General features: G+C 44.3%; 1 protein-coding gene across 4 annotated transcripts; it reads right to left on the bottom strand.

The window, feature by feature from the left end:
* Positions 1–55,656: 55,656 nt before the first annotated feature.
* NGF (nerve growth factor) lies at positions 55,657–114,209 on the bottom strand. 4 transcript variants are annotated; one of them, XM_070785869.1, is made up of 3 exons: positions 114,115–114,209; positions 64,779–64,902; positions 55,657–56,550 (listed from the first exon to the last, which is right to left on the bottom strand). In XM_070785869.1, the coding sequence occupies exon 3, from the start codon at positions 56,536–56,538 to the stop codon at positions 55,813–55,815; it is 726 nt and encodes a 241-aa protein (XP_070641970.1). In that variant the 5' UTR covers positions 56,539–56,550; positions 64,779–64,902; positions 114,115–114,209; the 3' UTR covers positions 55,657–55,812. The 4 variants fall into 4 exon arrangements, with proteins under 4 accessions (XP_070641970.1, XP_019812306.1, XP_070641969.1 ...); XM_019956747.2 differs by lacking the exon at positions 114,115–114,209 and adding an exon at positions 113,963–114,046; XM_070785868.1 differs by lacking the exon at positions 114,115–114,209 and adding an exon at positions 112,346–112,662 and having other exon boundaries at positions 55,657–56,487.
* Between the last annotated feature and the right edge of the window lie 29,970 nt (positions 114,210–144,179).

The following is a 144,179-nucleotide window of genomic DNA, read 5'->3' as shown; positions in this document are numbered from 1 at the left end:
GGAATAAAAGCATCATATGACCCAGTAATCCCACTCCTAGGCGTATACTCTGAGGAAACCAAAACTGAAGAAAGACACATGAACCCCAATGTTCATTGCAGCACTACTTACAATAGATAGACATGCTGCTGCTGCTGCTAAGTCACGTCAGTCGTGTCTGACTCTGTGCGACCCCTAGAAGGCAGCCCACCAGGCTCCTCCGTCCCTGGGATTCTCAAGGCAAGAATACTGGAGTGGGTTGCCATTTCCTTCTCCAATGCATGAAAGTGAAAAGTGAAAGTGAAGTTGCTCAGTTGTGTTCAACTCTTGGAAGCAACCTACATGTCCATCGACAGATGAATGGATACCAAGTTGTGGTGTATATACACAATGGAATATTACTCAGCCATGGAAAGGAATTCATCTGAGTCAGTTCTAATGAGGTGGATGAACCCAGAGCCTATTATACAGAGTGAAGTAAGTCAGAAGAGAAAGATAAATAACATATACTAATGCATATATGAGGAATCTAGAAAGATGGTACTGAAGAATTTATTTGCAGGGCAGCAGTGGAGAAACCGACATAGAAATAGACTCATGGACATGGGGAGAGGGGAAGAGAGGATGAGATGTATGGAAAGAGTAACATGGAAACTTACATGATCATATGTATAATAGACAGACAGTGAGAATTTGCTATATGCCTCAAGGAACTCAAACAGGGGCTTTTTATCAACCTAGAGGTGTGGGATGGGGAGGGTTATCGGAGGGAGGTTCACAAGGGAGGAGACATATGTATTCCTATGGCTGATTCATGTTGAGGTTTGACATAAAACAACAAAATTCTGTAAAGCAATTATTCTTCAATTAAAAAATAAATTAAAAGAAAAAAGAAAACAAAGATCATGGCATCCGCTCCCATCACTTCATGGCAAATAGATGGGGAAACAATGGAAGCAGTGGAAACAGTGACAGACTTTATTTTCTTAGGCTCCAAAATCACTGCATATGGTGACTGCAGCCATGAAACGCTTGCTGCTTGGAAAAAAAGCTATGATAAATCTTGACAGAATATTAAAAAGCAGAGACATTACTAAGCCAACAAAGGTCCGTCTAGTCAAGGCTATGGTTTTTCCAGTAGTCATGTATGGATGTGAGAGTTGGACTATAAAGAAAGCTGAGCACTGAAGAATTGATGCTTTTGAACTGTGGTGTTGGAGAAGACTGTTGAGAATCCATTGGACTGCAAGGAGATCAAACCAGTCCATCCTAAAGGAAACCAATCCTGAATATTCATTGGAAGGACTGATGCTGAAGCTGAAACTCCAATACTTTGGCCATCTGATGCAATGAGCCGACTCATTGGAAAAGACCCTGATGCTAGCAAAGACTGACGACAAAAGAAGGGGGTGAGAGGATGAGTTGGTCGGATAGCACCACCAAATTGAGTGAATGAGTGCTCACTCAGGTGTCTGACTCTGTGTGACCCATGGACTGCAGTCCACCAGGTTCCTCTGTCTATGGGATTCTTCAGGTAGGCATACTGGAGTGGCCCTCCAGTATGCTTTCAATGCCCTCCTCCAGGGGATCTTCCCGACCCAGGGATTGAACCTGCTACCTGTCCTCTGCCATCTGTTAACCAAGTGACCTTGGGCAAGTTACTTAACCTCTCTGTGCCTCAGTTTTCTCATCAATAAAGTGGGAATACTAATCTTGCTTATATATTAGATAGATGTGACGCTTATATATATTAACTCATGGAAAGTGTTTTGAACAGAGCCTGGCACATGCTAAACATTCAATAATCATTGTTAACTGTTGTATATTCTGTCCTGGGCTGTATGTATATATACATTGTAACCTGGGGCTCTGATTAATATGCAGAAGTCACTTTCCTCATAAAGCCTGGAGAAACAGATGATATGTTAAAGGACAAAGTCAAGATTCAAAAAGATTTCAATAGGCTAAATGAAGTCTTGAAATTGCAAAGATAAAAATTTCAGAGGTAAATGTCTAGATCAGGTCTATGCTTCAAAGAGTCATTAAAGTCCAGGATGAGGTAAAGTGACTTAGAAGCCAATTAGTGTACACACACACACACACACACACAGATTATACCATAAAATGCTATGATTGTCCCATTTTTTAAGGAACAAAGGATACAAGAGGTAATGATTCCAGTGTCCTCTGTACTCCACAGACCACATCCAGAGGATTTTATTCCTGTCTGAGAGCTCCCTGCCTGCCTGCAAGACATCTTCAAGCAGAAGCATGTCCACTGGGGCTGCTTGAATGGGGAAAAGCTTCCCAATTCCATTGGGTATGGGCCAGGTTCAGGAAACTGGGACTGTTTAGCCCAAAGAAAGGCCTGACAACTGTCTGAACATATTTCAATGTCTGCTGTGGAAAAGAGAGATTTGATTTATCCTTTAAGGCTTCACAAGTCTGATGGCTTGAGTTACAGGGAAGCAGTTTGGGGTTAGTATGTGAGAGAGAATTAATAAGAGGTGGCAAGTGCCTGTCATCGGAAGACTCCCCCACCCCTCCCCACACACACATATAAGAGAGAGAGTTCCTCCCCGCCCCCACCTCCAACCTAGAGGGCCTGGTGATGGAGGAAATTCCTACACAAGGAGGAGGATCTCGCTAGGTGGCCTCTAAGGTCCCTGCTGACTCTGAGAGTTGCCGTTCTGGAAATAGGGTCTGGTGGGTTTGGGAAAATTTTCTGTGAAGAAAAACATCTTATGAGTTTCTGTCTAGAGGGAAATGCATGGGGACATGGGGAAGCTTGTCTGTTGGTTCCTGGAAATATGGCCATAAAAGAGGCCACTGCCTGCCTTTACATACCAGCCTGCTCTCTGGGAGTCCATCTCTTTTCACATCGGGAGAAATGCCTTGGAGACAAAGCCATTTTTGGAAAAAGTAAAATAAAGAGAAGTGAGGCTAGTGTGTGTGCTGTAGAAAGGGATTGCTTGTTGGAGAGTTTGTTTTATTCTTCTCCTGTGGTTGTTTTCTGAATAGCCTGCCAGCAGACCTACTGGAGACGGCTTCTATGCCCTCAATTGAAAGTTTCCTAGCACTATAGGCCCAGATGTTTTGGAAATCTAAACAGGCTGTCTGAAGCTGCTTTTTAAAGTGAAGAACTGTTTTTAAGTAATGTGGCAATCCATTTGAATGGAGTATTTTAAAACAGTCCATGTTTCTATAAGGAACAGTTTTAGCTCCGTGGCCTGAGATGATCAGAGCTTCTGGACCATTGAAATTTGGGGCCACAGAGAACTGATTCTACAACAAGGCAGGACTGGCTCACAGCAACCCTTTGTTTCCACCCTGGAGGATTTTTCTCCTGCCTTCTCTTGTTTCTGGGTGGATTTAATTAGGCGTCTATGTTCCTGGTCCTGAGTAATAATATAGTTGAACCAAAAAAATGGGACCTAGGTCTTCACCAAGCTTAAAATTAAAATTGGCAAATAGTTTTAACCCACATGAAGTGGCTTGAGAATAATTGTAAAGCAATCAACAGATGAGCAGGGACTTCCCTGGTGGTTCAGTGGTTAAGAATCTGCCTTGCAATGCAGGAGACACTAGTTTGATCCCTGGTTGGGGAACTAAAATCCCACATCCCATGGAGCAACTAAGCCTGTGTGCAACAAATTAGTGCAGTATCAAAAGATCTTGCATGATGCAGCGGAGACCTGAGGCAGTCAGATAAATAAAGAAACAAAAACAGATGAGCAGTTCTGACCATGGCCAGGACAGAGGCAAGCCATGCTTACCACTGCACATGCCAGCGCAATGCAATTTTTTTTTTTTTTTTTGGTAACACAACTAATATTACAGCAGCTTCTTAGGAAACACAGTTCAGAGAGAGGTGGTTCCAAGTCTGTTACATAAATCTCGAAATGCCATAGCTAACACAACTGCTCTACTTGGCGTCTGTCCTTCAGGAGGCAAATTAGAAGGGAATATCAAGGAGGAACTTGGGATGAACTTGCTGGCAGGAGATTGTGTGTATCTTCTACTTGGCTTTGAGCAGAGATGGAAAGTAAGAATAGTTCAGACAACTGCATTCAATAATCCTGGTTAATTCATGCTCTTCAGATGAGATGATACATACTGTCATTCAAGATTCAATTTTTTGAGTCCCTATCATTTATAGACCTAACATCTCCCAAGTGTGTACTACCTGATTGCAAAAGGGATCTTATTCCTGTGGAGGAGACAGATTTTTGAACCAAAATTCCAATATGCTAGATGTATGGAATTAACCAAGGCATCCTATTTTCCAAAGGACAAAAGGAATTCTCCAGGACTGCTTTGCTTGTTACGTGTTCCAAATGGAATCTTAAAAATGTCTTTATTTTTTTTTTTTGGTACATGGTGATTTTTTTTAAAGGACAAAAAGGGAGAAAGATGATAGGAAGTGATAGACACTGTTTAGGAAAAAAAAATCTCTTCTTTTTTAATAATTACCCATATGAAGGGACTATGTCATTATTTGCCCAATATCCTTAGGAACCTCGCTACTATGCTTTCAACATAGTGAAAATTATGTAATGGTGTGTGTACTGGGGGCAAATTGGACATTAACACTCACCCCCTTAACTCTAAAGGCTTCCCTGCTGTGTCCACTGCTTAAAAGACAGGGGTTGCAGAAAGGAGGTTGGGTTTGCATGTATAATCGTTACATTTTGTTATTAACGATTGCAACATTGTGCTGCTTGCTGCTATTGTTCCTCCTCTGTCAGGATTTTTTCCCGCATGACTTTCATTCTTCAGAAGGTGTTAGGACCATAGTCCCTGGTTTCAGCTGGACCCACATCCTTCTCTCAGAGCCTGCTGATTGGTATTCTAGAGGACACTGTCCCCCTAATGGCTGAGTATGTACATCTCGTCCAGTTTTAAACAGGGAGCCCAAGTTACCTGGGTCCTTCCTCCCAAACTTTTTCCCTTAAATTAATAAATTATACCTGCTACCTAAATTTCTTTGCTCCCAGCCATCTGCCTGCACAATGAAAATTGATGATCAAAGTGAAAAGAGGGCTTTGGGGTGAACAATCCTGATCTGAGACCCTTTGAGTCTTAGTTGGCTCATTTGTAAAGTAGACTGAATGAATTTAATGGATGCAAATTAGAAATGGTTGTTGTTGTGTTAATCACTAACTTGTGTCTGACTCTGCTGCGACCCCGTGGATTATAGCCTGCCAGGTTCCTGTGTCCATGGGATTTCCCAGGCAAGAATATTGGAGTGGGTTGCCATTTTCTTCTCCAGGGGATCTTCCAGACTCAGGATCGAACCCACGTCTCTTGCATTGGCAGGTGGATTCTTGGCCACCTCCCCACCACAGAAGCCCTTAGAAATGGAAAAGGGTTGTAAAAATACAAGGTGCTGCTTACTACTGATCCCAGCAATTCTACCTCTTCTTTCTAGTCTACAATGCCTACCATCAATATTTCTTAGAACCCTACTTGTCACCTCAGGTCTCCTGATTCATTTACATGCATTCCTTGCTCTTAGAAAGAAAATATATTTGCCACTGCAGCAATCTGATTTCAATTGTCTGGTTTCACATTCCTTTAACCCTCTCAATAAACATTTATTAATTTTTCTGTGCCAGGCATTGTGCTGATGAGGTCTGTAAAGATCTATAAGAGGTAGTCCTTAGTCTTAAGGTAATACTATAGAGAATGAAAGATCTGGGTTTGACTCTTGGCTCTGATGTTTACCAACTGAGTGATCTTGGAGAAGACGCATAGTTTTTGGACCTCAGATTTCTCGTCCAGTGTTGTAAGGAGTAAAGGCAATAACATGCCTGACTGACCCATTTTGTTGGTCTTCTGTAAATGTTGGATGTTGTTGTTGTTATGCCAGCTCAGCCACCTCCTGAAATTCCTTCATTGTAAACACCTAATGCAGGAAAGGAGCCAGTGTCTCTGTGGCAGACAGGAGGACTGTGTCTGAGAAAAAAGGTGAATTACCCACTGGTGATGTCATGAAATAACTGAGAAGAATCTGGTGGGCAATACCAGTTCATTCTTGCATTGGGTCTTATTGTGGCTGGTATGGCTGGGGAAGCACAAATATACTTCAGGGTATGGCCATTCTCTGAATCACCCGAGGATATCGGGCCACCTGTCTCCCTTTCTTCCCTTGCCACCTCCACCTACATTTACAGTGTATTTCCCATCTTTACATTTTGTCCTTCTGTTTCTGCTGTGAAACAGCGGATTATGCCTGTATTACAGTATAACTTTTACTTTCTAAAATTTTGTTAGTTCCTGGAAGACAGGGAATGTTTAACCAGTATTTAAACCTCCTGCAATATTACAGGAGTAAGTGCTCCAAAAGTCTGTCATATATACTTAAACTGAACTTCAGTGAGTCCCCATTGATGGTCTTATCAAATTTAGTTCCAAACTCAGCTCACAGTCAAATCCTCCAAGAACATCATCTTTCACTATTCTCCAGGGCTGCTTTAGACAATTTTTCTTCCCTTCCCATTTTTCTCTGTTCTTCTCATCTCTTCTGAAGATGCTGTTTTCCTCTTTACTGCATACTTACTCACTAACTTCAATTTTAATGCTGTGTTCAAGTCCTACTTGTGACACAAAATCTTTTCTTATTATCCAACTCCTTTGGATTTTTCATTCATTCGTTAATTAATAGGTCATTTAGCACTTTGCTCATTTAGTCTTTATTGTAATACATACTCTCTTATATTGTTGTCCAGTTGTTGCATGCATTTGTGATATGATGGGCATTAGTCCTGCTCAGCAGTGTTTCTGGTTCTCTTCCTTGTGGGCCTTACAGGAGGATTGCACTTCCCTAACTCTTGTTAGTCACACCATGTGACTAGCTTTAGCCAATCCAGTCAAGCAGAAATGGCACGTGTCGTTTGCAGACAGAGGCTGAAGAGTCAGTGTGTGACTCTCTCTCCTTCTCTTGCTGCTGTTGTAGTGACCCTGACACCCCACACAGTCGACCTTCTGTCAGCCTGGATCCCTGAGGATGATATGGAGCAGAGTCCCACCTCCATGACTTATGAAAGACATGGACCATATGGGAGAATGTAAGCATTGCTTGTTTTAAGTTTCTGGAGTTAGCGTAACTAGGTGATCCTAACTGACACAAGTGTCTTGTCTCCTGAGCACAAGGCTAAGCACAAGGACTGGGTTGTCACTTGTTTCTACATGTCTCGTGAGACCTTAAAGAGCACACATACCAGCCTCTTAGTGAGTGAACGTGTTTTAATTCCATCACATCTTTCACTGGAAAGGGATAACTAATGTCTTCTAATACATTCATTTGTTTGAATCTCTTCTATAACTTTTCTGCCTGGGGTTTAGTCTGTTTAAACAATTCCAGTGACAGCAGACTCACTCCATCCAACGCCATTTAATTTTTTGGAAAAATTATGCCAGAAAGCTCAGCCTTATATTGATTCAAAATCGATCTCAGTGTAGCATCCTGTCCTGGTCTGAACTACCTCTCAACATGTAAGGAAAACATTGGCCTGAGTCCTGCTCCTCACTGTGTCGGTATAGATCTTATCTGGGAGAATATACAGCACTGAATTCTGTGTCCCAGACTGAATTTTCCTCCCTATTCAAGAAAAGCCTCAAAAGCCCCCAGGTCACTTGCAGAGCAGCTTTTAAACATATTCTATCACATGAAGGAAGATCTTTTCTTTGGCCACCCTCAAGTTGCACAACATGTTGGCGGGGGTTGGAGGAAAATTAGGAGCGCTCTGTGATCATGAATTGTGAGGACAAGCAGTCACTATGTGGGATTCCACTGATATTTCCCTCAGACATGATAAAGCAACCCCAACTGTTGGCCACGAAACCATTCAGAGACGTTCATCTCACCAACCCTGACCTCAGCTGCGTTGTGTCTGGCCACAGACCCTACGCTTTCTCTCGGGAAAGTTCTGTGATTAAAGAGCCATGGAAAGGTCCACTTGCAGGGATGCTGCTGGAAGGATCTGAATAGAAACCTGGTGGGTAGTGGTTTATTTCTCTGAGATGCATATCCAGGCTCTGCAGCCATTGGTGGGCTCTGCAGAGGAGCGGGGGGTTACCCGTCCCCTCAGCCCCCAACAAGAGCGCTCCCAGCCCTGGAGCTAATCCAGCCTCAGAGGGGTTTAGAAAGTTGAAAGCTCAGCAGAGGAAATAATATCACAAATGAAATGGTTTTGAACCATAACAAAATGAGTTTTCCTTGGAAACGGTTCTGTTTCTTTAAATAAAAAACAAAACCTCTCAGACTGCAGAAAAACACGACTCAGAGACTGAGGCAATTTGGAGAGCTTACGCACGCCTTCCCACCGGCCCTGGGCCCTTCTCTCCGCGTGTGGACATTTGTGAGAAGCAACTTATTTGACAACCAGACCATTCCCAGAAGAGCCTATGAATTTCTAAGGCCGAGAGATTGAGTTTTCTTCAAGAGGATAGAAAGAAGGGACTAGAAACATGTGATAAATGCATTCAGTTCCTCCCCCAAACAACTTTTCAGGCAGTCTGCTTTCCAGGCACTGGAGTTGTGAGGAGGAAGAAAACTCAGTCCCTCTCTTCCAGGTGGGGGAAATACCCATTCAACAAATAATTGTAAAAGTTGAGATTATATATTGTGCTGCCCATTCAATAAATATAAAATTTGAGATTGCATATTACACACACATAAAAAAATAAACAACCTAATATGTATAAAACAGCTTTCTAAGGAATAATTAACATTTGTTGAGTGCTGCTGTATGTGAAGAATTCACTATTTTTTTCACTAAAATCCGATGGAGGTAGGCACTATTCTCTCTTTATAGATGGAGGAATTGAGGCATATAGTGTCTAAGTAACACGTTCAAGGTCACACAGCAAATAAGAGGTGACATCATGGTTGGTACCAGATATGTTTCTGTCACCTGTGGATTTATGCTTATGTACACATGCTTTATGTCATTTACCCCTCTCCACAGACCTGGTAAGTATGAACAAACATCCTTGCTTTACTAAATGAAGACATGGAGACAGAGAGATTAAGTAATATCTTGCCTGTGGTTTCACCCTGTGTAATCATAGACATTCTTGTGAATGGCACAGCCAGGGCTTGACCCTGGGTTTCTTTCCAGCTGTGAGCTCTGGAGGACAGTCTTAGGCAGCTGGTTAAGACAGACCCAGAGCCAGTTGTAGAAAAGGCTTTCCATATCAACTAACACCCAGCATGGTGGATGGTACTTACTGTCTGTAGGGGTGTGTTGAATAAAATTTAACTTAAACTCTACATCAACACTCTCATAAATGAAGAAACCAAGGCTCAGAGTGATAAATAATTTGGTTGAGTTTGCATAGCTAGTAAATGCAATGAACAAACCTGGAATATAAGAAGGCTTTTCCAAGAAGACAAGAGCCTGGTTTTGTAACTGAAGCATGGCAGTATATCGTTATCTATCAGGACAGGCTAAGTTATATTGTGTGTGTGTTTCTATGTATCACCAAATCTCAGTGGCTGAAAGTTTCCATAAAACAAAGGCTTATTTCTTGTTTATCCTTCAACCCTGAAGGTTGATGGGGGACTCACTGAAGCAACTTAGCATCCATGCATGCAACTCTACCTGGCCACTCAGGATCTAGGCAGACAAGGGTTCTGTCCTTTTACGATTTCACTATCTCAACAGAAAGCTTTGGAGTTCACTGTGGCATGGGAGGAGAGCACAGATAATTGCACACTGGTACTTAAATGTTTCCACCAGAACATGAGCCCAATCACTTCCACTCACTTCACATTGAAGCAAGTTAGGTGACCTCTCTTAACTTTAAAAGGGGTGAGCAGAGAATTGGGGGGAGCAAAGAACTGGGAATTTTTGTGAGTATTAATGATGTCTTCTTCAGTGGCAAACAGTTAGCTGCTTAGGCTCTGGAGTAGGACGGTTAGATCTTTGAACTCCGTCTAAGACACTTACTGGCTATGTGATCTTGACTTAGCCTCCCTCGACTGTGGATATCTCTTCTGTTAAGTGGGGACAGTAGTAGTAACATGGTAAGCACTTAGCCCAGGGTCTGGCACCATGTAAGCCCTCAGTAAATCTCAGCTACATCTCTGCGGTCACAACCACTTGGGACGTATTAGAGTAGTATTTGTTTTACATAGTATAGGCTGAACCTATTTGCAGGGCAGCAGTGGAGACGCAGACATAGAGAACAGACTTGTGGGCACCGTGGGGAAAGGAGAGGGTGGGGCAAACTGAGACAGGAGCATTGGAACATATACATTACCATATGTAAAACAGACAGCTGGTGGGATTTTGATGCATGGTGAGATGGGGTGGGAGGGGGTTTCACGAGGGCGGGGATATATGTATACCTATGGTTGATTTATGTTGATGTATGGCAGAGATGAATGCAATATTGAAAGCAATTATCCTCCAATTAAAAATAAATTCATTTTAAAAATTAAAAATGAAATCTACATGAAAAAAATAGTATAGGCTGGGAGGGAGAGGAGGGCAGGTATGAAGGCCACAAGACTGGACACAGATACGTGAGTGAGGGATCGACTGCAGTATTCCAGGCAAGAGATGATTATGGCCTACAACAGGGCAGTGGCTGCAGGGAGAGAGAGGACAGATCTGAGAAAACCAGAAGCTAAAACTGGCAGAATGAACAGTGACTCTGAGCTGTATCTTAAGGCTGCTTATATTCGTCCCATGATCATGAGAAGGAGCAAGCATCATGGCCAAGGCCTAAATGGGGAGAGACTCATAGGAAATGGGAGCAATGATGGGAGCCTGAGGCCACTCCCTGTCTGTTCCCATCTTCACCTGGGATGCAGGGGGAATGGGAGAAGGAGAAACCCGGAGAGGGTTGGGGGTGGAGATGGTGCCTCAGGGAGTGTCAGACTTCAGCTTAGGCCAGCAGGGAAGAGTACAAAGGAATGAGGTTTCTGAGGATGCAAAGGGATAAGAGAAAGGCACTGTGCTGGTAGGAACCCAGGATGAATAAGACAATGGCACTAATATTTGCCAATGGATTGGCTTGGAGCCAGTGCCCTCTAGGAGAGGCTCTAGACTCCTCCAAGAGAGCCAGAGCCTGCAAGCCTGAGGGCTGAGGGCTGGCAGTGCTGTGACCACAGGATCTTACCTGATTTCTCCTAGTGCTCCCAGAATCTTACACACACACACACACACACACACACACACACACAGTCCCTGGTTAGTGTTTGTTAAGTTGGAAGGGAGACCACCTTTACAGAAGAGAGAGGGCCTGAAGAGCCCTCTTCCCAGCCAGACCTGAGATTGTCCTGTCACAAATGTTAGACCGAGGACCTCAGGCAGTCAGTGTCACCCACACCTGAAGCTGGAGTACTTGCAAGTCTATTCTTGTGAAATCCTCTTCAGACATTAAGCCCTGTTACTTTCGTCACTATCTTTGAGCAGGACAAGGAATATCCCTGAGCTGAGGATTCTTTGCACAGCCTCCCTGACATGGAATGCATAGAGTTTCTGTGGATAAAACCCTGCATGTGAGCATGTGGAAGGCTCTGCCTGTCACTGGGCTCCAGGACACCTCTGCCCAGACCCTGCCCACATGCATGGGTCAGGGGAGGAGAGAGCCAGCAAAAATGAGCATCAGTCAGCCTTGGAGGCAGTGCAGAGACAGCCCAGGCTTTCCACCCAGTGGTGGCCCGATTCCTGTCCATTGGCTCTGCAGATCACATGTGGCCAGTGGTTGCCGGTAGTTCTCTCTGAGTACTGAGTACTGAGTGCTGAGTATGCCCTGCAGCATTCCTTCTCTTGTGTTGAATGGATAAGGTAAACATAAGGTAAACCACATAACCATATCTCATAAGATGCTCTGAGCTACCCATCTCCGTGCATGGAGAAAGGCCTAGAGCTTTCTGTTTCATTCATTTCTTGATCCCAGCCTCCTACACTGTCTCTGTATTTTCTTGGGACCTGATCTCTCGTTGGATCTTCTCAAGCCTAAGCTTGCTGTCAGACCCAGATTCTTTATCCTGATACTCAAGCATTCTTCTGTGGTCATGGTTTCATACTCATATCCTGGATCTCTGCTCATTTTTGACTCTGGCCATGCCTTTTTATGATTTAGGCTGGCTCATTGAACCTCCTCCTTATCTTGATCAGCCTGGCTGGTACCACCTGCCTCACCTGACTCCTTTTCCAAGGGAAGGTTCCAGAGCATCACAGTCCAGCTCTTGAATTACAAATTCACTTCTCCCTGCTGCCTGGCTGAGGCTGAAGCTGCATTCGTCCTCTTACGAGTAGCTGAGTGCTCAGGGAGAACCACTGTCAGCCCATTTTAGCACAAGTCCAAAGGAAACATCACAAAAAGAGAAGCAAGTGATTGTGTCTGTGGCTGCCTGTTATTTATTTTCTTTGATATTTCTTGAAGAAACACAGAAATACTTTCTTTGCTTTATCTCATTTGGGTTACCTATAAGGTAACTCTACTTCCTATGGGTAGTAACCTAAATATAATTGGCAGACATTTTCCCCTCTACTTAACACCTATTAACACCCCTTTGGACTAGTGTTCTATAGAAAACATTTTGGGAGGAATGGAGCTCACTCCATCTGTCTTTCCAGAGATCTTGTGATTGTAATTAAGGTTTAGATTTTTCTGTTAAAGAAATCAAGGTAACATCATCTGTAAATCACCAAATGTATATGGACCAACTAGTCATTGATGTCAGATGTGTTAAAATTTTCTTGGGCTCTTCATGATTACAAATTATCCTCCATGTAACTGTCCCAGTGATCTTTCTAAAAGTGAAAATTGAAGCTTTACAGGCTTACCATTGCCTGTGCAACAACATCTAAATTCTGAAGAGCAACATTCAAAGCTCATCATGAATGACTCCTACCTGCTTTTCCAGTCGTATCTCCCCTGGCTCCTGTGGACATCATGGACTCTGTCCAAACCACTTTCTTATGGTTACACACTATTCCATTCTTTCCTTTACCTCTGTGCCTTTGCAAATGCTGTTTTTCTCTGCTTGGAATTTCCATTTGTCCTTGTATTGTTCTCCAAGCCTCAGCTCAATGCTCCTCCTGTAAAAGCCTGGCCCCTGCTCCTGCCCCCTGCCTGCAGCTTGCCTCTATAGGCAGAGCTAAGAGCTTTGTCTCACCTCACATAATCATTTATCATATTCATATCTATTCCATTACTTACTCAATAATTGGATCATGCCTGGTTTTTCCACTTGACTGTGAGCAAATACTCTTGTCTTATTCATATTTTTTTGCTTTCAGTGTCTAGCACAGAGTAAAAAGGTAATATATGTTTGTTGAAAGAATGATGATTAAATTAAAGAACAATAAAAGTAGAGGCTGTTACCACTTGGTTACAGATTTGTAGCCAGTGTTAAATAGTACTGGAATGAAAGGAAAATGGGCTTAAAATTGCATGGTCACCAGTTGATTTCTTACCGGTAAGGAAAAACACTGAGCAAATGAAAAGCATTGCTGAACGATGTGACCCTTAGGGAATGGTGAAACTTATGTAGAGAAAGATGTCAGGGAGGCAGCTAGTGTTTCCTCATGAAGGACTTTAGTTTTTCATCCACATCGAATCTTCTCTAGCACCCATAGTTTCTTCTTCTTGCTTCCTTATGCTTTTCTGTAGGTTCAAAACCTCCATGTTAAACAAGAAAATCAAACAAAAACCATCTATTACGCTTGAAATTCTATCTTGAAGATCCGTGATAGACCCAATCAGAGTCATTGCACATGATGTATTTTGATTTCCTCAAGGCATTGACAGTGTAGCTTATGAAAGCCTTGCAGACAGGATGGGGAAAGGTGGACTAAGAGTTATCTGACAAGCAAGTTTAAAGAAAACTGGCTGTAGACTGGACTTAATCTGGAGGCAGGTCTTGGTGACAAGCCAAGAGACTCTCTTCCATTGCCTCACCTTCCTCCTGTCTCCTGGGCTCTATTCTAGCCACACTGGCCTCTTTTCAACTACCAGGATTTCTGGGCTCTCCTCCACCAGACCTTTCTCATAAGGCCATTGTCTCTGCCTGGAAGTTTCCTCACTTTTACCCTCACCTGGTTGATCCCACTCATCCCTCACCTCACACATGACTTTCTTCTCCCCAGCAAGATCAAATCCCTCTGTGGGGGTGCTTATGGTCCCACATACTTCTATTTGTAGCTGTCATCATGAATGCAATTTCATTTATATGTGGGCTATCTTGCTTCTTCACTAGACCATAATGTAGTTTTGTGTTTTTTTCCATATCTGATGTTTTTCCCCACTGTATTCCCAGCTTCTATGCAGCTGTTGGCTTAGGTGAACAACTTTATGAATAAGAAAGTTAAGGTCCAAGTTAAGCAAATGCAAGCATGTGGATTTGCTTAACTTGCAAGTCTGTGGAAGTCTGCCTGGGATCCAAAGCTAACAGGAGCCAGCAAATAAACCAGGTGAGGGAATCAGGGCTCAGACCAAGAGAGTTTGCAATTACTTCTTTGGACTAAGGTCTCATTTGTTGGTGTTTCTTTAAAAGCTCCAGATTGGCCTTACCCTTCCTTATAGATAAGAGGATCGGTATGGTGCATTATGAAATTAAGATTCATAAAGAACACAAATGATCAGTGATCAGTCCGAGTTATCGAGCATCTCTTATTAGTCTTATGCTCTAACCTCTAGGGGGAGCTCAAGGCTTCCCCCTCCTCTCACAAAATGGAAGGGGTGGGGCTCTTAGTGAGAGGAATAATGCAATTATAAATGGAACTAGACTGAGCAATTGCTGTTTTTATTCACCCCTTTCCAGTTTGCTCTCATGTTCTTTTCTTTTTCTTCCCTGCTCTGCTTATCATTAGATGTGCTTGTTTCAGTAAGTTCATAAACGTTCTACAAAGATCAGAGGTGCTCCTATTCAGGTTGCTGGAGTGGGAGACATTATACGGATTTGGGAGCCAATGCATAATTAGAAGTAAAGATCAAGCTTATGCCTGGTGCGTTCTTGGTGCCTTTATTCCTTAGGCTGTCATCATAGTGGGAAGCAGCTGGCAGAAGGTATAGCTAACACATCCCTGAGCCAGACACTGTGATAGGCTCTGAAATTCCATAATGAGTTAGACACAGCTCCTGCCCACAAAGACTTAAAGTCTCACCATTCAGTAAACCACATGTCTGTGTTTAAGCTAAATAATCACTGGCAAAAATGGGAGATGGAGAAGTCCTGGTTTAATAACAGTAAGAAAACAACAAAACAAAACAAAACAAAAAAACCCAAGCAGTTATAATTTACCATAAACTCAAAAGGAAAATTTAGAATGATGTGGCAACTGAAAAAGGTTGTGTAATTTTAGACGCCATTAATAGACATATGCCATGTGGATCAAAGGAGTTAATAGTCCCATTGTAATTAGTGCTGGTCAGTCCACATCTGGAGTATTGTGTTTCCTTCTGGACACCACATTTGAAGAGGAACATGGATAAATTAGAGTGTGTCCAGAGAGGGCTGGCCAGGATGGTAAAGGGGCTGAAAACCCTTTCATACAGAGTTGATTGAAGGACCTGGGAATGTTTAGCCTGGGAAATAAAAGACTTAGATGGGGGACATAATAGCTATTTTCAAAGACTTGTCATATGGAAAAGACCATGTGCCAATTCTATGTGTTGTTCCAGAGAATACTTCCTAGGGATAATACTTGGGTGAATGGGTATAAATGTTGGGGAAATATTTTTAGTTCAATATGAGGAGAAACTTTCTAACATCTAGGCTGTCCAACAGTGGAATGAGAATCCTCTTGTCTTAGCACTTGACTTTCTTGTCTCCTTTTCTGCCTCTCCTTCTCAAGGTCAGAACTGGTTTATAGGTTCCTGTTTCTTCTCTAAGAGTCTCAAATCTCTGATCCTTTTTGGTCATTCTAATGGAATGGAGTCCAGGAATTCGCTTCTATATGAGTGAAACTAGCTTTTGACAACTGAGTATGCTAAGTGCTCTACAGAGATGATAATGCTTATTGCAAAGGCGTGAGGTAGATAAAATTATCAATTATATATAATTGTCTATTTTAAAAGCAGATAAATAGCTTAAACAATGTGCTCAAAGCCAAATACCTAATGCTACAGACTGAATGGTATGCCCACAGGGCTACCCTGGAGGTTCAGTCAGCAAAGAATCTGCCTGCAATGCAGGAAACCTGGGTTCAATCCCTGGGTTGGGAAGATCCCCGGAGAAGGAAATGGCAACCAACTCCAGTGTTCTTGCCTGGGGAATTCCACGGACAGAAGAGCCTGGTGGGCTACAATCCATGGGGTCCAAAGAGTAGGATATGACTTAGCAACCAAACCACTGCCAAGAACAATCAAAATTTAGATGTTCAAGCCCTAACCCGCAATGTGACTGTATTCAGAAATGGGGTCTTCAAGGAAGCAATTAAAATTAAATGAGGTCATAAGGGTGGGGCCCTTACCCAACAGGATTAGTGTCCTTATGAGAGCTCTTCCTCACTGTCTTTCTGTCTTTCCCACCATGTGAGGACACAGTGAGAAGGCAATCATCTATAAGCCAGTAAGAGAGCCCTTGGCTGGAACTTTGATCTTGGACTTCCTGGCCTACAGAACTGTGAGAAAATACATTTCTGTTGTTAAAGTCCATTTATGGTTATTTTGTTATAGCAGCCTGAATTGGCTAATACAGCCAGTCAGTGGGAAAACCAGGATTTGAACCAGGAATTCTACTTCCATAGCCTACTCTAACCACCCTGCTATGCTTGCCTGTTCCCTACCAAAATATAAATTCTTAAAAAAAAAATAAATAAAAGAATTTTGGTGGATTAGGAGTTTGGACCAATGTGGACTATTGGAGCAGGGTTATTGTTGTTGTGTGGTTTTTTATGGTTAATAAGGGGCAAAGATAAGCATGTAGCTTGTATGGGTGTGTCAAGAGCAGAGATGTTCAGTGTGTTCCCCTGGACTTATCATTATTTGCCGCTTGAGCTGTGCACAGTGTCTTTGTTAAAAGAAAGCAGTACTTAGATCCACTCCATCACCCAGATGGTCTGCACATGTCACCAGGCTGAGAGCCCTCTTCATTCAGTGGCACAGTCAGGACTCTGATTTAAACGTTGCCCTTCTTTTTTTGACACTCTCCCCTCATTCCACTGGGATCTGGGTATCCCATTTTCATTGCATATTTATTGCTTTACATAGGACAAAGCCTTTTATAATGAATAAGAAAATGGAAAAGCCTTTTTTCCTCCTAAAAGCCTCTATGACTCACCCAATACACACAAACCACAACCCAATAAAGCCATGATTAAAGTCTATGTAGAATAAATCTCTGAATGAGTAGAGTTTCAAATTCTGTTCCCACAAGTCATCCAAACCCTTTGATGTATGTTGGGCCCTCTTGCTCATAGAAGTCTGCCCCTATCATCACTTTCCCCAGCCATGAATCTTAAGCCTGTGTGATTTCTCAGTGGATGAGAGTCTTGTTTAACAGGAGGCACATAGGGAGGGCTTCCCAGAACACATGCTGAAAAATCAGGAAAATGCCCCAAGTGAAAGGTAAATCCAGAAGAAAAGAATAAGCAGCAAACAGATAGCTTTCCCAGCTGTAATCCTTGTCTGTACTGAATCCAGAGGCTGCCAGGATAAGTGAGCAAGACTGATTTAGAGGAAATATTGCCCACATTTTCATCTTCTGGCTCTTGTTCTGTGTAGAAAAAAAAATTTTTTTTTAAACCCAACAGCAATAACCACAGCTCAAACAATCTCTGAAACAAAATATTTTCCAGATAAATTTATATTTATTGCCTAGAGCTACAAATCTCTGGCACTGAATGATGCCAGCCAAAGAACCTCATTGAGTTATATAAGTATATGATTTCTGATATATGAATACAAAATTCATTTGGTTTTATTGCTTCCATCAAATATTAATTCAGAGAGAACTAGGTGGCCATCTGTTCTGATAAACTTTAAGTAGCTTGAAATCTTCACAATTGCTTCCAGCAAAGTGTCTCTTAGGACAACTAAAAGCCACACTCTTTTGTGTGTGTCCATGATATTTTGCTCAAAATAGTGATATTTTTACTTAATGGATAGAAGAGAGATTATAATGGCAGCAGTAACTGTTGTAGACACAGAAGGGACCTGACTAAATAGAGAAGAAATTGAACTGGTTGTTATTTTTAAATGACATTCTTCAAATATAACAAACCATAAATAAACTGTATATCACCCTTTAAGGATGAGAGCCAGAGGTGGAAACTCTACATATGGCTACCAAGGGATCTAGTTTGAGATTTTCAAGTGCTTCAATGACTCCTGATGTGGTTTGGCTATGAAATTCATCTACTTGAAGCTGATGGGTGACAAACTCTGATATGGAAAAAGGCTACTTGTTTTACACATTTAATTGTGACTTTTTTTTTTTTGCAGCTGTTGCCAATAGTTATATAAAGTGTTATGTAAACTGTCCTCAGTGCAGTAAAAAACAACCCCTCTGGGAAGTTTTAGGACAGTTCACAGTGTCTAAGGCTGATGAAAATGATTTTTCATCCCTCTGTTATCAAGACAAGGAAACTACAGGTCAGAGAGGAGAGGAAGCTATGGTGTTTGCTTGTCACTAACTTTTTTACAACTAGGATGAGCCTGGTGTTGTGTGGCTGGTGCCTTTCTTTCTGTCTGTCTCAATACCAAATATGCCTTCGAGGTCTGACACTTGCAGCCCTGCCTCTGCCCCGGGTTTCTCTTTGCAATAAGTTTCTGCCTCCTCAAGACTTGGTTGTAGCTCCCATTGCATTCTTCCCAGCATGATGTAAATTGGGTCTGCCCTTTCTGACTTCTCCCTTCTCAAGGGAAGATAGCAGCACTGACCTTGTGGGACAGCAACTCAGGAGCATAAGGCAGAGGTTGAATTCCCAGGGACTGGAGCAGAACCAGCACTGTTGTACCCAAAGCCAGTTTGGACTCTGAGAACTAAAGATGTGTCTGGTGAGAGTTCCCAAGGGGGAGCTGAGGTCTAGACCAAGGGGAGGCCATGTGTGGTCTATGACCTTGCTACTCAAGCGTGTGGTCCCCAGAGTAGCCTTATGGACAACATCTAGGGACTTGTTAGAAATTCAGGATCTCAGCCTCCTACCCACTACATGTTGCATCAGATCCCCAGGTGACTCAGGTGAACATTACAGTTTGAGAAACACTTCCCTGAAAAGCTCAGGTCAGGATCAGGGTCAGGGGCACAAGGTCAAGGGTTTAGAACTCAGTGAGGATGAGATACAAGTGAGAGGAAGTCAGGAACAAGCAAGTGGAGGCCAAGGTGAGGGGGAAGGGTGATTGCTGCCAATACCAGGGGGTATTTGATGTGCTATGGGTGTGTGGCTGTTGATATATTTGGACAAAAAGTTGAAAGAAAGATCAAAATTCTGTGTCTAGCCTATAATGCAGACATAGAGTCCTGGAGGCCAAGGAGCCTCATTTATCTTCTGCCTGCTTAGGGCCCAGCCTGGCACCTGCTTTTCATTGTTGTGCAGTTGGTCTCTGCTCATCCGATTAAGTCCCCTCAGCCTCTCCTGGCAGTTAGACAGCTGTTGCTGCTGCTGCTGCTGCTAAGTCGCTTCAGTCGTGTCCAACTCTGTGCAACCCCATAGATGGCCTCCCACCAGGCTCCCCCGTCCCTGGGATTCTCCAGGCAAGAACACTGGAATGGGTTGCCATTTCCTTCTCCAGTGCATGAAACCAAAAAGTGAAAGTGAAGTCGCTGAGTCGTGTCCAACTCTTCCAGACCCCATGGACTGCAGCCGACCAGCCTCCTCCATCCATGGGATTTTCCAGGCAAGAGTACTGGAGTGGGGTGCCATTGCCTTCTCTGAGTTATACATCATGGGTGATTAAATGGAGAGTTACCACAGAGATTGGAGATACAGAGATTCTGTTTCTCTGTCAGGAGTTTTCTGATAAGATTAAGACATTTTGGTATATTTTGTAGCAAAAATCACGCTGGTAAATCAGAAAGGAAGCAGCATCATATCGCTTGAGAGTCCAGGCAGTGTCCAGAAGACCCAGGCTCCCACTGGGGTGTTGACTCATCAGTGTGCCATTTCTGCAAAGAGGAGAATGGGGCTGCTGGTTCTTGCTATTATTGTTGAAAAGTTCCTGCCTAGATGCCAAATCTGGAGCCTCATTGCATACCTGTGAATTGTTATTGCCAGCCTCTGTAGAGCCTTTGGAATGAGCTCGGCTTGCAGCAGCCTTCTCCTGGCAAGAGTTAACGCTAAGGTGCAGCTGAAGGAATGTGAAGGCTGGAAAGCCAGCTTGGGGGATTGCTATTGCAATCAGAAGACGGCCCAAGTCCGAGTTCCAAAGTCCTTTGAAGGGATGCCAGCTCGGACACATGTTTCCAATTATCATATGCAATCTCGAGACAGTGGGCAAGTTGCACTTTCATTATTCCTTTCAAAGTGAAAGGAATGGTGAGAGCGAGATAAAGGGGGAGAGGCCGCCAGGCCAGAGACTGCGCCTAGCTGTGGCTCGCAGTGTCAGCCAGGGCGTTGAAGCTGGCCTCCCACCCACGTCCATCCCTGGAGCCAGGGCAGCACAGTGCCCACTCTGAGGGCCCCTCTTCTTCCTATTTACTTTGAGCGTCAAGGAAACCAGCTGATAAGGCTGGAGGAAGTCCCATATTCAGAAGCTATTTGACTAGCCCATTGGCATTTGATTGAATACAAAGATTGAGTGGACAGTATGTGGGGAACTTGCATTCACCAGTAGGATTTCACACTGTTATTATCTGAGTTTTCTCATGGTCTGTGTTTACAGGTGAAGCTGGTTCCTTTGCCAGTTTGTACCAGGTTGGCCAATAAGTTCGAGTTTTTCTGTAAGATGAGATGGAAAACCCAAAAGAATTTATTGGCTGACCCAATCATTCAGACCGAGGTGAGAGCACAGGGGCAGCTGTTCCCTCTGTGTCATCAAGAGCTGGGCAACCTCATATCTGGGTTTTACCTTGTTTGTAAATCTGGAAGAAGTCCCAGCACAGACAATAATTTCACTCAACTTCTTTTTCTAAACACACTTCAGAAGCTGTTTCCTTCAGGAAGTCTTCCTGGGTTTACTATTTCCACCTAATTGCCTCTTATCACTGTGGCCATCATTCAGAATCTTATCACTGTGGCATCACCGCAGTGATTTGTCTGTTGTTCTGTGATTTTAAGTCAGTGTGTGGGTGCGTATAAGCGTAGAATGTACACTTCCTGGCTGCTTCATAGCTCGCAAGGACTCTCTTTGTGAGTGTATCTGTGTGTGCTCCTTCGCGTCTGACGCTTTGCAGCCCCATGGACTGTCGCCCATCAGGCTCCTTTGTCCATGGAATTTTCCAGGCAAGAATATTGGAGCAAGTTGCCATTTCCTACTCCTGGGGATCTTCCCAACCCAGGGATCAAACCCTGGACTCTTACATCTCCTGCATTGGTAGATGGATTCTTTACCACTAGCGCTATATGGGAAGCCCCCCATGTATATGAATATTGTGTCATTAAGTGGGCATTTAGGAATATATAGATGTGTATATCTTTACATATGGTTTATACATAATAATTTACTATGTGCCAAGCACTGGACAAAGTGCTTTTTAACTCAACAAAGTAGGTGCTATTGTCATCATCCATATTTTCCATATAAGAAAACTGAAGTGCAGAGAATAAAGGTAACTTGTCTGATATCACTCAGCCCAGCTAGTGGTGAGGCCAGGGTTTGACTGTGGTGGTCTGATCGTGCTCTTCATTAGACACCAACCTCGGAAAGCTGCTCGGATGTTTCCCAGGCAGTGGCTTCTGGAATGACCTTCAGTTCAGACCATTAACCCATTTCCTGCTGATACAGTGCAGACAGAGAGGGTGGAGATGGTGGTGGTGATGATGGTGTTGGAGAAAAAGATGGGCATTAACTTCTGTCTTAATTATCTTAAGACACTGGTGGAGTGCCTGCCACATGCAGGGTTGGGCCAGGTGCTGAGGGGACACAGATGGAGCACTTCCTTCATTTTAAGAAATAGCCCTGGGTTGGAGGGATTCTCCTCAGGAGGACCTTCCCAACTTCATCTTGGACCCAACGTCTCTGAGTCATTTCCACAAACCCAGGTGAACTTTGAGAAGGTCAGAGCTTTCCAGTTGCAGACCCAAGTGAATTGGAATAAAACAGAGCCCACGTGCTTGACACGTGGAAACTCTCAAAGCCAGTGGTTTATAAACTTGCCAAGGGATGGGGAAGTAAACACATCCCAGATAGCCAGGGAGCAGTTCTCTGGCAGGGATGCATAAAACAGAAAGCACAGCCTTCCGTGTTCTCCTTAAGGTGGTCTTGGTTTTAGAGCCCGTAGACTTGTTCGGAGCTGATTGACATGAACTACTAAATGCTGTGCTCATATAGAACAAGCTCTTAGTAAATGCTGATGATCACTATCAGCATTGCTTGTCATGAAAGGAGCCTGTGATACATCCTGCAGAGCTGTCCGTTCATGAACCTCCTTTGCCTTGTTGAAAGCTGTCCACTCCATTCTAACAAACTTTTAGAGTTTCTCTACCAATTCTACTTTTCAACACTAAAATTTATTATACACTAGGCACACACACGCACACACACAGATATACACACACATGCTCAGTTGTGTCCAATTCTTTGCAACCATATGGACAGTAGCCCGACAGGCTCCTCTGTCCATGGGATTTTTCCGGCAAGAATACTGGAGTGGGTTGCCATTTCCTCCTCCATGGGATCTTCCAGACCCAGGGATCTAACGCATGTGTCCTGCATTGCAGGTAGATTCTTAACCGCTGAGCCACCAGAGAAGTATTGTTATGGCCATTTCACAGATGAAAAGTTGAAACTTAGAGAAGTGAAACAACCTGCCTGCAGTCACATAGCCTATGCAGAAGTAACTTGCTTGTCTGATTCCAAAGCCCGTGCTCTTAACCATGACACTAGAATCTCTAGAATCTAGGTGGCCTTCCTGAGCCCAGATTCAAGAAGAATCTGAGCTGAAGAACTGCTGTTTTTGCTCTTGCCCTTTGGGGCCTGGCTGTGCTGCACCTGTATTCCACGATGTCCACTAGCCAGATTCCCTTTACCCAATCTATGTATCTGACAGCAAACAGATATCTACTGAGGACCAGCATTATTGTCACTCTCCTACAATTAACACAGAAGTTACTAAGTTTAGAACAAATTACTTTGCCTTGCACTTGTATAGAACATGACTGTTTACTTTCAAATACTTGGTTTGGCTTCACTCTCACAACTCTGGGATATAGGAATGATTATTTTCATTTCACAGCTGCAGGAACTGAGGTCAAAGAGGAGCTTGCCAAAGTTGAACAGATAGGAATGGGGGAGCTGGGCCTAAAAGCTAGCTCTGCTGACACCAAGCCCAGTGTTCCAACCATCATGCTGCTGCTTCCTCAGGACCAGGGCACTGGGGCTCCCATAGCTCCAGTCAGGCTTGTGAAAGAAAGACTGTGCCGGTAGCAGGAGCTCCGCCCATGGCAAAGGTCATGAGGAAGGAGGCTCGGCATATGTAAAGGTGGGATCGAGCCTCAGGAGTCCCCCCTGGAAATTCTTCAGCATCTACCCCCAAAACCAGAGTCTGCCTACTTTCTGCTTTGTGCTCTCACCTACACCTCTGACTTTATGGGGGGCTGTCCCCCACTACCTCTCTCTAAAAAAAGAGTTAACTTACAGCTCCAGTTAATAAAGTTCCTGGGTGTGACAGTGTTTCAACCTACAAACTCCTTTGGAAGTCCTCTAGCCTGCCTGAATAGGTTTTTCCGGCCACATGTGATTGTTCAGAGCCTCCCAACTGTGAGAGGCAGGAGATGTTCTAAACTGTCTAAACACAGATTCCTTTGAGCAGTTAAAAGATTGATTAGAAATTGTATTGGTGAAGGGTTTTTCCCTTGTTGGGCCAATGTTTGCTGCTAAGTTTCCATATCCCTTACCTGCTGCGTCCCTGGCAGTGTATTGATTAATATAATTGGTGTAGGTAGTAGCTTTAATGTTTGTAACCTTGGACCCTTGAGTTAATTCTTTTTCTTGTTGTAGCCCACCACACCTTTGCCCTATAGGAATGCAACTTTAATGCTTTTGCAGGGTGGCACCTGACTAATCACCTTTAGAGAAAAATAAGTTTTCTGAAGAAAGGGTCTTAAGATGTTAACAGGCCTCCGGGCCAGAAGATGATGCAAATCACCTAAACTTTTGCATATGATAAGTTTGCAGGAAGAAAGCCTGGCTTACTGCATGACTCTACCCCTTCCCCCATTATCCTCTATGCATAACTTAAGGTATAAAAACTACTTTGGAAAATAAAGTGCGGGCCTTGTTCACCAAAACTTGGTCTCCCCATGTCATTCTTTCTCTCACCTTCTGGCTGAATTATTCAGCCTCTTTTCTCCACTGAATTTCCTCACTGAGCTATCCTCATTCTATTACTCTTTATATCTTTAATGAATATTTAAATAAATAGGTCGCCAATGCCATCTCTCCTTTGAATACCCTGGATCAGCTGGGGCTGGACCCCAGCAAGTGGCACCTGGACAGGCTTTTCGAAGGTAGGTCCCTCAGAGCAATTAGGGTCATCAGCCCTATTGCCCCCACCTCGGAACAATCTGGGTCATCAGCCCTGTTGTTCCCCCCTCAGAGCATTTAGGGTCATCAGCCCTATTGCTCCCCCCTCGGAACAATTAGGGTCATCAGCCCTATTGTTCCCCCTGTGTTGAGTTTTTGGGATGCCTAGGACCCCACTCAGGGTGCCGCAGACCCCCCTATAGGATAGACAGGGCGAGCGGAGTGGGAAGTATTGAAAGTGTTAAAGGGTTAGAGAGAAAACCCGGTTTCTAGAGTTAAAAGGTTGAAGGAAAACCTGATCTTTGAAAACTAAAACTATATCTTCTACCATACTTAATTTTCTGACATGGGTAACACTGAATCAAATGAAAGACAGCTCTTTATAGGAGTAATTTTGCAGTTATTAAGTAAGAGAGGAATCAAAGTTAAAAAATCTACCATTCAGTCATTTTTTTTCATTTGTACAAGAATAGTGTCTTTGGTTTCCAGAAGAGGGTACTGTTAATTTAGAAACTTGGGTGAAGGTAAAAAAGCAACTAAAAACTTATCCTATAAGTATGATTAAAAATGTTCTGGACCCCCGTCATGAGGCTGTTGCATAGCCTATGGGAGAGGCTATAGCGGTGGATGGTAGTGGGTCTCCACCTTCTGCGCAGATCATATTTTCTGCCATTGACGAAGAAAAGAAGGGAGACTGTGCTCTACCTCCGGAGGAAGGAGAGGGCTTACAGGACGCAGTGGCCGGGCACCCTGGTGAGCCCCCTCCCCCTCTACACAAACCTTTAAAAATTTATCCAACAATTTCTGATTTAAGGCGACTACCCCACCTCCACTTGCACATCCCAGGGCCTAGGAATCCCCCAGTTTACATCCAAAGCCTCCCAGAGCATTGCCTAAGGCTGAAAAAGATTTAAAAAAAAATTCTTTTAAACAAAGGGGCTTTTAAAGAATACACAATATACAGAGCCCGCTCCTTGCAGAAAAACCCCTCAGGGGGGCCTCACCCAAGCAAAAAAAAAAAAAAAAAAAAAGGAGAAAAATAAAAAGAAAAAAGTGAAAAAGAAAAAAGGAAAGAAAAATAATCGTAATAGAAAAAGATTCTACAAATAAAAAGTGTTTCTCTTATGACCAAGCAGAACGGTAAGGGGATTTAGCAACAGTATTAACCCCTGACGTGCTGGTTGCTCCGATTTCAGTGGGAGTGGCTGGCCCCCCACCTGAGGGCATTGTAGGACTTGTGCTAGGGCGTAGCTCACTTTCTTTTCAAGAAATTTCGGTGGTATATGATGTAGTAGATTCTAATTATATTGGAGAAATCAAAGTTTTGATCTCGCCACCTACCAAAACTGTGCAAATTAATAAAGGTCAAAGAATAACACAGTTTTTGCTTTTACCTTATCAGACAGGGAAAAACTTGACTTCTCAAGCTAAGAGCCACAGAGCGTTTAGATCTAGTGATCTAGCCTTTTGGGTACAGGACATTAGAGCTTCTAGACCTTTAAATTTTTTTTTTTAATTCAAGGAAATAAAATGTCAGGGCCATTAGACACAGGAACAGATGTCTCTTAACATTTCCGGGAAAGAGTGACCCAGCTCCTGGCCAACACATACTCCTGAAAATGAGTTGGTGGGATTAGAGAAAGTGGTATGCGGGGTGGGAATGCTGTAGAGAAAAAGGTGAGGGAGAGTTTAAAACCTTGAAGAATAGTGAGTTCCCCATTGCTGGAAGTACTCAAGCAAAGATTAGATGGTTGCTTGTCATCTAAAAAGCTGTAGACCAGATTTCGGTTACAAAACGATAACTGGAGAAGCTTATCAAGATGTTGTGCAACACCTCTTTACTTGCTTCTCATATTTAGGTCTGCCAAAAGTTTTGAAAACTGATGATGCCCCTTTGAAGCTGCGGAGAGATTGTTTACTAACTCTAAATGATTTCCAAAAATTATTAGGGGACATTAATTGGATACGCCCACGTTTAAAACTGACTACTGCAGATTTAAAGCTTTTTTTGATTGCTTAAAAAGCGACCCTAATTCCAGTTCTAAGAGAAAGTTAACTAATGAGACAGAGTCGGCTCTTGTTAAAGTAGATGAAACTTTAAATGATCAGTTAATTAGGATTAATATTACCAACAGATGAGATTAAATTATTCTTGCCATAAAACATACACCTACAGGGTGCTTGTGACAAAAAGGCCCATTGGTTCCATCTACCAGTGGCCCCAAGAAAAATAGTTTTATCTTATCCCAGCTTGGTGGCACAATTAATTTTAAAAGGAGGAAAAAAGAAGTGTGGAACTTTTTAGAAAAGAAGTAGCAAATATAGTAATTCCATTCAATAAGGATCAACTGCAAGTCTTTTACAAAATAGTGATGATTGGCAAGTTGCCCTGATAGATTTCAGGGGTCAAATTTTGTTTCATTTGCCCTCAAGCCCCCACAGTAGTTAAAAGTTCAAAAATGTTAGATTGGCAGTTTGAGGATACCTGTGGAACTTTCCAACCCTATGTAGTTCCTACGCTCCCCTTTACCCTATGGGGGAGGGACGTGCTGTCTCAAATAGGAGATACTCAGAAAAGGGTTTTCTCAATTTCTTAGTTATCAACAGGTGGTACAATTAAGAATACTTTATATATTGTTATAAATACATAATATAAATATATTTGCCTAATTACAGTTCACCTAATTAGGTATGGGTATAAATAAAATATAATAAAGGTATATCTAATTCTATTTCTAGATCTATACTTAATTTGTATATAAATTAATATGTATACTATATATGCATATTATATATATACTGTATAATTAAATATATATTGCAGTAATATAATGTGTGTGTGGCTGATACTTATTGGTATGGATTGATGTGCTGTGATGATATATGTTCTACATACTGTATAATTATATTATATATGAGTGACATGTATTATTACAGTACATTGGTTTGTGTTGGTTGGTATTAGCTGTGTACGTGCTGTATTGCTGTAATATATATTAATTAATGTATTAATTATAAAGATTAATTCAAGTATATTGATTATGTCAATAAGTTTATACTTGTTGCCATATATAAATACATTTATAAACACATTTTGCATTTAGGTATATCTGTATACCAAAATGAGATAAGGAGGTTATCCATTTATTATTTAAATTTATACAGAGACCTAAACTAAACATTAGACCTAAATTAACATATCTCTAAATTTATGTTGTTAAAATGTAAATTTTAAAAATTAAGTTGACAACTGCTTGACAATTCCTTTGCCATAAAACCCCCATAGGTGTAATTGGGGTGGCCAGACAAAAAATTGGTTTTATGGCAAAACGGCCCCCTAGAGTGGGTCCATCTTCCTGCTCAAACTAAAAAAGTAGCAGCTTCTTGTCCAGGATTGATAGCTACTTTGATATTAAAGGGAAAAAGTGGAGCATTGAATTATTTGGTAAAGAGCCATCAGAAATTGTAATTCCATATAATAAGGAACAACTTGATGCTCTTTTAATGTTTGATGAGGATTGGCAGATTGCTATAGGAAACTATTTTGATCAAATTTTTGCATCATTTACCTTCACATGTTTTGCTGAATTTTATATCCAGACATCCAGTTATTTTTCCTGTCAGATGTAAACAGTCTCCTATTCCAAATGCTCAGATAGCCTTTACTGACAGGTTGGCAAATGGTAAAGCCTCCATAGTTACTAAAAATCACCAAAAGGTTTTAGAAACACAGGAAACTTCAGCTCAAAGAGCTGAAATAACAGCAGTCATAGAGGCTTTTGCTATGTTTGCAGATGAGGAATTTAACCTTTATTCTGATTCTCAATATGTAGTCAAGCTGTTTCCACACATTGAAACTGCCTGGTTTTGCCTGAAAATAAGACTACCGTATTTTATTTGTTAAGTAAATTACAGCAACATATTTGGAAAAGAAATAAAATATTTTTCACTGGACACATTTGGGCTTATTCCGGATTGCCCGGCCCTTTAAATGCCTTTAATGATTTGGCTGACTTGTTAACCAGAAACACAGTGGCTACTGTGATTGAGGAGGCCAGAGCCTCTCATTCGCTTCATCATCAATATGCTACTGCCTTAAGATATCAATTCCAAATTCCCAGAGAGACTGCTCGAGAGATTGTGCGTTCTTGCTTACACTGCCCCACTGTTTATAATAGTCTACCTATGGGAGTTAACCCTTGCGGTCTCAAACCTAATGCACACTGGCAGATGGATGTAACTCATGTCTCTTCATTTGGAAAACTGTCCTTTGTTCATGTAACTGTAGATACCTTTTCTCACGTTATTATTGCAACTGCTCGTACCGGAGAGGCGATTAAAGATGTAATACAACATCTCTTTACTTGTTTTTCATATTTGGGCCTGCCAAAAGCTTTGAAAACTGACAATGCTCCTGCTTACACGTCTAAGTCTTTTCCGGAATTTTGTATAAAGTTTCAAATCAAACATAATACAGGCATCCCTTATAACCCACAGGGATAAGCCATTGTGGAAAGAGCACATCAAATATTAAAAATCCAAATTCAAAAGTTAAAAGAAGGGGAGTTTAAGTATAGTTCTCCCCATCAAATCTTGCAACATGCACTTTTCGTAATAAATACTTTAAATATTGATTCAGCCGGAACTACCGCAATGCTTCGCCATTGGTGCCCAGAGCAACTGAATGCAAAACCATTAGTCAAATGGAAGGACCTCCTCTCAGGACAATGGAAGGGTCCTGACCCATTATTAACTAGCAGTCGAGGATGTGCTTGTATTTTTCCATAGGATGCAGATTCTCCAATTTAGATCTGGGACAGGCTGATTCGCCGTGTTGCAGTCCCCCAGACATCCGGTTCCCCCATTGCTTCAATCACAAAAGAAGCCCGCCGCAAGGGGAGGCAAGATAAACATCGAGATCCTGGCTAGACCGACGGGGCTGCTGCAGCGCGAACTCCAACCAGAAAATAATTCTACTTATTCTGTTTTGGCTTGTCTACCCTCTCCTTATGTTTTTCTCTTTACCAACGATTCTGGAAAACTTAATGTACATATGACTTTCACTGGTGGACCCAATGTAGTGACTAATGAACAATGCATGCTCTCATCTTGTTTAAACCCTCAATATAATGTTTGCTCCTTTGTAGTGTTACAACGTCCACCTTATCTTATGATGTAACCACTTGTTGATATGATAATTATTGGTCTTGCTGTACTACAACAACTACAAGATTTAATGCAACAACGGCGATTTGTGGGCTTACTTATTTTAGGAATATCAGCTTTAATAGCAGCAATTACTTCTGTTACTGTGGCAGCAATATCATTGATTCAACAAGTGCATACTGCCCAATATGTTGATACCATGTCTAAAAATGTTTCTCTAACTCTAGCAACACAGGAAACTATAGACAGAAAGTTGGAGATGAGGGTAGATGCCTTGGAAGAGGCAATAATGCATATTGGGACTGAGTTACAGGCTTTAAAAGTGAAAATGGCTCTGTCTTGCCACGCTGATTACCGGTGGATATGTGTGACATCTTTAAAGGTAAACGAGACAGATTATGAATGGGAAAAAATAAAAAATCATATCTCAGGTGTTTGGAACAGCTCTGACATTGGCCTGGACTTAGGGAAACGTCATAATCAAATACAGACCCTGGAACACTCTCGACTGGATTTTACCACCGCTGGAGCAGCTAATGACTTTTTTCACACTTTCTCTAACTTCATTTCAGGAAAAAACATTCTGTCTAATCTGTTGGTGCTTTAATTTTGCTTCTCATAATCATTCTTCCTTGTATTGTCAGGATTCTTCGGCAGAACATTCAGAAGCTCGCACCTGAGCTGAATCTGGCTGTTTTAAGAAATAAAAAAGGGGGAGATGCCGGGAGCAGGAGCTCCGCCCATGGCAAAGGTCATGAGGAAGGAGGCTCGGCATACGCAAAGGCGGGATCGAGCCTCAGGAGTCCCCCTGGAAATTCTCGAGCATCTACCCCCAAAACCAGAGTCTGCCTACTTTCTGCTTTGTGCTCTCACCTACACCTCTTACTTTATGGGGGGCTGTCCCCCACTACCTCTCTCTAAAAGAAGAGTTAACTTACAGCTCCAGTTAATAAAGTTCCTGGGTGTGACAGTGTTTCAACCTACAAACTCCTTTGGAAGTCCTCTAGCCTGCCTGAATAGGTTTTTCCGGCCACATGTGGTTGTTCAGAGCCTCCCAACTGTGAGAGGCAGGAGATGTTCTAAACTGTCTAAACACAGATTCCTTTGAGCAGTTAAAAGATTGATTAGAAATTGTATTGGTGAAGGGTTTTTCCCTTGTTGGGCCAATGTTTGCTGCTAAGTTTCCATGTCCCTTACCTGCTGCGTCCCTGGCAGTGTATTGATTAATATAATTGGTGTAGGTAGTAGCTTTAATGTTTGTAACCTTGGACCCTTGAGTTAATTCTTTTTCTTGTTGTAGCCCACCACACCTTTGCCCTATAGGAATGCAACTTTCATGCTTTTGCAGGGTGGCACCTGACTAATCACCTTTAGAGAAAAATAAGTTTTCTGAAGAAAGGGTCTTAAGATGTTAACAGGCCTCCGGGCCAGAAGATGATGCAAATCACCTAAACTTTTGCATATGATAAGTTTGCAGGAAGAAAGCCTGGCTTACTGCATGACTCTACCCCTTCCCCCATTATCCTCTATGCATAACTTAAGGTATAAAAACTACTTTGGAAAATAAAGTGCGGGCCTTGTTCACCGAAACTTGGTCTCCCCATGTCGTTCTTTCTCTCACCTTCTGGCTGAATTTTTCAGCCTCTTTTCTCCACTGAATTTCCTCACTGAGCTATCCTCATTCTATTACTCTTTACATCTTTGATGAATATTTAAATAAATAGGTCGCCGATGCCGTCTCTCCTTCGAATACCCTGGATCAGCTGGGGCTGGACCCCGGCAAGTGGCGCCTGGACAGGCTTTTCGAAGGTAGGTCCCTCAGAGCAATTAGGGTCATCATCCCTATTGCCCCCCCACCCCCACCCCCGGAACAATTTGGGTCATCAGCCCTGTTGTTCCCCCACAGAGCAGTTAGGGTCATCAGCCCTGCTGCTCCCCCCTCAGAGCATTTAGGGTCATCAGCCCTATTGCTCCCCCCTCGGAACAATTAGGGTCATCAGCCCTATTGTTCCCCCTGTGTTGAGTTTTTGGGATGGCTAAGACCCCACTCAGCGTGCTGCAGACCCCCCCTGTAGGATAGACAGGGCGAGAGGAGTGGGAAGTATTGAAAGTGTTAAAGGGTTAGAGAGAAAACCCGGTTTCTAGAGTTAAAAGGTTGAAGGAAAACCTGATCTTTGAAAACTAAAACTATATCTTCTACCATACTTAATTTTCTGACATGGGTAACACTGAATCAAATGAAAGACAGCTCTTTATAGGAGTAATTTTGCAGTTATTAAGTAAGAGAGGAATCAAAGTTAAAAAATCTACCATTCAGTCATTTTTTTTCATTTGTACAAGAATAGTGTCTTTGGTTTCCAGAAGAGGGTACTGTTAATTTAGAAACTTGGGTGAAGGTAAAAAAGCAACTAAAAACTTATCCTATAAGTATGATTAAAAATGTTCTGGACCCCCGTCATGAGGCTGTTGCATAGCCTATGGGAGAGGCTATAGCGGTGGATGGTAGTGGGTCTCCACCTTCTGCGCAGATCATATTTTCTGCCATTGACGAAGAAAAGAAGGGAGACTGTGCTCTGCCTCCGGAGGAAGGAGAGGGCTTACAGGACGCAGTGGCCGGGCACCCTGGTGAGCCCCCTCCCCCTCTACACAAACCTTTAAAAATTTATCCAACAATTTCTGATTTAAGGCGACTACCCCACCTCCACTTGCACATCCCAGGGCCTAGGAATCCCCCAGTTTACATCCAAAGCCTCCCAGAGCATTGCCTAAGGCTGAAAAAGATTTTTAAAAAAATTCTTTTAAACAAAGGGGCTTTTAAAGAATACACAATATACAGAGCCCGCTCCTTGCAGAAAAACCCCTCAGGGGGGGCCTCACCCAAGCGGAAAAAAAAAAAAAAAAAAAGGAGAAAAATAAAAAGAAAAAAGTGAAAAAGAAAAAAGGAAAGAAAAAATAATCGTAATAGAAAAGGATTCTACAATAAAAAGTGTTTCTCTTATGACCAAGCAGAACGGTAAGGGGATTTAGCAACAGTATTAACCCCTGACGTGCTGGTTGCTCCGATTCCAATGGGAGTGGCTGGCCCCCCACCTGAGGGCATTGTAGGACTTGTGCTAGGGCGTAGCTCACTTTCTTTTCAAGAAATTTCAGTGGTGTATGATGTACTAGATTCTGATTATATTGGAGAAATCAAAGTTTTGATCTCGCCACCTACCAAAACTGTGCAAATTAATAAAGGTCAAAGAATAACACAGTTTTTGCTTTTACCTTATCAGACAGGGAAAAACTTGACTTCTCAAGCTAAGAGCCACAGAGCGTTTAGATCTAGTGATCTAGCCTTTTGGGTACAGGACATTAGAGCTTCTAGACCTTTAAATTTTTTTTTTTAATTCAAGGAAATAAAATGTCAGGGCCATTAGACACAGGAACAGATGTCTCTTAACATTTCCGGGAAAGAGTGACCCAGCTCCTGGCCAACACATACTCCTGAAAATGAGTTGGTGGGATTAGAGAAAGTGGTATGCGGGGTGGGAATGCTGTAGAGAAAAAGGTGAGGGAGAGTTTAAAACCTTGAAGAATAGTGAGTTCCCCATTGCTGGAAGTACTCAAGCAAAGATTAGATGGTTGCTTGTCATCTAAAAAGCTGTAGACCAGATTTCGGTTACAAAACGATAACTGGAGAAGCTTATCAAGATGTTGTGCAACACCTCTTTACTTGCTTCTCATATTTAGGTCTGCCAAAAGTTTTGAAAACTGATGATGCCCCTTTGAAGCTGCGGAGAGATTGTTTACTAACTCTAAATGATTTCCAAAAATTATTAGGGGACATTAATTGGATACGCCCACGTTTAAAACTGACTACTGCAGATTTAAAGCTTTTTTTGATTGCTTAAAAAGCGACCCTAATTCCAGTTCTAAGAGAAAGTTAACTAATGAGACAGAGTCGGCTCTTGTTAAAGTAGATGAAACTTTAAATGATCAGTTAATTAGGATTAATATTACCAACAGATGAGATTAAATTATTCTTGCCATAAAACATACACCTACAGGGTGCTTGTGACAAAAAGGCCCATTGGTTCCATCTACCAGTGGCCCCAAGAAAAATAGTTTTATCTTATCCCAGCTTGGTGGCACAATTAATTTTAAAAGGAGGAAAAAAGAAGTGTGGAACTTTTTAGAAAAGAAGTAGCAAATATAGTAATTCCATTCAATAAGGATCAACTGCAAGTCTTTTACAAAATAGTGATGATTGGCAAGTTGCCCTGATAGATTTCAGGGGTCAAATTTTGTTTCATTTGCCCTCAAGCCCCCACAGTAGTTAAAAGTTCAAAAATGTTAGATTGGCAGTTTGAGGATACCTGTGGAACTTTCCAACCCTATGTAGTTCCTACGCTCCCCTTTACCCTATGGGGGAGGGACGTGCTGTCTCAAATAGGAGATACTCAGAAAAGGGTTTTCTCAATTTCTTAGTTATCAACAGGTGGTACAATTAAGAATACTTTATATATTGTTATAAATACATAATATAAATATATTTGCCTAATTACAGTTCACCTAATTAGGTATGGGTATAAATAAAATATAATAAAGGTATATCTAATTCTATTTCTAGATCTATACTTAATTTGTATATAAATTAATATGTATACTATATATGCATATTATATATATACTGTATAATTAAATATATATTGCAGTAATATAATGTGTGTGTGGCTGATACTTATTGGTATGGATTGATGTGCTGTGATGATATATGTTCTACATACTGTATAATTATATTATATATGAGTGACATGTATTATTACAGTACATTGGTTTGTGTTGGTTGGTATTAGCTGTGTACGTGCTGTATTGCTGTAATATATATTAATTAATGTATTAATTATAAAGATTAATTCAAGTATATTGATTATGTCAATAAGTTTATACTTGTTGCCATATATAAATACATTTATAAACACATTTTGCATTTAGGTATATCTGTATACCAAAATGAGATAAGGAGGTTATCCATTTATTATTTAAATTTATACAGAGACCTAAACTAAACATTAGACCTAAATTAACATATCTCTAAATTTATGTTGTTAAAATGTAAATTTTAAAAATTAAGTTGACAACTGCTTGACAATTCCTTTGCCATAAAACCCCCATAGGTGTAATTGGGGTGGCCAGACAAAAAATTGGTTTTATGGCAAAACGGCCCCCTAGAGTGGGTCCATCTTCCTGCTCAAACTAAAAAAGTAGCAGCTTCTTGTCCAGGATTGATAGCTACTTTGATATTAAAGGGAAAAAGTGGAGCATTGAATTATTTGGTAAAGAGCCATCAGAAATTGTAATTCCATATAATAAGGAACAACTTGATGCTCTTTTAATGTTTGATGAGGATTGGCAGATTGCTATAGGAAACTATTTTGATCAAATTTTTGCATCATTTACCTTCACATGTTTTGCTGAATTTTATATCCAGACATCCAGTTATTTTTCCTGTCAGATGTAAACAGTCTCCTATTCCAAATGCTCAGATAGCCTTTACTGACAGGTTGGCAAATGGTAAAGCCTCCATAGTTACTAAAAATCACCAAAAGGTTTTAGAAACACAGGAAACTTCAGCTCAAAGAGCTGAAATAACAGCAGTCATAGAGGCTTTTGCTATGTTTGCAGATGAGGAATTTAACCTTTATTCTGATTCTCAATATGTAGTCAAGCTGTTTCCACACATTGAAACTGCCTGGTTTTGCCTGAAAATAAGACTACCGTATTTTATTTGTTAAGTAAATTACAGCAACATATTTGGAAAAGAAATAAAATATTTTTCACTGGACACATTTGGGCTTATTCCGGATTGCCCGGCCCTTTAAATGCCTTTAATGATTTGGCTGACTTGTTAACCAGAAACACAGTGGCTACTGTGATTGAGGAGGCCAGAGCCTCTCATTCGCTTCATCATCAATATGCTACTGCCTTAAGATATCAATTCCAAATTCCCAGAGAGACTGCTCGAGAGATTGTGCGTTCTTGCTTACACTGCCCCACTGTTTATAATAGTCTACCTATGGGAGTTAACCCTTGCGGTCTCAAACCTAATGCACACTGGCAGATGGATGTAACTCATGTCTCTTCATTTGGAAAACTGTCCTTTGTTCATGTAACTGTAGATACCTTTTCTCACGTTATTATTGCAACTGCTCGTACCGGAGAGGCGATTAAAGATGTAATACAACATCTCTTTACTTGTTTTTCATATTTGGGCCTGCCAAAAGCTTTGAAAACTGACAATGCTCCTGCTTACACGTCTAAGTCTTTTCCGGAATTTTGTATAAAGTTTCAAATCAAACATAATACAGGCATCCCTTATAACCCACAGGGATAAGCCATTGTGGAAAGAGCACATCAAATATTAAAAATCCAAATTCAAAAGTTAAAAGAAGGGGAGTTTAAGTATAGTTCTCCCCATCAAATCTTGCAACATGCACTTTTCGTAATAAATACTTTAAATATTGATTCAGCCGGAACTACCGCAATGCTTCGCCATTGGTGCCCAGAGCAACTGAATGCAAAACCATTAGTCAAATGGAAGGACCTCCTCTCAGGACAATGGAAGGGTCCTGACCCATTATTAACTAGCAGTCGAGGATGTGCTTGTATTTTTCCATAGGATGCAGATTCTCCAATTTAGATCTGGGACAGGCTGATTCGCCGTGTTGCAGTCCCCCAGACATCCGGTTCCCCCATTGCTTCAATCACAAAAGAAGCCCGCCGCAAGGGGAGGCAAGATAAACATCGAGATCCTGGCTAGACCGACGGGGCTGCTGCAGCGCGAACTCCAACCAGAAAATAATTCTACTTATTCTGTTTTGGCTTGTCTACCCTCTCCTTATGTTTTTCTCTTTACCAACGATTCTGGAAAACTTAATGTACATATGACTTTCACTGGTGGACCCAATGTAGTGACTAATGAACAATGCATGCTCTCATCTTGTTTAAACCCTCAATATAATGTTTGCTCCTTTGTAGTGTTACAACGTCCACCTTATCTTATGATGTAACCACTTGTTGATATGATAATTATTGGTCTTGCTGTACTACAACAACTACAAGATTTAATGCAACAACGGCGATTTGTGGGCTTACTTATTTTAGGAATATCAGCTTTAATAGCAGCAATTACTTCTGTTACTGTGGCAGCAATATCATTGATTCAACAAGTGCATACTGCCCAATATGTTGATACCATGTCTAAAAATGTTTCTCTAACTCTAGCAACACAGGAAACTATAGACAGAAAGTTGGAGATGAGGGTAGATGCCTTGGAAGAGGCAATAATGCATATTGGGACTGAGTTACAGGCTTTAAAAGTGAAAATGGCTCTGTCTTGCCACGCTGATTACCGGTGGATATGTGTGACATCTTTAAAGGTAAACGAGACAGATTATGAATGGGAAAAAATAAAAAATCATATCTCAGGTGTTTGGAACAGCTCTGACATTGGCCTGGACTTAGGGAAACGTCATAATCAAATACAGACCCTGGAACACTCTCGACTGGATTTTACCACCGCTGGAGCAGCTAATGACTTTTTTCACACTTTCTCTAACTTCATTTCAGGAAAAAACATTCTGTCTAATCTGTTGGTGCTTTAATTTTGCTTCTCATAATCATTCTTCCTTGTATTGTCAGGATTCTTCGGCAGAACATTCAGAAGCTCGCACCTGAGCTGAATCTGGCTGTTTTAAGAAATAAAAAAGGGGGAGATGCCGGGAGCAGGAGCTCCGCCCATGGCAAAGGTCATGAGGAAGGAGGCTCGGCATACGCAAAGGCGGGATCGAGCCTCAGGAGTCCCCCTGGAAATTCTCGAGCATCTACCCCCAAAACCAGAGTCTGCCTACTTTCTGCTTTGTGCTCTCACCTACACCTCTTACTTTATGGGGGGCTGTCCCCCACTACCTCTCTCTAAAAGAAGAGTTAACTTACAGCTCCAGTTAATAAAGTTCCTGGGTGTGACAGTGTTTCAACCTACAAACTCCTTTGGAAGTCCTCTAGCCTGCCTGAATAGGTTTTTCCGGCCACATGTGATTGTTCAGAGCCTCCCAACTGTGAGAGGCAGGAGATGTTCTAAACTGTCTAAACACAGATTCCTTTGAGCAGTTAAAAGATTGATTAGAAATTGTATTGGTGAAGGGTTTTTCCCTTGTTGGGCCAATGTTTGCTGCTAAGTTTCCATGTCCCTTACCTGCTGCGTCCCTGGCAGTGTATTGATTAATATAATTGGTGTAGGTAGTAGCTTTAATGTTTGTAACCTTGGACCCTTGAGTTAATTCTTTTTCTTGTTGTAGCCCACCACACCTTTGCCCTATAGGAATGCAACTTTCATGCTTTTGCAGGGTGGCACCTGACTAATCACCTTTAGAGAAAAATAAGTTTTCTGAAGAAAGGGTCTTAAGATGTTAACAGGCCTCCGGGCCAGAAGATGATGCAAATCACCTAAACTTTTGCATATGATAAGTTTGCAGGAAGAAAGCCTGGCTTACTGCATGACTCTACCCCTTCCCCCATTATCCTCTATGCATAACTTAAGGTATAAAAACTACTTTGGAAAATAAAGTGCGGGCCTTGTTCACCGAAACTTGGTCTCCCCATGTCGTTCTTTCTCTCACCTTCTGGCTGAATTTTTCAGCCTCTTTTCTCCACTGAATTTCCTCACTGAGCTATCCTCATTCTATTACTCTTTACATCTTTGATGAATATTTAAATAAATAGGTCGCCGATGCCGTCTCTCCTTCGAATACCCTGGATCAGCTGGGGCTGGACCCCGGCAAGTGGCGCCTGGACAGGCTTTTCGAAGGTAGGTCCCTCAGAGCAATTAGGGTCATCATCCCTATTGCCCCCCCACCCCCACCCCCGGAACAATTTGGGTCATCAGCCCTGTTGTTCCCCCACAGAGCAGTTAGGGTCATCAGCCCTGCTGCTCCCCCCTCAGAGCATTTAGGGTCATCAGCCCTATTGCTCCCCCCTCGGAACAATTAGGGTCATCAGCCCTATTGTTCCCCCTGTGTTGAGTTTTTGGGATGGCTAAGACCCCACTCAGCGTGCTGCAGACCCCCCCTGTAGGATAGACAGGGCGAGAGGAGTGGGAAGTATTGAAAGTGTTAAAGGGTTAGAGAGAAAACCCGGTTTCTAGAGTTAAAAGGTTGAAGGAAAACCTGATCTTTGAAAACTAAAACTATATCTTCTACCATACTTAATTTTCTGACATGGGTAACACTGAATCAAATGAAAGACAGCTCTTTATAGGAGTAATTTTGCAGTTATTAAGTAAGAGAGGAATCAAAGTTAAAAAATCTACCATTCAGTCATTTTTTTTCATTTGTACAAGAATAGTGTCTTTGGTTTCCAGAAGAGGGTACTGTTAATTTAGAAACTTGGGTGAAGGTAAAAAAGCAACTAAAAACTTATCCTATAAGTATGATTAAAAATGTTCTGGACCCCCGTCATGAGGCTGTTGCATAGCCTATGGGAGAGGCTATAGCGGTGGATGGTAGTGGGTCTCCACCTTCTGCGCAGATCATATTTTCTGCCATTGACGAAGAAAAGAAGGGAGACTGTGCTCTGCCTCCGGAGGAAGGAGAGGGCTTACAGGACGCAGTGGCCGGGCACCCTGGTGAGCCCCCTCCCCCTCTACACAAACCTTTAAAAATTTATCCAACAATTTCTGATTTAAGGCGACTACCCCACCTCCACTTGCACATCCCAGGGCCTAGGAATCCCCCAGTTTACATCCAAAGCCTCCCAGAGCATTGCCTAAGGCTGAAAAAGATTTTTAAAAAAATTCTTTTAAACAAAGGGGCTTTTAAAGAATACACAATATACAGAGCCCGCTCCTTGCAGAAAAACCCCTCAGGGGGGGCCTCACCCAAGCGGAAAAAAAAAAAAAAAAAAGGAGAAAAATAAAAAGAAAAAAGTGAAAAAGAAAAAAGGAAAGAAAAAATAATCGTAATAGAAAAGGATTCTACAATAAAAAGTGTTTCTCTTATGACCAAGCAGAACGGTAAGGGGATTTAGCAACAGTATTAACCCCTGACGTGCTGGTTGCTCCGATTCCAATGGGAGTGGCTGGCCCCCCACCTGAGGGCATTGTAGGACTTGTGCTAGGGCGTAGCTCACTTTCTTTTCAAGAAATTTCAGTGGTGTATGATGTACTAGATTCTGATTATATTGGAGAAATCAAAGTTTTGATCTCGCCGCCTACCAAAACTGTGCAAATTAATAAAGGTCAAAGAATAACACAGTTTTTGCTTTTACCTTATCAGACAGGGAAAAACTTGACTTCTCAAGCTAAGAGCCACAGAGCGTTTAGATCTAGTGATCTAGCCTTTTGGGTACAGGACATTAGAGCTTCTAGACCTTTAAATTTTTTTTTTTAATTCAAGGAAATAAAATGTCAGGGCCATTAGACACAGGAACAGATGTCTCTTAACATTTCCGGGAAAGAGTGACCCAGCTCCTGGCCAACACATACTCCTGAAAATGAGTTGGTGGGATTAGAGAAAGTGGTATGCGGGGTGGGAATGCTGTAGAGAAAAAGGTGAGGGAGAGTTTAAAACCTTGAAGAATAGTGAGTTCCCCATTGCTGGAAGTACTCAAGCAAAGATTAGATGGTTGCTTGTCATCTAAAAAGCTGTAGACCAGATTTCGGTTACAAAACGATAACTGGAGAAGCTTATCAAGATGTTGTGCAACACCTCTTTACTTGCTTCTCATATTTAGGTCTGCCAAAAGTTTTGAAAACTGATGATGCCCCTTTGAAGCTGCGGAGAGATTGTTTACTAACTCTAAATGATTTCCAAAAATTATTAGGGGACATTAATTGGATACGCCCACGTTTAAAACTGACTACTGCAGATTTAAAGCTTTTTTTGATTGCTTAAAAAGCGACCCTAATTCCAGTTCTAAGAGAAAGTTAACTAATGAGACAGAGTCGGCTCTTGTTAAAGTAGATGAAACTTTAAATGATCAGTTAATTAGGATTAATATTACCAACAGATGAGATTAAATTATTCTTGCCATAAAACATACACCTACAGGGTGCTTGTGACAAAAAGGCCCATTGGTTCCATCTACCAGTGGCCCCAAGAAAAATAGTTTTATCTTATCCCAGCTTGGTGGCACAATTAATTTTAAAAGGAGGAAAAAAGAAGTGTGGAACTTTTTAGAAAAGAAGTAGCAAATATAGTAATTCCATTCAATAAGGATCAACTGCAAGTCTTTTACAAAATAGTGATGATTGGCAAGTTGCCCTGATAGATTTCAGGGGTCAAATTTTGTTTCATTTGCCCTCAAGCCCCCACAGTAGTTAAAAGTTCAAAAATGTTAGATTGGCAGTTTGAGGATACCTGTGGAACTTTCCAACCCTATGTAGTTCCTACGCTCCCCTTTACCCTATGGGGGAGGGACGTGCTGTCTCAAATAGGAGATACTCAGAAAAGGGTTTTCTCAATTTCTTAGTTATCAACAGGTGGTACAATTAAGAATACTTTATATATTGTTATAAATACATAATATAAATATATTTGCCTAATTACAGTTCACCTAATTAGGTATGGGTATAAATAAAATATAATAAAGGTATATCTAATTCTATTTCTAGATCTATACTTAATTTGTATATAAATTAATATGTATACTATATATGCATATTATATATATACTGTATAATTAAATATATATTGCAGTAATATAATGTGTGTGTGGCTGATACTTATTGGTATGGATTGATGTGCTGTGATGATATATGTTCTACATACTGTATAATTATATTATATATGAGTGACATGTATTATTACAGTACATTGGTTTGTGTTGGTTGGTATTAGCTGTGTACGTGCTGTATTGCTGTAATATATATTAATTAATGTATTAATTATAAAGATTAATTCAAGTATATTGATTATGTCAATAAGTTTATACTTGTTGCCATATATAAATACATTTATAAACACATTTTGCATTTAGGTATATCTGTATACCAAAATGAGATAAGGAGGTTATCCATTTATTATTTAAATTTATACAGAGACCTAAACTAAACATTAGACCTAAATTAACATATCTCTAAATTTATGTTGTTAAAATGTAAATTTTAAAAATTAAGTTGACAACTGCTTGACAATTCCTTTGCCATAAAACCCCCATAGGTGTAATTGGGGTGGCCAGACAAAAAATTGGTTTTATGGCAAAACGGCCCCCTAGAGTGGGTCCATCTTCCTGCTCAAACTAAAAAAGTAGCAGCTTCTTGTCCAGGATTGATAGCTACTTTGATATTAAAGGGAAAAAGTGGAGCATTGAATTATTTGGTAAAGAGCCATCAGAAATTGTAATTCCATATAATAAGGAACAACTTGATGCTCTTTTAATGTTTGATGAGGATTGGCAGATTGCTATAGGAAACTATTTTGATCAAATTTTTGCATCATTTACCTTCACATGTTTTGCTGAATTTTATATCCAGACATCCAGTTATTTTTCCTGTCAGATGTAAACAGTCTCCTATTCCAAATGCTCAGATAGCCTTTACTGACAGGTTGGCAAATGGTAAAGCCTCCATAGTTACTAAAAATCACCAAAAGGTTTTAGAAACACAGGAAACTTCAGCTCAAAGAGCTGAAATAACAGCAGTCATAGAGGCTTTTGCTATGTTTGCAGATGAGGAATTTAACCTTTATTCTGATTCTCAATATGTAGTCAAGCTGTTTCCACACATTGAAACTGCCTGGTTTTGCCTGAAAATAAGACTACCGTATTTTATTTGTTAAGTAAATTACAGCAACATATTTGGAAAAGAAATAAAATATTTTTCACTGGACACATTTGGGCTTATTCCGGATTGCCCGGCCCTTTAAATGCCTTTAATGATTTGGCTGACTTGTTAACCAGAAACACAGTGGCTACTGTGATTGAGGAGGCCAGAGCCTCTCATTCGCTTCATCATCAATATGCTACTGCCTTAAGATATCAATTCCAAATTCCCAGAGAGACTGCTCGAGAGATTGTGCGTTCTTGCTTACACTGCCCCACTGTTTATAATAGTCTACCTATGGGAGTTAACCCTTGCGGTCTCAAACCTAATGCACACTGGCAGATGGATGTAACTCATGTCTCTTCATTTGGAAAACTGTCCTTTGTTCATGTAACTGTAGATACCTTTTCTCACGTTATTATTGCAACTGCTCGTACCGGAGAGGCGATTAAAGATGTAATACAACATCTCTTTACTTGTTTTTCATATTTGGGCCTGCCAAAAGCTTTGAAAACTGACAATGCTCCTGCTTACACGTCTAAGTCTTTTCCGGAATTTTGTATAAAGTTTCAAATCAAACATAATACAGGCATCCCTTATAACCCACAGGGATAAGCCATTGTGGAAAGAGCACATCAAATATTAAAAATCCAAATTCAAAAGTTAAAAGAAGGGGAGTTTAAGTATAGTTCTCCCCATCAAATCTTGCAACATGCACTTTTCGTAATAAATACTTTAAATATTGATTCAGCCGGAACTACCGCAATGCTTCGCCATTGGTGCCCAGAGCAACTGAATGCAAAACCATTAGTCAAATGGAAGGACCTCCTCTCAGGACAATGGAAGGGTCCTGACCCATTATTAACTAGCAGTCGAGGATGTGCTTGTATTTTTCCATAGGATGCAGATTCTCCAATTTAGATCTGGGACAGGCTGATTCGCCGTGTTGCAGTCCCCCAGACATCCGGTTCCCCCATTGCTTCAATCACAAAAGAAGCCCGCCGCAAGGGGAGGCAAGATAAACATCGAGATCCTGGCTAGACCGACGGGGCTGCTGCAGCGCGAACTCCAACCAGAAAATAATTCTACTTATTCTGTTTTGGCTTGTCTACCCTCTCCTTATGTTTTTCTCTTTACCAACGATTCTGGAAAACTTAATGTACATATGACTTTCACTGGTGGACCCAATGTAGTGACTAATGAACAATGCATGCTCTCATCTTGTTTAAACCCTCAATATAATGTTTGCTCCTTTGTAGTGTTACAACGTCCACCTTATCTTATGATGTAACCACTTGTTGATATGATAATTATTGGTCTTGCTGTACTACAACAACTACAAGATTTAATGCAACAACGGCGATTTGTGGGCTTACTTATTTTAGGAATATCAGCTTTAATAGCAGCAATTACTTCTGTTACTGTGGCAGCAATATCATTGATTCAACAAGTGCATACTGCCCAATATGTTGATACCATGTCTAAAAATGTTTCTCTAACTCTAGCAACACAGGAAACTATAGACAGAAAGTTGGAGATGAGGGTAGATGCCTTGGAAGAGGCAATAATGCATATTGGGACTGAGTTACAGGCTTTAAAAGTGAAAATGGCTCTGTCTTGCCACGCTGATTACCGGTGGATATGTGTGACATCTTTAAAGGTAAACGAGACAGATTATGAATGGGAAAAAATAAAAAATCATATCTCAGGTGTTTGGAACAGCTCTGACATTGGCCTGGACTTAGGGAAACGTCATAATCAAATACAGACCCTGGAACACTCTCGACTGGATTTTACCACCGCTGGAGCAGCTAATGACTTTTTTCACACTTTCTCTAACTTCATTTCAGGAAAAAACATTCTGTCTAATCTGTTGGTGCTTTAATTTTGCTTCTCATAATCATTCTTCCTTGTATTGTCAGGATTCTTCGGCAGAACATTCAGAAGCTCGCACCTGAGCTGAATCTGGCTGTTTTAAGAAATAAAAAAGGGGGAGATGCCGGGAGCAGGAGCTCCGCCCATGGCAAAGGTCATGAGGAAGGAGGCTCGGCATACGCAAAGGCGGGATCGAGCCTCAGGAGTCCCCCTGGAAATTCTCGAGCATCTACCCCCAAAACCAGAGTCTGCCTACTTTCTGCTTTGTGCTCTCACCTACACCTCTTACTTTATGGGGGGCTGTCCCCCACTACCTCTCTCTAAAAGAAGAGTTAACTTACAGCTCCAGTTAATAAAGTTCCTGGGTGTGACAGTGTTTCAACCTACAAACTCCTTTGGAAGTCCTCTAGCCTGCCTGAATAGGTTTTTCCGGCCACATGTGATTGTTCAGAGCCTCCCAACTGTGAGAGGCAGGAGATGTTCTAAACTGTCTAAACACAGATTCCTTTGAGCAGTTAAAAGATTGATTAGAAATTGTATTGGTGAAGGGTTTTTCCCTTGTTGGGCCAATGTTTGCTGCTAAGTTTCCATGTCCCTTACCTGCTGCGTCCCTGGCAGTGTATTGATTAATATAATTGGTGTAGGTAGTAGCTTTAATGTTTGTAACCTTGGACCCTTGAGTTAATTCTTTTTCTTGTTGTAGCCCACCACACCTTTGCCCTATAGGAATGCAACTTTCATGCTTTTGCAGGGTGGCACCTGACTAATCACCTTTAGAGAAAAATAAGTTTTCTGAAGAAAGGGTCTTAAGATGTTAACAGGCCTCCGGGCCAGAAGATGATGCAAATCACCTAAACTTTTGCATATGATAAGTTTGCAGGAAGAAAGCCTGGCTTACTGCATGACTCTACCCCTTCCCCCATTATCCTCTATGCATAACTTAAGGTATAAAAACTACTTTGGAAAATAAAGTGCGGGCCTTGTTCACCGAAACTTGGTCTCCCCATGTCGTTCTTTCTCTCACCTTCTGGCTGAATTTTTCAGCCTCTTTTCTCCACTGAATTTCCTCACTGAGCTATCCTCATTCTATTACTCTTTACATCTTTGATGAATATTTAAATAAATAGGTCGCCGATGCCGTCTCTCCTTCGAATACCCTGGATCAGCTGGGGCTGGACCCCGGCAAGTGGCGCCTGGACAGGCTTTTCGAAGGTAGGTCCCTCAGAGCAATTAGGGTCATCATCCCTATTGCCCCCCCACCCCCACCCCCGGAACAATTTGGGTCATCAGCCCTGTTGTTCCCCCACAGAGCAGTTAGGGTCATCAGCCCTGCTGCTCCCCCCTCAGAGCATTTAGGGTCATCAGCCCTATTGCTCCCCCCTCGGAACAATTAGGGTCATCAGCCCTATTGTTCCCCCTGTGTTGAGTTTTTGGGATGGCTAAGACCCCACTCAGCGTGCTGCAGACCCCCCCTGTAGGATAGACAGGGCGAGAGGAGTGGGAAGTATTGAAAGTGTTAAAGGGTTAGAGAGAAAACCCGGTTTCTAGAGTTAAAAGGTTGAAGGAAAACCTGATCTTTGAAAACTAAAACTATATCTTCTACCATACTTAATTTTCTGACATGGGTAACACTGAATCAAATGAAAGACAGCTCTTTATAGGAGTAATTTTGCAGTTATTAAGTAAGAGAGGAATCAAAGTTAAAAAATCTACCATTCAGTCATTTTTTTTCATTTGTACAAGAATAGTGTCTTTGGTTTCCAGAAGAGGGTACTGTTAATTTAGAAACTTGGGTGAAGGTAAAAAAGCAACTAAAAACTTATCCTATAAGTATGATTAAAAATGTTCTGGACCCCCGTCATGAGGCTGTTGCATAGCCTATGGGAGAGGCTATAGCGGTGGATGGTAGTGGGTCTCCACCTTCTGCGCAGATCATATTTTCTGCCATTGACGAAGAAAAGAAGGGAGACTGTGCTCTGCCTCCGGAGGAAGGAGAGGGCTTACAGGACGCAGTGGCCGGGCACCCTGGTGAGCCCCCTCCCCCTCTACACAAACCTTTAAAAATTTATCCAACAATTTCTGATTTAAGGCGACTACCCCACCTCCACTTGCACATCCCAGGGCCTAGGAATCCCCCAGTTTACATCCAAAGCCTCCCAGAGCATTGCCTAAGGCTGAAAAAGATTTTAAAAAAATTCTTTTAAACAAAGGGGCTTTTAAAGAATACACAATATACAGAGCCCGCTCCTTGCAGAAAAACCCCTCAGGGGGGGCCTCACCCAAGCGGAAAAAAAAAAAAAAAAAAGGAGAAAAATAAAAAGAAAAAAGTGAAAAAGAAAAAAGGAAAGAAAAAATAATCGTAATAGAAAAGGATTCTACAATAAAAAGTGTTTCTCTTATGACCAAGCAGAACGGTAAGGGGATTTAGCAACAGTATTAACCCCTGACGTGCTGGTTGCTCCGATTCCAATGGGAGTGGCTGGCCCCCCACCTGAGGGCATTGTAGGACTTGTGCTAGGGCGTAGCTCACTTTCTTTTCAAGAAATTTCAGTGGTGTATGATGTACTAGATTCTGATTATATTGGAGAAATCAAAGTTTTGATCTCGCCGCCTACCAAAACTGTGCAAATTAATAAAGGTCAAAGAATAACACAGTTTTTGCTTTTACCTTATCAGACAGGGAAAAACTTGACTTCTCAAGCTAAGAGCCACAGAGCGTTTAGATCTAGTGATCTAGCCTTTTGGGTACAGGACATTAGAGCTTCTAGACCTTTAAATTTTTTTTTTAATTCAAGGAAATAAAATGTCAGGGCCATTAGACACAGGAACAGATGTCTCTTAACATTTCCGGGAAAGAGTGACCCAGCTCCTGGCCAACACATACTCCTGAAAATGAGTTGGTGGGATTAGAGAAAGTGGTATGCGGGGTGGGAATGCTGTAGAGAAAAAGGTGAGGGAGAGTTTAAAACCTTGAAGAATAGTGAGTTCCCCATTGCTGGAAGTACTCAAGCAAAGATTAGATGGTTGCTTGTCATCTAAAAAGCTGTAGACCAGATTTCGGTTACAAAACGATAACTGGAGAAGCTTATCAAGATGTTGTGCAACACCTCTTTACTTGCTTCTCATATTTAGGTCTGCCAAAAGTTTTGAAAACTGATGATGCCCCTTTGAAGCTGCGGAGAGATTGTTTACTAACTCTAAATGATTTCCAAAAATTATTAGGGGACATTAATTGGATACGCCCACGTTTAAAACTGACTACTGCAGATTTAAAGCTTTTTTTGATTGCTTAAAAAGCGACCCTAATTCCAGTTCTAAGAGAAAGTTAACTAATGAGACAGAGTCGGCTCTTGTTAAAGTAGATGAAACTTTAAATGATCAGTTAATTAGGATTAATATTACCAACAGATGAGATTAAATTATTCTTGCCATAAAACATACACCTACAGGGTGCTTGTGACAAAAAGGCCCATTGGTTCCATCTACCAGTGGCCCCAAGAAAAATAGTTTTATCTTATCCCAGCTTGGTGGCACAATTAATTTTAAAAGGAGGAAAAAAGAAGTGTGGAACTTTTTAGAAAAGAAGTAGCAAATATAGTAATTCCATTCAATAAGGATCAACTGCAAGTCTTTTACAAAATAGTGATGATTGGCAAGTTGCCCTGATAGATTTCAGGGGTCAAATTTTGTTTCATTTGCCCTCAAGCCCCCACAGTAGTTAAAAGTTCAAAAATGTTAGATTGGCAGTTTGAGGATACCTGTGGAACTTTCCAACCCTATGTAGTTCCTACGCTCCCCTTTACCCTATGGGGGAGGGACGTGCTGTCTCAAATAGGAGATACTCAGAAAAGGGTTTTCTCAATTTCTTAGTTATCAACAGGTGGTACAATTAAGAATACTTTATATATTGTTATAAATACATAATATAAATATATTTGCCTAATTACAGTTCACCTAATTAGGTATGGGTATAAATAAAATATAATAAAGGTATATCTAATTCTATTTCTAGATCTATACTTAATTTGTATATAAATTAATATGTATACTATATATGCATATTATATATATACTGTATAATTAAATATATATTGCAGTAATATAATGTGTGTGTGGCTGATACTTATTGGTATGGATTGATGTGCTGTGATGATATATGTTCTACATACTGTATAATTATATTATATATGAGTGACATGTATTATTACAGTACATTGGTTTGTGTTGGTTGGTATTAGCTGTGTACGTGCTGTATTGCTGTAATATATATTAATTAATGTATTAATTATAAAGATTAATTCAAGTATATTGATTATGTCAATAAGTTTATACTTGTTGCCATATATAAATACATTTATAAACACATTTTGCATTTAGGTATATCTGTATACCAAAATGAGATAAGGAGGTTATCCATTTATTATTTAAATTTATACAGAGACCTAAACTAAACATTAGACCTAAATTAACATATCTCTAAATTTATGTTGTTAAAATGTAAATTTTAAAAATTAAGTTGACAACTGCTTGACAATTCCTTTGCCATAAAACCCCCATAGGTGTAATTGGGGTGGCCAGACAAAAAATTGGTTTTATGGCAAAACGGCCCCCTAGAGTGGGTCCATCTTCCTGCTCAAACTAAAAAAGTAGCAGCTTCTTGTCCAGGATTGATAGCTACTTTGATATTAAAGGGAAAAAGTGGAGCATTGAATTATTTGGTAAAGAGCCATCAGAAATTGTAATTCCATATAATAAGGAACAACTTGATGCTCTTTTAATGTTTGATGAGGATTGGCAGATTGCTATAGGAAACTATTTTGATCAAATTTTTGCATCATTTACCTTCACATGTTTTGCTGAATTTTATATCCAGACATCCAGTTATTTTTCCTGTCAGATGTAAACAGTCTCCTATTCCAAATGCTCAGATAGCCTTTACTGACAGGTTGGCAAATGGTAAAGCCTCCATAGTTACTAAAAATCACCAAAAGGTTTTAGAAACACAGGAAACTTCAGCTCAAAGAGCTGAAATAACAGCAGTCATAGAGGCTTTTGCTATGTTTGCAGATGAGGAATTTAACCTTTATTCTGATTCTCAATATGTAGTCAAGCTGTTTCCACACATTGAAACTGCCTGGTTTTGCCTGAAAATAAGACTACCGTATTTTATTTGTTAAGTAAATTACAGCAACATATTTGGAAAAGAAATAAAATATTTTTCACTGGACACATTTGGGCTTATTCCGGATTGCCCGGCCCTTTAAATGCCTTTAATGATTTGGCTGACTTGTTAACCAGAAACACAGTGGCTACTGTGATTGAGGAGGCCAGAGCCTCTCATTCGCTTCATCATCAATATGCTACTGCCTTAAGATATCAATTCCAAATTCCCAGAGAGACTGCTCGAGAGATTGTGCGTTCTTGCTTACACTGCCCCACTGTTTATAATAGTCTACCTATGGGAGTTAACCCTTGCGGTCTCAAACCTAATGCACACTGGCAGATGGATGTAACTCATGTCTCTTCATTTGGAAAACTGTCCTTTGTTCATGTAACTGTAGATACCTTTTCTCACGTTATTATTGCAACTGCTCGTACCGGAGAGGCGATTAAAGATGTAATACAACATCTCTTTACTTGTTTTTCATATTTGGGCCTGCCAAAAGCTTTGAAAACTGACAATGCTCCTGCTTACACGTCTAAGTCTTTTCCGGAATTTTGTATAAAGTTTCAAATCAAACATAATACAGGCATCCCTTATAACCCACAGGGATAAGCCATTGTGGAAAGAGCACATCAAATATTAAAAATCCAAATTCAAAAGTTAAAAGAAGGGGAGTTTAAGTATAGTTCTCCCCATCAAATCTTGCAACATGCACTTTTCGTAATAAATACTTTAAATATTGATTCAGCCGGAACTACCGCAATGCTTCGCCATTGGTGCCCAGAGCAACTGAATGCAAAACCATTAGTCAAATGGAAGGACCTCCTCTCAGGACAATGGAAGGGTCCTGACCCATTATTAACTAGCAGTCGAGGATGTGCTTGTATTTTTCCATAGGATGCAGATTCTCCAATTTAGATCTGGGACAGGCTGATTCGCCGTGTTGCAGTCCCCCAGACATCCGGTTCCCCCATTGCTTCAATCACAAAAGAAGCCCGCCGCAAGGGGAGGCAAGATAAACATCGAGATCCTGGCTAGACCGACGGGGCTGCTGCAGCGCGAACTCCAACCAGAAAATAATTCTACTTATTCTGTTTTGGCTTGTCTACCCTCTCCTTATGTTTTTCTCTTTACCAACGATTCTGGAAAACTTAATGTACATATGACTTTCACTGGTGGACCCAATGTAGTGACTAATGAACAATGCATGCTCTCATCTTGTTTAAACCCTCAATATAATGTTTGCTCCTTTGTAGTGTTACAACGTCCACCTTATCTTATGATGTAACCACTTGTTGATATGATAATTATTGGTCTTGCTGTACTACAACAACTACAAGATTTAATGCAACAACGGCGATTTGTGGGCTTACTTATTTTAGGAATATCAGCTTTAATAGCAGCAATTACTTCTGTTACTGTGGCAGCAATATCATTGATTCAACAAGTGCATACTGCCCAATATGTTGATACCATGTCTAAAAATGTTTCTCTAACTCTAGCAACACAGGAAACTATAGACAGAAAGTTGGAGATGAGGGTAGATGCCTTGGAAGAGGCAATAATGCATATTGGGACTGAGTTACAGGCTTTAAAAGTGAAAATGGCTCTGTCTTGCCACGCTGATTACCGGTGGATATGTGTGACATCTTTAAAGGTAAACGAGACAGATTATGAATGGGAAAAAATAAAAAATCATATCTCAGGTGTTTGGAACAGCTCTGACATTGGCCTGGACTTAGGGAAACGTCATAATCAAATACAGACCCTGGAACACTCTCGACTGGATTTTACCACCGCTGGAGCAGCTAATGACTTTTTTCACACTTTCTCTAACTTCATTTCAGGAAAAAACATTCTGTCTAATCTGTTGGTGCTTTAATTTTGCTTCTCATAATCATTCTTCCTTGTATTGTCAGGATTCTTCGGCAGAACATTCAGAAGCTCGCACCTGAGCTGAATCTGGCTGTTTTAAGAAATAAAAAAGGGGGAGATGCCGGGAGCAGGAGCTCCGCCCATGGCAAAGGTCATGAGGAAGGAGGCTCGGCATACGCAAAGGCGGGATCGAGCCTCAGGAGTCCCCCTGGAAATTCTCGAGCATCTACCCCCAAAACCAGAGTCTGCCTACTTTCTGCTTTGTGCTCTCACCTACACCTCTTACTTTATGGGGGGCTGTCCCCCACTACCTCTCTCTAAAAGAAGAGTTAACTTACAGCTCCAGTTAATAAAGTTCCTGGGTGTGACAGTGTTTCAACCTACAAACTCCTTTGGAAGTCCTCTAGCCTGCCTGAATAGGTTTTTCCGGCCACATGTGATTGTTCAGAGCCTCCCAACTGTGAGAGGCAGGAGATGTTCTAAACTGTCTAAACACAGATTCCTTTGAGCAGTTAAAAGATTGATTAGAAATTGTATTGGTGAAGGGTTTTTCCCTTGTTGGGCCAATGTTTGCTGCTAAGTTTCCATGTCCCTTACCTGCTGTGTCCCTGGCAGTGTATTGATTAATATAATTGGTGTAGGTAGTAGCTTTAATGTTTGTAACCTTGGACCCTTGAGTTAATTCTTTTTCTTGTTGTAGCCCACCACACCTTTGCCCTATAGGAATGCAACTTTCATGCTTTTGCAGGGTGGCACCTGACTAATCACCTTTAGAGAAAAATAAGTTTTCTGAAGAAAGGGTCTTAAGATGTTAAGAGGCCTCCGGGCCAGAAGATGATGCAAATCACCTAAACTTTTGCATATGATAAGTTTGCAGGAAGAAAGCCTGGCTTACTGCATGACTCTACCCCTTCCCCCATTATCCTCTATGCATAACTTAAGGTATAAAAACTACTTTGGAAAATAAAGTGCGGGCCTTGTTCACCGAAACTTGGTCTCCCCATGTCATTCTTTCTCTCACCTTCTGGCTGAATTTTTCAGCCTCTTTTCTCCACTGAATTTCCTCACTGAGCTATCCTCATTCTATTACTCTTTATATCTTTGATGAATATTTAAATAAATAGGTCGCCGATGCCATCTCTCCTTCGAATACCCTGGATCAGCTGCGGCTGGACCCCGGCAAGTCTGAGCTTACCACTGAGGGGGATCCTGTGGTCTCGATCGCCCACGCTTCTGCTCAGGTCTGCTCAACAGCTGTGTCCCCATTATAAGTTTTCTGTTAGGAGGGAACGCAGGTCCAGGGGAGGCTGGTGCTGTGCTTGAGGGAGAGGGAAGTCACGGGGACAGACTTGAAATGTAAACTAGAATCCACATGTCAAAATGTGGCTCTTGTCCCCCAGAACTGGGAATCTTGCCTCAAGCCGAGGGGAGCACGAGCCTCAGCAGGAGGGCTGGGCCATGTCAGCCTGTGGACAAGCCACGGTCTGCACTCATTTGGGGGCAGGCGTGCTGGAGGGAAGAGGGATCTGGGCTTTTGTGGACCCCAGTTAAGAAGACCTCAGTGAGGCAAGTAAAGTGGAAGTTTGCGGAATTTGCAGGTGTTGTGCTTGGGCAGGATATAATGGTCAGTTTTGAACTGTTTTTTCAACATATTCAAGTGTCTGGGGCTCTGGTGACCAAGCAAGCCCCTGGGGGGCAGCTTCTGGTCTGGAAGCCAGAGCTCCCTGCTGTGTGGCTCTTGAGGGATGGATACAAACTCTAGAAGCCACCAGGCTCTGGGTTGCTTTTGGACCTTTCTGAGTCTTTTCAGCCAAACTCACATCCCCTCTCATTGTGTGAAAAGTTTGGCTCCCACGCTGGGACTCCAGAACTCAGCCTAGAGCAAATGTTGCCTTTGGGGGAGGCCGTACTGTTAGTGGAGAGGGGGCGCCTTCTCGTACCCAGCTGCCAGCCTTGGTTTCCTCAGCAGTTGGACACTGCCTTCCCTCCATGCAGGCAGTGGGGTCCCAGTCACCCCCAGGGTCCTACAGGGCTGGTGGTGGCTCTCCAGACTCTCCACAAGGTGCAGCTGCTCACAAACATAGACTTGCTTCCCTGTGGATGCTTCCTGAATGCCCCCCTCTCTCCCCACGTTCAGGACCCAAGAGGCCTGTCTGGCCCTCAGAGGAAGGGCTCCCCCCAGAACTGTTTGTAGGAAGGGCCGGGAAGGCCAAGGCCACTGGCTTTGGAGCCCAGGACAAAGCCACAGTCACAGGTCAGCGGGAGGGCTGCCTCCCTGCAGCCTTTATCTGAACAAGTATCTCAGCACAGAATGTTCTGGTTGGTGTTTCTTGTACATAAATCTTTATTCCAATTGCAGTAGCTTTGATAGGAAAAATAGGGCCCATTTCATTATGCTTTCACCCTAATCAAATGTCTCTCATGCCAAAGCTCACTATGTTTCTAATTTGCCCTGTTTGGATTGGGTTGAGGATGGCGGGCAGGCAGGGGAACAGGGAGAGTTACAGATGAATGGATACCACCATTTACTTTTCTATTTTTTTTTTTTTAATCAGAGGGGCCGTTTGGGCCTGTTACAAAAACTAGATCAGCCTTTTACCCTGGGGGGAAGAGTAAGGGTAGGAAAGCAAAATTTTCATCCCTATGTAAGTGCTCTAAGTGAAAAAATTCTGTGCCTTTGGGGAAAAAACAAAACACAAAACAGACAAAAATGTTGCAGGGGAGAGTGGTACCTTGAGGATGGACAGAGCCCTGCTCCAGGCTGTACCTGGAGTCCCTGTCACCTCCAACCATCTCTAGGACTCTCCTGATACAGCCAGTGTGGATGAGAACACCCCCAGCTTAAACACACACACACACACACAATCCAAAAAGCCAAAACCACCCAGGAAACTACCCAAGGTGTTGGATTTCTTAGAGGCCCAGGGATCCTGATGCTGGTAAAGATGACACACCTTCCTCCTCTGCTGTGCTCCCCATCATCAGACCCCCTGACCCCCTGTCTTTCTCTTGTCTAGTATTCTCTGTCAGGGAGGGGCAGAGTCCTCACCCCTCCTCTGCCCCTTACCCCACTGTTTGTATTGGTTCTCACTCATCTTTGTCATCTTCTCCGCAGGTCCCATGACCCCATCCACCTTTGGTCACTTGTGGAAGTCACCCAGGTAGGAATTAAAAAGTTCTTTTTAAAAAAAAAAAAATTATTTTTGGTCTGGTCTCTGGCTCCTGTGATTCTGGACTGATGCTGGGGCCACTGGAAGTTGCTGTGGGGCCATGAATGGGTGGCAGGAGTGTTAGAGGTCATCATGTTTTCTGGGGGAATGGAGTCTTTCTGCAGGAAGCCACCGGGGGATAAATTGAGGGCCAGCTATTAGAACTAAGGCAATCTTAACATGTAATCAGATCTACCTTGACAGGCCTCCTGAGATTATTTTGTTACAACTCTTTGAGAGAGCTTTTCAGCAAAAAAAAAAAAAAAAAAAAGCAGATCATCCTCTCACAAAAAGAGCCTGCCTCATTAGTCTTTGGTGCAAGTCTCCTCCTATCCATCTAGTGCAAGTCTCCTCCTATCCATCCATCCTTCCAGGACCCCGCCTGGGCCCCTCTGAGGTGGGAGGTAGCTCTGTGCCCGGCAGGGATCTGCCTTCTAATGAGGCTCCATGAATTTCCCCCAGTGAAGCAATCAAGGCTCAAGAATCTGGGCTGGTAATCCAAGGATTAGGTATCTTTGGCTCTGGAATGCAGAACAAAGTTGCAATCTGACAGATGTCCCTTCCTAATCATGCCCAGTTTAGGCTAATATCTGAATCCAGTTAGCTTTCCCCGAAGTGGCACGGCTGGCTGGGAGTGACGGGTGGGTGAGGGTTACAAGTGTGTCTGCGAGAAAGAGTAAGATACTCCAGGTGGCGCAGTGGTAAAGATCTGCCTGCAAAGGAGGAGGTACATGAGATGGGGTTTCAATCCCTGGATTGGGAAGATCCCCTCGAGGAGGGCATAGCAACTCACTGCAGTATTCTTGCCTGGGAAATCCCATGGACAGAGGAGCCTGGTGGGCTACAGTCCATGGGGTCACAAAGAGTCAGACATGACTGAGCACACTCACACTGAGAGAAAGCCAGGGGGTACTGTGGACCCTCCTCCCTGCAGCCTCCGAACCAAGACTTGTGGATGGTCAGCCTGGGCAGAATGACTGGAGGGCCAGCACACAAGCTGCTTCCAAAAATTTAATAAATAATGATTTTTTAAAACTGTATAAACTATAAATTATCATGCAGTCCTTATAATTTAAAATAATTTACAGGTTGAGGTAGGGAGGGGCGCAGGAGAGTGTAGAGGGGAGCCGGGAAGGGTTGGGGGCTGCGGCAGGTCAGGCTCTCTGCCCAGTCTTCCTGCTGAGCACACACACGCAGGCCGTGTCGATCCGGATGAACCGCCAGGCGGCCTGCTTGCCGTCCATGGTCAGCGCCTTGACGAAGGTGTGGGTCGTGGTGCAATACGAATTCCAGTGCTTCGCGTCGATGCCTCGGCACCCGCTGTCCACGGGGTTGGGGTCCCGGCACTTGGTCTCAAAAAAGTACTGTTTGAATACACTGTTGTTGATGTTCACCTCTCCCAGCACCATCACCTCCTTGCCCTTGATGTCCGTGGCCGTTGTCTTGTCCCCCACCCACACGCTGATGCTGTCGCACACCGAGAACTCCCCCCGGTGAAAGACGGGGTGGGATGACGACCGCTTGCTCCTGTGAGTCCTGTTGAAGGAGGAGGCCCCGCCCGCCTCGAAGTCCAGATCCTGAGTGTCTGCGGCCACGGGTGGGGGTTGGGTGCTGAACAGCACGCGAGGTGAACGCAGTCGCCGCTTTTTAAAAAGTTTGGGGTCCACAGTGATGTTGTGGGTCTGCCCTGCCACCCTGGCAGCTATCGGCCCAGCCGGGGCGCTGTGGGCTCTGCGGAGGACTGTGTCAAGGGAATGCTGAAGTTTAATCCAGTGGGCTTGAGGGATGGCGTGTCCAGCTGGGACATTGCTCTCGGTGTGCGGTGCTGCCTGTATGCCGATCAAAAGAGCTGTGATCAGAGTGTAGAACAACATGGACATTACGCTATGCACCTGGAATGAAACAGAAAGGAGGATTATTCCACCAGGCGCTGAGTGCTGATTGAGTGTGGTTTCTGGGTCCCTTGGAGTTGACCTTCCCAGAGGATGACAAGGAGGCTTCCCCTGGTGGCTAAGGGTAAGGTGACCCTGGAATTTCAAACTGGGGCCCTTCTGAGAGTGAAAGGCGATGCTACGACTGTTACACTAGGATGACAGACTTAAACAGGGCTGGCTCAGACAACCTGGCCATCTGGGCACCTCATCCAGAAGGGGTGGGCTTTTCTAGGAAGGGACGCACAGAGTCCCAGAAATTCTGCCCAGTGGTGTGGTATGAACTTGGTAGCACTGCTTAAAGAATCCTTTGAGTTCTCCACCTCCCAGTGAGGCAGTCACCATGGGCAGGTGGTGTGTGTGCAGCAGAATGGCTTGGGGAGGGTGAGTCTGACACCTCTCCCAGCGCTGTGCCCTGCCCAATGGTTTGAACCCCTGTGAAGGCAGTGGGAAGGGCTGCTGGGGATTTGTCTTGAAGCCTCAGCCTTGAACCCACCCTCTGCAGGTAGGAGCACCAGGTCAGCTCTGAGATTTGATGATTGAAAATCCACAAACATGCCAATCCATGCCTGGCAAAAAAAAAAAAGTATATAGCTCTGGGACGTCTGAGCCAGTCTAGCTATTCAGCCACCGGTGCATGCTTGTAAGCATGATATTGATAATGTTTTCTCTTTTCATGAGTGATGTTTCTCAGCTTTTCAAATGCATTCACTTCAAGTTTCTTGTTAGCTTGTGATTTAGATTAGGATTTATCATCTATCTCCCTTTCATATGCAAGGAAAGTGATCCACAGAAATGAATTAATAGGCCAACAGTTACAAAAACTGAACCAGAAATAGAATCTAAACCTGACCCCCTACTAAGCCAGTCTACCCTTCCCCCCCTTCCTTCCTCCTCCACTTTCTCTTTCATTCTTAAGTGTGTCTTTTCAAAAATCATTTAATCTTAAGTAAGAATAGACCAAATAGTGTAAATCATCTGTCCCTGCTAGCAGTGCAGGCCCCTTTGAGCTCCTGCCAGATGGGACTCTGCACCCAACTGCACTGACTTGCCTACCAGCGACCACCCCCAGGGCAACCTGCTGTGAAACTAGCTCTGTTCTTGAGCACACTTTTGGTGAGCTCCTACACACACTTGCAGATGTGTATCAGATGTCACTTCCTCTGGGAAGCTTCCCCAGATCTTCCTGGTAGGGTTAGAGGCACCCCCTAGACAGGGTGTTAAACTGCCAATGCACTCCCTTCCCATATCTCTCCCCCAGGTCATTCTGCTCTCTGCCCACTCTACCAGCCTGGCACGGGTACCATTGCTTCCTTGAGACTTTCTCAGATCACCCAACCAATAGCCATCTCTCCCCATTCTCAAGTTCAGAAGTGTGTGTGTGTTCTTTTCTACTAAATCAGTGTAATGAAAAGAACTCTGCACTGGATCTAGGGTTAGGAAAACTCATTTGGATTCCTAGTCCTGCTACTTGTTAGCAGAAAGCTACTTAATCTTTCTGAGCTCTGATTTCCTCAATGATGAAAAGCAGGCAATAAACACTATTTCAGGGCTTTTCTGGTGGCTCAGCAGTAAAGAATCCACCTGCAGGGCAGGAGGCATGAGTCCATGGGTTTGATCTCTGGGTCAAGAAGATCCCCAGGAGAAGGAAATGGCAACCCACTCCAGTATTCTTGCCTGAAAAAATTCCATGGACAGAGGAGCCTGATGGGCTACAGTCCATGGGGTTGCAAAGAGTTGGACATGACTTAGCAACTAAACCACCACAAACACTAACAACAGGGCTGTTGTTAGGATTAAATAGGTGCTTATACATCTGAGTCATTCCAATGTCCTGTGATCAAGGATTTATTTTCTTCAGTTATATTGCTGCTAATTCATTCTTGAAGCACACTCCATCCACGTCTTTTCATAGCACATAGTTTTATTTCAGTCAGGCTTCTTTTCAAGCCTAATGATTTGAGACTATCTCCCCACCAGTTGTATATAAGGTCCTGGAGGACAGAGCCTGTCTCATCCACCTGCATGGCTAGTGGATGAGATTTAATAGATTTACTTTTTTTGATGGAAACGTCATGAGAGGCATCAAAAATGAGAAAAATACAATCACAGGGTGTTCCTGCTGAGGGCTCCCCATCTGTTCTCTGTAATCGACTATTGTTAAGCTAATATTCAACTGTGTAAGTCTTAGAAAAATGATATAAATGTATGTGATTGTCCGGGGTTGGGGGGGGGCGATTATTGTCTGTTCATGATTGTCTCTGGCTGCTGTCCAATTTTGTAGCATTTCAGCAAATTCATTTCAATATTCTTTAGTGTTTACATTTACATGTCTATTCTTTGAATTCTCCTTGGACTTGGTCATAACATCTTACTGGTTCTCTCGTCAGTTAATTTAATTGAATAAAAGTTGATACTTGTTCATGAAAAAATAAACAAACAAAAATATGGTTTTTTCTACCCCTTTTTGCTCTAATGGTTTGGGCCTAACCCTACTACCCCTCCTTGTTTTGTGAATCATGGTTTACTTGTCTGTTTCCCTCAGAGCACTTTGGAAGTGGTGCCATCTGAGTTTACTGGGGCCATGTGCAGTGCCTGGCATGTAGAAGGTCCTCAAACTCTACAAGGAGAATGAGTGAGAGAGTGAATGGGGATGTCCGCAGTAGCTCACCATCTGCCTTCTTTCCACCACGACGCCTGGTTTCTTTTGGATGCTGTGCATATGACCACATGGTGCATTCCTAATCTGTTTTAAAACAGTGCATTCTTCTTCTCGGTAATGTGCTTCTCTTCAGCTGCTAGACAGCTCTTTGGTAAGATACCAAGAATAAAACCACCAAATTCTTTTCTCTTTGGTTACTTCAAAAAATGTTTGTGTTTGCTCCAGTTCTCCAGCCAGCCATGCAGAGGAGGTAGTGACACATCTGGCTTTTTGACCGTCACTGGTTCTGCAGGCTAATGGTCTTCCAGATAAATGTCCAGCTGATTAGTCAGTTGGCTGCTAATTCAAGTCTTTGGCTTTTGCTCCCTTTCTTGTTTCATTTCTTTCTGCTTCTCAGAAATGTTATCTCTTATCAGGTAGATGGAGGGAGAAGAAATGAAATGGAAATTCATCCCTTCATATTCATATTAGTAATACTTAAGAGTTTGGATAGGGAAATGAAAAGACTACAATGTAGTCATCAAATTTATTTGATGATAATAAGGGACATCAGTTCAGTTCAGTTGAGTTCAGTCGCTCAGTCATGTCCAACTCTTTGCGACCCCATGAATTGCAGCACGCCAGGCCTCCCTGTCCATCACCAACTAATAAGGGACATACCTCTCCCTATTTCCCATTACCAGAGGCTCTCACCTCATTCTACAGTCTCCCCTTTGCTGAGCTCATCCTCTTCTACAGAGTCAACTGAAATGTCTGTGCAGCTGATGCCCATGCCAGGATCTTCGGTCCAATTTCTCCTTTGAAAGCCAGTTCTGAACTCCCAGTTTCGTGATAAGCAACTCCCCACGGGTGTCGATGTTTTAAAACCAAGCCGTCCAAAACAAGAATCTTCATTTTCAACATCCCCACTAGGACCACCATCCTCTCCTTTCTCCTCTTTACTCAAAAGCTGCTGCTAAGTTGCTTCAGTTGTGAACGACTCTGTGCAACCCCATAGACGGCAGCCCACCAGGCTCCACCGTCCCTGGGATTCTCCAGGCAAGAACACTGGAGTGGGTTGCCATTTCCTCCTCCAATGCATGAAAGTGAAAAGGGAAAGTGAAGTCGCTCAGTTGTGTCTGACTCTTAGCGACCCCATGGACTGCAGCCTACCAGGCTCCTCCATCCATGGGATTTTCCAGGCAAGAGTGGTGTGCCATTGCCTTCTCCCTTACTCAAAAGCAGCTGCCCCATTTTGGGCCACTTGATGATTTGTGAAAGTAGTTTCACAGCTACTATCTCTTGTGAGCCTCTCTCCCCATCCTCCTAAACATGTTTCTCTGCATCTCTGTTTTCTATTACTGGAACCACCATTTGCTTCATTTGCCAGCTCCCGGCCTCAGCTCCTCACTGGACTCTGCTTTTTCCTCTCTGCCTTTCATCCAGCCCTTGTTGTCTGTTTTAGTGTCATCTTTTGAAACTGTGCTTTTTGTCCTCACCTCTGTGTTTCTGGTTCAGGTCATGCAACAGTCTCCCAACTTATGTCCTGGTTGCCTACCATCCCTGGTTGCTCCATTTAACTTGCTAAAGCACTACTCTGATCACATCACCATGCTCAGGACATCCAGAGGTGAGCAGTTGTCTAGGGAGCCACTAGGACCGCTCAGCCTGGCAGATAGACCCTGCCTTCCATCTACTCCCTCCACATATTTTGCATTCCTGGCAAACAGATCTCCTCACAGGCTGTGCCGGCTCTGTGCTTCCCCGCCGCTGCCCTCAGTTCAGGCTCTTCTGTGCCAGGCATTCTCCCCTTTACCCATCCCCCACCAACCAGTGCCTTTCCTGCTCCCCGCCTCTGCTGGTCAGAGTCCTTCCTGTTGGCCGCAAGAGTCAACTTAAATGCCACGTCCATTGGGGAGCTTTTCCTGTTTTCAGAGAGACCAACTCTCTTCCTTCTCCATAAAGGAGAAGCATTTCCTTAAAATTCTCTTACAGCATTATATTCTACTCTTATCCTCCCCTTTAAAGGGCAAAGTCCCTAGAGGCAGACGCGCATCCCATCCATCTTTTCCAGTGCAGGTGACCTAACCCTCACAAGGAGCTCCACCTCTAAGAGTCTGAATGTGTGAACAAGTCTCTTCCTTCTGTGTCCCTTCATTTCTCCATCTGTTTATGGTATCTTCCAACTTTGACACTCTGAGTGTAAGCAATCATAAAGTTTTCTGCTCTGCCTAAAACTCTGCTGGTTCTACTCAACTGACTACACAGAGTTCTTAAAGTCTAATGCTGCTCCTCAATACACTGTCAAGGTAACCCGTGGTTGTGGTTGTTGTTTATCTGGTAAGTCATGTCCAACTCTTTTGCAACACCATGGACTGTATCCTGCCGGGCTCCTCTGTCCATAAGATTTCCCAGGCAAGAATACTGGAGTGGGTTGGTCATTTCCTTCTATAGGGGATCTTCCCCACCCAGGGATCCAACCTGCACCTCCTGCATTGGAAGGCAGATTCTTGACCATTTGGCCACCTGGGAAGCCCCTAACCTGTACTCACTGGGGGTATTTGAACACAATGGAGGTTTGCATCATGAAGAGATTGCTTTATTATTTCATTAAGATTTTAAAATGTTGCAAATATATCTCTCCTTTAGGCCTTAGAGCAAAAGGATTTTTTTTTTCTAAATTGACTTACTCATAATATTATGCCCCTATAATCTTCTTTAAAAAAATCTTTTGTTTAAAGAATAATGAGTAGATAAGAAAGAAAAGAAAAAATTAGTATGTATTTTATTCTAGTGATTTAAAGTACAAGGCACAGTTCACAAAAGAATATTCTCTCCTTGGTTGATGTGAACCAGGGAGGGGTTTATTTATTTACTTTTAAAAACAAACTTTGAAGCCTTACTTCTGAAGTGGTGACAGCCCTCACTGGGGTTTCACTAAGCAGAGACCTGTGAGTAGAATGATTACCTGGGGAAGATGCAATTAGGGGCTTGCAGGATGGAACATGTTCTGTTTAATGTGTGAATGTCTGTGTTTGTCCTGCTCCCACGAGAATGGAAGATAAATGACAAAGAGTGGGGGGACCCGCCGGGGGCCTTCTTCCATCTATTCAAGGCCCACCCAGCTTTCTTGCCCTCTTCTGGGCTGGAGGTACATTCTGTGGTTTTCCAGTCATTCACATACTCCAGTAATAAGAGAAATTTCCTGCACCACGTGATTGCAATCACATAGATGTTCTCACCTGAATAGGTGGTGAAGCTGCTGGGCAGAGCTAAGTAACTGGTCCATCTCTGTGGCCAGGACGGCCAACGGCGCTGGAAGGCCTGCTGAGCATGCCTTTGGACATGCCTTGTAGAGGGAGTGAGAGAATCCTTGCCTTGGCTGGAGGAGTGCTGAGAGGGAGCTGTTAGTGATTCTTAGACTAGCGATTACATTGGTGAACCAGGGTCACGAAATGCTAGCTGGAGAGGAAATCCTTGTGGCTGAGAAAATCCAGCCTCCTTCTCCATCTCATTCGCCACATTAGAGTGTGGGTCAGGAGTCATTTCGTGTTTTACACTTGGCCTCCACTCCAAATGTAAACTGACTGCTGTCTTCAGCTCTAAAGACTGGGACACAGTTGGTTGTTGGGGCCTGCGTGGAGTGAGAGAGGAATTCTAGGGCCCCTCAGCTTCCCAGGGAGAAATCCCTGAGGCTGCCGCAGAGAAAGGCACTGACAGTATAAAATCCAGCTCCTCTGCTAGCGTCTCCCAGGCTGAATTTATTATGGGGAAGCATGAACTGGAAGGCATGTGGGAGCTGATCAAGTCCAGAGGTTCAATGCATTAGAATCTGCATTGATTTTAGGTTTATTAAACTACAGACTGGATGGCCCATCCCCAGAGTCTCTGATTCAGTAGGTTTGATGTGGGGCCTGAAAACTTGCATTTCCTGCAGTTTTTCTTAGAAGAAAAGCCATGACAAACCTAAACAGCATATTAAAAAGCAGAGGTATCAGTTTGCTGACAGAGGTCCATATAGTTAAATCTATGGTTTTACCAGTAATCACGTACAGAGGTGAGAACTGGACCATAAAGAAAGCTGAGTGCTGAATAATTGATGCTTATGAATTGTGGTGCTGGAGAAGAATCTTGAGAGTCCCTTGGACACAGAGATCAAACCAGTCGATCCTAAAGGAAATCGACCCTGAATATTTATTGGAAGGACTGTTGATGAAGCTAAAACTCCAATACTTTGGCCACCTGATACAAAGAGCTGACTCATTGGAAAAGACTCTGATGCTGGGGAAGATTGAGGGGAGGAGGAGAAGGGGGTGGCAGCGGATGAGATGGTTGAATGATATCAATGATTCAATGGACATGAGTTTAAGCAAACTCCTGGAGATAGTGAAGGACAGGGAAGCCTTGCATGCTACAGTTCATGGGGTTACAAAGAGTTGGACACAACTTAGTGACCTAACAACAACATCCTGTCCAATCCTTGAATCTTAGAGAGGAGAGAAATGGACCTCGGAGAGGCACGGTGACCTGGGGTTATGCAGCTGGTGAGCGGCAGGCTCTGTAGGCGGGCACTTAGCATTGCTCTGCCTCAGCTGTTCTGGAGGCGAGAGGGCTGAGGCTGCACACACACTATAACTGATGGATCCTGGGCTGCATTTATTCAGCCTCCAACATCAAAATGAAAATTCCGTTCAGCAGGCTATAAGTTTTACCTTCCTGAAGCCATAAATCCAGATCCAGGGAGTAATTAGATACTTAATTATTTTATCTGGTTTATCAGGTTTTCTCAGCATCATGCAGGCTTGATCCAAAAGCACTTACAATGTCCATGACAGAAGAATGCAGTCAGAAACCACTAGCAGGTGTGGGCACCTGTGGATTTATCGTCTACTTCAGGGCAGAATGGAAACAGAATCTACTTGCCTGAATTCTTAGAGACATCTCAAAATGAATGAGGAGAGATCATAATTACATCTTATCGATTTATTGGGCATAATTGTCTCATTACCCAGCACAACAAATCTGGCAGGTGGGTTTTATTCTTCCCATTTTATGGAGAAGGAAACTGAGACACAGTAAGAGTAAATATCTTGACTGCAGGCAGAAGCCTCGTGGAAGTGGAGATCACCCTTGTTTCCAGACTTGGAGCTCTCCCTACCCTCCACTCCGCAGTCAAGGGCATGAAGAGTGATCAGGGACCTTCAGTCTCCTAAGATCACTTGTTCAGACAGATCACGAGCTGTGTGGAGGGTCTGACTGGTGCTGTTTGTCTATTGGAGGTCCTGTGTTCTGACCCTTTAGACAGGGAGGGTGGCTCAGTCTCTAATCATGTCCCTGAAAACTGTGGGACCAGCCTGAAAGCAAGAGTGACATTCTCTCCAGACAGGCTAGGAGGGCCACATGTAGGGCGTCACTAGGAGCCACCCGGGCCCCTTCTGATTGACAGCTAGCACCGAAGTCCCATCCTCAGCCGCAGGCTTGTTTCCAGCTAGCCTGGCATCTCTAGAACTAGGAACCTTGGTGAGCCAGATGCCCTGCAGGTGCTTACCTTAGTGTGGCCAGGACAGAAAGCTGTTCCCTTGGAAAAGCCGTTATTGGGCCCAGACGCTGAGCTGAGCTTGGGTCCAGCATGCCATCCAGCCCCTTGGACTGCACGACCCCAGGCCAGGACTCTGTGGGAGGAGAGAGCTGGCATTAGATGGTTGCTTCAGTACATTGTCTAGCAGATGGGTAGCTGTGCCCCAAGCAAGAGGATAAACCTCATTTTCCTGAGTGCTGGGACTCTGCCAGCATCAGAGCCAAAGAAGCCAGAGCTCAGCTACCAAAATTGCCAGGGGCCTGACCTTGCCCAGATTTGGGGCGGCACCCACCTCTCAGTCTGGTGCCAGAACTCTTGGTTTCTCCCTGGACACAGTCTATGGTTGATCTTATGCCCTGTGTAGGTGCTTCTAGTCCCACATCAGAGTCTGGCTTAACAGGTCCCTAATCCAGCATCAAAATGGAATCCTTTTGTACATCATACACACAGATATAGCATACCCAACTCTGGACCAGTATATCTAAGGTAAATTATTCAGAAGATAAAGTCCTGACAACGAAGAACAAGCTGGTGCCTTGATGAAACTCCAGACCAAGTCATGGTGGAAAGCAAGACAACCACTTGACAGATAACAGAGCTCTTACAGAACTAGGATGACAATCTCAGAGATCAAAGTTTAGCAAAGACACATTTTAGGAATCAGGAGCTAGGGAGCTTGTACAATGAGAGAAAAAGTTCTATTCAGTTTTAGGTTGTAGTTCTTAGAAGCAATGGTAGGTTTCTATTCCCTTAGGGATCTCTTCAAGAAAATCAGAGATACCAAAGGAACATTTCATGCAAAGATGGGCTCGATAAAGGACAGTAATGGTATGGACCTAACAGAAGCAGAAGATATCAAGAAGAGGTGGCAAGAATACACAGAAGAACTGTACAAAAAAGATCTTCATGACCCAGATAATCACGATGGTGTGATCACTGACCTAGAGCCAGACATCCTGGAATGTGAAGTCAAGTGGGCCTTAGAAAGCATCACTACGAACAAAGCTAGTGGAGGCGATGGAATTCCAGTTGAGCTATTCCAAATCCTGAAAGATGATGCTGTGAAAGTGCTGCACTCAATATGCCAGCACATTTGGAAAACTCAGCAGTGGCCACAGGACTAGAAAAGGTCAGTTTTCATTCCAATCCCAAAGAAAGGCAATGCCAAAGAATACTCAAACTACCGCACAATTGCACTCATCTCACAGGGTAGTAATGATCAAAATTCTCCAAGCCAGGCTTCAGCAATATGTGAACCGTGAACTTCCTGATGTTCAAGCTGGTTTTAGAAAAGGAAGAGGAACCAGAGATCAAATTGCCAACATCCGCTGGATCATGGAAAAAGCAAGAGAGTTCAAGAAAAGCATCTATTTCTGCTTTATTGACTATGCCAAAGCCTTTGACTGTGTGGATCACAATAAACTGTGGGAAATTCTGAAAGAGATGGGAATACCAGACCACCTGATCTGCCTCTTGAGAAATTTGTATGCAGGTCAGGAAGCAACAGTTAGAACTGGACATGGAACAGACTGGTTCCAAATAGGAAAAGGAGTTCGTCAAGGCTGTATATTGTCACCCTGTTTATTTAACTTCTATGCAGAGTACATCATGAGAAACACTGGACTGGAAGAAACACAAGCTGGAATCAAGGTTGCCGGGAGAAATATCAATCACCTCAGATATGCAGATGACACCACCCTTATGGCAGAAAGTGAAGAGGAACTAAAAAGCCTCTTGATGAAAGTGAAAGTGGAGAGTGAAAAAGTTGGCTTAAAGCTCAGCATTCAGAAAACGAAGATCATGGCATTCTGTCTCCTCACTTCATGGGAAATAGATGGGGAAACAGTGGAAACAGTGTCAGACTTTATTTTTCTGGGCTCCAAAATCACTGCAGACAGTGACTGCAGCCATGAAATTAAAAGACGCTTACTCCTTGGAAGGAAAGTTATGACCAACCTAGATAGTATATTCAAAAGCAGAGACATTACTTTGCCAAAAAAGGTTCGTCTAGTCAAGGCTATGGTTTTTCCTGTGGTCATGTATGGATGTGAGAGTTGGACTGTGAAGAAGGCTGAGTGCCGAAGAATTGATGCTTTTGAACTGTGGTGTTGGAGAAGAGTCTTGAGAGTCCCTTGGACTGCAAGGAGATCCAAGCAGTCCATTCTGAAGGAGATCAGCCCTGGGATTTCTTTGGAAGGAATGATGCTAAAGCTGAAACTCCAGTACTTTGGCCACCTCATGCAAAGAGTTGACTCATTGGAAAAGACTCTGATGCTGGGAGGGATTGGGGGCAAGAGGAGAAGGGGACGACAGAGGATGAGATGGCTGGATGGCATCAGTGACTCGATGGACGTGAGTCTCAGTGAACTCTGGGAGTTGGTGATGGACAGGGAGGCCTGGTGTGCTGCGATTCATGGGGTTTCAAAGAGTCGGACATGACTGAGCAACTGATCTGATACGTAGGCACTTCATTCATTCATTTAACAATATTTCCTGAGCATATATTTCTACCTTGTACCAAATACTGTCCTAGGTGCTAGGGACCCAGCAGTGAGTAAGATCAACAAGGTCTATAATCCATGGGGTTTACAGTCTCATATAAATCAACATAACGTCTTATATTCTCCACATGCCCTGCAGGTAAGCAGGATAGGATGATAGAGGGTGATGGCAGGGTGTAGTGAGGGGCCACTGAAAACAGGATGCTTAGTGGAAATGGTCTTCCATCTCTGAAGAAATGATCTTCAAGTTGAGATCTGAAAGATGAGAAGGAATTGGGGAGATGGCATTTCAGGCAGAAGGAACAGTAAGTGCAAAGGTCCTGGGGGGTAGAAACAAGTCAAAGATGCTAAGCATGTAGGAAAGAGACCTAAGAAATGAATTGGAGAGAGAGAAGAATGTAGTGAGCAACTCTGTGTGCAGGAGTGTAGTGACAACTACGGTTTTACCCTATAGGCAATGGGAAGGGAGCAGAAGGCTTTAAGCTGGAGGGTGACATGAGATAGTTTTACAAATGAGCGAGTGAAATATTAATGTCTACTGTAGAATGTTATTGTAGGTGGGGAGTTCCAAATGACACCTTTATCTTTCCTATCTAGATTATCTTTCCAACCCCTCAACCCCCATTTCCCAGCATGCCTTTTCCCAGTGTGGACCCCCTCCTCAGTCTCCCTGCAACACCCACTCTCAGCTTGTACTATCGAAGCAAAGGTCAGTGAAGCCACCATGGCCCCCAAATCGCTGATCATGCAGAGGAGCTGGATGACAAGGTGGTGGAAAGGGCCTGGAGTGATTTTCCTGTGGCTGCAAATTGTGAAATTAAGGACTGGGATGTTATCTTTTCTCTTTCTTACCCACTCTACTTAAAATATCCTTTTTCTTCAGAAGTACCAGAAATAGCTTCCAAACCTCAACTGGGGTTCAGACCTAGAGATGAACACTTACTCAAACACTAAAAAAAGTTAGATTTTGTAGCAAAGGCCTGAATCACAGTTGAACTGAGCACAGGAGGGGGAGGACAGCAGGTCCTCCAGGTAGGAGGTGGGCATTCTGGGATCTGGTTCCATCGCTCACCGGAACAGGATCTGATCAACCTGGTCCACAAACCCTTCAACTGGGTGTTTGGCCAAATCTGACTGATCACCAGACTGGAAACTACAGAACTTTGTCCTGGCCCAAGTCGCCAAGTATCTTTAGGCATCTCTGATCTTTCTCCACAGATGAGGAACCAATAGGGATGCTAGCTAAGGTCCCTTCCAGCTCTGATTGCCATGATTCTATGGGCACTAATATTTCCAGCCTGCATCCATACTGCGCATCTAAGGAATGCTTTCCTTTCTGTACAAACACTGGGATTCATTTATTTCATTGATTAAACTCTAAACTTGCAGGCACTGCACCAGCCACTGTGCTAGGTACTAGGGACACAGAGAAGAATGAGACATAAGCACAACATACAAGAGCAAAGAAGCTAGAGGTGAGGAAAGCAAATACATGAGCAGCATTTAGAGCACAATGTGCTAAGTATGATAGATAATTCTGACATGATGTGGGAAAGAGCAGAGGGAAGAATTTGTTTTATCTGGCCAGGTCGTAGAGGAAGTAACATCTGAGCAGGGTTCTTAAGGATGAATAGGAGTTCATCAGGGAAGAAGGGAAGGAAAGCTATCACAGAGCCCAGAAGCCCCACATGGCTTAGGAGGGGGTGTTGGGGAGGGTGAGAAGAGTATGTGGTGGTCTTATACAGCAATAGCAGAAACTTGTGAGCTTGCAGAACTCACTGCTGTGGCCTACCTGCTGACTATACCTTCCAATGTGACACAAAAGCCCCTACTTTAATCTAGGGAACAATCAGGGAAGTAACAGTGACTCTCTCTGAAAACATTCTATATATTCCACTATATGCCAGGGTGGCCTCCAATCTAGCTGATTTGAAGGGGAGGGATGGTCAGTCTAAACCAAACATTCCACAACTCCTAGGCAGAACTGCCTTCTTGGGGGATGGGCTGTAGATCAACCACAATAGCCCCCTTTGCATGCCAGGGTCCTCTGCCAACCACATCTAGATGTCTGGTTGCTATCTTTGAGAGCCTGTCTTGCATCTCCTCTGGTATTCTCTTTTCAGTGTAGGTACAGGTAGTTTGCTACTGGAGACAACAATTTCCTGCCCAGAATAATGAAATACTAAGTGATTGCCATAGATATTATTGTCATTGTTTTTAGTCTCATGCTAGTGAAGGTTGGGGCTCTAAAATTAAATCTGATTTAAATATTACCAATTTCTAATACAATGATATTAGGAACAAACAGCCCCAAATGCATATCTATTTTTAAAACCTTGTCTTTTCTCATGCAGTAATCACTTAATCAGAGAGCTTTTTCACTTTTATAAATGCATGGAAATAAATGCCAGCTCATCTCAGGACCACATTCTATTCCTTCTTCAGGGCATGAAGGAATACTGCTGTAATCTGGTATTCCTTCTAGACCAGGATAATGCTGGGTCTCAGACTTTAAAGCAGTGTTTCTCAAAGTGAGGTCTACCATAATACTAGCAATATCTCAGAATTTCTTAGAAATGTATATGCTTAGGCTCTACCATAGGCCTAGCCATGTTTAGTGAAACCCAGCAAATCTGAATTTTAATCCCTACTGCTGATACTGATGCATACCTAAGTTTGAGAAGCACTGTTTTGGAGGGTTCCACTCAGGAACCCCTCCAAATGCAATCTCCCCCTGGAGTGAGGGAACCAGGGCTGAGAGAGAGTGACGACTCAAGAGTCAGAGTACTTCTGCAGGCTGCCTGCTTGACCATAACTTTCCATATCACAATTAACATTATGTCTAGATCATGCCTCGAAACCCAAGATCAATCAGCCTTGAGTCAGCTGGAGCTAAAGGTTCTTCTGAAGACCCCCTGAAGTTGAGCATGTTTGTATGGCCCTCTCTGTTGACACTTGTCTCAGCCTCCCTTTCACTCTCATAAGGTCTCAGTGATATTTTGGTCAGTTTTGAAATACAAACTATATTTTGTAAAGCTTCCAAGGTGACCCCAAGGAAAAGTCAGGGCTGAGAGTCATGGCTGCACAGGATGAATGGAAAACTTGACATTGGCTTTGATGAGCTAGCAATAAAGAAAAATGATCAAGAAATGAACATATCTCACAAAATATAAAGTACAGGTATGGTCACACCATAGGCAACAAGAATGTGTGAGCATACAGCTCACAGACTCTTGAGGGGACGATGTCCCTGTCTTCCCTTCCCACACTCTATCCCCAGAATTATCTAGGTATAATTGACATTTGTGAATTTTGAAAGTTTTTTTTTTTTAACTCCTTGCATGCCACTTAAAATGGTCTTTGGTGTTGGAGCTATGATTAACTTATTATCAAGCCCAAGGACTATTTGCTGACATTTTTAAGACCAAAAATTGGAGGATGCTTGACAAAAAGACTTCTTAGACCACTCATCCCTCACAGGTGCTGGGACCCAACGGCTAGTCCTAAGACCAGCTTACATCACATCAAAATGCAAGAGTAGATGGCGTGAGCTTCAGCCCCCTCCCTCCTGAATTCCACCTGCTGGAGTTCTGTGAGCTGGGAAAACTCACTAGGGAGGTTGGGCAGCAAGAACATGTTGGTGAGGGTGTAATAATGAGTGTTGGTGCTGTCACTGTGGTTTTCATTGCTGTAACTGTTCCCCTTAATTCTTCCCTCTCTCTGTTAGTTCTCACTCTGAGCCTATACACAAAGAAAATCTGAAATCTTTTACATTGAAAGTCTCTTTTTATAATTTTTAGCCTAATCAGACATTTTTTAGTATGGAATATGACTGTGAGGTTTGCTGACTGGGAACTCTTTCTTTGGGGAAAAAAATTCAGTTTTGGCCGTTTCGAGATGATTTGACATGTTTTAACTATTTAGTGGTTTTGGCACAACCAATAGGAAAATAGAGCATCTGGCAACAGGACTTAGGAAGATATTCAGGTTCAGCAAAACCGCTATTCTTTTTTTTGACTGAAAGTTTCAATGCTGACAATTCTGAAGTGTCTTGCCACATTTCTCTAAAAGAGTAATGGTCCTATGGCTCTTTTGGAGATTCGCAGATAAATTACAAACTCTTCCTAGCAGTTGCCCAGAGAGGCAGCTCAAGGAAGAAATCATCATGGTGCTGACCCTGAGGTTCAAAATCAATTAGCATTTGCTACAAATGTGTGTAGCCTTCTGGGGTGTGTGGTGGGACACGGTTGTCATGGTACTTGCCCGACTGGATCTATAAGTTGTGGATTCACAAACTATGCAATGTCAGTGCCATAGAGAGGTTTTCATAACATGGGTAATCACAATGACACGAATGTGGTAGAAGGTAAGACATCTAAGCACACAGCAGCTTTCCATAACAGAGCTGAAGCCAATACATTTTTGCAAGAATGTGCTACTAAATAACACTCCTTGTAGTGTATCCCATCAGCTTAGTAATACTAATGATATATCTATGATCTACATTTGAGCGCCAAAAACAATCCAATAGTTTTTCATACTTTTCTGCAACCCTAAGAAAATATCTCCTTAGTTCCAACTGGCTGATTCTTAAACCACAAGAAAAAGATCCATTTCAGTTCTGTGCTGGGCTTTTCCTGGCTATTGTTTGCATACTTGGGACTAAGAGCAGACAGAAGTTTTGGGGAAAAGGGGGAACTCTAGGGTTGGTTGGAATCAAGGTTTACATCTAATAATATCAGTGCCTACCAAGGCCCCCAGCCTACTGTAGATCGAGATGAACACCTGGGATGGAATACATGAATGAAAACAAAACGCTGCCAATGAGAGCCAACTGGGATCCAAGCTCTTTATTCCATTTGCTTTATCAGATTAACTATCCTCAGCTCTTCTTGAGCTGGCCTTTTCCTCTCAGTGTGTGGTACGTTTTCCAAGCAACAGGTCAAGCAATGTTACAATACATAAGTCTATAATGCAGTTCAGATGTAACTTCAGAAATTAAGACCAGCTAAACATCCACAGCCCTGAAAAAGACCTGGGAAAAATCCTGACTAAACAGACACAGTGTTCTAGGGCTTTAAAAAAGGCAGGCAATTCATCCTTCCATGAAAAAGGGATAACGGACAAGCTGTGGGACTTGAATGTAAAAATCCCTGTAGAAGGCCACCCTTACTCATTAAAGAGTCCATGAGATGTTGCTGTTGTTTAGTCGCTAAGTCATGTCTGACTCTTTTGTGACTCCATGGACTGTAGCCTGCCAGGCCCCTCTGTTTATGGGATTTCCCAGGCAAGAGTACTGGAGTGGGTTGCCATTTCTTTCTCCAGGGGATCTTTCCAACCCAGAAATTGAACTTGCATCTCCGGCATCTTGTGCATTGGCAGGAGGATTCTTTGCCATTGAGCCATCTGGTTGAAAATCCATGGACGGAGGAGCCTGGTGGGCTGCAGTCCATGGGGTCACTAAGAGTCGGACACGACTAAGCGACTTCACTTTCACTTTTCACTTTCATGCATTGGAGAAGGAAATGGCAACCCACTCCACTGTTCTTGCCTGGAGAATCCCAGGGACGGGGGAGCCTGGTGGGTTGCCATCTATGGGTTCGCACAGAGTCGGACACGATTGAAGTGACTTAGCAGCAGCAGCAGCAGCAGCATCTGGCTATTTCTATTGAGCAGCTGGACTTCAATTTCACTGCAAAAACTGTTGCACCCCGAACACCCTGCTTCCAAGAAAACATGGATCACAGGCAGCCAGCACATTCTGGGGATACCGAGTCCCAAGGGCACATCAGATGCCATCCCACTCCATACCCCTCGAGGGAGCGAGTGACAGCTCCCTCGCTCTTCTGTGCTGACATTTCCTGGCTTGTCTGCTGACTTCACACTCAGAAAATCTGACTCAAGGCATGAAAGAGATAACGCAGCCCAGCTTTGCCCAGGCATGCAGCACATGCGAATCCTAGGTAACCCGAGGCTAAGATAAGAGCTGGAAATGAAAAATTTATTTGCATGTATGTGTTTGCCAGGAGGCTTTGGGCTATTTTAGCTACTTCCTGTGTATGTCTTTAACAATCCCAGCCCCAACTGGGCACTTATTATACAGATCATATACGCCTGATGGAGACTGTCAGAATGTCAATGGGCTGGTTAACTGTTGTTTAGTCGCTCAGCTGTGTTCAACTCTTTGCGACCCCATGGGCTGTAGCCTACAGGCTCCTCTGTCCTTGAAATTTTCCAGGCAAGAATACTGGAGTGGGTTGCCATTTCTTTCTCCGAGGGATTTTCCCGACCCACGGATCAAACCCGTGTCTCCTGCACTGGTAGGATTCTTTACCATTAAGCCACCAGGGAATTCCCAGCTAACTGTAATAAGGGGCTGACAGGCATTAAAGCTCTCTTTAAGGAGTTTCATCAAGCTCTTTCATTTCCTCAGGAGGAAAGATCAGGGGAGATGAAAACCTGCTGTCTCCCTAAAGTCACTTAATTCTCATACAATTATATTTCGCAACATTCTCAGTCTTCTAGTGTTTCTTCTTTTAGGCCTTATTTGACCATGACATCATGAACAAAAGCAAAACCCCGCGCTGAGGAAATTTACTCCAGAGCTAACAAAGGACCCACAGAGCGCACCGTCTCCAGGGCCCAGAGCACTGTGGGTAATTAGGAATTCCAAAGATGAAGGCGGACAGTCTTCCCTGGTCTATCACTGTGCACGCGCGTGCACACACACACACACACACACACACACACACAGAGACCAGGCACTCAGTCACTCAAGAGGCAAGTTTAGACTATTTATTTTAGAATCTCAATTATTATTTTACAGAATTATAAGCTGTTAGAGCTGTAAAGAGAGTGACTCTGCATGTCCCTTGATGGCCAAATTAACCAAGGCCCTGAGGCCTGGCTGCTTATATTTTAGCCTCACCATTTATCAGCTGTATGACCTTTAGCAAGCGACTTAACCTCTCTTTGCCTCAGTGTCTCCTCTCAAAGGTCAGAATTGAGTTGTTGAGAGGCTTAAAAGAAATAAGCATTTAGCTCAGGGCCTGGCACCTAGCTGGTGCTGCATAAATGCTAGCTCTTCTTATTAATACCATTAAAGACATTCAGCTATAATCTGGCAGTGGGTTACTGGCAGGCTGGGTGCAGAACAGAAAGTGATGCCCCCCGTCCATCCCATGCCCTTGTCCGGCTGTCTCTGGCAGAAAGAAATCCTGTTTACGTTACAGTCGTTGTTTATATCCCAATCTTTTTGGAATGGCTGGCCAGGCACATGCTCAGTGGCCCCATCTGAGCAAGTGCGGGAGCATGGTCTGCAGCTGCAGGATGATTATCTGCAATCATTTGCTGACAAAGACGCTGAGTAATGAACTAAGATATTTGTTTTTGAAATAATCCATCTTCTTCAGCCTTACCAAGTCAGAGGAAGGAAGCTACTCCAGCTATGACTAAAACTTGCCAGGCCCCGTAGAGTTCATAGCATCTTTGCCGATGGTGATTGCTGCCTTACAGGAAAAGTAGATCACAAGAAGAATATCAACACAAAGGTATCTTCATAGTCAAATTCATGCTCACTTATCCAGGGACTCGGAGAAGGCAATGGCACCCCACTCCAGTACTCTTGCCTGGAAAATCCCATGGACGGAGGAGCCTGGTGGGCTGTAGTCCATTGGGTCGCTAAGAGTTGGACACAACTGAGCGACTTCACTTTCACTTTTCACTTTCATGCATTGGAGAAGGAAATGGCAACCCACTCCAGTGTTCTTGCCTTGAGAATCCCAGGGACGGGGGAGCCTGATGGGCTGCCGTCTGTGGGGTCACACAGAATCAGACACAACTGAAGCAACTTAGCAGCAGCAGCAGCGGCATCCAGGGACTGGGGACAGATTTTGGCATCTGCTGGATCATTAACTTCTTGAGATCTTAGGTGTTTTTCTCTTCATGGGGCTGTCTCAGAGTAGGCCCTTGTGTGTGTGTGTGTGTGTGTGTGTGTGTTAGTCGCTCAGTTGTGTCTGACTCTCTGTGACTCCGTGGACTGTAGCCTGCCAGGCTCCTCTGTCCATGCGATTTTCCAGGCAAGAATACTTGGCTGAGTAGCCATTCCCTTCTCCAGGGGATCTTCCCGACCCAGGGATCGAACCCCACGTCTCCTGCACTGCAGGCAGATTCTTTACCATCTGAGCCACCAGGGAAGCCCTTAAAGAATGTTTATGCAACAGAATTGAAAATTCTTCCCACAGCTGCACCAGACTATTCAAAGTAAATCATTTTTTAAAATATTATATTGATTAATAACAAGAGGTCCCAATTTATATTCCTGGATTACTGGGTGAGCCCCCCCTGTCATGTTGACAATGTGGTGTTTTATTTAGGAAGGAGAATGCCCCGTGGCTGGGCTGACAGGTGCACTGCTAAGGAACCAACTGTCTTAGCTCTGAGCAAAGCCTCATTCCACCTTCATTACCAACACTAAAACACACAGGTGTCAGGCAAAACAAACTCCTTATTTCTGGCTTGCTTATTTTTCTTGTCCAGAATTTCTTTGGAGAAAGCTATGCTCCAGTCCAGCCATCGGTTCCCTTGTGCAATCCACTGGGATGGCAATCACCTCATTGTTTAGTTACAACCCAGGAAAAGATGAAAAGAAAGAAAAAAGCAGAGCACACACATACAGAATGAGGGTGGAGGCCGCACAATGATAATGAAAACCATTTGTTAGCATTTCACTCCTTTCTTTGTGAATCAGCTGAGTTCCTGGCACCACGCCTCTGTCTGTGAAAGGGAGCTGCACCTCCAAGGCCTTCCAGGGACTCATGCCACCATGTCCGGGCTAGAGTGTCACCCTTTGTCCCCAGGCAGGTGCTTGACTGGCAGCCCCAGCTCCCTCTGGGCCACAGCCATTAAGCCTGGCTCTGGTCCTCACCGTCTATCCTGGGGCACCTACCCCTCCAGTGCAGCTATGCGTGGCTGTGGTGACCTCTAAGCTCTGCCTGAGCCAGATATGGTCCACTTTGTGTACAAAGGGCTCTCCTCCTTACCTGCAGTATCCACCCATCTGTGTCCAGGATTGCAGCCTCAACTTTCTTTTTAATTATTTCTACTTTTCTTTCTCTCCACAGACCTGATTTCCCTATTCCCAAAATAAAGATTGAAACATTTTTAATGATAAAAACCAAAAATAAATAAAATAAAATAAAACAAACAAAAAGCTTTCAATAAGCAAAACTTCCCAAAATTTACAGCCAGTAGAACAGTATATGTGCTTCCCTGGTGGCTCAGTGGTAAAGAATCCACCTGCCAATGAAGGAGATGGGAGTTCCATCCCTGGGCCAGGAAGAGCCCCTGAAGAAGGAAACAGCAACCCACTCCAGTACTCTTGCCTGGGAAATCCTATGGACAGAGGAGACTGGCGGGCTACAGTCCATGGGGTATAAAGAGTCAGACATGACTTATCGACTAAACAACAACAACAGAACAGCAGTCTGCTTAAGCATCTTTGTATTGCTTGCATTGTTCCCAAGAAAGGAAGCGTCTTGAAACACATACATTGTAGTTACAGGCTGAACCCAGCACCAAATGCTCTGTGCATTTGTGCTCATGAAGGCCTAGTACTTAAGTGTCCCGTGGCTCTCTGCCCACCTTTCAAATAGATCACAGCATTTATACAAGTCAGGTCTCTTATTCAGATCCATAGAGCACAGCAGCATCATTTCCAACCATCACCTCCACCTCCATGACTGTCACTTCCACCACCGTCGCCACTAAGATCACCACTACCATCATTCCCTCAATACTTCCTCACCACCGCCAGCCTATCATTCACCCATCACCACCACCAGCGTCACCACTGCCACCATTTTACTGTCACCATTATCACCCCCACTATCAATACCACCGTCACCATTACCACCATCACTAACGGATTAAATAACTTTCCGGAGTCAGGCAGGGAAGTCTGACCAATGTTTCTCAAGGCTTCCTCTTGCTGAGCCAGGAGAGGGCCAAGCTGGGGGTCATTTAGTCCCTTGCAAGTAGTTAAATGAGCTATTTAAGTTCCATATAACTCCCAACTGAGTGGTGAACAGAGCTGTGTCTAGAAATATATATTCCTGCTTTCCATCTACGTATTCCATCAGACTATTTCCCAGCACTCATTCTGGAAGCTGTTTTTTTTTTTTTTTTTTCTCTCCTGAGTTTTGTTATTATTGTTAACTTTGTATTTCTAATAATGTTGATAACAGTAGTTTAGACCTTGATAAAATTCTCTCAAAATAGGAGTATCTGCAACTATCAAGGACATTGTAAATAAACACATGTACACTTCCAAAGGTAAAGAAGGAATTACGTGACTTGTCTTCCAAAATGAGGCCGGTTCTTCCCTTTGCCTGTGAAATGTTTGAGGATCGGTGCACTACTGTTAGGAGAAGGAAATGGCAACCTACTCCAGTGTTCTTGCCTGGAGAATCCCAGGGACGGGGGAGCCTGGTGGGCTGCCGTCTGTGGGGTCGCACAGAGTCAGATACAACTGAAGCAACTTAGCAGCAGCAGCAGCAGCATAAACCTTGGGCTAAAAGTGAATACAACTACTACCACTAATAATAAGTAACATTTATTGTGCATTATTTGCCACACATTCTACTAACGGCTTTCTAGAGATTACCTTTTAAAGTACTTATTAACAATCTTCGGAGATCAATATTATCCCCAGTTTCCAGATAAGGAAACTTCCACTTGAAGTGGGGAAGTGCAAGTGCTTAGTGGGTGGCAGGAAGGACAAGAGCACAGGGCTCCTGCTCTGTGGTCACTGCTCATAACCCTTCTCCAGACACTCACTAATCTGATGGTTTAGAGGAGCAACAGCTTTGTCCTCTGGGCTTTGTACTGACAGTGGGTTTCTGTTTCTGTGATATGGATAATGTATAGGTGGGATCCTGCATATCCTCTGTTCTTGAGTTTACCTAATCACTTAAAAATTGAATGGGGATCTCCTGATTTATGGAATGCCTTGACTTTGCCACTTCTCTGTCATGAAACTCTCCTTATTTACTACCTTGAGGGAGTCCACAGACACTGAAATACCCTCCTCACTTAAATACTCTAACCACCAAGAAGTAGAGTCTGGATGGACCCATTATTCTGACAGTAATGTAGGCATAGAAGACAGATGTTTAGTATGCTCAGTTGTTACTTACTGAGCAATTTATAGACAAGGGAATGTGTCTATTCCATGTACTGTCATATTTTGTGGATAAGACTTCCTCTTAATTGTGAAACTGTGAAAAAAGCCAAAAAACCACAACAAGAACGAAACTACTCACTCTGGGCTAGGATGTGATTCTCTCTTGGTTGGCTTTTTGGGTGTGAAGACCAAGCCAGAGCCTGATGGAGCCAAGTGGAGTCTGTTAATATTTCCATTCATGGACATGCAATAGAAAACTATCTCATACATTTACAGGAAAACATCACATACAATATCTTTGTTGTGCTTAATCAGAACCAGAGTAAAATTCCAGTCACCAAGAATAGAAACTTACCCTAATGATTTCATTTTTATTCCAAAATATACAGTGTTTTCTCTGCCTGTTCTGTTTGTCACTTTCTAAAACAAGAAATTACCGAGCTATGACTTTGGTTTGAGGGATGGGCGAAAGCAGTAAACACTGAACAGAAAGTCAGAGCGATCGGATGTCAAGGGTCCTCGGTGGATGAGCATCCAGAAGTGGATTCAGTTTGTGGATTGTTGACTTTACTTCCCAGAACCGTGTAAATTACTCAATCCGGGTTCAATTATCCAGGCTTCATGCTCTCAGCAGGGAGCACTTCATGTATATAATAGGAGGGAATCAAAGGCAAAGAAGAGGGTGAGTCACCATCAGTGATTTTTTTTTTTAAAGAAGACTTGGTTGTTTTCATTGTTAGCCAATTAAATGGTCTTTTCCAAGAAGAATGAGAATCTCATGCTATGAAAAACAGACAGGACACCTAGACAAAAAAGAAGCATTTCCTTCTGATTTGCCACATTGAATTATACTGAATTTAGTAAATGGCTTGCCACTAGGAGTCAGGCTGCTATGTTGCAGCAGATTAATGGTTTTCATTTTAAGTTCTGGAGTGAAAATCTGGCAATTTCTTTGGCCCACCAGTCTACAGCCTTCAGAAACTTCCATTGAAGGAGACGGGCTTGCTGTCTTCTAACTTCTCAAAATAGTGTGAGCAGAAAGAGTGCAAATCACAAGAAGGCTTTTCACCAGTGAGCAATAGCTGTCACCTACAGGCTGACATTTTGGCAGACACACCAGAAGCACACACACTGGCCATGAATTATGTGGCTTGGCCCCATCCCCACTGGGCGCCATGGGGCATCTGAGTAATGCTGGCATTGATGATGGCTCTGGCTCTGGTGCTCAATCTGCTGCTTCCAATTAGGGGCCAGCCTGGGGCCGGGGCCAGGTCAGGGACAGAGGGAGAAACGCCCCTCTCGTTTCCCATCAGCTTGGAGCTTGAAGAGTGTTTGTGGCACGAATGAATGAGTTCTGAACAGATGGAATCAGACCAGCCCAACACCTGCAGGCACTGGGACAAACTCAGTGAGCTGGGGTTCGCCCTGCCCTTAGGAAATCTGATGTCATCATAGAGGGAAACTGAAGACATGGAATGAGCACGATGGAAATATAGTAAGAAGCACTTGAAAGAGGAGGAGAGTGGGAGGAAGTGCAAGAGCAGAAAAAGTGAGCAGAGAGAGAGAGGGCAGGAAAATGACCCAGGTTAGGGGTGGGGGGCAGTGGCCAAAGTGGAAAGAGGTGGGGGGACCCAGAGGGCAAAGGAGCAGTAGCAAGGAGAGGGGAACCGGAGGGAGAAAGAAATGAGAGAAAGACACACAGACTGAGAGAAGACTTTGAAGATGGCCTTGGCCCCAGCTCCAGTGAGGGCAAAGAAGTACTCGCACAAATCATAAACAGACATGCTCTTCATCCTGTGCTGACGAGATGTGATTCCTGGATTTCCCTGGAGAAACAGTCCAAGCAAAGGTAACCAGAGCCACTTATAATTAGCAGCTCCTTCCCTCAAGAACCCAGATTTCACTGAATTGGCTTCTGGTGACCGTACAAAATAATCCTGATGATGTTTCAATTAACAGTCTATGAGAATACAATTTCTGCTGGAAAAATTCCAAATCTGAGCCCAAACCCAATGACAGCATTGCCTTGGCAGCATGACACGATGATTTCATTTCACAGGTTAGGGTAAGGCCATATCCCAGGGTACACCATGCCTTGAACACAAAAGTTCCTCATCACAGAGCCGCTGTGCTGGGTGTGCCAGACTGACCCCTCAAAATAAATGTGATCGTGACCTCAGCATTATCAGATGCAGAGAAAATGCCTTGGAAGAGAAATTGTGAGTGGAAAGGACAAAAGGACAACAGCAGGGGAACTGGGGCTTCCCCTTGATGAGAGATCCAGCTGGAGTCAGTTAGAGCATAAACTTTGTTTAATCAAATCCTCACTAATAAACTCCCTAACCAAATCCTAACACAGGTAAATGATGATGCACTTGGAATTCACATTGAGCTTGCATCACTGCTTCACCAGGTGCCATGCATAAATCTGGGATGCAGGCTTCTGGGGCTGGAGCTGCAGAGATGTTGTCTTGGGGGTATGCTCCCACCACTAGACTTGTGCCACTGCCATTTTCTGGTTACTGCAGCCCAGCCAGTCAGTGAAGGAGCTGAGGGCAACCACAGGCTCTGCCCAAGATCCACCATGCTTCTGTTCCCAGTGTGGCAAATGATAAAGGCAAACCAGGAAGGCAGGACATCTGGAAATCATCCCATAATAAAAATGATGGGATGAATTAGGGGTGTCACAAATTTAGGAACACTTTCACAGGGAGGGGAGAAGAGCTGCTCTCCATTGTTCCAGGAGACACAACTGGGGGGAATGCACAGAATTGGAAGAGAAGTGGTTCCTACCTTGACACGAGGTTGCCAATGATACCAAGCAAAGGGGAACTACTACTGCTGCGGTAGAATTCCCTGTCATGAGCCATATTCAATTCAGGCTGAATAAAGATAATAGCCTCTCGGGACTTCCCTGGTGGTCCATGGCTGAGAGTCTGCCTTCCAAAACAGGGGACACAGATTTGATCCCTGGTCTGGGAACTAAGATCCCGTATGTGTCAGAGCAACTTTGGAGCCCAAGTACCACAATGAGAGAAGCCTGCATCCCGCAGCAAAGAGCCCGTGTCCTGAAACTAAGACCTGATGCAGCCAAAGAGAAAATAAAATAAAAAACATTTAAAATATAACAGTCTCTCATTCTGGGGCTTCCTTGGTAGCTCAGATGGTAAAGAATCTATTTGCAATTCACGAGACCTAGGTTCAGTCCCTGGGCTGGAAGATCCCCTGGAGAAGTTTCTCATTCTGGAAGAGTATTAATCTTGTGTAAATTATCAATAATTAGAACAAATAAAAGGAGGGAGAGAGAAAAGGAAGAGTAAGAAGGAGGGCATGATAGAAGGAAAAGAGAGTAACGACGTAAATAGTGAGGGTGATTCTTCTTGTAGTTCTGCCAAGCTAGCACAGGAGGTAGAGACACAATTCTTCCATCAGTGTCCTTTTACATCAACCTCTCCTTCTGTGAGCCTGTGTGGATTTAGTATGTTTTAAACAATATGGCCCCTTTGAAGCCAACAACATCCGGTGCTCCACCCAAGAAAGAGCAGTCTGTTCCCACATTGAAGGCAAATCCAGCTGGTTAAACTTACTGAGAGGCATTGTTATTCTTCAGCACAGGGCCTTCCTAAGGGGCTTTTGAAGGTAAACTTGGCTTGTACATTGACTTTAGAACACAGACCTGCTGAAGGGCAGATAGATGGTCTTAAACAGAAAGTGGATGATGTGGAGGTAGCTGCAGGTGTCCTATTGAGCTCATGGTAGCCATTTCTTTGCACGTTCACAAGACCCCTTGCTATGCTGACTAGAATTACTCATCTGTCTTAGTTGACCTAGGGACTGAATTTGCATTTCCTGCATTGGCAGGCAGATTCTTTACCACTGAGCCAACACGGGAGCCCTTTATTATTTACACTTTGTGGGTGGGTTTCCCTGGTGGCTCAGTTGTAAAGAATCCACTTGCAATGCAGGAGATGCAGTTTCAAGATGCCAGTTTGGTCCCTGAGTCAGAAAGATCCCTCGAGAAGGGAATGGCAACCTGCTCCATTATTCTCGCTTAGGAAATCCCATGGACAGAGGAGCTACAGCCTGTGGGGTTGCAAGAGTCAGACATGACTTAGCGACCAAACCATCACTATTTTCTAAATAGTTTTCAGTGAGCCATGAAGAATTTTTTATAATCAGAATAATGTATTTTAAAACAATTTGACAGTTGTATACGTAAAACTCTGGAAATGTCCATTGAGTTCACCTATTAATCCCACTTTTGAGACTTTATCCCACAAAAATAATTCTGAGGAAAAATCTATACTTATGACTTTCCCCCCTAAATTATTTATAATTGCACAATCAAACGCCAAGTGTCCTCAATAATGGGATAGGTCATTAGTTACTTGGTGGAAATCTTTTTCTAGAACCTCTGTGAGTCATTAAATATGAAAACTGCAGAGACAGTAAGAACCTGGAGGAATGCTTATACTGTAGTGTGGGATGAGGGGTGGGGTGTGGTGGTGGCAGAAACAAGTTAGGAAGACTATGTATGAAATCTTTGCAGCCAAGGGAACTCACATGTGCACAGGGGCCAGGCCAGGAAGTAAATATTTAAAATAAAAAGTTGTATTCAGTGTTAGAACTTAGGGTGATCTCTTTCCCTTATCGTCTATTTCCCAAATGAATCGTAATATCACTGTAATGCCTTTATAATAAAAATAAGGTCCATAGATCTTTCCATATATTCTTTCTGGAAACTTGTCAGGTTTCAGGTGATACCAGTTTCTGTCTCTCTCTTAGTGTTCCCCTCAAGGAGCCCAGCCTGGGCTTCTGCACTCTGCGGTGGAGCAGCTAACGTCACTAAGCCAGCAGGTTTACTCTTGGCTTTGGGTGGCTGCAGGTGGGGGATGTGCTTAGTCTGTGAGCAGCCTCTCTTTACTCAAGTCACAGTTTCATTGCTTTGAACAGAGAATGAGTAACTGACAAGTGGTTCCAGGGCCTATGGACAAGCTTTCTATACTTGGAAGATGTGATGAGACTTGGATTCTCCTTCATCTATTGTTGACTTAGGTGATTCTGTTCCCCAAAAGCTCACATAAGGTTTGGATATAATGGCAGCTCCTGATTATCTGTTCTATGGAAGGAAAATATTGGGAACAAACAACCAAGCTATTTGTAGCACATATCTTTTGGTTGTGTTCACCCCAGGCTTTGGGGAAGGGTGTGGGGAGAAGGAGGGTAGGAGGAGTGGGAGGAAGTGGAGGAGGAGGGAACCACTGACATTTGAAACATGCCTGACCCTCTCCAGGAGTAATTCTAGGGGCTTGCTAGCGTGTGGTTCACTTACACGTCCCAGACAGACAAGGGAATGGAGACTCAGAAGTTAGGTAATTTGTCCCAGACCACACAGGCTAGAAAAAAGGAATTATTTAGTTCCAAAGCACAGTAGGCCTTGATTTCCATGCTCTGTGCACAGACAAACAGATAATCCACAAAATGAAGAAAGAAAAAAAAGTCTAGAACTGACTTTAATCACCAGGGACTCTTATAGTAAATGGCTCTCAAGGAAGGGTGATTTTGACCCCCAGCCCCACCCCAGGGGATATTAGACAACATCTGGAGACATTCTTGGTGTCATAATGGGGTGGGGAGAGGCTACTTGCACCTCAGAGGTAAAAGGCCGTGAATGCTGCTAAATATCCTACGGTGTGTAGGGCCACCTACCACAGTCAAGAATCATCTGGGCCAAAATGTGAATAGTGTTGAGGCTGAGAAACCCTGCCATATCATAATAGAACCCAAAGTAACTTAACCCCCTACATTCACTTCCTTGTTCACTTTTGAAATGAAGTTTCTCTGCTTCTGAACACTTCTCAAATATATAAAGCATCTGAGATGCTGTCTGCTTACTGATCATATGATTAGGAACCACTCAGCATACGTAAATCAAATAAACATGCATAAAATCTAGATGACAATGCCAAGTTCAAATCTGAAATTTATTAAGGGAGTATATAGTGAAATTGCTAGCAATAAATTAACAGCTCCCCAAGTGTTACCAATTGTGGCTAACCTAATCTGTATTAAATTCTATAATGAACAGCTAAATGTTCTCTTGAGTCTCAGGATTCCCATATGGAAAATCAGAGACTTGGCTGTTCTCCGATAACAAGGTCAAATCACTAAGTTTTAACACTTAAGCTGTATCTATAAGCAGAGAAAATTGCTTTGGTTTGCTATGGCTTGCCCATTTGGAGGGCAGCACACATTAATTTTGTTACTTCAATAGCATTAAAATAGCCCCTGGATAACTAGAGCTAATGAATTATTTAATGCTTTTGTGGTTCACCATAATTTTGCAGGCATAAAATTGTACCAACATTTGAGAAAAACTCTTAGAAACTCTGCAAAACTAAAAAGGACTCAGGGATCATCTAGTTTAGTCCTGAATTTATCAACTAATTTTCTCTAGATGACCTACTATATGTCCAATTCCATGCTCAGTATCAGAGAGAATACTAGACAAGCATAAAGCACAAGCTTTATATAAACAGTATAGGGGAGGAGATGAGACCAGTTCACAGGAAATATTTAGTGAATAACAGGTTCTAAATTGTGTCATGCAGACTGTTAGCAATGACAGGGTTCACTTGAAATTGTTGATATTTGTCCACGTGTTTACTGCTCCTGTTACACTGACAGTTACTAAGAGTACAGGGACCTTGACACTTTCTTCTTGTGTCTATCTTGATGTCTAGACAGAGCCTGGTCCATAGAAGCCAACAAATTAATGTCCATGTAGTAAATGAATGAATGATCTCAATAGGAAGTGGACCTTGAAATCACAGAAATGTCTAAACCAGTGTTTCCTACCCCTTGGGTGTCAAAAGAGATTTGGTAAAACAAGGGTTCCATGGTCAGATGCATTTGGGGATTGTTGGGTTAGAAACAGTTTTTTTTTAATCAGAGCTTTCTATATGCCAGTATACACTGGGAATCTCTAGAAGGATTCACTTTTTTGAGGTCAAACTTATTTGATCATGGAAACATTTTTTTTTTTTTTGACTGAGGATTTGGTAACATAAATTTGAATCAATACACTTAGAAATTTGAGAATAAATTATCCAAAGAAAATGGTTTCTTGAATTGATCAATGCTTCAAAAACAGTATAATGGAGCCATAAAATTATGATTTGGGGAATCTTGAGAGAGTAGAGAAAAGAAGTCCTGTCCTTCTAAACCATGCTGTGTGAAGGGAAGACCAGAATAATTTTTATGCTGCCCTTGAGGAACTCTTATAAGCGGCCTCTCTGCATCTCTGGTTTACAGAGTCCAGTTTTGGCCTACTATAATGGCTTAAGCCTTGGATGGACATGCTTTAAAAATTTGGATGAGTCTTTTCTTAATATTCCCAGTGGGCTTGTACTTTTATTTTCTTAAATGTCTTTTGCCCTGAACTGCTCAACTGGGCTTGATAAATTCTCAGCAGACTGATGGCTCCAGAGCCCTAGAAGATATGGGACAGCTGCTGTTTGTTTTCCTGTAAATCTGCACTTGCTTTGATTTTGGTGGGTTTCCTTACATAGTTTCCAATTATAAGGATCACTTATGGGCAGCAGTCTACAAAAAGGTAAAAGCAAAAATACCTATTAAGTTTCTTTACCTTATTAAAAGCTTCTTTTATCTAACTTTAATATAGCTTTCAAATGTAGAATTGTTTTCCCTTTTCTAATTAACTTTTGAAACAAGTCTTCCAGATCCCAAAGGGTTTTTTATTAAAAGACAGAGGAGTTTCAAAATAATTGATGGTGAACTGGGGAGTTGAGTAACATTCTATTGCCACTGGGAGAAAACACAAGCAGACAAGTGACATTCTGTGAATTATTTCTATTTAAACATTTGAGCCTGAGGATACAGTTGAAGGCAGTGCTAAATCCATTTCTGCACGTTGCTTTGTGGTTAAGGTAAATTTGTAAAATGATTCCTAGTACATTGTGTCATGTGCTAGCCCAACATATAGCCTGGAATTTTGTACTTGGACTTTCTAAAGGAGGGAGTTATTGAGAATGGGCCTCGTTATAGCTCATCCTCATCTATACCAGGGCCTGGGGGCACGGGTCCTGAGGATGACACTGCAGAAAGACCCCAAGCCATGTGTGGTTTCCAGGTGGCGCAGTGGTAAAGAATCTGCCTGCCAACGCAAGAGGTGCAGGAGACTCAGGTTCAATCCCTTGGTTGGGAAGATCCCCTGGTGGAGGAAATGGCAGCCCACTCCAGTATTCTTGCCTGATGAATCCCACGGACAGAGGACCCTGGCAGTCTATAGTCCATGGGGCTGCAGAACTGGACATGACTTAGTAATTGAGCATACTGCAAACAAATGGATGCAGCACCTAAATTGAGGAACAAAGTTGTCAGGTCCTATAGAAGTGTAGCAGAATGGGACAGGAGCAAAAATCCTGGTGTGTCCAACTCACCAAGGTTTGTCTGCATGGTGCTGTGGCGGACTTATGGTACACCCTTCCCCCCAGACAAACCCTTGACCCCGATGGCTCACAGCCAATCAGCCCTCTGGTCACACTTGCTTCTGCTGCTTCCCTCCGAGCTTGGCTCGGGAGGCTGGCTCTACTGTGACTGCACCTCTGTTTCCCCAGCACACAAAGCTCCGTTTGTGCTACTCCTTCTCCCCAGAGTGGCTGCCTAAGTTCTAATAAAATACTGGGACCATCGGTCAGAAACATGAACAAGCCATCTGGGCACAGTGCCCCTTATAGATGATATGAACTGGATTTGAGTCACATAATTTGTGGCTAGCAGTTAGCAACTGTTCAATTTAATTCAACACCCATGTGATGAGCACCTGTTCCATGCAGGTGCACCATGCTAGGAATTGTAGGAATTACAAAGAGGAACAGGACTGGTCTAGTTGGAGTAATAAGTACACAAACAGCTAATCTGAAACGCAGAATGAAAGCATATTGTTAATTCACTCATTTAGCAAATATACGTTGAGTACCTACTACCTGCCAAGGCACGAATCAAGATATAGGGAATCAGTGGTGGACAGGGTGCAAAAGTTCCCTGCATTAAGGGATCTTAAATTTAAGGGATATGGACAGAAAATAAAGCACAAATAGGGACTTCTTTGGCGGTCCAGTGTTTAAGAATCCACCTTCCAATGCAGGGGACATGGATTAGATCCCTGGTTGGTAACTAAGATCCCACATGTTGTGCGGCAACTAAGCCTGCAAACCCCAACTACAGAAGCCATGCACCGTGACAAAGAGCCCATGTGCCACAATGAGACCCAGGGCAGCCAAATTAAAAATTTTTAATAAAAAAATAAACAACTTGATGTTTAAAGAAAAATAAAGGACAAATAACCAACAAAGTGTCAATTGATGGTAACTGCTGGAGAAAACAGATGGTAAAGGATTTGGGAATTACAAATTGGGGAAGTGCTACTTTGTAACAGGAAAGTCCCATGAGGTGATGTTTACAGAGATCTGATGAAGAGTGGCAGAGAGCTATGCAGAAATGCGGGAGAAACATTCTAGGCAGAGAGGATGGCCAGTGTGAAGGTCCTGAGGCAGGAACGTGTTTGGCTGAAAAGAGTAAACATTCCCCTGCAGCTGGGGCAGACAGATCCCTGGGGAGAGCAGCAGAAGATGAGATGTCAGAGGCAATGGAGACAGCCCTTGCAGGACATTCTCAATCATAGTGAGGGCTCCGGACTTTAAGGACAGAGGGAACCATTACAAAGCTTTGAACAGGAAAGTGACCTGATGTGATATATTCTGAAAGGAGCACTCTGACTGAACCTGCACAAAGCAGACCAAGTAGAAGCAGGAAGATCAGTGAGGCAACTCCTGCGATAACCTGGCAAGAGGTGGTGATGATCAAGACTAGCACGGCAGTGGGAGGACACGGTGAGAGGGGGATGTTGAAAGAACAGGGTGAACAGGATTCCCGCACGGACTCCGATGTGGGAGGAGGGAGGAAGAGGAGAATCAAGAATGATTCCAAGGTCTGAGCATCCAGCAGGAGGGGGCTGTAATTCACTGAGATGGAGAACACCAGGGAAGGCGCAGGTTTCAAGGGCAGAATCAAGAGTTTAGGTATGGACGTGGTAAATTGCGATCCCTATCGGATGAGAGTTCGAGTAGGCAGTTGTAACAAAATTTGGCGTTAACGGGTGAGGTCAAGAAGTGTAAATATAAATTTTGGAAATATTGAGATTTGAAAATGTCTAAGATAAGGAGCCTGGAGAGCTAACTCACTGAGGTTTAGTATGTGATTCAATTTCTGACCTTCATTCTTCTGTAGATGAAATTAAGTCTTCCTGCCCTGAGACTCCCTTGTCCCCTTTCTGTGCCTTCCCTAGTCAGTCTCTAGAAGCTTCTTGAAATCAGAGACTGTCTTATTTAGCTTCCTATTCTGTATACTGCCCAGCGTGCGCCTGGCATGTCAGAGGCTGCAAACCCTTGTTGAGTTGGGCTGAGCAAACCATTTATCAAATACCTGCTATACACCCAGGGCTGTGCTGTGTGCTATTATCAGTAGTATAGGACACCAGTAGAGAGTCAGTACCATTACACATCAACCAGGAAAGAAACCAAGAGGCCACCTGGAAGACTGAAAGGAGATGCATAGTCAGAAAATGGTCAGGAACCTAGAGTCTGGTTTGGTCTTTGTTACTTTCTGACATTGGCTAAGTCATCACAAATCAAATATTGCGTTTGTAAAATGATCTGGACTGATTACCTCTAAGAGTCCTTCCAGTCCTAAATTTCTGCCTCACCAAATTATGCACTATTTATAGGAGTAAAACTGGAGAATCCCAGGGACAGGGGAGCCTGGTGGGCTGCCGTCTATGGGGTCGCACAGAGTTGGACATGACTGAAGTGACTTAGCAGCAGCAGCAGGAAGAGATCTAAGACCAGATGGTTGTTGTTTAGTTGCTAAGTTGTGTCCGATTCTTTGGACAGTAGCCTGCCAGGTTCCTCTGTCCATGGGATTTCCCAGGCAAGAATATTGAAGTGGGTTGTCATTTCCTTCTCCAGAGGATCTTCCTGACTCAGGGATCTCCTTCATTGGCAGATCAGTCTTTCCCACTGAGCCACCAGGGGAGCCCTCCAAGACATGATGAAGGTTAGGAAATTCAAGTTGGGCTCTAGATGTTTTTTTCACACTCATGTATCTCAGATCAGATCAGATCAGTTGCTCAGTCGTGTCCGACTCTTTGCGACCCCATGAATCGCAGCACACCAGGCCTCCCTGTCCATCACCAACTCCCGGAGTTCACTCAGACTCATGTCCATCGAGTCAGTGATGCCATCCAGCCATCTCACCCTCTGTCGTCCCCTTCTCCTCCTGCTCCCAATCCTTCCCAGCATCAGAGTCTTTTCCAATGAGTCAACTCTTCGCATGAGGTGGCCAAAGTACTGGAGTTTCAGCTTTAGCATCATTCCTTCCAAAGAAATCCCAGGGCTGATCTCCTTCAGAATGGACTGGTTGGATCTCCTTGCACTCCAAGGGACTCTCAAGAGTCTTCTCCAACACCACACTTCAAAAGCATCAATTCTTCGGCGCTCAGCCTTCTTCATAGTCCAACTCTCACATCCATACATGACCACAGGAAAAACCATAGCCTTGACTAGACGAAACTTTGTTGGCAAAGTAATGTCTCTGCTTTTGAATATGCTATCTAGGTTGGTCATAACTTTCCTTCCAAGGAGTAAGCGTCTTTTAATTTCATGGCTGCAGTCACCATCTGCAGTGATTTTGGAGCCCAGAAAAATAAAGTCTGACACTGTTTCCACTGTTTCTCCATCTATTTCCCATGAAGTGATGGGACCGGATACCATGACTTCATTTTCTGAATGTTAAGCTTTAAGCCAACTTTTTCATTCTCCACTTTCACCTTCATCAAGAGGCTTTTGAGTTCCTCTTCACTTTCTGCCATAAGGGTGGTGTCATCTGCATATCTAAGGTGATTGATATTTCTCCCGGCAATCTTGATTCCAGCTTGTGTTTCTTCCAGTCCAGCATTTCTCATGATGTACTCTGCATAGAAGTTAAATAAACAGGGTGACAATATACAGCCTTGACGAACTCCTTTTCCTATTTGGAACCAGTCTGTTGTTCCATGTCCAGTTCTAACTGTTGCTTCCTGACCTGCATACAAATTTCTCAAGAGGCAGATCAGGTGGTCTGGTATTCCCATCTCTTGAAGACTTTTCCACAGTTTATTGTGATCCACACAGTCAAAGGCTTTGGCATAGTCAATAAAGCAGAAATAGATGTTTTTCTTGAACTCTCTTGCTTTTTCCATGATCCAGCGGATGTTGGCAATTTGATCTCTGGTTCCTCTGCCTTTTCTAGAACCAGCTTGAACATCAGGAAGTTCACAGTTCACATATTGCTGAAGCCTGGCTTGGAGAATTTTGAGCATTACTTTACTAGCGTGTGAGATGAGTGCAATTGTGTGGTAGTTTGAGTATTCTTTGGCATTGCCTTTCTTTGGGATTGGAATGAAAACTGACCTTTTCCAGTCCTGTGGCCACTGCTGAGTTTTCCAAATTTGCTGGCATATTGAGTGCAGCACTTTCACAGCATCATCTTTCAGGATTTGGAATAGCTCAACTGGAATTCCATCACCTCCACTAGCTTTGTTCATAGTGATGCTTTCTAAGGTCCACTTGACTTCACATTCCAGGATGTCTGGCTCTAGGTCAGTGATCACACCATCGTGATTATCTGGGTTGTGAAGATCTTTTTTGTGTAGTTCTTCTGTGTATTCTTGCCATCTCTTCTTAATATCTTCTGCTTCTGTTAGGTCCATACCATTTCTGTCCTTTATCGAACCCATCTTTGCATGAAATGTTCCTTTGGTATCTCTGATTTTCTGGAAGAGATCTCTAGTCTTTCCCATTCTGTTGTTTTCCTCTATTTCTTTGCATTGATCGCTGAAGAAGGCTTTCTTATCTCTTTTTGCTATTGTTTGGAACTCTGCATTCAGATGTTTGTATCTTTCCTTTTCTCCTTTGCTTTTTGCTTCTCTTCTTTTCACAGCTATTTGTAAGGCCTCCCCAGACCTCATATATCTCAGGTAAGTTCAAAAAAGAAGACACTTGATATATGCTCATTGCCTACCTATTGTTTTTGCAGAGCCTGGGTGTCATCTTAAAAAGAAAATGAAATATATGTATATAATGATAGCTGTGTTTTATCAAATCTCTCATATGTGCCAGGTACTGTTGAAAATACTTTATTTATTTATTTGGTTGCACCAGGTCTTAAGGTGAAGCACGTGAATCTTTAGCTGTGGCATGTGGGATCTAGTTCCCCTACATTGGGAGAACAGAGTTTTAGCCAGTGGCTCACCAGGGAAGACCTTGCTGGAAATACTTTACATGGATTATCTCACTTAATGCTCAGAATAGGTCTATGAGTAGAGTTGTTTTGTACAGAGGAGGAAACCAAAGCCACACACACACACACACACACACACACAGATAAATCTCAAAAACCAATCAACCAACTCACTCTAACCATGTTTTATTCAGATTATAGAATTTTAACCTAGAAACCTCATCACTTACTAAACCTCTCACATACTAAATCACATACTAAACCTCTCCACACTCAAAGAGAGTCAATATAATTTTGATTTAACTTTTAAATCTTAGAGCAATTGAAAGAGTTTATTAACTAACTAGCCTTTTAAGACATAGTTTTCCCAAATGACACTGCATATTAAAAGAAAAGATTTCCCCATAACCTCAAGAATTGTTTATAACAAGTGGAATATTACTTGTAGATTGAGTCTAATTTTCTTGAACAGGCATGCACAATTCCAGATAGGCCGCTGTGCTTTCTATTCCAATCCCACTACTCAGAGATAACTAATGTCAACATTTTGGGTACACCATGTTGACATCATGCTGACAAGGAATTGTCTTTGGTATTCAAATTTTCATACCAGTTTAGTTTCTAGAAGTACTTCATTGTGACACAGGCCTGGCCCCTCGGAGTGTGTGATGGAGAAAGGAGGGGTTTCGTCTTGCCCAGTTGGTAACAATGGAGTCTTGCACAGGGGTGAGGCAATGGAGCCATGGCTTCTGTACTTTTCCAACGTGATGGCGCTTGCATGGAGCCACCATCTGTTTGCAGGGCAGCTCTGATGGCTGGGCATCTGATTTCAATAAGAACAGAGAGTGGCTCCATCCCACAGCGCACTAGCAGGCAGGCACATCTGCTCTGTCTCCACACTCCACAAACCAATGGAAAGTTGGTCTCGTGGAGCCTGTGGTCCTGCTTGACAACAGAAGACAGTAATTGCTGTTGGAGCCTGTCCAATTGTTATGGAGGTCAAGTTTTGACCCAGAGCCTTTCAGAGCTTAGAAGCCCGGCTGGTATTGTTCTTTATCATTAGTTGTGTTGTCTCAATTAGGAAAAAAAAAAAAAAAATCTATGAAGTCTGGATGCAGAATTCTCAAGTCTGGAATTCCTCCCACATGTGGAAAATAAGACTCACTCAAGGAAACAATGCCACTGTGTCTGGCACCCACATGCTTTGGGATCTGACCACAGAGAATAATTTGCACTTTATCCAAGCTCTCTTCACCTGGGGCTGATAAAGAGCTTCCACCAAGCAGAGCCACAGTCTGGGGACTGCAGTCAGGGGACCCCCGTCAAGTGACTCCTGTGGTGCAAAGTAAGTACTCGGTGCTTGTTGTCTTACTGGTGACCCATCCCTGCACTGGCAGGAGTCCTGTGTCACTGAAATGTTTGGGTAATTATTGGCATTAAGCCATTTTATTTAACAATGTTTAGACAATGCATGTAATAACATAAACTAGTTAATTGTTTCGATGTTAATAAGGAAAACACCCCCTTGATCTTCAGACCATGTGGGTTTCAGTAGAGTAAACAGATAGTCCGTGCTGCTTCAGGAGATGCTAAGTGGGCAATGTGAGTCTTCACCCTCTCAAAGACTGTCTCTCCCCTGGCCCCTGGCACACAACTTTCCCCTTCTCTGGGCCTCCCATCCCCTCTCTGGCCTCTCTTCTAGGACCCAAGGGGACTTCCCAGGGGCAGGTTGCACCCTGATCATGTGTGAATTAGTGGAAGATGAGCCCCCACTCACCACCTCAGCTGGATGCCCGATACAGCAGGGGTCCCCAACCTCCAGGATCTAATGCCTGATGATCTGAGGTGGAGCAGATGTAATAATAATAGAAATAAAGTACACAATAAATGCAATGTACTTGAATCATCCCCAAACCATCCACCCTCACTAAGTCCATGGAAAAAATTGTCTTCCACGAAACCACTTCCTGGTGCCCAAAAGGTTGGGGGCTGCTGTGATACAGGACACAACCTGCATGCCTGCAGTCCCTCTACTGATGGGTGCATAGGACTCCCCTCTGGACTTCCTCACTGACTCACGAGATCTGCGCCAGGACCCTGGAATTACTGCACATTGCCAGAAGGGTCAGTAGGTACCCCTGGCCTTCAGATCAGTGGCAGAAGATGAATGGGGAGGGGATGCAGCTCCTCTGCATGGCAGCCAGGAGCTGTCTTCACATCCACCTGCCTCTTGTCTGCATCACTGTGGGCAGCTCACCCTGTGCCAACCTCCTTTGGCACATCTTCTTTGACCTCTAGCCACCCTCTCTCCTTCATCCTCTCCTCCATGCTCTAATACAGAGCACCCACAGACAGCCACTGCTCCAGCATCACCATGTCTCTGCCACCCTGGTGGTCCACCTGCTGGTCTGCCAGCTTCATCCTGTTTGGGGAGCCTCAATCCCTCAGCACAGCCCCTGCCACCCTGTGTGTGCAGTTTGCTAATCCAATAATCAAATTCAAGACTGGGTGTCAGTAATGCTGCCCTGATCACTTTGGGTTTTGCTTTTAAGGGAAGCTTGCTGGAGACTCACAGTCCACTAAGTGGCTGATGCCCACAATGGGCTATGGGAAGATAATGTTGAATGGCTTCATAGGACCCCGTAAGTTGGTCCTTGCATATTCATGCCTGGCTCTGGGCAGAATCCTAGCCAGACTCGCTGGTTGGTGTCACCCAGCTTTTACACCTGACTAGAGATTAAGCTAGAAAAATGGTTGAGTTTCCACAGCACAAAGGGTGCCTTCGCCAACATGAGCCAAGTGTGATCATCACGGGCTCCCATCCAGAAGCTGGGAGATGATCAGAGGGAATCAAGTAGAGTGTCCAGCTTCTTTTCCCAACCAGACATGGTTGAGTTTCCACAGCACAAAGGGTGCCTTCGCCAACATGAGCCAAGTGTGATCATCACGGGCTCCCATCCAGAAGCTGGGAGATGATCAGAGGGAATCAAGTAGAGTGTCCAGCTTCTTTTCCCAACCAGACCCTATGGCCAGTATTTTCCTTCAAGATTCCCCATCTTACAGCCCTGCTTAACCTCCTCCTCTGCACCTGCACCACCATTTACAACCATTGTTTGTTCCCCTATATTCTGTATGCACAGCAGACATCACACACACACACATACACACACACAGGTGCACACATGCCTTGGGAACAAAGGTACTTCCACTGCAAAACATCCCCTCTGTGATGTCCACCTGCCTTCCTGCCAGTCTTTGTTAAGAACTCAAAACTCACTTTTTCTTTTGGCAAATCCCTTTAGAAAACTGGGAGGACATTGGAGGGTACAAGGATGGGAGAATTGACTGACTTTTAAAAACATCACCAAATCATATATTCCGTGAACTCTGACCTGCACTTACTTGGCGTTTCCTGTACCTAGAAGCAGACTGGGGAAAACAGTAGCGGTGCCATCTCCTAACCTCATGCCCTCGGCTGGGCTTTCAGCCCCTGGTTCTTGTGCCCCCAGCAGCCTGAGTTATATTAAGGAAGAACAATGTCAGCCTAGCAGCCTTAGCCAGGCTCCGAATTCCTGAGGGGTCACAGCCTGATTGAGATCTGCCTGCCAAGTGTCTCATACAGCACTGGGCAGGCGTGGGTGGTTGATAAATATCATTAGATGGCAAGGGGGTGACGAAGACCACAAGAACGGGCTCTTTCTTAGAAGCCACATGGCCCCGGGTCTGATATAAACAGCCCCAAGGCCTAAGTCACTTGTTGACAGTGCCTTTCTGGGAACAGGCTCTTGGTAGAGACTCTGCAGGCAGGGGACAGGCATTTGGCTTAAAGGGCAGGGTTTGTGCTGCCCACAGCAGGAAGCAGGTGGAATGTAGAACCATCTAGGTAAAGATGGTTCTCCAAAGGAAAGGGACCTTGATTTGTAGCATCTTCTGCTTTCTGGGGTGTAAATACTCCCACCACAGCCAATAGCAAGATACTGGCGTGACTTCACTGAGCGTGAAGTTGGGAAGGGAAGTTTGCAGTGGAGTAGGTGCGAGTCTGCTTGAGCCCAACTCCAGCACACCACTATCAAAAAATGCTTCCTGGATGAGGTAGGAAGCCTTCCCTTCATCTTGGGGACATCCCTCCTTCTCTTTCTCTTGCCTGCCTTTCAGATCGCAAATGAATCATGCCTTTCTCCAAGAACCTCCCCTGCCTTCCTAGGACCCCTCCCCTCTATGATGGCACATGGATCTTTCACATGAGAATTCAGAGTGGAAACTGCTCATTCCTTTCTGTTTCTTGCCACTGTCTCCCTTTCTGGTCTGTAGCCCTAGGAGGGAGGAACTTTGTACAGTTTTCATCCACCTGGAATCACAGGTGCCTCACACAGCTCCTCGCACAAAGTTGGTGCTTATGAAATAGCTGATGAAAGAGTGAGAAAAAGAAATGAGCTAAGACCTGAGCTGGACTTGCCTGCTAACCTTGAGTTTAGACAAGGCACTTCACCTGCTAGCTTTCTGGCTCTTTTTCCTTTCTTTTAAAAAATGTGTATCTATATATAAAGACTACATGATTTTGCATGATTCTTTCAATGCTAGGAGTTTATGGATATTTCAGTCAGAAACATAGAGCAGTTTTTGAATGTTGGCAGCTGCTTCAGCAATATCTCCACTTTTGTGTGTGTGGGGGGGTGGGGGGGTTGGTTATAAGTGTCTGTGCATGTGTGTCTATGTGTGTGAATGTGCGTGTGTATGTATGGTGTGGAGGGTAGACAGGGGCAGACAACGGAAGCCTGAGAAAAGGGAGAAGAAAATCTCATAATAAAATGTTTCCATTTCCTTTTCGTGTCCAAGGCCACTGGGTCATAGAAGAATCCATATGACAGCCAGCCCTGTGGTATTAGATTCATCCCAGTGATTCTTTTTCCCAAAGGCTGAAGGCTTTCTTGGAATTAAAACGAAGTAAGAACTTCCAATCAGTTCCTAAGTCCCTTGTAGGCAGGTCCAAGTCTGAAACATCCTTATATCCTGCTAAAGCCCCGAACAGTGCAGAGAGAACCCAATGACACCTGCTGAATAGTTAGCTTTAAGCAGACCTCACCTTGGCAGTAAGAGTTAGTCCTAATCACCAAGTTTGTTGGGACCAAAATGTTCCTCCATTTTTCTAGGTTTGCCCGGGAACATATGGGCAGAAACATCCTCAGGACATTTTATAAATTTTGGTAGCTTTGATCATAAATGAGGCAGCTTAAAATTTATTTCCCCTTGAGTCCAAGAAAGCTAAAGGACCCTTGTCTCCAGGATTTCTTTTCTGTCCCAGTCTAGCAAGAAAGAATGGCAAAAGCTAAATTCTGGGCCCTGGGCTTCCCTGGTGGCTCAGCAATAAATAATCCTCCTGCCAACACAGGAGACACAGATTCGATCCCTCATCCAGGAAGATCCCACATACTGTGGAGCAACCAAGCTCGTGCACCACAACTATTGAGTCTGTGCTCTAGAGCCTGGGAGCTGCAGCTACTGAGCCCACACGCCACAACTACTGAAACCCTCATGCCTAAAGCCCATGCTCCGCAATAAAAGAAGCCACCTCAATGAGAAGCCCGCACACCACAACTAGACAGGAGCCCCCACTGGCCGAAAGTAGAGAAAAGCCTGTGCAGCAACAAAGACCCAGCACAGTCATAAATAAATAAACAGGTAAATATATTAAAATTATTTTTAAAAAACTCTGGGCCCTTTTCCTAATTGCTGCAGAAATTCATTTCAAGGGCTACGGGCCCCTTGCTTTTGTGACTATCCCAGAGATGAATGGTGAGAGCCAGGTGGCACCACCTCCAAAGCCCTGTAAGAAAGGAAAGGAGCTTCCCCCCTCCATGCATAGCATGGCATCGCCTTTCCTCATGATGAAGCCACGTGGTGGCAGGGAGAAGATCCCAGAAATCTGTCGGAGTGACTTTCAGCTGGCTGTAAATGCCCCGAGACAGGGACAGACCCTTGCACATGGAGGAAGTCTGCTCCAGGCTAAATCCTGGAATAGTGCTTAGGTTGTACGTGTCATATATAAGCTTGACCTGAGTAAAGAGTTGAGAGAGGACCTGGCATGTAAAAGACAGGCTGTGATAACAAAAGCCGTGACAACAAGAAGGGTAAACCTTTTGAGCCTCAAGTGCTATGTTAACCACCTACAAACATTATTATATTTAATCATCACCGCAACTTTATTACTCCTATTTGATAGATGGCTTAACTGAGGCTTACCTCCACAACTGAATAGTAGCCACAGTGATACCACGATGTTGAACTTCTGCCTTCCTCAGCTAGGGATTATATCCCAGTGTTTTAAACTCCATCCCCTTCTCTTCTCACTTCACAAAGACCTTAAACTTCAAAATATTTCCATGAGTCATTGACTGAAGTCTGAAATTTTACTTTCCAAGATTTTAATAACGTAATGTGAGTAGCTGCCATTTGTTGAACAGCTTTTAGGTGCCAAGTACTGTGCTGTTACATGTACGCTCTCATTTAGCTCCTGCTTTATAAAGGAGGTATTGTTATTATTCCAGTTTTACCGTTCTGCCAGGCTCCTCTGTCCATGGAATTCTCCAGGCAAGAATACTGGAGTAGGTTGCCATTCCCTTCTACAGGGGATCTTCCTGACCCAGATATTGAACCCGGGGCTCTAGATTCTCTACCATGTGAACCACCAGGGAAGACCTGACAAAGGAAATATTGTTATTATTCCAATTTTACAGTTCAGAAAACCAAGAATCAAAGAGAGTTTCTGTAATGTATGTGAAGTCACACAATCAGCAGGAAAGAAGGGCCAGGGCTCTCCTTTTGCTTGCTCTGTTGTCTGTGTGTGGTTCACTGCCTTCTGACCAAGGGAATCTGATGGCTGCTGAGAGCATCTGCCCCTGGAATAAGCATCCGTTTGAGTCTTTGTCAGCCACGTATCTCTAGCGTGAGTGAAGGGTCAGAGATCACCTTTTGATGGAGCAGAAGTTTGAGAGCATCATACCTCTGTATACCAAGGAGACCTTATGATGGAAGGGAGCTCCAGGAACAAGTTGACAGAAAGGTTGTGTGACCAAAAAGTCAAGTTGAGTGTTCCTGGCTCTCTGAAGAAGCAGGGGAGAGATGGTCAGCTCAGGGGTGTTTTATGACTTCTGAGGCCGTGTGACAGACAAGCTCATCACCTTAGCTCCATGAGGCACATGGGGCCCAGGAGGCTATGAGACTGCGTCTGTGGGAAATCAGTATTTCTATGGACTGAGTCAGGGCTAAATTCGACATTAGGGCGATGCAACGCATCTGAATTTCATCACCATTAAATCACTCTTTAGACCTTGTAAATGTTCCTAATGATATTTTTGGTAGGTTGGAGTAAGCTGTCTACATCTGAGGTGTATTACTTTAAACCTACATTAACAGACTCATAAAATAAGGTGTTGGCTGGCTAATCCCCTGTAGTCATACCCTCAGAAGTATCCAGGCAGCAGAATGAACCAGAGTTATGACTAAGTGTCCTGAGGTAGCCCCGAGGGCACAGACCCTGACCATACATGTCACTTGGAGGAATTGTTAGGATGAGTGGAGCTGTGTACCTGGAACCAAGCACTCCCCTCCTCAAAGGCTCCATAATCTACAAACTCTGGACTCCTGAGACCCTGGAAAAACAATCCACGATCTGAACCCACTCCTCTCAAGAACTGGACATTAACATCCTTATTGCGAGGCATCATGGGGAGGCCAACCTGGGGCAAGGGGCACCCACTCATCACCTGGATGTGCTGCTCACAGATTGTACATCATCACAGGTGGCATCGTGGGGATTGCTTTTTTTTAATTGAGGCATAGGAACAATGTTTGGCAATGGGTCAGAATGTTGGAAATTAAGACTATCCTGGAGCCATGATTTTCATAATTATCTCATGTAATATCTCATGATACGTGGGGCAGTGAAATGTTTATTCAGGGCACAGTCTCTGCCTGTGAAATCTGATTCTACCCTTTACTGGCCTTTCTAGCTTCTTAGGCCCAACTCAACAGTTGCCTCACTTGGGTCCTGGAAAACTGATAGCAGAAGAACTTCCAGTTTCTTGTCCAGAAACTATTAATACAATCAGCCCTTCAGGATGAGCTACTTAGAGACTTTCCCCTGAAGATGACCTCTCTTCCCCTTTCCCCCACCCGCTTCCTCCCTCTATACTGACCTCTGTTCCTGATCTGAACCAACTTGAGCCTAGATTTCTCCTTCCTGCTCCTGCCTTTCTCCGATTTGCCTCTCTTTTCTGGCTCCTCTCTTCAAGCATACATCTAAGACCCCTGAGCTCTCCAACTTTGCTCTATATCCTATTGAATATTGAAATCCACAGCTGGCTCTAATCTATAAGAGGTGCTCCCAGGTATATTCATACTTCAGGGGAAGTCACACTTCCAATGCCCTGCTCCATTTTGGGTCAGCTTAGCTGAACAGGTGGGGACTGCACAAACTTGCAAAACAGCCCTCCAGGAAGCCTTCCCCCACAAGCTGGATCCTATTGATGGTCTCCTTTCCTAACCTTCTGTAGTAATCGCTGTCTGTGCTATATGCATCAACCATTTATTCATTCACTCAACAAATACTTCTTGAGCTCCTATATATGATGAAGCCCTTGATGAACACAACAAAGTCCCTGTCCCCATTCTCACATTCCTGTGGAGGAGTCGAATAATAAACAAACAAACAACAACAACAAACAAACAAACAAATAATAAAAGTAAGCAGTATGACATAAATAGAGCAGGGTAAGGGGAGAGAGTCTACTGTGGCAGGGTTTGGTTGAGTGGGGATAGATGTATTAAGTTATAGCGCTCAAGAGATGTAACTCCCAAGCAGACCTAAATGATGATCAAAAGCTAACTATGTGAAGAAGATCCATGGGCAGCAGTGTTCCAAATAGAAGAAACAGCAGGTGCAAAGGCCCAAAACAGTATCAAGAAAGATGTGTTGAAGATACAACAAGAAGTTCTGTGAGGCTGCCACACAGGATCCTGGAGGGAGGATCAGGGTCCAGATCACATACATGCATTCTCCACTGCACCTTTCTGACATTTGGAGCCAAATGACTCTGTTGCTGGGTGCTGTCCTGCGCATTGCAGTGTGTTTAGCTGTATCCCTGGACTCCGCCAGCTAGATGCTGGTATCAGCCCCCTACTCCCTCCACATGTGACAATCATGGGTTTGCCATTTTTGATGTTTCCAAGTGTCCCCTGGGTTAAGAAGCACTGAAATAAGGCCATGGCAAGAGTATGGATGTTATTCTATGTGTAATTGGAGGCTTAAGAGCTGGGAAATAATGTGACATGATTTACGTCTTTAAAAGGGCACTCTGCTGTTAGGTTAAAAGGTTGTAGGGAACAAGAGTGGATGCAGGGAATCCAGGAGGAAGTCTCGGTAGTAATCTGGCTGATAGATGGTAGTTTGGACTGAGAAGCAGTAGTGGGATGTGAGAAGTGCCCAGGTTCAGTATTTAGTTTGAAACCAAGAAGACTTGCTGGTAGATTGAATAGAAAAGGTGATGAGCTACTATGTGTAAAATAGAGAATTAATGAGAACCACTGTACAGCACAGGACCTCTATTTGGTGCTCTGTGGTGACCTGAATGGGGAGGAAATCCAAAGAAGAGGGGACAAATGTGTACTACGTATGAATGACTCACTTTGCTGTGCAGAAGAAACTGACACAGCAGTATAAAGCAACTATACTCCAATTTTAAAAAGCACTAGCTTGTTTGGATGGGCTTCCTTGGTGGCTCAGGTGGTAAAGAATCTGCCTGCAATGTGGGGGACCTGAGTTTGATCCCTGGATTGGGAAGATTCCCTGGAGAAGGGAACAGCTACTCACTACAATATTCTGGCCTGGAGAATTTCACGGACAGAAGAACCTGGCAGGCTACAGTCCATCGGGTTGCAAAGAGTCGGACAAAACTGAGAGATTTTCCCTTTCAGGTTGTTTGGCTAAATAGGCCAAGAACTATAGAGAATATACTAGTAGGCTTAAGAGGAAGCTTCTCCAAGGGAGAAACTGTACACTGTTTCCAGTTGTGTCCCTCTAAACTAGCAGAAAGAACATTGTAGAATGTTTGTTGAATTAATAAACATGAATAAGTGAATGAGAAAAAATAAAGGTGATGAGGAAGGTCTAATCAAGGATAATTTCCTGATTTGGGGTCTGAGCAGCTGGGAATAATGACATCATTGTCTAAAATAGGGAAGACTAAAATTAGACTTGGGAAAGAGTAGTTCAGGGGTCAACAACTCTAAGTCTGAGATGTCCATTAGATGTCCAAGTAGACATGACAATGGAACCTGAGAGCCTGGAGCCCAGGGGAGAGGACCAGGTTGGAAATAGACATCCAGAAGTTGTAGAATGTATTTAACGCCTGGAGAGGCTGAGATAGACCATGTAGGAAGAGAGGAATACAGATAAGAAGGGACCCTGGGCTGAGCTCCAGGCACTCCTATATTTAGAGGTCAGGAGAGGGAAAAGCTGGCAGAGGAGACAGAGGGGCCATTAGGAAGCTTCATGTCCTGGAAGCATCCTGCAACCACATCTGCCTTGGACTGTCCCCAGCCAGGTCACCAGCTAAGCAGAGAGCCCCTCGGGTACTCATCCATGATTGGTGCCAAGGACCTCTACAAAGCCAAGTTTTGGACAAGCCAAGGACTTAGCAGGAGTCACGTTGTTTAATCTTTACACCAAGAAGTAAGTGCTACGAGCCCCATTTCACAGCTGAGGAAACTAAAAACTGGAGAGCTGCAGGAACTTGCCCTGGTCACATGTGTTTTCAGCCCCACTCCTGGGCCTGCAGTTTTGAGAGTCTGCTTCCACACTGACGCTCTTTCCACGGTGCCCTTGGCCTCCGCCTTGCAGGGACCCGCTCTGCCTGGCACAGGCCTCTGTTCCCACCATGGCAGGAGCAGCTTGTTTCTTCCCGGGATTATGTGAAGTGCTTTCACATCTGCTACTGCATTTGAGACGGGCAGGGGGGAGCTGGGATGGCACACACAGAGCAAGTGACAGTCAAGGTCCCTCACCTAACTCAGGGTAGAGCCAACACTGGTGCCCGGAGTCTCAAAGTCCTTTTCCGGGGTTCTCACATCTCACCTCTTATACATACAGTCAAGGTGTCTCCCCAGCTGGCAACTGTATTAAAGGCAGAAGGTCGTTCCAGTATCCAGGGACAAACTTATTCTTCTCATTTTACGGATTAAGAAACAGAGGCTCAGAGAGGCTCTGTGATTTGTCCAAGTCACACAGCTAAGAAGCTGACCCAGAAATAAATCCCCATTCTCCTAGCTCTCAGTATGACAGAGCAGAAATAAATAATCTATATCTGACAACCATTTTTCTTTCTTACATAACAACTTTCCCAATCCATAAAAGAAATAAGCTTCAGACAGGTTTCTGGAATTTTCACAAGCATGAGTGTTGCCAGTCATAATTCTGGTTCATAATCATTAAAGAAGTGAAAATGAGTAGAATGTGGATATTCTGTGTACTGTGCCAACTTAAAATTACTTTTGTTATGCTTAATCACAAAGGTGATTTAAAAATAACCTACAACAAATAATATTTGTTGCTTTATTAAGCCCTCTAGTTTCTGACATGTCCCACTCTTTTTTAGAAAAATTCAAAACAATACTCAAAAGTTCCACTCCCAGAATATTTTCTTTCATTTCCAAGATAAATGGAAATGGAGATGCTGACACATGGGTGTGAAATCTGGAGTCAGGTTTTGGTGTCTGACCTCCTCGAAAAAGAAAATGAAAACATTTCTAAGTGTTCACACTTTTGCCGCAAAAGGACAGATGCAGTACCCTTGAACCCAGATGAAAAGAAAGGTAACTCATTTCATGCATAAGAAACATTCTTGGTGGTGTGTCATGTTCTGGGACAATTGATTCCATTTGTCATTGCAAGTTTCAGAAAGGATGGAAATATGCCTTTTTCCCTCCCTTTTGGGCACAGAAAATGTAAGTCAGCCTCTGCTTTTTCCTAAAAAAACAACAACAGCAACTCAGGTGCAACAGTGATGGATTTAAACAGCCTCTTAGCTGCTTTGTTTATGATCCAGTCAAGATCCTGATGCTTCACTCAATATAACCCACCTGCTAAGGAGCAAGGGGCTGTATATGATGTGACAAATGTCTCTCTTCTGCTATAAATGTTTTTTTTTTTTTAAAGATTTTTTGATGTGGACCATTTTTACAGTCTTTATTGAATTTGCTACCATATTGTTTCTGTTTTCTCTTTTTGGTTCTTTGGCCATGAGGCATGTGGGATCTCAGCTTCCCAACCAGGGATGGAAAATGCAGCACCTGCATTAGAAGGCGAAGTCTTAACCACTGGACTGCCAGGGAAGTCCCTATAAATGTTCTTTAACACGTGCAACTGGCCTGATGGCGTGAATTTTACAGGGGATGGTGGGATGAGTTGTGGTAAAGAAGACTCTTACAGAGATGAAAATTATAACACTCCCACTTTCTCCCCGTAAGCCCCCGTGCCCTGCAACCTCAAATAAAGATGTCTTAACTGCCTAGAAAAAACCGCCTAGAAAGGAGCATTAAATCTTTGGTCTGGACAGGAATTCAGCATTTGAGGAGACGTCAGTAATAATCCTCTTTGAATCTGAGTGGTGAAAATGGGGCCCTGTTGGGGGTGGGGAGTTGCATTTTACAGAGAGAGAACAGGAATGAGCCCCAGGGGAGCATGGGGAACACAAGAGGCAGAAGGTGAAGCTTCCGCCTGAACAAAGAGGCAGCGGTTTGTCATCGCTGAGCTGTCCTCGGGGGACTGCATTAGCCAGGCTCTCAAGAAAATTGGGCCACGTCACCTCTGTGGCCCCTGGTATGGGTCATTCTTCCATGTACCCTCAGCTGGAGAGGGGAGGTCTGGGGTCAGTGACAGACTGTGGGCCAGGTTGAGGGCTGGAGTCAGGATTAGGGTTTGGCTCACCTGAAGCCGTCAGCTCCAAGGCCCACACTAGGAGCCTGTAAGCTGTTAATAGCAGGAGAGAAATTGAAATCCTCCGCACTGGGGCAGCCTGGAGCCTCGCTCACAAGAAAATGTTAGGCTCCCTGCTCCGGGCAGGGACTTCTTAAGAATTTGACAATGTCAACATTTTAATAGTATCTTAGCCCTGTTGTCCTTATAAAAATATACTGAGAAGGAAAGGATGTGATTTGTGGGAACAGAAGCTCCTTCCAGAGCCACTGTACCACCACATTAGGACCAAAGAATTTGTCCCGGTCACAAGGCTGGGGAAGGCTGTGATGCTGTGATACCCCGCTGATGGTTCTCAGTGACAGGGAGGGGGATGTCTTGGGCCCTTGGGACAACTACTGTCATGATGATGTCCAGGGAACAGAATCACAGAAAGATGCCTCTGCCAACATGAAATAGAAGAAAGAGGGTAGAAAGGTAGGGATACAGACAACATACCATGCTATTGTTTCTTTGCTAGGCTGGCCAGAGATTTCAGGGACAAAAATATTTAGGGAGGTCATCATTTTAATGAGGCTGAGTAGTCTGAAAGAAGAAGATAAAGAAGGAGTAGGCAGAGGGGGAAAGGAGAAAACCATTGATGCCAGTGGCTTTTGCTTGCTTAGGTCTCCTTGATGGCAGACCCAGTACCAAGCACTTCATACATCTTTGTCATTTAATCTACACAATAGCCCTATGAGGAGGCAATTAGTCTGACCTTGCAAATGAGGAAACTGATGCTTAGAGAACTTAAATTCCCTAAGATCATACAGCTAGGAATCACAGAGCTGGGGCTTAACCCCAAGCTTGTCTGGCTTCAGAGCGATGCCCTTTTCTAAACCATGCTGTTGTCTGTGCCAAGAGCTTTTCAACTTTTTTAACTATGACTCATAGTGAAAAAATACATTTTCCGTCATGATCCAGTTTGCACACATATTGTGTAAACATATATACAATTAAAACAAAGTTTTCACACATATTTCCCTTTGTTCCATGCAATGCATGTTGATTTTTAAAAATTTTACTCTATTTCTTTCTTTAAAAAAAAAAAAGTTGTACCACTTAATTGATTTCTCATCTCCCTAATAGGTCCCAACCTATTAGGTCCCTTACTTTATTCTATGACAATGGGTTTGAAATTTTTTCAACTTTTTGCTTGATCCCTTTGGATGCTGGGCTGTATCTCTGTTTCTAAAGCAAGCTGCTAATCATGTACCCTGGACCATCCCTCTGGTGAGGGGACATCATTAATCAAATATTTCAGAAATTACAAATATCCGACAAAGCCGTTTGCTTGGAAAAGAGTCAGTCCAGGAAACCATCCAGAAAACATAATCGCTGATCTCAGGCACCGACTAGTAATATTTTAAGCAATTGATGCATGCTTTCGCAAAAGAAACTATTTTCTCTGCTTTCAGAACTTACAGGACACATCTGCTCTGACGGGACCATGCACAGTCACCATCTAACAATAAGTGCCCAAGGAAAAGAATAACGCAAGGGTCTGTGAAGACTGTCACTCCATCATCAAGAGTAGTGTTGTCTTTCTCAGTTTTGGGTGAGTACACCCAGGATCTGAAATTTGATTGCTTTGCAGTGGAGTGCATATGTCTTCACCCTGGTTTAGAATTTGGGGTGATTTTGTTTCAGCAGCTAGGGGCAGGAACAGGATTGATCGAATCAGATTTCGATCATGGAAAGTAAGGTCCTGATCAGGTGGCTTCAGCACAAGTCAGCCTGAGGAGCCGCGGACTCAGTGACTTCACTCCAAACAATGTGCATGCTAATTGAGAAAACATGTTCCTGTGATGGCCTCATGCAAAAATCCAGATTTACATTTTTTTTTTTTTATTCCTAAGAATTCCTTGAATATTTGCCATGCGTGTCTATACAGCCTCCCGGAGTACTTTTCCTTCTTATGGAGTAGAGTTCTGTTTTTCTGCTGTTGGCCCAGCTCAGGTTTTTAAAGTGTGGGATTCTGACAGAGCAAGCGGGAACGGAGTCTCAGGCCTTGGGGAGAAGCAGGAAGAGGGCAGGAGGGGAGAAAAACAGCCTACAAATGCTGTCCTTCTCTGGGGACAGGAAAAGCAATCGAAGCCCAAGTCCTCAGAAAGCCACTGTTCACAAAGCTCAGTGAATGGCCCTTCTTCATGTTTCTGGTCCTTCATGTCCTCTGGACTAGCTAAACCCCACCCGCCCAGCATTAGGACGGAACTCAGGCTCACTGCGCACCGCCAATGTTCCAGGCTCTGGACTAAGTAAGGGCTTTCCAGCCCTCCTTCATCTCACCCTCGCAACTGTCCCCTGAGATTCGCCTTATGAGTCCCTTTTACAGATGAGAAAACTGAGGCTTAGAGTCATTATGTGGTTATAGAGCCAATAAGAGACAGAGATTGCGTCTGAAGCTGGTTCTGTTTTATGCCAGGGCTGCTTTTATACAATCCTACCTGGCTGCAGGACATTCCCTTCCTCTAGGAAGCCTTCCTAGAGGACACTGGTCATTCAAGCCTCTCAGAGTCGATGGGAACTTCTTCAGCTAGTTTCCATTTTGATACTGCTCTCAATTTCTCCAAGTGTGTCTATCTGGATAATAAGATGAAACTGCAGGCAGGTTTTGTTGATCTGCATAGATGTTTTGAAAAGTGAAGGATCTACACACTCAAGCATAAAGTTTGAATTCTTGGAAAAGTTGGAAAATCTGGCCACATTGGGTCTACAGACCTGCAAAGCAACAGATTGTCTGTCCTTTTCTGATGGGGCATTCCCTCTCTAGTTCTCTGCAGCCCCCACCAGCCTAAGTCTTACCTCATATTATCTGATGAGCCTCTGAGGCCATTTAAATTTTGATTTTAGAGCAAGCTCCTTGGGCAAAATTTATATTTATTATGACTCACCACAGGGCCCAGGCCCCTGGTTAGCATATTAATCAAGATGCTCATTGGAAGAAGGCAGATCCATCCATGGCCTGATGTTGCCTTCTCAGGGTGGGGACTGTTCCCCGCTTTAACCACAGGTTATGTGCTATTTAGCAACAGCTGCCCAGCCACTGACCCTTGGGGTGGGAGAGCATGAATGCCCGGCTGACATAGAAAATTTCACTTCCTCCTCTTCCTTCTCTTGTGAACTTGATAAGACACATAAAATCCTAAGGAAATGAGTTGTTGGAGGGAGAAGTTGTTATGTGGGGGTAAGGAACCGAAACATTCTTAAAGCTGCCAGTACAAATGGCCATTCTCAAGAAATGCCTTATTTAGAGAGCATTACATAACATCTCTGAGATACAAGTCTGAGAAGTTTGCCTCTGAAAGAAAATCGCAGGAGAATATCTCTGAGTTTCCTTTCACTCTGATATTATGAGGCCGAGGTAGTTCAGAAGATGAAATGTTTGGTTAAAATTCTCCCCCAATGAGAATGTTAATTACAGAAAGTCAAAATGACGGTGGGTAAATTCCTAGAGAAGATTTGATGCTTCCAGAAAGATTTCTTATCCCAGGGCAGCAAAGCTTTACGCATACAGAGGCATAAAAAAATGCAGAGATGGTGTTGCTCAATCTGAAGCGAAAAGCATACCTCAGATCAGTACCACTGAGGGAGAGAACGACAGAAAAGAGCTCGTGTTTGCTGTGTGCCTGCTCAGCTGTGTGCCAGGCCTGTGCTGGCATCCCACCATTATCACCCCACTTGAGGTGCACAGCCCAACAGAGCAGGTCCTACTGTTACCTCTGTTTCACAGAAGAGGAACACCAGGTACAAGAGACGCCCGCCTGCATCTCTGCTTTCCTGGCGCTCATCTCCCTCCTCCCTGCTTACTTAGTCCAGCAGCGTTCAGGAGCATGACTGCTCTTTCTTTTGAACAGTCCAAAGGGAGTCTGCCTCTCTCAGCATCTCCCATACAGCATGGGGGGCCTCGATACCTGGTTATTGACAAGGATGGGATGGCACCCTAGCATGCTAACCTCCAAGCCAGGTCTGTGCTGTGCTATGCTTAGTCGCTCAGTCATGTCTGACTCTTTGAGACCCCAAGGACTGTAGCCTGCCAGGCTCCTCTGCCCATGGGGACTCTCCAGGCAAAAATATTGGAATGGGTTGCTGTGCACTTCTCCAGGGGACCCTTCCCAAGCCAGGTCTGCTCAGGTCCAAACACGGGATGGCGTTTCACTAGACTGGACAAGTGAGAAATGCAAGTCACTTTAACCCCGCGTCAGATCCACAGTGACTAGGGGCTTAGACAGTACCTCCCTCTCTGGACCTGGGCTGAGCTCTCATGGTTTCCAGCAGGCAGCCCTCCCTGGGCTCACTTGGGAATGTGTGTGGTGTTCAGACAGATGATATATTCCACCAACCTGGCTACCGAGGGGACAGCCAAAGGAAATGGGAAAATCGGCCTATCTGTGTACCAAGTAGCACATACTTTGTGGTTACTGGGAGCCTATTCCGTAGCAGTGGATTTTAACTGCCCTTAGTATGGAACAGCTTCTGGGGGAAGCTTGGGCTGTTTATTCTCACTGACTTCAGAGCCAGATCATTCCACTTGCAGAGCTCTCCACCTGCAGAGGCCACCGCAGGCAGTGCCCAAACCTCTCCATCTGCTTACCCCAGTGGGGAATTTTCAGGGAAACCCTGACTGTCTGACTGACTAATAATACTACTACTAATAAAAAGATTTTCCACGTGTGAAAGAGGTTGGCCAAACTTGGGAAACCCAAAAAGCATTGTTGCTAGTCTTACTTGACAGATTGCATCACCAGACCAGTCTCAGTCTCATCTGGGAATCTCCTTACATCTCTAATGTCCTTTTTTTCTTTTTTTGGCCTCATTAGGAATCCACTATGAACCCTGCCAGTTCTACTTCTTTGGTAGCTTTCCCTCTTCAGCAACTTGGGGGTGTTGCTGTTGTTTAGTTGCAAAGTCGTGTCCAACTCTTTTGCAACCCCGTGGACTGTAGCCCACCAGGTTCCTCTGTCCATGGGATTTCCCAGGACAAGAACACTGGAATGGGTTGCCATTCCCTACTCCAGGGGTTTGGGAGTGGGTAGCAAGCAGTAAAATCCTCCAAAGAAATTATTCATTTTAGCCCTTTGCACTATGAATAACCCGAATGACCCCATTTTTTGTCATCCAGTGAGACCTTGTGGCAGAGGTAAGGATAAGTGAGAATAAACCCAGTGTTATATGTACCATCCCTCCAGTGTACATTGCTAGCCTACTTTTTCAATTAAATGTCACATTATTGATTCCCATTTACTCTCACAGCTTGGGCACGGTTGTATTAATTTGATATCAACATGTGCCCACATTGTATTAAGTGTTGTCAGTGCCAGGGAGGGCTCTGCTTCCTCGCTCTCTCATTCAGAGAAGTGACCTCCTGGTGCTACAGTGTGATCCATTTAGTAAAGGAGAGAAGGATTTCCTCCCAGTGCTGTGGACACCCGGGGCAGGCAGTCTGCCGGTATTTTTAATAGCATATGGCAGAGAAGGAAGCCGCCATGCTCTAATACCACCAGTCCCTTCCCCCCAACTCTTTCTGGTTTTCTTTTCATGTGGGCCATTTGTAGTCACACTCTACTGACAAAAGCAAAGGATGATGCCCGCAGGACCACGGCACTGAGTTTCCTGAAGCCTGATACACTGGCTCTTGGAGGATGAAGCCCAGGGCTGGATCCCTGAAGCCCCAGTTCAGTGATTAAGTAGAAGATGGCCTGACCATAAGGCCTGAAAGAAAGGTCCTTATTGGTAATTGCCAAGGGAGTTCTCAACTGGGAGCAGTATTTCCCTTTTAATAAGCACTTAGCCTTCCATGGGGGAGAGGGGATTTTGGGTTGTCACCATTTCTGTCATTTTGGTAGGTGGGGCAGGAATACTCAACTTCCAGCATTACAGAAATAAGTCACCCTTAACCAAGAATTTTCTCCAAATGCCAACAGCCCCACTGAGAAACACTGTTAATATACTACCCTTCTCCCATAGATTGGGAAAGTGAAGGCTGTGAAGTTTAGTGACTCGCTCAAGATCACAAAGCTATTTTCCCTTCTGTCTTACAACTCAAAAACTACCACAAGAAGTTTACCCAAAATATAGGAGAGAAATATTAAGAGATTGTTTCAGTATAATTTCTCTTGAGGCAAACAACCTCTAGGAATTCTTCCACAACATGTAAGGTAACCCATAGAATAGAAGAGTAATGAAAAAATCATGAAGCATAACATCTTTTTTTATTATGTGATTTCACTGTTCTGGTCTTGACTAAATTTTGTGCTTCAAGGTCTATCATCTCGGCTTAAATAGGACAATTCCATCCCTATGCATAACCAGCCGAAAGGTCAATGACCACAAAGCCTCAGCTTCTCCAGCTACGTTTCTGCCTTGGGGCCATCTCGATTTTGCTACTATTTAGAGGTTGGATGTTAACCATCTCCCCACTGTCAGGAAGCAAGGTCCCTGGCAATTGGTTGGGGAAGGGTCTTTTCCTCTTCCTTTACTTGCTAGAGGCCACAGAATGCTGTTCTGTGAAACTGGCCCAGAGTTGATTTCTCAGGACTGGCTGAGCCTAGGAGCTGACAGTTTAGTTGATGGTTTGCAAGTTCAGAAGTGCCAGTCAAAGAAAGAGAAACCCTCTGGGAACATGGGTTGTTTGCTCAGAGATATCCAGACTTTATATGAGTCCTCAGCAAGCCTTCTACCGCCTGCTGAGGGCAGAGTGTCATTTTTCTGTGGCTCCAGTGCAGTTGCCACTGAAATAAGGCACTCCATGAATGTGCAGCCGAAGTGCTCAGCACTCATTTAAAAGGAAAGTTGTGTGATTTTCTCATCAGTTTAATCTCAGCAATGATGAGAAACTTCCCTCGGGCTCCAGCCCTGCCCTGCCATGCCCTACCCTCCCTGCTGATGTCGGCAGCTGGGGCCCCCTTCCTGGACACTGGACAGATTTTTCTCTGTAAGAGGAGAGTGTGAAGCCTCATTCCCTGCTCCTTCTGCCCCTCCAGGTTGAGAAGATCTGTGGTGGGAAGTAGGAGAAAGTGAGCAAAGGTTAGGGATATGGAAAGTCCCTAGTACTAGGATGGCTGCCCCGAGTGGAGCCTATTTTCCAATTCTCAAGTGGGTCTGGGGAGTTTTAGGGTGAGATGGCTGTCCAGGGATGGTGTGGCACTAGCAGCTGCTATAAAATCCTCTGAGATACTTCTACAGTCCTATCAATACATGTCCCCAGTTCCCGAGACCTTGGTTCCCCATTTCCCGTGACCTTGGTTCCCCATTTCCCGTGGTGCCTCCTAACATTTTTCCCTTCAAGGTTGCCCTTTTTCCCACCTGCACAAAAATGTTGGCAAAAGCCTGGGGGAGGATTTTGGTGGCATGTGCTGTTAATCCCAACCCCCTTCAAGGACCAGAGTCTGAGGAACATTCATTTCCTCTCTGAGTCAACACCAGCAGGGCCAGCCTCAGACCCCAGACCACTCTCACTCACCCCCCAACCCCAGTCCTCAGTTACCTCAATGTCCAGGAACACTGACCACGGTGGATTGACATTTGGGTTGCCCAGGCTGACCTATGACTTCTCCACAAAAGAGACCCTTCCAGACCGAATGGAGTCTTTGTTCAGTGGGTCTTCAGACGGGGAAAGTTTCAGACATTGGATAGAAAATAGTAAACACTGCCCAAGAAGAGCTGGCAGGGCCTGATGGCTGTTGTCCTTCTGCACCACGTTGAGAAGGAGAAACAGTCCCCTCCAGCAGACTTAAGTGACAGCTTCAAGAGTCTGAAAACCCTGGAGAGACGATACTGGTGGGTCTGCCACTGCCCTTTCTGAATTTAAGAATGCATGTGTGGGAAAGGTGGGGGGGGGGGGGGGGGGCGGGGTTTGGCACTGCAGTGGTTGCGCCCAGAGGATGGAGCCAGAACAATTAATCAAGTGCCTTTTCTCCAGGATTTCTATTGGCTTCAGATGACAGAGGGGGCAGAGATACCCAGGAGAGTCCTATTTTGGTTTCCAGCTGGGAACGTGCACTAAGTTTTCCTTAATACCCATAGCACCCAAAGGCTTTGCAGTAACACACTTTAATGCATGAAACACCCATAAATTATCCGACAAACTGTTACAACTTCCAACCTGGAACAACTTGGAAAAACCAGCCTAGCAAGCACGCTCTTTTTTAATCTCTCAAGTCACTAGAGAAGAGAAAGTTCAAGCAGAAATCACCTTCCATGAGAATCTCAGAATTTTTTTTTTTTTTTTGGAAAGCAAAAGGAGAGTTGTGATCAGAGTGAAGCCGCTAAGTTTATGATTGCTCAAAGATGCCGCTCCTTGACCCCAAGTCCTGTCTCTCCCTCCTCCGGGTCTTTGCCGCCTGGACGTAAGGCGCTGCCCGCCCCACCCCTTCATGCCAACTTCTCCTACACCTGGTAGCAGACAGCTGGAGGTGAGGCGTGTGACCCACGTAGCAGGACCTTCCATGGAGATTGATCAGCAGGCTTCCTCTATCAACCCTGGGGCCATCACCCAGGACTCCCAACCCTCCAGCGACCCTGGCTCCACTCGTTGCACCAGGTCCAGAGCCCCCTGCCCGGCCGGTCCCCATACCTGGGAGCAGCGTCCTGGGGGCAGCGTAGCACATGCGAGACTGGGCGCACACCGCGGCCCGCGCTCGCCGCGCATTCGCCCTCCGCGGTGCAGACCACCACTCTTGCTGTCCGGGAGCGCTCACAGCCCGCGCATCCCTCTCTCCCGGCTTCTTTACTCTCCCTCACTTGCGCTGTGTCCCCCTTCTAACCCTCGAGCTAGTCTGGCACCGCGGTGCCGCGACTGCAGGCGCCAGGGTTGCCTCCCGGACTTCGGACCATCCATCAGGAGATCGGGAACTCCACGACCTGATAGAGCGCTGCTCCCCACGACTCGCCCGCCAGCAGAGGCTCCCGCGCTCCCGCACCCACTCGGGACGCTCCTCTCACCGCCGCACTTCAGCCCGCGGGACCTCGGGGGCGGTGGTGCCCGGAGATCTCGCCAGACCGCCATCCCTGCATGCCCTCCCCCGGGAGCCTAGCCACGCCGGCCCGCGCCCGTGCCCGCGCTGCACCCCTCTCGGGCTCAGCTCGGGGCAGCCTGACTCACCGCTGCGCTCCCCTCCGGCTCCCAGCGCTCTCTGCTGTGCCGGAGCGCCGAGCTGCTCAACACAGCTTCTTGAATTCTTAGCCCCTCCTCCCTGAGTCACCCACTCCAAATCCTTTCCCCCACTCCAACCCTCCCGGGCCCCAGCCCCGCACCTGCTCTGGCCAGGCGGAGGTGCCCGCCAGCGGGGCCTCCTGGGGACGAGAGAGGTTGGTCGAACTTGCCCTGGGAAGGCTGACTGGACCCGGCCTGGGAGGGGTTCAACCCTACAGAGGTCAAAAGGAAGCGCACGCGGTTGGAGGGGCCCCGCACGCAGAACCCGGCTGACTGGGGATTTTCTGAGACACCAGGCCGGGGTACTGGTTGCCGACGCCCACTGGCCTACAGGCTCGGGGTGGGTGGATTTGCCCGGCTGACCACGCACCCTCCATCTCCCCCACGCTTTCCTTCAGCATTGCCTGCAGCCAGCGACTGGAGCCCGGCGGGAGTGTCCGTCCCTGTCCGACGTCACCTTCCCTGCCCTAGGCTTCTGCTCCTCCTGCTCCTGGCAGCCAAAAGAGACAAGTCCAGAGACCCCTTTCTCCCGGGACGCCTCCTGTCACCCTGGAAGAAAAAAGAGCACCCAGGGGAGCTCTGCATGATGAAGGTGCAGAGGCTTCTCTGACACGAGGGAGGGCTGTGGCCCTGAGAACCCTATCCCCCTAGAAGACCCTTGGGGGCAAGGGCAAGTCCTCTGTAGAGAAAAGGTACAGAGCACTTAGGCATCAGGACCTAGAATCAGAGCCTTCACTTAAGGCCCTGACTCAGGAAACTTCTTTCCTGGAGTCCCTGATCTTTCTGAAGTTGTAGTCATGTTTGTCTGTGCGTGATGCCTGCATTTTTTCTGGATAGAGGCTGCGCAGCTTTCATCAATGTTGTAAGAGTTCTGTGACTCTAGACTGACCTAGGAAGACAGCCTTCCACCCTACCCCAAGCCTTACCCAAATTCTTCTTTTCCTCCACCATCTGTGCTTTCCGTGGGATGGGATCTCCTGGATCACCCTCCAAGATTTCTTGGGTTCTGTGGAGTCAGAGCTTGACGGGGGAAGCATGTCTGACCCATGGCCCATACTGGCAAGGCAGAAATACCCCAAAGTCAGATTTCCACTAAATGTGCATCATTAATTGTAATAGTGTTCTGGGGGATTCTTATGTCTTTGGAAATTCATTCCACCAACCCCTCTGGTGTTGAGCTTGTAGACGTGTTTCTTCAGTTCTTCCTTGAGCAAATTGAATGCTGAACCCCTACTCTGTACCTGATACCACAAGGGAGGAAGGCATGTGAGGAGAGAGACAGAGAGAAGGAGAGGCAGAGTCTCCCTTTATGGGTGAAGCCATGCCACTGCAATCAATGTGAAGGTCACCCTTGGGTGCCAGATTTAGTGAGGCATAGGGATTCCTGCTCTAAGTACAGAGGTGGCCAGTTTCCCCAGTGGAGGGCACTTGAACAAGCTGAGGCTCTGCTTTGGCACTTGACACAGATTGATCTGAGGTTACCACTTCTTTCTGTCTTTGTCTTTGCCCCCATACCCAGGTTTACCCATTTACCTGAGAAGGCTGAGGTAGGAAGAAAGCCTCAGACTTGGAAGGGAGCTTCAGCTTTGACATGACCTCGTTACTTCCCAGCAAAGGCTTATCCACTTGAGTTGTTCAGACACAAACTGGTGGAGGAACACACACCTAGGAGGTGAGTGTAAGTGACCAGAGCCACCATGAATGCCCCTTTCTGTAGACGTGGCATCAGAGTAGGGTGATCCACTAGGTAATGTATCAGTCAGTTAAACAAAGGAATTTCCAGACAATGGGACAAATTCATTCATCAATCATGTCATGTATAAACTTGTTTGAAAGCGCCAGCCCTAAGCCTTACATAATCGCTGCCCAAGAATTCAGGGATGAAGTTGACATTTTTAGAATAACAGAGTATTTGGTTGTTGAATGCAGACCTTTTGTATGCGTCCGGGTTATCACCCAGAAGGATAAAAGGTTTTGGGGCACTTGTGGCTCTTTTTTATGTAGAATGTAAAGAGGGAGATTTAAAAGTAAACAGGATACAAGCCTGGATACCCCGTTCCCCAAATTGTTGATCATATTCTGATGGCACATATTGGTTTAGTAAGCACTCCTTTCCGTCCCTGAATGTCCCTGAATTTTAAGGATCTTGAGTAAATTATAACATGTACATAACAAATACACATTCCAGAGATTGATCATTGAGCACCTACAATGTGTCAGGGGCTTCCCAGGTAGCTCAGTGGCAAAAAATTCGCCTGCCAAGTAGGAGATTCAGGTTCAATCCCTGAGTCAGGAAGATCCCCTGGAGGAGGAAATGGCAACCCACTCTAGTATTCTTGCCTGGGAAATCCCATGGACAGAGGAGACTGGCAGACTACAGTCCATGGGGGTCACAAAAGAGTCAGACACAACTTAGCGGCTGAACAACTACGTGCGAGTCTGTGAGATGACCATGGTACCTGATCAAAGAGCTCGTGTTCTTGTGGGGACTGGTTATTAGTTCCTGGCTGTGTTCATCACCATGTCTCCTGGTCCTAGCACCAGGCCTGGCACACAGTAGGTGTCCAGTGAATGCTTTTTGAAGCCCACAATGCTCATAGCCATTCGCGGCTGTCAGCGCATTCACACTGCATTGGTTCCCAGCAGATTCCAGGTCAGACCGGCCTTGGCACACAGACACATAACCAGATGTCTCTTCTCTTGCTTCTTCCACTTTCATGAGGATCCAAACAGAAATGACTTCCTCTTGGCCACTGAGACGAGGACCTTGAAGCCTGGACCAGCTACATTTATAGGAATCCAAACAGCTGAGAGGGCAGCAGGCAGAAGGAATGGTGCAGACAAGCAGAGGTTAAGAATGTTTTCTGTACTAGATTTTCTCGAAAGCTTTTTATCCAGGGTATCAAAATAACCAGCAGCTGATGCGTTTGCTGCCTCGGAGGACAGATTGTGGCGTGCGCAGTAATTGTTGTTATTTCTGAGGATGCAGAAGCCTGTAGCCATCGAGTGCCTTGTCAACAGCAACACTCAGCCTCGCACAAAGCTCCTGTCTCTCCCTTGCTTCATTCCAGAAGGCCAGGACCAAGTGCATATGCTATTTAAAACACCAAGAGGCTCAATAGTGATCTATCAGCACTGATGGAATCACCGGATCTGCTCGCAGTATGTGTGAAACAGAAATATTGTCCCAATTGCTGGAGGAAGTGATAGCTTCAGTTCAAAGATTTTTTTTTCCTTCCTGCTGATCAGAGTGCATAAACACTACAGAAGAGGAAACATCTCATAATGCTGAGTGAGATGACACAGTTACAGAATCACGGAGATGATCGCTCCAGCCACCTCGTTTATGCAGGAGGAGGACACGTTTCGGAAGAACAAGGGTGCAGACCAAGTAGAAACAACCAGGGGCAGGACCAGAACTCAGGTCTCCTGACTTCTAGGCAAGTCTTCTTTATATCACACTCTCTGGCTGAGGAAAAGACCTCAAGACCCTGGGTGGAGTGGGGAGGCTGATAAAGGAGCAGAGATCATTGCAGCTGGGGGGGCTCCCCTATCTCCTCTGGAGGACTATATCTACCTCTTCTTTGATGTCTCCTTTCTTCCTCTCTGGTCTCTTCACTTTCTCAATCTCCAAGGTCTCTTCCCTTTTGCTTGTGAGCACTCACTTGCCTTTTCTCTTTTAAAGAAACAACTGGCCCTTCTGCAGCAGAATCACTGGATTTCTCAACTTCCTTTTACTACCAAATTCCTCAGCAAAGTCATTGACATTCACCATTTCCTTGGCTCTCCTTAACTCCCTGCAGTCTGGTTCCTATCTTCTTCCCTTTCCCTTCCCCCTACTGAACTGATATTGTCTTCTTCAAGGTCACAGTTGCAATAACCACCCCGCCACCAGTATCAAGATGGCAGCATTTATTGAGCGCATCCTTGTTTCAGGCCTGGACCCAGGCCCGATCAGTAGCCATCATCCATTTGTAGATAAGGAAGCTGAAGACCTAGGAGGTACTTTTCTTGCTCTGCCTAAATCAATGGCTGAGCAGAGATGTGACCCAAGCCTGTGGTGCTCTTGCTGTTAAACACTGTGCCTCTTCCTCCTTTTGGCCAGGTTCAGCAGACTATGCCAGTCCTTGGCTTCTTCTCCAATGACCTCCAGCGTCTAACATTTTCTTTTCCAGGCTCTTGTGACTACATCCTGGCTTGCCATCTAGCTCTTTGATTTCTCTGTCTGCCCTCAGAGTGCAACTTGCCTCCCAAGGCTTAGTCCATGACTTTACTTTCTTTCCCATGCTCATTCCTGCAGGTGTCCCCTCCTCATTTTAAGATCCCACCCCCTGGTTCAACTCTGACCTCTCACGCATGCCCCTCAGTCACTGACATTGAGTGTAGCTATGTCCCAGGTGCTCCTGTGTTCTTGTTTTAGACCATATATACTGACACGGGCAAGGGCTCTGCGCCATCCCCCCATCCCCCTCAGCACGTCCACCCAAAGTCTTTGTTCTTAACTCAAGCTGCAGCAACCCTGTGGATCTCATCCTTGGAACCAGAGAGCCTAGCTGGACTCAGAGCAGTTCAGCTCTTCTCCATTGGGGGCACCGCAGCCCAGGAAAGCCACCAGCTTGCAACTAGGAAGATTTCATTTCTCTAAGGTGGCGTGACCTTGGGAGAAAGATCTATCCTTTTTGAGACATAATAACTTGTAGTTATAGAGTTAAATATATTAAGTAATTTTTGAAAACCTACGATGGGCCAGTCCTGTTTTAGGGGCCAGAGATTAAGCAAGTAAACAAAATAGCCTCTAGTTGTATGGAACTTAAATGCTAAGAAGTTGCTTCACCCACTTTTGTTGTTGCTATTTAGTCGAGTTTAAGTCACGTCTGACTTTTTGAGACACCATGGACTGCAGCCCCCAGGCTCCTCTGTCCATGAAATTTCCCAGGCAAGAATGCTTGAGTGGGTTGCCATTTCCTTCTCCAGGGGATCTTCTAAATCCAGGGATCAAACCCACATCTCCTGCATTGGCAGGTGGATTCTTTACCACTGAGCCACTAGGGAAGCCCTTATTAAATAGTTATTTAATATACATTATATTCCAGGCTCACAAAAATAAAATTGTGACTTGGTTGAGCCTGATTTGGAAAGGAGTGTGAGACAGACACAGAAATCAGCCACGAAGAAACAGACAGTGACCTCTTTAGGTGCAGGTTGAGCCAGTCTCCTAGGGGACTGGAGTCTCCCCTCTGCTCTCCTAATGCAAACAGCTGTGACACTCCAACTTCCCAGAATGGTCCAGCTCTGTCCCCAGAAAGGCTTTCAATGACCTGACGGCCACCACGCAGACCACCCAGATCTCATCCTCGTGGGTGTTGTGTTCAGACCCCTCTGAGGCTCTCCCGCTCCCCACCCACTAGGGTGAGTCCTCAGTGCTCCTCAGGAGCCCCCACACCACTACTGCTGCCCTGGAGTCTACATCCAGGTCTTCAGTCTTCAGCCCCCACCAGCCCGGGTGTCAGGCATTTCTGTTGGGATCACTGCAGAGATACTCTGGGGTAGCGCCCCCTAAAGTCTGTCTGTAGAGCGTTACGGCTGCTCTCTCCTGCCACGTGGTGCCATGTTGACGGTTAGGATCCGTGATGCTAAGGCACAGGCTGGGACCTCACGCCTTCTTTGTGATGCTCCTGTGGAGGAGTCTGGCCTGGGTGGCTGTCTGTCACCTCAGTGGCCCAACTCAGTGTACTTATTACAGTCCTGTTCTGGGGCAGGATCTGTGTTAGGGACAAGAAAACAGAGGTCAAGGAGAAGTGTTTCCTGCCTCATAGAAACTTGCTATCCTATGGGAAAGCAGATGTGTAAACTGATAAGATACAGCCCAGGGAAGATATGGAAGCTCTGGGAATGAAGCATTTGGCCCACTAGGAGCTTCAGAGTCTCTTCATTATCATCCATTGCAGTAACATAAATTCTCTGTTCCTTAAAGCCCTGTGTCATCCGGCCTCTCACGCCTCTTCATCTCCCCCTCCTGCAGTTTCCTTTTCTTTCCTACAGCTCCAGCCTCTGTGAACTTTTTTCAGTTCATTTAATAAGCTGTGCTGGCATCTCCAGGCCCCATATTCCTTTTTCAGGGCTTCAAAAAACCATCACTCCCCCAGTTCCATGTTGCCCCTTTCTTTTCCTTTGAAACTCACTTCTTGGAATCTTAGATAATACTTCTAATGGGGTGCTTTCCTTGACCCCCTAAGCAAAGACTGAGTGCCCTTCCTAGGTACTTCTGAGACACTCTGTATTACACATGGCAAATGCCTAAATATATGTCAGTGAGCTTAGCTGAGGCATGAGTAAGAGCTAGGGAAGAATGTTGGGAAACACCTCATTGCAGACAGAGGGAAAACTTGAACTAAGGTAACAGTGTGGTACGTCCAGCACACTGCAGCCAGTTCAGAATGAATGGGGCACAAAGTGGCAGGAAATGAAGCCGGAGGAGTCCCAGGTGAGGTCAAGGAGGGTGTGGATCACCCGGGGGGTATAGTCATTCTCAAGCAAAATGGTCATCCCTCAATGTCATCTCTCACGAGGAGGGAAGGAGCTAGGGTATTTATCCTCCAACCTGTATTTGAAGTTGTTTGAAGGCTATTTGGGGAGAGGGGAGAATAGTCCCCCACCACTAGCAGTCTGCCTCTTGTTCTCATCTGAACGTGCTTCTGCAGCAGAGAAAGCCCCCAGGTGCTTATAGAAGAAAGGCCATCAGCATGCACCTGGATAGTGAGATCTGAGGCACTGGGGGTATCTTGGGGGCACCCGATGTGTGTGCAGCACCAGGACCTTATGCTACATACACAGTGTTAACCTGATGCTCCAGTGTCTCCCACTCTCTCCTCCCAGTTTGCTCTCCTTGGAGGGAAACATAAAGTTCACATACAAGTGAACAATGACAATTATGGCCTAAGCTGCTACTAGGAACTAAGTGTAGAGAGGAGACACGTTCAAAATAAATGTAGAAGTAAGGTTGCCAGGATGTGGGAGTGGTTGGATGAAGGGATAAGGGAGAGAAAGGGGTCTCCTGGATGTCCCCTGGCTTCCCCATTTGCCTGATCAAATAAATGTTTGTGCCAACTATAGAGATGGTGTCAATTTTGGAGCCTGTGGGTGGGCTAGGAAGCTGAGATCTTCAGTTTAGGATTTTGGGGGGGAAACTGTGGAACATTTAGGGGCATATGTACAACACAGAAGTCTGGAGGTCAGGAAAGATGTCAGGAAAGAGGCCATCTCGGCACACTGCACGCAGGCTGAAGGGAGCCAGAGGCATTATCTCAAAGTCTCTGCTGAGAACTCCCCACCCCCAATGCCATACTCTCATTTCTCTGCTCTTTTGGCACCAAAACAAACCTGGGGCATCTCCCAGAGGCCTGAACCCAGGGAAGTAGGCCGCATGCTCCAGTATTCTCTGGTTCTCTCCTATGCCTTTCTGTAATGCTCATCCTACCCTTTGGGGTAGGGTGGAAAAGGCAATGGCACCCCACTCCAGTACTCTTGCCTGGAAAATCCTATGGGTGGAGGAGCCTGGTAGGCTGCAGTCCATGGAGTCGCTAAGGGTTGGACACGACTGAGCGACTTCACTTTTACTTTTCACTTTTATGCATTGGAGAAGGAAATGGCAACCCACTCCAGTGTTCTTGCCTGGAGAATCCCAGGGACTGAGAAGCCTGGTGGGCTGCCATCTATGGGGTTGCACAGAATCGGACACGACTGAAGAGACTTAGCAGCAGTAGCAGCAAGAAGAAGGGAAAATGAGGACCCTGGCCAGTGGTCACCTGTCCGGCCTGTCTTTCCCCTGCCCACTCTCCTTTGCAGGCCTGAAGGCAAAAGCTTTGTCCTCCTCCTTCCCTCAGCCAGTCTCCTCTCAGGTCACATCCTGAGCTCTCCCCACCTTAGGCCTATAGTGAAAGTCTGATCAAGAGCTCCAAGTCTGCTTTTGATATTTTAATGGAGCTTAAGAAGTTCAGAAAGCTCCCCCACCCCTCCTTTTTGATTGAGAATGCTTGGCTTTCAAAACCGTTGTCTAGCTGTGGACTCAAAAATCCTATTCTGGATGGAAAGCTGAATGTCGGCTTTTTCTTTCTGTTTGAATCCTGGCTGCAACAATCCCAAAAGTCTCCTATGAAACCCCTTGCCTCTGGAAGAACAGGGAGAAGTCGAATACTGGGAGTGCAGAAGAAAGTGTATGTGCCCATCCTTGTTACATTCACATAATAGGCTGTAGTCTACCATCCCCACTAAACTATAAAATCTTAGGAACTGTCAGCCTAGTACTCCTCATAACACCTAGAGTATAGTAGATCCTCACCAAATGCATATTATTGAATGAATCAGTTGAAATTCAGAGAGTTTAAATAACCAGATTGAAGTCACACACCTAGTCTGTGGGCTCCAAAATCCATGCCCTCAGCCTTGTACCTTTTTGTTGTTCAGTCACTAAGTTAGTGACTCTTTGTGACCCCATGGACTAATGCACACAAGGCCCCTGTCCCTCACCATCTCCTGGAGTTTGCCCAAGTTCATGTCCATTGAATCAGTAATGCTATCCAACCATCTCATCCTCGGCCGCCCTCTTCTCCTTTTGCTTTCAGTTTTTCCCCGCATCAGGGTCTTTTCCACTGAGTCGGCTGTTCGCCTCAGGTGGCCTAAGTATTGGAGTAATCCATTGCACCTTACTGACTGGTATTTTGGAAAATCCTTAAAGAAAACAAAACTTAAGTACTTAAAATCATTTTTGTCAGTCTGGTAGAAGCTAAGAAAACTGTAGACCACTCAGGTGTGCTGGCTCATTTAACAGTTTAATTCCACCATAACCCTGGTCAAGCTCCCTTAGCCCGCTCAATCCCGGGTTGCATTCCTGTTAAGTGAGTGGCAGTGTGGGAGTGACAGGGAGTTCCTGTTGTGATGCTGAGATGCCACAGGTGGGAGCACACATCACCCTTGCAGGTAGCACCTTTATGACAAGAGTCTTGGCAGCAGCAGGACTTCATGTTTGCCAGACTGTGAGCTTGGCAAAACCTGCCTCCCTTTGGGGAGCCAGCAATCACCCTTAGGCGTCCATTTTTACTCTCAGGAAATGGCCTGGGACAGTCACCAGCCCTGAGCTGAAATGGACTAAAAGCCATTGGTTCCCTCAGGGGTATCTACATTCTAGTGGGCAACAGAGCTGGCTCAGAACATGGCAGAGCTAACTTGTAAATTGGGTGAAGGGGATACTTGAGGGAACCCAGGATCTGGGGTGGGGGAGCTGAAATAATTTCATATTTGTTCATGGAGATATTGTATAGGCATCCATGGGTCATGCTTCTCTGCGCCTTTGCACATGCTCTTTCCTCTTCCTGGGACATTTTCCTGCTCTGAGTCACCTTCACTAAGCTGACCCTGCCTTGTCTCCTAGGCCTCAGTACAGACATGACTTGGAGGCAGCCTGACTCCCCAAGTCTGGTGTAGGGTCCTTCTCTGTGGCCCCCTCACCCCCTCTGATTGGGGCTCTGCAGCATCTGCACTGGATTATAAAGGCCTGTCTACCTGTCAGTCTCCCTTCTTTCTCTCCCAATAAGCTTCTCTCAAGAGTAGCAGGGGCCATGCCATCCTCAGTACCTAACACTCTGCCTGCATACAGTAGGCACTCCATTTTTTATTGTTGTTTAACTGCTTGTTTACTGCATGCTCCTCAGTTCTTCATTTGCCTTTCCATGGATGTAAGTGGAACATGCATCATCACAGTTTCTTTATTAGCTTATACTTTTCCCAAAGAGAAGCACACACACACACGCACACGCCTGGGCTTCAGAACCCGAAAGATCTGGGTTCACAATTCCAGTTCCTTCACTTGTAACTTAAGACTCACGTGTATGCTAAGCCACTTCGGTGGTGTCAGACTCTTTGCGACCCTGTGGACCTAGCCCTCCAGGCTCCTCTGTTTATGGGATTCTCTAGGGAAGGATGCTGGAGTGGGTTACCATGCCTTCCTCCAGGGGATCTTCCCAATCCAGAGATCAACCCATGTCTCTTCTGTCTCCTGCATTTGCAGGCGTGTTCTTTACCACTAGTGCCACCTGGGAGGTCCTACAGGTGCTAAGGCACCTACAGGTGCTAAGGCACAGGAGGAGCTCTGTTAGGTGGGTGCTCAATGCAGACTTTGGTGCATCCCCCCTCCTCCACACCTGCGTGCACACACACTCCACGCAGACATGCCCCACACTCCTCCTACCTGCCCTGGCTGAGCTGGATGGGTTGTAACAGTACGTGGAGGCCTGGGGGAGGTTTGAGTGACCACCACAAAGTTAGAGAAAGAGGGGCTGCCAGATACTAGAGGACAAGAGGCCGGGCTGCAGACCGGAACTTTTCTTCTCCAGGGTTCCTGCTTCTCCGGGCAGCGGAACGTCCTCAGACTGTCTTTCCGCCCTCATTCTGCCAGCCTGCAGAGCTCTTTTTGTTTTTTTTCCAGGATGGAGATTCATATATTGGCATTCTAATTTTAAAAGTTCTCCATGTGCAGAGCTGACTTTGATCTTCAACAGGAGTTTATTTCTTCCTATTAGCATCACATTACACTGTCTCTGACAGATTAATCACAGCTATTGTTGTACTGTTTATTCTACACAATGGTTAATTTTATTTTCAAAATCTCATTTTAAATAAGAAGGAAGTGCAGGAGGGGAAGGCGTTTTCCTGACAAACAGTCTTCTGCAGCCCTACTGAGCAGGTATACATTCTGCTGCCTGTCAGGCCATGTTTCCAGGAGTTCAAGTCCCAGCCGCAGAGAGAAAGTCAGTCCTGGGCTTACAGGATGTCATGGGAGGACTGGGAAGACCTTAGTTGAAGCTGAGTTAGATAGTTCTCTAAGACATTTTCTTGTTTGTCTTTCTGGGAAAGTAGCTTGTGTTTGTGTTATATAGCATAAAGCATGTGATTGATGTTTGATTGAAGACTGTACTGTCATGAGGCTTGGGCCTGTGACCTTCAGAATTCCTTTATCTTAGGATGGAGTCCAGGCTACCTCAACCACTTACTACTGTTGTGACTTTGGGCAGGTTACTTAACCTCTCTGAGCATCAGACTCCTCAGAGGAGGGAGATGCCCTCTGGGGGAGGAAGATCTGGTAGGCACAGGGGAATACTGGGAGGTTTAAACAAGACAATGGAGGGAAAGCACTTGGGATGTTCGCTGGCACCGGATGAGTGCTCAGTGAAGGGAATCATTGTTTGATGCTGCAGACGCATTTCCTTCTACCCAGAGGAAGCTGGGGTGACAAAGTAGGGAGACACGGAGTGTGCCAACTTGACCGTTGTTCAGAGAGCCCACCCTGGTTTGGAAGGAGTAACTTTGAAACCACAGAATCCAGAAACACATTGCAACCTCACCATTTAGCCTCAAGTTCTGGACCCAGAGCCAGATACCAAGCCAGTTTGGAGCAGCAAGTTCATTTAAAAAAAAAAAAAGAAAAAAGAAAAGCATTTTGTGGTGAGGGGAAAAATGCTTGCCCAGGAGGCCCGAGAAGAAAAGATCTTATGTGTGATGTCGTCCCTCTAGATTGAGATGAACTAAGGAGCTACTTCGCTACCAAGTTCTTAGGATGAGCAAAGAGCTGGTTTAAACTCTGCCTCTGATGTGTACTTTGGTCCAGGTAAATCTTCCTTAAGCCACCTGGTGTCAATACCAGTATCATACTGTCAGGCCTGATTGTGTGGTTGAGGTGATGAGCAGTCCTCCTGAACCCCCTTGGAAATGACTCTGTTGTCACAGAGGAATGGCAGTTGCTGAAGTTCTCTTATCCTTGTGATGGAACCTAGGATCCGTCAAGGCCTGGAGCAAAAAGTGGCAAAAGTGGGAATAAGAAAAAAAAAAAAGGCATTAAAAAATTTTTTTTTATTTTATTTAACTTTACAATATTGTATTGGTTTTGCCATATATCAAAATGAAAAAAGGCATTAAAATCTCTATGGGACAAAGCCATCATTCCCATTTGGAATTCTATATGAGGTCCCATCAGAATCGAGTTCAAGGGGTTATGCTGGAATCTTGTCATTACAAACAGCAAGCCTTCTGAGATCAGGTATTCAGCTTTTTTGTTTTTTTTTTTTTTTAATTTCTGCATCATTGGCAGATCTGAGTACACACCGTACCAAATTGAATTTGGTAAAATTATTCCAAGAAACAGGCCACTGTTTGGGATCATTCATTATTGAGAAATCTTTATTGTGATGGGACTTAAATACTTGAATAACAGCTGGGGTCTGTTGAGGGGGAATAAAGGTATAAATGGGGGTAAAAACTGAAGACAGCACATATGGCATTGTCATTAGTGGAATTTAGCAAGCACTTAACATATGAAACAGGCCATGTGTCCGGGAGCAGCACACAATGTCACATTGTTCCAAGTGTGGCTTTAGTGATCTTTCCAAACTTCTTACATGTGTGCAGGGAAAGACAAAATTGGTTTGCTTGGAAGAAAGGGAATTTTACCCAGGCCGTCAAGTGCAGTGTTTGTAGATCGCTCAACAGAAGAATGAGGCACAAATTATGCCTTTTTATGGGGACATTTCTTTTCCAACGAAAGCAAAATCATTGGAAACACTGTCTTAGCCTTATTTTTATAAGCTTTGATATACTTTTTGGCACTTTTGTATAATACAGATATTCATTTAAACTTCAGAAGGAAAAGTTAACATGATTTTAGTTTATTCTACACATTTTTTCAATACTGGGACCTGATAAACATTACAAGCTGTCCCTTGACTGCCAGTGGCTCTGAGAGTTGCTATTTGGCCTCTAAAGCTGTGAATCTCTTTTGCCATGTTTTTCTTTTTGGGTTATTCTTTACTTTCTTCTTAGAAGCAGAGATTCTGGTCCAAACCTGCTTGTTGACTCTCACCACTCTGCCACACGTGGGAAATGGCAGATTTCACTAACTACCTAAAAAGGTGGTTTGGCTTCCTTAGACCCTGGACTGGGTCTAAGACGGAAGTCACCAAAAATGGCCATGATCCAAGATTTGCCAAAGTCAGAGAAGAGTTTCAGTGGTAACGGTTTCAAATAGCTGTTTTAAAAGGTACAACTAATAATAAAAATCGAATAAAAATTATAGTCAGGCACTTTGCAGATTTAAAGCCTGACATAAAAATGCAGCATCAAATGATTCTAGTTAGCGTGCCAGGAAACAATGTGCCAGGATACCAAGAGGAGTGTTGGCGCTGTCTGTTTTTAGCTGTGCCCGACCCAGGGGGAGCCGTGCAAAGAATGCTTTGTAGGAAGAGTGGCACAAAGCTGGCAGGGCAGGAAAACACCAAACGAGACAGAGGGAAGAAGGGACTTGAACATGCCCCATGCTTGCTAACTGTCAGACACACTCATAGGCAGAGTTGAACAGGATGTATTCTTCTCAGCTCCTTTTAATACTTTTTCTTCTCAGGTATGGGCTTTGCCTCAGGACCTGTAAAGTCAAGGTTCATGTGATGGAAAGAATCTCAACCTTGAAGGAGGATACTCTTGAGTCCTGCTCAGGACTGGCCCACACAGAATAGTGAAGGAGTCACTGGCTCTCCTCCCTGCATCCCTCCAAAGCGCATGCACAGCCAGCAGCGCTCTACGCAGCCTGGACAAGAGGCAGGGAAGAAAGCAACGAGCTATGAGTCAGGAGTCCTTCTCTTCAGGTCTCGGCTGGATTCTAATTTTCTACATGACCTTGGGCAAGATCGTTTTCCTATTTGGACCTCTGTTTTTTTCAAATGAAATAAGAGGCTTGGACTAGATGATTTCAAGGGTGTCTCTGAGTTGCTAAAATAAATCAATGCACATTAAAGAACCTCTCTAGTGGATATTTTCATTTTGAAATAAACTGCCTAGAAAGGGCAATGCTTATCCAAGAAGAATGACTCTTTAATAGTGAAATTTCAGGCATCTGCCTACTGAAAGAAAAATAGAGTTCTTTTTTGAAACGTGTGTGTGTGTGTTGCACGAAGAGGTTGGTTTGGAGGGTTGAGGGCTTTTTTTTTGTCCTTCTAGTTGACTATACCATAAACCTTGGGGTCATCTTCGACTTTCTTTCTCTCTGCTAGTATCCAATTCACTAGCAAATTCTGATGGCTCAATTGCATGTATCTGGAATCTGATCACTTTTTGTTATTTCCAATATTACTGATGATTGATTGACCATCATCTGCATCTCTCATCTGGTGATACAATACTCCCTTAACTGCTTTCTCTGCTTCCAACCTGTCTCTGAATATCAGCCGCTGCCAGACTGATCCTGCCAGAACAGGTCTTCCCTGTTGGAATCTATACTCATCAGTTTGGGCTAGATTATGCTGAGGTAACAAACAACACCAAAATCTGAGTGGCTTAACCCAAGAACGCTTACTTCTTATTCAAAGTTTCTATCTGAAAGTGACCACATCACCTCTGCTCCCATTCTGTTGACCGAGCAAGGCACATGGCCACACACAGCTTCAGAGGGACAAGGAAGAGTAATCCTATCCTGAGGTCAGAAGGGAACAGACGGGAAATATATGTCAGAAAGCATTATGGCTCCCGGCCTTCCCAGGTGGCACTAGTGGTAAAGAATCCACCTCCCAATACAGGAGATGCAAGAGACCCAGGTTTGATGCCTGGGTTGGAAAAATCCCCTGGCAATCCAGTCCACGGACAGGAGCCTGGCAGGCTACAGTCCATGGGATCTCAGAGTTGGACATGACTGAATGACTGACTGACTGACTGATAATGGCTTCCACAACTCCCATCACTCAGAAAACATCCCAGGTCCACGTCATGCCTTCATCAGCCCTGGGTGGTATGATTTCCCAACCCTTTACCTCTGTCTCAACTCCTTCAGTTTCCTTCTCCCCCCACTGCAGCTGCTGGCACGCTCCAGGCAGGCTCCCTATGACGTCGTGACTTATAACAGGAAATATATATTTGGTCCTTGACCCATTTCTGGCACAAAATCTGTAAAACTCTTGGAATTGCCTGTGATGGGAGCCATAAAGGTGTCTCTTGTTTTGTTAATGAGATGACTTTTGTACCCCGCCTAAGGATGGCAGCTGGTTACCAGGAGAGTCAATCTCATGATTGGAGGGTTGGGGCCTGCGATCCTACCCCTGACTTCTGCAGAGGGGAGAGAAGCTGGCAGTTGAATCAATTGCCAATGGCCAGGGATTTAATCCGTCAAGTCTATAAAATGAAGCCTCCATGAAAACCCACTTGAGAGCTTCTGATTGTGAACACGTGGAGTTCAGGGGGATGGTACCCTAGGAGAAGGCATGGAAGCTTGGCAACCTTTCTTTACATCTTGCCGTGTGCATCTCTTCCAACTGGCTGTTCCTGAGTTACAGGCTTTTATAATAAACCAATACTCCAGGAACTAAAAATGTTTCTCAGAGTTTTGTGAGTTGCTTTAGCAATTTAATCAAACCCAATGAAGGAGTCACTGGAATCACCTGTCTATAAGTCAGAAGAAGCATAGGAGACAAGCTGGGTTTATGAGTGGGGTCTGAGGTTGTGGGGGAGAGGAGTCTTATAGAACTGAACCTTTAGCCTATGGATTCTGTGGCTATCTCTGCAGAGATAGTGTCAGGTTTGAGTTGAATTTTACGAGCCTGAGCTGGTGTCAGGGAATTGCTGGGTGGTGTGGAAAGCCCTCACCCTCCCATGCTGAAATTGGGTGCAGAATTTTTACTCCCCGTCACAGCCTTTGCACTCGTTATCTGCTCCTTAGAATGTTCTCCCCACCACCAGATGTCTGTATAACTCACTTCCTCACTTCCTTCAAGTCTTTGCTAGTGGCCCTTCATAATGAGGATTTTCCTGACCCCTATAATTAAAACCGCAAACCACTCTCTCCCACACATACCCCCTAGCACTTCCCATCCTGCTTCCCTGTTTTTTCTTTCCTACTGAACTTATCACTTCCTATGGTGACGTATAACTGACATTTATTTTGTGGAGTGTGATCACTGAAAGTATGAGCTCTGTTCAAATCCAGGACTCCTCCACTTCCTGGCTGCTGATCTTGAGGGGGTTACTTGACCTCTCTGTGCCTCACTTTCCTTGTCTGTAAATTGTACTTAACAATAGTGCCTACTTCATAGGTGGGCAGGCTGCCCTGGTGGCTGTTTACCTGATGAAGGAGACGTGGGTTCAATTCCTGGGTTAGGAAGATCCCCTGGAGAAGGAAATGGCAACCCACTCGTTTTATTGCCTGGGAAATTCCATGAAGAGAGGAGTCTGGTGGGCTATAGTCCATGGCGTTGCAAAGAGTTGGACACGACTTGACTAAGACAACAAATAACACAGAGTGGTGAAAATGAAATATGAAAGCACTGAGATCAGTGGCTGGCACACAGCAAGAGCGTTTGTTATTCTTATTTGTTGTCTCACTTGCTGCCTTAGGCTGCCGGCTCCACTGGGTAGTGATTTTTGTCCTTTTTCAGCCCTGGCCCCAGGGCAGCATTGGGTAACAAGAGGCACAGCACAGATACTGGTTGCATGAGTGAGTGAGTGACTATTCAAACAAGTGGAGCACTGGGCAAGCTGGCCAGCACTCTGGCCCCTAAGTCCCCAGGCCTTGGCATGAGGAGGCCTGCAGAGGGTCCAGCACCCCCTGCCAGGCCAGACTGCACAGGCTCGGGGTCCCTGAAACACTTGCCTCCACCCCTGCTCAGGACTGCCCTGAATGTAACAGTGTGTGATGGATGGCTGGGTTCATTTTATTGGAATTATCCTGATGCTCTATGGTGGGGTTACTGGCGACCTCCTCCAAGAGGGCTTATGCCACACCCAGGTCTGCTGCACCCGGAGCCCCTGCCCCCGCGGCAGTCCACTGCTGACCTGTGCCTCCACAGGAGAGACTCAAACACAGTTCTGTCTCAGTCTCTGTGGGGTTTCTGGGTCCTGGTGCACACAAGGTTGGTTTGAGCGTCTCTGGCGGGAATGGGGTTTGATTCTAAACTCAAATTTGCCCCTTCTGCCATCTTGCTGGGGCTTCTCTTTTGCCTTTGGACGTGGTGTATCTCCTCAAAGTTTCTCCGGTGCTGCACAGCTGTCACTCCAGCGCCTACCGTCTTGCCAGGGCTTCTCCTTTGCCCCTGGACATGGGGTATTTCCTCACAGCCACTTCAGTGCCATGCAGCCAGAGCCAGACATCCTGGAGTGTGAAGTCAAGTGGGCCTTAGGAAGCATCACTACAAATAAAGCTAGTGGAGCTGATGGAATTCCAGTTGAGCTATTTCAATCCTAAAAGATGCTGCTGCTACAGTGCTGCACTCAATATGCCAGCAAATTTGGAAAACTCAGCAGTGGCCACAGGACTGGAAAAGGTCAGTTTTCATTCCAGTCGCAAATAAAGGCAATGCCAAAGAATGCTCAAACTACCACACAATTGCATTCATCTCACTAGTAAAGTAATGCTCAAAATTCCCCAAGCCAGGCTTCAACAGTACATGAACCATGAACTTCCAGATGTTCAAGCTGGATTTAGAAAAGGCAGAGGAACCAGAGATCAAATTGCCAACATCCATTGGATCATCAAAATAGCAAGAGAGTTCCAGAAAAACATCTACTTCTGTTTTATTGACTATGCCAAAGCCTTTGACTCTGTGGATCACAACAAACTGTGGAAAATTCTGAAAGAGATGGGAATACCAGACCACCTGACCTGCCTCTTGAGAAATCTGTATGCAGGTCAGGAAACAACAGTTAGAACCAGACATGGAACAACAGACTGGTTCCAAATTGGGAAAGGAGTACATCAAGGCTGTATATTGTCACCCTGCTTATTTAACTTATATGCAGAGTACATCATGAGGAATGCTGGGCTGGAAGAAGCACAAGCTGGAATCAAGTTTGCCAGGAGAAATATCAATAATCTCTGATATGCAGATGACACCACCCTTATGGCAGAAAGTGAAGAAGAACTAAAGAGCCTCTTGATGAAAGTGAAAGAGGAGAGTGAAAATGTTGGCTTATAGCTCAACATTCAGAAAACTAAGATCATGGCATCTTGTCCCATCAATTCATGGCAAGTAGATGGGGAAGCAGTGGAAACAGCATCAGACTTTATTTTTTTGGGCTCCCAAATCACTGCAGATGGTGACTGCAGTCATGAAATTAAAAGATGCTTACTCCTTGGAAGAAAAGTTATGACCAACCTAGAAAGCATATTAAAAAGCAGAGACATTACTTTGCCAACAAGGATCCATCTAGTCAAGGCTATGGTTTTTCCAGTAGTCATGTATGGATGTAAGCATTGGACTATAAAGAAAGCAGAGTACCAAAGAATTGATGCTTGTGAACTGTGGTATTGGAGAAGACTCTTGCGAGTCCCTTGGACTGCAAGAAGATCCAACCAGTTCCTCCTAAAGGAAATCAGTCCAGAATATTCATTGGAAGGACTGATGCTAAAGCTAAAATTCCAATACTTTGGCCACCTGATGCAAAGAACTGACTCTTTGGAAAAGACCCTGATGCTGGGAAAGATTGAAGGCGGGAAGAGAAGGGGACGACAGAGGATGAGATGGTTGGATGGCATCACCAACTCAATGGACATGAGTTTGAGTAAACTCTGGGAGTTGGTGATGGACAGGGAGGCCTGGCATGCTGTAGTCCATGGGGTTGTAAAGTGTTGGACACAACTGAACAACTGAACTGAACTGAACCTGATGCTCTTTGAATCTGAATCTAAAAATGGACCCCAGAGTACAGAAGAAGACTGAGCTGCCCTATAAAGGCAAACACTTCTCTGGCCATCAGCCGCAACTGAGGCCTTGAACCCTGCATTCTGCTCCCATGGTGCGGGTCATGCCTGCCCCTCAGCAAACTGGCCACTTGCCATCATGTTGGTTTGTCTCTGGTGTGTTGCTATGGGGACCTCTGAAGAAAGCCCAGCAGCCATCACTAGTCCAGATACACAAGTAGAAGTTTAATATAAGGTCGTTTAAGGAATGACCCACCAGATTCGGAACTGCATTGAGTAGAAGTCAAACTTTTCAGCTCGTCTCCAGTATATGGCAGGGAATTTTGATCCCCAAAGTGTGGGAAATTACAGAGAGAGCTATCAGGACCTCCTTCTTCCCTTATAATTAGACAAATTAACTTAACAACACAAACTCAAAATGTCTTAATAAGGAGCATCTGGATTCCTGGGACGTGGTAGCTCTCTGCAGTCCAGCATATCAGACCTTCCCAGGTGGATCAGCTGCCTGCAGGGTACTCAGGGCAAAGTCAGCAATTTCCTGATCTGTCCCATCTTGGATACACTGGAGCTTGCTGCGGTGGGACTGGCTTAGAATTACAAAGCAAAGTGTAGATACTGAGGGAAAATTCTTGGCTGTGGGGATATGTGAGGGTGGTTTATGTTCTTAAATATGTTACATATGGCAGTCTTTGAGGAGTGTAGTGGTGAGGGGAGGCCCAGGGGGAGTATCAGGTACCACCATCATTCTTCATTCTGGGCTCCATTCTGTTTGCCAGCATCTGATTCTGAGTGAGGTTGATGAGGGGGTGGGAGTGGGGAGGGGAATCTCCTTCCTGTTTGCTGCTACTACTGCTCACTACTTGCAACCTCCAGGCCCCAAGGGTAAGAAGTCAGTGGGATGGAGTGTGTCCATGGTTGACGGGAGCTAAGAGGGGAGACTCACACAGCACCTTCCTTTTTCACCTTGGAATCTGCCACGGGGAAATGATGGTGAATGTGTTTGCTCAGACGGGTACATGGTTGTGTTTTACTTGCTGGGTACCCCCCTTACCCTACACCATGCCTGTTTTGACTCCTCCTGAGTCCCTTGGACTGCAAGGAGATCCAACCAGTCCATTCTGAAGGAGATCAGCCCTGGGATTTCTTTGGAAGGAATGATGCTAAAGCTGAAACTCCAGTACTTTGGCCACCTCATGCAAAGAGTTGACTCATTGGAAAAGACTCTGATGCTGGGAGGGATTGGGGGCAGGAGGAGAAGGGGACGACAGAGGATGAGATGGCTGGATGGCATCACTGACTCGATAGACGTGAGTCTGGGTGAACTCCGGGAGTTGGTGATGGACAGGGAGGCCTGGCATGCTGCAATTCATGGGATCACAAAGAGTCGGACACGACTGAGCAACTGATCTGATCTGATCTGATTGGGAAACAGAGAGAACTGTGCTGTGAATTGTTTGGGGGCTTGGCCCTGGCAACAACTGTGAAGCTCACCTGTCCTCATACTTTTTTATTCCCTTCCCAACCTTTTGTTTCTCAAAAGATTGCAGGACCTAGGCCAGTTCCTTATTTTGTTTTGGGGGATTTTTTTCATTTTTATCTATTTATTTGGCTGTGTTGAGTCTTAGTTATGGCGTGTGGGCTTGATTACCCACAACATGTGAGGTCTTAGTTTCTGGACTCAGGATCAAACCTGCATCCCCTGCAATGGAAGGTGGATTTTTAACCACTGGACCACCAGGGAAGTCCCCCTTATTTTGTTTTTAAATGTTAGTTTCCTCCTCTGTAAAAGGATGTTAGTAATAGTACACCTGCCCATACAGTTTCTGGGAGGATTCAGTGAGATAATTCCCATAATGGATGTCTGATGTCACCAATACCACCTCTCCGGAAAGGCTCTGGCATCTCTAAAGTGCATGTTCACAGATTTAAGCTAGAATCTCCCAGATGTTTGCCTTTGAACTTGAAGAACTGAGCAGTGTGATTTGTGAAAAGAGTTTTGGCACCTTGAAAGCACTTGTGGGAGATGCTTCTGGGAATGAGGTTCAAGTGCCCCCTAGAAACACACAAGGGAGAGGATTACCTATTATTTCCAGAAAAGATGCTCTCTGCTTCCTTCCTGAGAGGGTGAAATAGGACCAACGAGCACTTGTAAGTCCTTTGCAATCTGCCTGTCTCCCATCTTTTATGATGGAAAAGAGTCTCTTATTATTTAAAGGCAGAAATTATGTCCTCCTTGCCCTAGTTGCCCTACTTTGAGATGTTTATGTCATGATCGTATTCATACATCCTAATGTTTTCAGCTGGAAGAGAATGTTCTAAAAGATTACCGTGAGTGTCCCTGGCTGAAGGAAACCTCTGAGTTCCCAGCCTGTTGAAGAGAAAATTCCTAATAAGCACAATTTTAGTTCTAGTACTAATTGAGTATCAGTTTTTATCAACAACTCAAATAAAATCTCCAAATCAACAAATCAGAACAATTCACGCACAATATATGCCTACTTTGGCATCTGTCCTGATGGCCTCCCCCGTGGGGTGGAAGCTGCCAATGAGAACCATGTAACTTAGCTGGAACGTCATGATAATTGGTAGTGTGGAGATGCATGGAGGCCTGACCCTTGATCTGATGGCAACCATATTGAACCAGAGTTTTGTTTGTTGGCTCCAGGACCATTGGCTCCTGGAGTCTTTCTCCTGTCATATCTCTGCAGGGCTATTTGTTTTATGGAATTCATTGTTCAGGGAGAAACATAGTCTAGGGAAATGAATTTAAAGAGATTTAGTCTTATAAGGATAGACTCATATGGAAAAACATCATTGGGAAAAGTTTTGTTGTTGTTATTGTTTTGTTTTTTAGGATTCTTTTGCAGTTACTGCTATAGATTTTCAAGTCGGGGCTGTGTGTACGGTCATGCTCACACACATTTAACGATGCTGCTGAGGCCTCACTTTACAAAAGGCCAATGGGCCACAACCTAAATTTATAGAGAAATTAAGGGAGTGTTTTTTTTTTTTTTTTTCATAGATGCATTTCACAATGCTCCTTTAAGTGTCCCCACATTTGAAAATACAATCCACTGGTCTCAAATTCATTTTGATGCTAAAGTCGTGTTCGACTCTGTGTGACCCCATAGATGGCAGCCCACCAGGTTCCCCCGTCTCTGGGATTCTCCAGGCAAGAACACTGGAGTGGGTTGCCATTGCCTTCTCCAGTGCATGAAAGTGAAGAGTGAAAGTGAAGTCGCTCAGTCGTGTCCGACTCCTAGCGACCCCATGGACTGCAGCCTACCAGGCTCCTCCATCCATGGGATTTTCCAGGCAAGAGTACTGGAATGGGGTGCCATCACCTTCTCCGCAAATTCAGTTTAATACACACTAAAAGGAATAAGCATATGGTGAAAAGTGAGGCACATCTGTAATGATTTAATTAGACAGATTTTGATAAACCAACCCTATTACCAAACCCCATGAACTGAGTTTCAGAACTTAAGACACAAACGGTATGAATTTTCTTCCTAACAAACTCTACCATTTAACTTATTTGGGATAAAACATTTCACAGCTTAATAGTAAACTCAGTGTGCAAGGTTATGGAGACACATCACGGTGGTTTATTTGTGGGCATTCATCTGCTCCCTTGCCGAATCACTCTTTTCTTGGTCCTGGGGGGTTTGATTTTGAGATCTAACCTGGCTTCCACCCAGGCTCCACTAACCTGCCGTGCTCTTTGTGTCTTCAGCCCCCACACTCCCACCTCATTTTGTGTTCTTTGGGTGGGGCTAGGCCCACAGAATCAGAGGGAAGCACATGGCCAAGGCCAAAGGCAGTCAGCATGTCATATTCTCTGGCCACAGAGATGGGTTAAGGAATAGGCATGTTTCCCTATCAGAGCCAATGAGATGTAATGGGATCTTGCTGGAATTTCTGGAATAGAAGGAGATGCCTCCATCTAGGCTGCCCTTCCAACTTGAATCTGGTAGGCAATGTAGCTTCACTGGGGCATAAGCTTTTCTGAGAATGGAGCATTGAAAGAGTAAGGAGAGCTCAAATACTGGGTGAGAGAAACAAGATTCTAATGACCAGCTCTGAACTCCCGTAGCCTGCCATACTGAAGCCATATCCGTGTTTTCGCCAGCTCAGGCTGCAATAACAAAATACCATAAACCAGGTGGCTTAAAGAACAAAATTTTGTTTCTCACAGTTCTGAAGACTAGAAGCCCAAGGTCAGGGTGCCGGTTTGATCAGGTTCTGGTGAAAGCTCTCTTCCGGGCTTGCATATGGCTGCCTTCTTGCTGAATCCTCACATGGCAAAGAGAGAGAGAGAGAGAAAGAAGGAGAGAGAGAGAAGGCTCTCTGATCTCTTATAAAGGCACTGTTCTCATCCCTAGGACCCCACCCTCATGACCTCATCTAAACCTAATTAGCCCCAAGGGCCCTACCTCCAAATACCACTACAATGAGGGCTAGAGATTCAACGTAAGAATTTGGGGAGAACACAAACATTAAGTCTGTGACAGCCAGCCTCTAGACTTGTAAGTTGTGTGGACCTATAAATGAACATTTTGCTTTAGACTAACTTAGGCTAGGCTCTTAGTCACTTGCTGCTGAGCCTTCACTGATAAAGAAATACATCTTGGAGACAGACATATTCAAGCCTCACCCATTAAGAGTTTCCATTTGCTCCAGGATTAAAGCTACTTCTTTCTCCTCCACCCCACTTTCCTTCCCCTCCTCCCAAGCCCAGGTGTACCCCATATTGGAACATCCTGTATCAGAGTTTTGGGTCCTAAATTGTTTTGTATAGCTGCTTCCTGGCCAAAAGTTAATGCGACTAATTACTCTGATAGAAAGACTGTGAAAAGATTTAGGCTAAGCTCTGTTCTCATTTTCCGCCAGGTTTTCCTCTTCTGTGACTTCCACGATAAATCTTCATATACTTTGAGTTTGTTTTGAGCCATAAATGGTTCCATAGATCTAGTCTCATGAAGATTACATTACCTGCTATTTTTCAGAGTGTCTAGAATAAAAAAAACTGGGCAACCAGAGAGCTATTTGATGATCTAGAATGTAGTGGTGGACAACCGTGTTTCTGGCCAAAACATTCCAACTTGGAGCGTTGTTTATAAACATTGGTCAATAGTTAAAACAGGGGCAAATGCACAAGTGGCTGCTTCCCCTGCAGTACTGGAGTCTTTGGCAGTCATTGTCAATCTTGTTTCCAGGATGGATGGGGAATCTGAGAGATGTCTAACCATTTTCTAAAAATAAAATATGGCAGGTGGTGGAAAAGCTGGCTTTTGAAGTCAGGTAGACCTGGGTTTGAATCCTAACTCCATTGTGGAACTTAACTTCCACAGAGAAGTCACTTCACTTCTCTTAGTTTCTTCACCTGTAAATTGGGAATAATCATAATACTTACCCCATGGAGCTGCTATGGGGATTTTAAAGTTTCTAAAACACAGCCTGACAGACAAACACACAATAATTTCCTCTTTCCTTCCCTCCACCATAATGAAACAAACAATGAACCAAAAATCAGGAAATCCTAGTTCAAGCCCTGGCTCTATTCCCAATCACTATGACACTGTGGTAGCAGAAATGATATCATTATTGCTATTTTACAGGTTAGGAAAATAAGGTTTAGAGACTTGGACAAAGCCAAAAGGTAGTAAATAGAATTGGGAATTGAATCCAGCTTGAAAATCAAGGCAGATTCCATCCATCCATCCATCTGTCCACCCTCTCATCCATCCATCCATCCATCCATCCATCTACCCATCCAACCATCCATCCATTCATCCATTTATTAAACAAATATTTAGTTGAGTATCTACCCTGCACCAGGCAACATATCATGCTTAGGTTATAACACAGAACAAAATGGTCCCTGCCTTCAAGAAATCTAATGGTGTGTGGAATCCAGTCATTTCCTTTCTGCCTCATAGGGTAGTTTTGAAACTCACTCAAGAGAAGAGATGTGAAAGTGATTTGTTAGGTATAAAGCACAGTAAAATGTAAAATATTATTATTCTGTGTTCAAACATATTGCTTATACAATAAGATTTCCCCTAATGATGATTTGAAGCTGAGAAAATACCTAACAGGCGAAAGTGAAAGTCTCTCAGTTGTGTCTAACTCTTTGTGGCCCTACGGAGGGAGTGTATAGTCCATGGAATTCTCCAGGCCAGAATACTGCAGTGGGTAGCCTTTCCCTTCTCCGGGGGATCTTCCCAACCCAGGGATTGAACACAGGTCTCCCACATTGCAGGCAGATTTTTTACCAGGTGAGCCACAAGGGAATCCCAACAGACAGGTGAAGGGGGTTAGGAAAGTTGAAAGATCTTATTTCAAGTCCTCAAGCTCTGAAAAAAGACCTCAGGGCTGAACCCAGACGTGGCCCTAGGCAAACTATACAGAGGTCCCCGCATCTGAGTCTCAGCGCCTGAGGAAATATTCTGGGCTGTGCTTCTCCCATAGCATCTGCCTTAAGTCTGGCGGCAGCAGTGTCTGCGATCTGACTCTCTCCTTGCCACCTGACCTTCACACGGATGCTTTCTTTAGACTATCTGCTGTTTCTTGCTTCTGGCATCTGCCTGGGCCCTGCATCTGACATCCCTTTGTCTCTCCTCCCTTGCCTGTCCCTGGCACCCAGATCCAAGGACGGACCGGACTCACTGGCACTCTGCTTATCCTGTAAGGTAGTTTTAACATTAGGAACATTAGGAAGGAAACCCAATTGTAGAAAAACATATTTTTAAAAAAGTACCTTCCATTTGGCCACTATTCATTCATCAGCATCTGACTGACTACCACTGGAGGAGGTCCTGGACTTTAGGACACCCGCCTTGTGTGGTGACTTACGAACACTGGGCTCTCAGATCAGATCAGATCAGATCAGTCACTCAGTCGTGTCCGACTCTTTGCGACCCCATGAATCACAGCACGCCAGGCCTCCCTGTCCATCACCAATTCCCGGAGTTCACTCAGACTCACGTCCATTGAGTCAGTGATGCCATCCAGCCATCTCATCCTCTGTCGTCCCCTTCTCCTCCTGCCCCCAATCCCTGCCAGCATCAGAGTCTTTTCCAATGAGTCAACTCTTTGCATGAGGTGGCCGAAGTACTGGAGTTTCAGCTTTAGCATCAGTGAGCCTCAAAGGAATGACTGGGAATAATTTGGGGAATGAGAGAAGCACAGGGCATGGCCTCTGTCCGGTCAGGGTGGGGCCCTGGGGTCACTTGGTTTTGTTGTCAAGCTCATGCCCTGGAGGTCCTGAGATGGGGCCGTTCCATCTGTCAGGCTTCCTGTTGCTGACAGGTGTCTCCTCAAGGTCCCCATGCCTGCGTGTGTGCTAAATCCCTTCAGTCGTGTCCAACTCTTTGAGACTATGGACTGTAGCCCGCCAGACTCCTCTGTCCATGGAATATCCCAGGCAACTGGAGAGAGTTGCCATTTCCTTCTCCAGGGGATCTTCCCAACCCAGGGATTGAACCTGTGTCTCCTGCAGCACCTGCGTTGCAGGCAGATTCTTTACTGCCAAGTCACCAGGGAAGCCCCAAGGCTCTCATGCGTTCCTCAAAGAGGACTGGGTACCCTCTCATGAGCATCTCCTTGAAGGGAAGGAGACTGGGCTGGGATGAAACCTTGCTGCTCTCTGAGGCAGGGGACCCAGACCCCGGGGTCTGTGTGCTGCCTTTCTCCTTTCCCTCAAGCTCCTCGAAAGCAGAGTCTGGTGAGGGCCATGTGGCCCTTCCTCGTGTCCAGCACACAGTATCGCCACCTGCAGGGCACATCAGCCCATCCTGCAGGCCTACCTCCAACGGACTCTTCCAAGTTGGTGAAAAACCCTATCATCCTAGGGCCCCAGGTAAAGGGTGACTCCTTGTGTTCCCAAAAGTCCTCAACTAGAACCTGTACTGCCTTTTAATATATAGCTGGGAAAAAGAAAAATGAATGTTCCCAGTATTTTCCCATCCCCATTCCCTCTTCTACCAAGAAGACCTTAAATGAAGAGGGGAGGGGAGCTTCATACCAGAGGCAAGTTTGCAGTGAGAATCTCTGAGTCTATTTTCGTCCAGAACCATCTGGACACAAATCAAGAATCTAATTTTTCCCACTACTTTCTCTTTTTTCCCCCCTTTGTACTTTAGCTGACTCTGAGAGCACAGAGTCTGAAACCAAGTCTGGACCACAGAATTCCACTAAAACTTAAAGAATAAACAGAAAGAAAATGTCACAGAGTTCCACGGATGATTGCCCCCATCTACAGTGCCCGTGGCAGTCAGGGCCCTTCCAAGGACATTCTAGTACAGTGTCAAGGAGTGGGTGAGAAGGGCAATGGTTGGCCCCTCCTGCTGGTGCCTTGCACCTGAGGCTGTGGCTGAAGGGTGCTGTGAGCACATGTCCCTTAGAGGGGGAATCTCAGTCCAGCCACGTGATCACCATCAGCCAACCCTCACCAAGTGCTCCCTGCCTGCCAGCAGGGTGAGTCCAGCCTGCTCACTCGCTGCGGGAGCCTAGCTGAGCTGCAGTACACAGTGACAGACACCTCGATGGAGGCCTCAAATAGCACCCAGTTCCTACCCTGGCCTGGAGTATTTCCCCTTCTCCCCCTGGTTGAAGCCCAGGCCAGTCACACACCTTGAAGTGTCAGCACAGTAGATTTCCTTAACATTCAATTGGGTTGGCCAAAAAGTTCAATTGCTTTTTTTCCATAAGATGTTATGGAAAATCCCAAATGAACTTTTTGGCCAACCCAATAGAAGGGGAGGATTTCATACCAGCGAGGTTTGGGTGGAGCAGCAGATTTTTCCTTAAAGTTGTTTGTGCCAGACAACTTTGGCTTAAAAAGGAAGTACCTGAAGTTCTAGGCTGGACCTCTTGTATAATAATAACCATTGACTCTGGGGTCTGAATATCAGGAAGTTAGCTTTATACTCTGTTGGTTCATCTAGCAGAACCAGATAGATGAGAGCAGGGGCTTTATCTTTTGCGTTTGGGGACGCGGTTGCTGAGAAAACAGCAAGGACGGACACAGCTTGGTCCACCAGTCTCACTCTCCTTGCTGGATGTCTACATCTTCCTTGTGCTCCTGCCTAGGGTGGGACACTGCTTCTGCTACCCTGGGGCTCCTGGTACGCCCAGCCCACTGGGCTGTCTTGGGCAGGACACTTGCTTCCGCCAGAGTGAAACATATTAGGGAGCTCCTCATTGGATTAGGCCTCTGGGAAGAGGCGAGGAGCCAGCTGGCTGCTTGATGGGCCTCTGGTTGCCAGCAGGACAGATGTATCAAGTCAGGTTTATAGGAGAAGTTTTCCCAGACTGCTATGTCCAAACTTCTGTCCATCCTGCTGTAACCTCTGTGGTCAGATGGATGAAAACCAGACCAGTCCGGCCTTGGACCAGAGCTATACAGATAAGAACTCAAAGAAGAAACTAAAGGAGTGTATTTTTTCCACTTGAGCAGAAAAACCAGGGACTGTAGGAACTGGGAGTGGCTACTGCATGAGATTTGAAGTGACAAGATAACAAGTGGATACAGGGATACTTGCTCAGAGGAGCGTCACCAGAATGTTCCATGCCATCCTAGACCTGGGACCTTCTAGATATAGAAATGACCATAAAAAGAAACCAGGCAGATTCCCATGCAGAAAAATTGACCTCTCCTCTGAATTCCATGCTTGGAAAAATACTTATTTAGAGGAAGGCAAAAAAAGTCTACACATAGCAAAACCTGGCTCTTTGGATGGTTCAGCCTAAGAACATGGCAGAAGCTGAGCCTGGAGAATAAGTCTGCAGAGTGCACACTGCTGGTGGGTTGTTCTGTCTTCTGAGTTCCTTGGCCTTGAAAGTGTGATACTGAGATCATGGATGTGAAGAAATCTATCTTATTCCAACCAGTTGTATTGAGAAGTGTGTTGAGTCATGGTGGGTCACTCCTCTATGTTTGAGGCAGCCCGGATGGGTTCTTTGGAACCAAAGTGGCCTTGGGGTCTCCACCCAGCTATGGTCTCCACCACGAATGGCAAGTGAGGGGAGCAGGAGATGGCTTGCTCACAGAACAATCATCAGTGGAGAAAGTTGCTCTAAAAAACAAAGATTATCAGATCAGGCAAATGTAACAGAGTGGACTGTAGAGGTTCATATAATAGAAAAGTAATATCGATGTGATAGTTAAACTGTAGGATTTTTAAATTATATTAGCAGCCGCTATAAATGGTCTTAAATGTGAAGAAACTTACTGTAAGACTATTAAGAAATTACATGCGTATTTTGTTTTCCCTTTATTATTTTCTGTCCTCTAGTTTGCTAACTTTCCAATTTATGTTTAAAAGGCTGTTAGATTTCTGATTAGGATAAAAGAAACTTTTCTTTACAAACCTTTTAAACTTTTTAAAAAATTTTGAAATTATTTTAAACTTAGAGAAAATGTTGCAAAAATAGTGGAGAGTTTTCTTCATCTAGCATCCCCTACTCTTGTATCTTATATAATAATCATACGTTGACATAAGCTAAGAAATGAACATCGGCATAGTACAATGAACCAAACTACAGACTTCATCCCACACTAGTACTTTCTCTGGTTCAGCATCAAATCCAGGCTCCCATATTGCATTTAATTATCATGACTCCTTAGGTTCCTCTAATCTGGAACCTCTAATAAGTCTTTCCTTGACTTTTACAACCTTAATATACTTTTAAAAACTTCTTGAGGTAACTATAGATTCACATACAATTGTAAGAAATATTAACAATACAGAGAGATCCCTGTAACACTTGACCTGATTTCCCTCAGTAGTAGCACTTTGCATAATTAGAGCACAAAAACATGACCAGGAAATAGACATTGTACAATCCATGGGCTTTATTCAGGTTTCATCAGTTTTACACGGACTTGTGTATATATGTGTGTATATATATGCATGTATGTTTAATTCTATTCAGTTTTATCATGGGTGGTTTTGTGTGGCCATCAAAAACAGTTCTGTCATAAGGATCCCTCATGGTACCCAAGGAGGGAGTTGCCTTTACTCCCTTCCTTTCCCACCCCCTAACCCCTAGCAAACATGAATCTGTTCTCTATATCTATAGTTCTGTCATTTCAAGAATGCCATATAAATAGACTCTTATAGAATGTGACCTCTCAAAATTGCTTTTTTTCACTCAGCAAAATTCCCTTGAGGTCCATCCAAGTTGTTTCATTTATCAATTGTTTGTTCATTTGCCTTACTGCGTGCTCCATTGTACAATGTCCCCTAGTTTATTTAAGCGTTCGTCCATTGAAGGACATTTGAACAGCCTCAACTCTTTTGAAGGCTATTGGCCAGGTTTATGCAGAATGGCTCTTCATTTGAGTTGGTTTGATGCCTTCTCATGATTAGACTGTGGTAGGCAATTTTTGGCATGAATATCTTAAGAATGATGTACACTTCTGGGTTCATCATATCA

This window comes from Bos indicus, chromosome 3 (assembly GCF_029378745.1).
Source record: "Bos indicus isolate NIAB-ARS_2022 breed Sahiwal x Tharparkar chromosome 3, NIAB-ARS_B.indTharparkar_mat_pri_1.0, whole genome shotgun sequence".
NCBI lineage: Eukaryota > Metazoa > Chordata > Mammalia > Artiodactyla > Bovidae > Bos > Bos indicus.
This window is presented reverse-complemented; position numbering and strand designations above follow the sequence as displayed.

Bases quoted from the DNA above. Each gene is read 5' to 3' on its own strand.
- NGF (XM_070785867.1), bottom strand. From the start codon at position 112,383: ATGTCAATCCACCGTGGTCAGTGTTCCTGGACATTGAG. The intron at 64,903-112,345 runs GTAACTGAGGAC...CTCCTCCCACAG, and splicing joins CAGTGTTCCTGGACATTGAG to AGTCCTGGCCTGGGGTCGTG. The intron at 56,551-64,778 runs GTAAGCACCTGC...GTTTCATTCCAG, and splicing joins TCTGTCCTGGCCACACTAAG to GTGCATAGCGTAATGTCCAT.